At 37.9% G+C, this 133990-nt stretch overlaps 1 protein-coding gene and 1 long non-coding RNA gene across 2 annotated transcripts; one reads left to right on the forward strand and one right to left on the reverse strand.

The window, feature by feature from the left end:
* Window positions 1-3339: 3339 nt before the first annotated feature.
* Window positions 3340-67732, reverse strand: LOC140246791 (uncharacterized). The gene is made up of 5 exons (XM_072326124.1): window positions 67437-67732; window positions 64132-65689; window positions 33020-33181; window positions 32258-32333; window positions 3340-3482 (listed from the first exon to the last, which is right to left on the reverse strand). The coding sequence occupies exons 1-5, from the start codon at window positions 67730-67732 to the stop codon at window positions 3340-3342; spliced, it is 2235 nt and encodes a 744-aa protein (XP_072182225.1).
* Window positions 67733-87603: 19871 nt separating this feature from the next.
* Window positions 87604-89060, forward strand: LOC140226502 (uncharacterized). Its single transcript, XR_011900968.1, has 3 exons — window positions 87604-87748; window positions 88429-88532; window positions 88922-89060. It is a non-coding gene; the product is annotated as an uncharacterized lncRNA (long non-coding RNA).
* The last annotated feature ends 44930 nt before the right edge of the window (window positions 89061-133990 follow it).

Genomic DNA, 133990 nt, shown 5'->3' on the forward strand with positions numbered 1-133990 from the left:
TCACGAGTCTATAACGTCAATCGTTTCAACATAAAACAAAGCACATACATATGAAGAGTTTGTTTGCAAAAGCCGATAAGTCCATTTTTGAAGATTTTGAAGTACGGTCTCTGTCATAAAGTACAAAATAATACCTTTTAAATGATATATTGGTCACTACATAATAAGGTATATTTTTGAAGTTATGGTCAAAAGAAACAAAAATTTTCCTATTATACTCTTTATTTTTCTTGACCTTTAATCGCAAAAATCTCCATTTGACAAGAATGGACTTATCGGTTTTTGCAAACAAACTCTTCATATTATATCATAATTAGGCCTACAAAAGGGAAGACATAAAATATCAAAAAGGTACTTTTTGGGTATGACTCATATGATACATATAAACAACATGTCATGAAACCGTGTCAAACAAGTGAATAGCTATAATCCACTGCTGCCAACTCTCACGCATTGAGCGTGAGACACACGCATTTTGGTCCTGTCTCACTCTAAAACTTTATTTCATTTGCATGCATTTCTATTGATCTCACGCATTTTGACTCCTAAATTATAGCATTGGCCTATGAGAGTCTCACTCTCAACTAGTTTCCAGTGTTCACAGCCCTGTTAAATAATCAGGAATAGAGACGACGAAGACGCCACGACAAATGGAAAAGAATGTATTGGCGCAACCAACGCGTTTTAAAATTCATCACAAAGAACACGACAAATCGGGTGTAAAAATGTTTTTCATGGCTATAGGCTAATGAATGATTTTACAACTAGTGCATGCATTTCATTCATTTCATATAAAAAGAACCATCTAAATCTCTGCCAAATGGTTGTAACGACAACGCAGTGCTATCAATGTAGTTGTGCGCTGTCCATTCGATTTACACAATCATCTGCATTGATCACATTCAACCACGACAATGAGTGTACCCTATTTCGGCAAATATTATATCAATTGCTAATCTCGTTACATAATGATATTGGAAGGTTAAAGTTTGGGGAAAGCAAGTCAAGAATTATTATGTGACAGGAGACAAAGGTCGATGTGCCAATGTAAATTAGCATAGTGTGAATTCATTGGTGACATGTATACCTCACAGGATGACGATGAGGCGGCAGCTGTTTTGAAGACATTACCAACCAGGTAGAAGCAGTTCACCTTGAAGTTCGAAAAACCTTGCGGGGTGATTTTCCAACGAAACAAGTCTTTGCAATAGCTCTCATTTATGAGCTATACGGGCAAAAAAAAAAAAACAAAAACCGTTGCAAAGAGACAAAATTAGTCATTGATTATATGATGATATTATGATAATTATAATAGTAATAGCCAAAGTTATAAAAAAAGAAATACATCGACATTCAATCATTTAAGAGATTATTATTCTTGTGTGTGTGTGTGTGTGTGTGTGTGTGTGTGTGTGTGTTTTGTAGTTGGTTATTTTATGAGCTAGAATAACTTCTCCCGCAAAAATTCTCAGGTGCTTATTTGGAAATTTGTTAGTACGAGTTATATTTTTTAATAGAATTGATTTACACATTAATTTTTCTTCTTTGAATCATGATGTACATTGTAATCTGCTGTCTAATATTTTATATGATGTTACTAAAAATGAATCTTGACACATGTATCAAATTAATGTATTGGAAGAAAAATGAATTTAACAAACAAACAAACAAACAAAGAAATTATAAGGTAACGATAAGGTAATCGCAATAATGAAGAAAGGCCAAAAACAATCAACAACAACAACAACAACAAACAGAAATAAGATATCATAAAGTTGAAAAAATCTGATGTCCAAGAGATCTGATGTCCAAGAACCTTTAGAGGGCCACAAGTAGAAGACATAATTACGCAAAAAGGGTTTATCATCCATCTTATTACAGCTGCAATCAATTATGCATAATTCTATGTATCAGTGTGAAACACGGTTGCATCGACAATGAGAGTTTTAACATTTTTACAACTGCCTCTGTATTAAAACTATGTCTGGATATGATGACAGTACAGTTATTCTTTAAAGCAGCATTTTACATTTTAACGCATTCATTCTTGTTCTCAGAACTTGCATTCCTTAATGATGAGTATAACAGCTTAACAACAACAATAACAAAATGGTATGTGGCAACAGACTTAGACCGATCTGCATAAGATTAACTACACTCAATAAATATCACATAGAACATATGAATCAGTTGAAGAGTTTGTTCGCAAAAACCGATGTCCATTTTCTGAAGATTTTTAAGTACGGTCTTTGTAATAAAGTATAAAATAATACCTTTTAAATGATAGATTGGTCACTACAAAGGTACAATTTTGAAGTTATGGTCAAAAGAATAAACATTTTGTTATTATTCTCTTTATTTTTCTTGACCTTTAATGGCAAATATCTCCATTTGGCAAAAATGGACTTATCGGTTTTTGCAAACAAACTCTTCAGTTGTCAAAAACTAATTCTATTCTATTCTATTCTATTCTGAAAATTTCTCTAGAATCAACCAAAAGAAACCAATACAAAGTATTAAACACTAATCCAGACCGGAAATTTATAGCAGCCATATGTAAATCATAATATGACCGTGCATCACAAAACCAAAAAAAAAAAAATCGTCGGACATGAATTTATGGTTCAGAGCAGATTCTGAAAGAGCGGAATTTAAGCTTTAAAATGATGTATAACTCGTATCAATTGATAGACTCTCCTAACCTATTAAGATATTGGAAAGAAAGCACACACTCAGAAAAAAAAAGTGTGAACTCAGAAAAGAGGCTTTGAAGCACATGGTCTACTCAAGCCCTGAACCTTAACCGCATGCTGTGTTAGCTCTGCGATGAATGGGGGAAAAAACCAGGATGTAATCCAACGGAGTAACAATAACGAAGGGATTATCACATACAAAGCTGAAATTATGTTTACATGCTTTCTTTGTACATTCTCCCAATGACTGATGCAAACTTAACCAGTAGTTTTATCTTTTTTAAAGTCATTAGTATTGCGATTGAAGAGTGTGTACAGGGTTTTTTTTAATGTAAAGGGGACACTAAAAGTGTATTAGAAAGTGTTCGAGATAAACTGCTAAAAAACACACTTTCCTGTTCATTTTATGATCTCAAATTTTAGCATAATGTAGAAAGAAAAAGCTTGCTCTTTCAGAAAATATGAAAAAAGTCAAGATTTGACAGGTTGACCCATTTCACCTATTTTCAGATCTCACAAAAAAAAAAAAAAAAATCATTGTGGGCGACTTTTTGTTCGTTTTGGGATGCACGGTCACATATACAGTCCCAGTGGCTCATGTAATACCTCACAAGATGATGCTGTGGCAACGGCTTTTGAAAAGAAATCACCGTCCAGGTAGGGACATGTCATACTGAAGCTCGAAAGACTTGGCATAGTGAATACCCATTGGGTCAAGTTCCCCCATATTGACGATAGGTCTTGAGGACGGTAATCCCAACTCATAAAAGACAGCTCGAGATTTTGAATCTATGGACAAAGATACAAATGCAAACAATTAAAAAAAAATCTTACAAACAAGTAATAATAATATGTATCAAAAGAATAAATCAGACAGTCTGTAAAGAGGCAAACGCTGCACAATGGGCCAGAATGAGCTCAAAGTGCATCAAAATTATATTCCGTGTTTTCTTTTCCCCAAGATTGGTGCTTAGTGGCACCTTCATTGAATTCTTTTAAAAAGACATTAAAAATGTTTCTTTTGAAGTTTTATAATGTAACCGAATGAATTTAATTTTGCAAGCACGTCATTGTCTTCTCTTCTTTCACTATAGGCTGCGTTCTCTTGAGGCATAGATAATTGTTTTACTGTGTGCTAATATTCCATACGTGCTCTCGTCCCCACAGTTACAAACTCTTCCACTGGAAAGCACCTCGACAATGTATTACTTTCGAAGACGCTTGGCTGATTGTCTCTGTGGGCTTTCGCCCTTGGTGATTGCATCAAAATTATGTAGGATTTTCTTTCTTTCTCTCCTTCTCTCTCTCTCTCTCTCTCTCTCCCTCTTTCCCCTGTTTTTTGTTTCCTTTTTTCACACTTTTGCTTTTTTCTCTCTCTCTCTATTCCCGACTTTCCCACTTTCCCGCACTCTTTGTAGTTTTTCACCCCCTTATTTCCCCTTTCCCTCAGAGGTACCCACATGATACAAGGCTGGTCTTTTGAGTGGGTACCTCCACTTTTTTTTTTCGCAGAGTATATATAGAATGTGCGTATCTTTTTTGTACTGATCATGTAGACATGAACATGTCGTTAATCCTGTCTTGTTATGTAATATTGTTACTCTCATGTCAAACTCATAATATTGTTTCTTGTACATTCTGTTGAAAAGAAAAAGTGAAAATAAAGTTTGAAAGTTTGGAAGTTTGAAACAAGCTTGCTTTCATGTAGGTCCCGTCATACTTCTCTTTGATCAACCCCATTTCAATTTCGATTTTGACCAGTTATCAAAAGATGTAATTACTGTGTTATCACCATGTATATTGTTTGTTTTCTGCACATCGTTCACAAGGTAAAAGAACGTGTCTGATTTCCGTTGTAGTGCTCATAAATGAGAAGTATGAAAATAAAATGAATGAATCAGTGAATTTGTAAAAACGCCGGGAAATTAAAAATGTCTGGCAGGGAAATGTAAAAATGTTAAAAAAGAAAAAAAAAAGTTGTCAAGAAATATAAAAACGCTGGCGCGAAATGTCAAAATAATGTGTTTCAAGCGGTATGTACAATAACTCGATGTTTAATAAAATTGCTCATGGACCATTACCGCTTTCATACTTTCTGTAAACCCAACAAACTTGGCAGATAACGTCTTTATGGTGATATAATCGTATTTCTTTGAATGAGTCCCCGTCCCAGGCGAAGAAAGGATGGAGGAAGGAGTTGAAACCCTTTTTTCTTATCTTCTTCCGTTAAATCGAAAAAATATAGAGGTAAGTTACTGCTATGAAGACATTACTGACTGAAATTTCATGTTTGTTTATGTCGTGTCCTGATCAGAGGTAACGCCAGTAAGGGGGAGGAGAGGGATTTTCTACTGTTTTCTTTCATCTCCTTGAAAAAAAAAAAAAATCAAGGACTGATTTCCACCAAACTGGGCAGACATGATCTGTAAGGTATTATGCTCTTAAGTTGTTAAAATGAGCCCCCTCCCCCACCCCACCGGAATGGGGGGGGGGGGGGGAGAGGAGTTGAAATCTAACTTTCCCTAAACTCAAAAGTCTGGATTTGTGTTTAATCTTGTTCTGTCGACAAAAAAAAAAGAAAAAAAAAACATTCAGAGGTAACTAGATATATCGCTATGGCGACTGATATGCCTCCGCCATAATGCATGGTTCTCCTAATAGGTCTATAGTACAATGTCTTGACAATGAGTGATGACAGTTTCACACAATTGGCAAAATATCAAAATGACAGGTTTGCCACAAATGTGCTGAATGTTCACTTTCCTAGAATTAGGTTCAATTGGATGAATGATTAAAATGTCAGAGTGCAGGTATTTGGGGAACTGATGCTTTTTACTTGACTTTTGACCCTTTTATAAGTTTATGTATTGAGTAATTTTCAAGGTATTGACAAAAAGTATAATTTCAGTATCAAATGGGAAAATAGCATTATCTAAACCTGGCCTTTGACCTTTGACCTCACAGTTCCAAAGAGAATCATTGTTAGGTTGAACATGCATAAATATTTAAGTTTCACGATGATACCTTGAGTTACTTTTGAGATATGGAGGAAAAGGTGCAATTCAGCACTTTCACTTGACCTTTGACCTTTTGACCTTTGACCTTTTGGCAAGAAACTTCCTAAAGAATGTATATTGGGTAATACATGCATACATCAAGTTAAAACAAAAACAAAAACCTTCAGGCATATTGCATTTTAAGGAAAGTAGTGATATTTTGAGGAGTTGACCTTGACCTTTGACCCCCCTGACCTTTGACCCATGACCTCAACTTCCCTAGATAATCACTGCCCATCGGCACAAGCATATATACTAAGTTCCATGAAGATACCTTGAACCATTTGCGAGATATGGAGAAAAAAATGAAATTTCAATTTTTTTTTACAAAATAACCTGTGAACTTTGACCTTTGATCCTGTGACCCTAAAATCCACACAAGGTATTATCCCCCAAGGATATACCCTCATACCAAGTTTGATGTAAAACCAAAACACGGTTCTTGAGATATCGACAAAAACAAAAGGGGACGGAGGGATGTACGGACGTACGGACGGACGGACGTACGTACGGACGGACGGACGGACGACCCGAAAACATAATACCTCCGGCCACTTCGTTGCGGAGGCATAAAAAAGTTTCATGAAGACATTAATGACTGAAATTTTATGTTCGATTGTGACGGCTCCAGGGGTACCCTGATCGGGATTGGGAGGGACGAAAGAGGGGGATTATAACCAATTTATGAATCTTGTCGAAAAAAAAAAAGTCTATTATGGATTTTCCTCAAACTTGGCAGATATCATCATTATAGTGATATGCTCTTAATTTGTTAACCCCCCCCCCCCTCCACCACCACCACCACCGACGGCAGAAGGGGGGGTTGAACCCTTAGTGTCCATAAGCACTGTATCTTATTCTCTCGAACTGAAAAAAAAAACTAAGTGATTTAAAGACATTAATGACTGAAATAACAATTATTGAATGTTTAATTACGGTGGATAAAGAGGTGTCCTAATGGAGGAGGTATGAGCGGAGGAGTAGGATTTTCTGCTTTTTCTTCACCTTCTTAAAAACTTGAGACGGATTTCCACCAAAGTTGGCAGATAGCATCTTTATGGTGATAAGATCCTAATTTGTTAGATGATCAAAAAAATCACACCAATACACCATGAGACTTATATCAGTACACGAAATAAACAGCCATTTCCACAGAAGTTGCATCTATATAATTATTGTACGTTTTCTTCACATTACGCTGTTTCAAGCAATGTCAATCTTGTACCTTCATACCAAATGTAGTGTAATGCACTGGTTAGTACTTGTTTCAGATGATCAAATTGAGTGACAATGCGTGTTTCAAGGCTGGTTGAATAATATAGAGATATCAGGGAACTAAATAGAATTCCGTGCTTGAAAACAAACAAATTAAGGTAAAAATTGAAGAAAAATGAATTCAAACTGTATTCGTAGGAATAGTACTTGTATAGGACATTTTATTAGGTTCAGCTTTTGGAAAGCGTATGGACAAAATATCCTAACAAAATCATGAGGAGATCAATTGAAATGAGACATAATTATTATTTGTGAAGAGACGTATGATATTTCAACGAGCAATAATGGCAGGGAACCAATACATGCAGAGCAGAGTGCGCTGTATGCGAACACCGTACTCGTGTAAGCCCCTGTGGAGCCGGGTTTTGTAAATACGCCGGGAATTGCAAAAACGTCTCGCCGGGAAATGTAAAAATCTCGAAAATTGCATCAACGGGATTTGTAAAAACGTCTCGCCGTGAAATGTAAAAACGTTAAATTTTGCCGAGAATTGTAAAAACACTGCCAGGAAATGGAAAAATCATGTACTTCAATGGTATTATGTACCAATGGTCGATATACGTAGATAATCTCGATGTTTAACAAAATTGCTCATGAACCTTTACCGTAATAATTTTCCTCTTAACTCCAAAACGGATTTCATCGAACTTGGCAGATGAAATCTTTATGGTGATATGATCTTAATTTCTTTAAATAAGCCCCCCCCCCCCACACACACACACACACACCTACCGCCGAAGGGGGAGGGGGAAGTACAAGCCTCAGAGACCTAAAGTCTGGATTTTTGTTATTTTCTTAGCCCCCAAAAAGATAGAGATAAGTTATCAGTGCTATGAAGACATTAATGACTGAAATTTCCCATGTTATTATGGCGAATCCAGGCGGCCCTAACCAAGAGGGGGGGGGGGAGGGGGTGGTGAGGGGAAGAAGGGGATTTTCTGCAGTTTCAGTAACTTGGCATATAGCATTTTTATGGTGTCATGATCTTGATTTGTTAAAATGAGCCCTCCCCCTGCACACCGCCGAAGGGGGGGGGGGGGGGGAGGGTAGGGTGGGGGGGGGGGGAGTTGAAACCTCAGCGTTCCTAAACTCTGATTTTTGAATATCTTTTAATCGAAACAGAAAAGACAGAGCTAATTAGATGAAGGCATTTATGTCTGAAATGTCATGTTTGATTATAGCGGATCCAGGGGTGCCCCGGTGAGGGAGAGGAGAGAAATTTTCCAATTCTTCAGCATCTTCTCGAAAAATCTATGACGGATTTTCACAAAACTTGGCAAATAGTATATAATGGTGATATGATTCTAATTTGTTGAAATAGCCCTCCCCGACAACGATGAAGGGGAGGGGGTTGGGGGAGTTGAAGTCTCGGAGTCTCAAAGCTATAAAAAACCTTCCTAGACTAACCGAAAAAGAAAGGGCTCAAGTTAGAGCTATGGAGACATTCATGCCTGACATTTCATGTTCGATTATGGCGGATCCAAGGGTGCCCTGATAGGGGAGAGGATGCGGGGAAGGAGAGGAATTACCTACATTGTCAGCATCTTGAAAAATATTTAATGACCGATTTTCATCAAACTTGACAAATATCATGTTTACGGTTAAAAATCTCGATTAATTGAAGCCTCAGGGTCCATACATTCTGAAATGTTTCATTTTCTTAGTCGAACCGAAAAATATAGAGCTAAGTTAGAGCTACGAAGACATTAATGACTGCATGAAATGTCATGTTTTATTATGGCGGATCCATGGGTGCTCTAATGGTTGGGGGAGGGGGAATTTACTACATTTTCAGCATCTTCTCGAAAAATCTATGACGGATTTTAACCAAACTTGGCATATATTCTCTGTATGATGATATGGTCTTAATTTGTTGAAATGAGCCCCCCCCCCCCCCACACACACACGCACACACACTCACACCTCCGAAGGGGGAGGGGTTGGGGGAATTGAGGCCTTAGAGTTCTTAAAGGACAAGTTCACCTTCATAAACATAAGGATTGAGAGAATGTAGCAATATTAGTATAACACATCATTGAAAGTTTGAGGAAAATCGGACAATCCGTTCAAAAGTTATGAATTTTTGAAGTTTTTGTGCAGTAACCGCTGGATGAGAAGACTACAGCAGTGAATGAATAACTTAGATGTCACATGCGTACAACAATATAAGGAAAATATAAAGAGAATTTCACAAAATTTCATCTTTTGAAAAAATTACACATTCCCTTGACTCGTTACCGACATATGTTATGGGTAATATTATTTCCCCTGCCTTTAGAAAGAGGCAAGTCAAGTGCTCTTTTATTATGCGAAAAAAGTGAACATATGTTGAATTTTCTTTACATTTTCCTTATACTGTTGTACGCATAATTACTCACAAGCTGTAGTAGTCTCCTCATCCAGCGATTCCAACACAAAAATTTTAAAGATTCATAACTTTTGCATCGATTGTCCAATTTTCCTCAAACTTTCACTGATGCGTTCTACTAATATTGCTGCATTCTCTCAATTCTTATGTTTATGAAGGTGAACTTGTCCTTTAATAAGCTGGAATTCTGTATCTTCTTAGTCGAACCAAAAAGACAGAGCAAAGTTAGGGATATGAAGCTATGGAGACATTCATGACTGAAAGTTCATGTTTGATTATGGCGGATCAAGGGATGCCCAGCTGACTGGAGGCGGGAAAATGTGGGGGAGGTGGGGAATTTACCCATTTTCAGCACTTCTTGAAAAATATATGGTCACACCACTAAAGGGGAAAATGGGTGCGTGTTGAAGCACTAACTGACCTCTATCTGTTTTGGTTCAACAAAGAAGATGAAACATTCCAGAAGGGACTCTGAGGCTTCAACTTCCCCTCCACCCCCCCCCCCCTTTCTCTCTCTCTCTCCTTTGGCGTGTGGGAAGTATATCTAAACACATTAAGATCATATCACCATGAAGATGCTATTTGCCAAGATTGGTGAAAATCTGACATGAAGTTTTCAAGAAGATTATGAAAATGTGGAAAATTAATTCCACTCCTCCCCAAACCCCTTTTTCAGGGCACCCCTGGATCCACCAAAAATCAATCATGAAATTTCAGTCATTAATTGTCTTCATATAGCACTAACTTAGCTCTATCGAATTATATTTGACTCAGAATATAAACATTCGAGACTTTAAGGACTCAGTGGCAGACTTCAACTTCCCCATGCCTCCCCGCGTCCCCCCTGCTTCGGCGGTGTGTGTGTGTGTGTTTGGGGGTGGGGGGGGGGGGGGGCTCCTTTGAACAAATTACGACCATTCCATCATAAAGATTCTATTTGTCATCTTTGGTGAAAATCCGTCATAGATTTTTCAAGAAGATGCTGAAAATAATGTTTTATGAAAAATTCCCCTCATCCTCCTCATCCCCCCCCCCCGAAAAAAAAAAGAAATAATACAAATCAGGGCACCCATGGACCCGCCGTAATCAAACATGAAATTTTAGTCATTATTGTGCTTATAGCATTAACATAGTGCGATTTGTTTAGTTCGACTAAGAAGATGAACAATTCCAGACTTTAGGGACTCTGAGACTTCAACTCCTCCCCCTTTGAGCGGTCTTTTGAAAAGCCGGCGATGCGCCGGGGTACTCAAGCGTGTTTTCACTTTGGCCCGATCTACGGCGTTTCTTTCAAAACGCCGCGTGGGTCCTTTCTAATCCTTGAATGAGTAACAAGTTGTCAAAAGTGTGACAAACCACATTTTTAGCACAACGCCCTCTCGTGGCGTCGTTTGTGACTAGCACTGTATTACGTTAAGTTTTCAAACCTTGTAGGGAGCGCAAAGCAGATACTATCAAAAGGTTGTTACCTGACTCGTGGAGCTGCTTTTATCTCCCTAAGTTCACAAAATAAATACAGCTTCAAAAGTTGAGAAAAACAAGACAAAGTCATTATAGTTTCCACGTCATCTTCCTTTGTTTTAGTAAACTATGATTTTATATGTTTTTAGAGTTCTATAATTCGATTGTTGTTACGTATATTTGTTATCTTTATTCCTATCAACGCATGCAGTGCACACTGATAGGAATAAAGATTGATAGTCAATCAGAAAATAGAATGCAAGCCGTATATGAGAGGAACAAAAGCACGAGAAACACTTTCATTGTGCCGCCGGATTAGCAGTGATTAGTGATTTATCGATCGGTTTTGGCGGCTTTGTTTGTTGAGCAGAATATGCGAAGTTGGCACGCCGTCGACTGAGTCGGACGTGTGAACGTGGCACATACAGATTTAAATGATATAGAAGCGAACACTTTTGTCATCTTGTGTTTGTGTGTATGTGTGTTTGTTTTCCTTTCTTCTGTCTTGTTTTGTTTTTCTTTTCTTTTCTTTTCTTTTTTTTTTGGGGGGGGGGAGTTTAATCAGTGAATTATGTAGGCCTATATAAAAGCACCCGTAACCACTTGTGAAATTATGCATGTTGAAAACAATACAAAACCATGGGTTGTGGGTTGCATGAGGATGGACAAGACTAGAATTATTGTCTCTCATAACAATTCATTTGAATTCTAGATATCTTTCTATATGTTTAAGTCTGTCAGTACTTTAAAAACTTGCAATCTCCAGATATCATAACGAGAATATTATTTTTTATTATTCTCTTTTCAAAAGCAAATTCGATCATGAACGAATATGCTAAATAATATGTAATAAATATGCAATGTTAGCAGATAATTTCACGTCAACACCAATTCAACTGAAATTCGATTTCGTCGGACGCGGCAGTTCACAATCTCAGATCGCCTTCACCAAGGCATGTACGGACACGAAGTAGGTTTTTATAGTATATATCTGTTCACCACTTATTTCCTTTCATATTTCACTATGATTTGCAACGCTGTTCTCGTCTACATCAATCGTAGGCAGGAGCCATTATAGTTTTATATACGAAAGGGCGAAAGGTATTTGATTGCTGATACAAGAGGTATATTAAAAAAATAACAGAAACAAAATAAATATACATGGAGTGGATGTGATGAATACAGACACTTATTTCACCATGTAGTGAAACATTACACACCATTTCATAAAAACAGCATGTCTCGAGGAGGTCATAATATTCTGTTGTATGTATGGTATCTTGTGAAATGACTCGACTCTCTATTCAGCTCACAGGCCGATGTCTACTGTTTGACGTTTATGGATCGCTGAAGTACATGTCATGTATAGGGCTATGATAATAGGGACTGCAGACAAGAGATAGTGATGGAGGAGGCTGCAGCGAAACGATTGAAAAAGCCGCGACCAAAGAGTCCAAAGGGCCGCGGTAAAATAATCAAAAGGGCTGCAACTAATTAGTGAATGAAAGGGGCCACAACCAAAGCCACCGAAGGGTCACGGGAAGGGTGAAATGGGAGAAAGAATACAAAACAAACCCTGTTTCTAAAGATCGCCAATAAACTGCACATATACAAATCGGCATACAAAGAAGGTGCTACACGTACAATAGATCTGACACATAGAAGTCTCTCCAGAGCACCCTAAACCTTTTTTTTTTGGTCCCGAGAAGATTAACTCTTCCGCGATGGGTACCGTGAATCGATCATTACCCATTGTCTTTCCCGGCCAACACGTACATATCATAGCTGTGATAGCTCACGCAACGGATGCTCATATTGCGCGAGTGGACAGTGATTTGTCGCACTTTCCGTATGAAAATTAAGAAGAGCAAGAAGACGTGATGAAATTGTCAAGGATGATGATTTTTTTTTTTCACCCAAAATGCTTCCTCAAACTAAAATCGTCATTTATGAGCTATGCGGGCAAAAAAGAAAAAAAAAAAGAAAAATAAAAGAAAAATAAAAACAAACGTTGCAAAGAGACAAAATTAGCCATTGATTATATGATGATATTATGATGACTATAATAGTAATAGCCAAAGTTATGAAAAAAAAATACCTCGACATTCAATCATTTAAGAGATTATTATTCTTGTGTGTGTGTGTGTGTGTGTGTTTTGTAGTTGGTTATTTATGAGCTAGAATCACTTCTTCCGCAAAATTTCTCAGGTGCTTATTTGGAAATTTGGTAATACGAGTTATATTTTTTAATAGAATTGATTTACACATTAATTTTTCTTCTTTGAATCATGAGTTACATTGTAATCTGCTGACTAATATTTTATATGATGTTACTAAAAATGAATCTTGATTTATGTATGAAATTAATGTATTGAAGGAAAAATAAATCTAACAAACAAACAAACAAACAAAGAAATTAACCTCCTCCTTTTGATACATCGAACGTGAAACGTAAACGTCCCGTGTTGAACGATAAGGTAATCGCAATAATCAAGAAAGGCCAAAAACAACCAACAACAACAACAACAAACAGAAATAAGATATCATAAAGTTGAAAAAAATCCAAGAACCTTTCGAGGGCCACAAGTAGAAGAAATAATTACGCAAAAAGGGTTTATCATCCACCTTATTACAGCTACAATCAATTATGCATAATTCTATGTATCAGTGTGAAACACGGTTGCATCGGCAATGAGAGTTTTAACATTTTTACAACTGCCTCTGTATCAAAACTATGTCTGCATACGATGACAGTACAGTTATTCTTTAAAGCAGCATTTTACATTTTTAACGCATTAATTCTTGTTCTCAGAACTTGCAGTCCTTAATGATGAGTATAACAGCAACAACAACAATAACAAAATGGTATGTGGCAACAGACTTAGACCGATCTGCATAAGATTAACTACACTCAATAGATATCACATAGAACATATGAATCAGTTGAAGAGTTTGTTCGCAAAAACCGATAAGTCCATTTTTGGAAGATTTTTAAGTACGGTCTTTGTCATAAAGTATAAAATAGTACCTTTTAAATGATAGATTGGTCACTAAAAAGGTACAATTTTGAAGTTATGGTCAAAAGAATAAACATTTTCTTATTATTCTCTTTATTTTTCTTGACCTTTAATGGCACATATCTCCATTTGGCAAATATGGACTTATCGGTTTTTGCAAACAAACTCTTCAGTTGTCAAAAAATAATTCTATTCTATTCTATTCTGAAAATGTCTCTAGAATCAACCAAAAGAAACCAATACAAGGTATAAAACACTAATCCAGACCGGAAATTTATAGCAGCCATATGTAAATCAAAATGTGACCCTGCATCACAAAACCAACAAAAAAAAAAAAAAAAAATCGTCGGACATGAATATATGGTTCAGAGCAGATTCTGAAAGAGCGGCATTCAAGCTTTAAAATGATGTATAACTCGTATCAATTAATAAACTCTCCTAACCTATTAAGATATTGAAAAAAAAAGCACACACTCAGAAAAATAAGTGTGAACTTAGAAAAAAGGCTTTGAAGCACATGGTGTACTCAAGCCCTGAATCTTAACCACATGCTATGCTAGCTCTGCGATGAATGGGGGAAAAAACAGGGTGTAATCCAACGGAGTATGAAGGGATTATCACATACAAAGCTGAAATTATGTTTACATGCTTTTTTTGTACATTCTCCCAACGACTGATGCAAACTTTCTAACCAGTAGTTTTATCTTTTTTAAAGTCATTAGTATTGCGAGTGAAGAGTGTGTACATGTTTTTTTTTTTTTATGAAAAGGGGACACCTAAAGTGTATTAGAAAGTGTTCGAGATAAACTGCTTAAAACACACACTTTTCTGTTCATTTTATGATTTTAGCATAATGTAGAAAGAAAAAGCTTGCTCTTTCAGAAAATATGAAAAAAGTCAAGGTTTGACAGGTTGACCCATTTCACTTTTTTCGGATCTCTCTCTCTCTCTCACACACACACACACACACACACACACATAATCAGTGTGGGCGACTGTTTGTTCGTTTTGTGATGCACGGTCACAAAAGTCCTAGTGACTCATGTGATACCTCACAAGATGATGCTGTGGCAACGGCTTTTGAAAAGAAATCGCCGTCCGGGGAGGGACATGTCATACTGAAGCTCGAAAGACTTGGCATAGTGAACACCCATTGGGTCAGGCCCCTCCATATTGACGATAGGTCTTGAGGACTGTCATCCAAAATTTGAAAAGACAACTTGAGATTTTGAATCTATAGACAAAGAGACAAATGCAAACAATTAAAACAAAAATCTTACAAACAAATAATAATAATATGTATCAAAAGAACAAATCAGACAGTCTGTAAAGAGGCAAACGCTGCACAGTGGATATATCAAAAAGATAAATAATTAGCCTTTTTTTCAGGATATTTATCATCAATATTCATAAAGATTGAATACCTTTGCCCCTTTTCCAGCGTTCATAACGTAAAGTTAATAGTGGTGAATATGTAGAGGAATTATAGGTCGATATCTCAAAAACTACACATTGAAATTACTTGTTTATGAAAGAGGGTAAAATTTGCTCTGACATTCTTAAAATGTTGCATTTTCCTTCTTCAGGTAGGGAGTATAGTCCTTCAATGTACAAAACTGAGTTAAATATTTTAAGAAATATTCTTCAAAGACTTGTCTCCCAGGAAGGCATGTAAAAAAATATAAAATATAAAAAACAAAAAACAAAGTGCCCAAAATGACTTTTGCCGCACTTTGGTATCTCCTTAGCCCACTGTACGATGTAACAACACAACATCTTGTAATGATGATGTGGGCACATTTACTGCCTCAGATATACTAGCAGATTAAACAACTTCTCACATTTCCATTGGATCAAACAAAAATAAATATGTTTTTTTTTTTGTATATTACCACATGCTATTGCAATATACAAAAGCTGTATATGACAGTAGTGCATGAGATGTATCCGACCCTCCCGCCCCCCCCCCCATTTCAGAAACTCTTGGGCCTGAATTCACGAAGGTGGTATAAATAAAACCATGGTTTAAGCCATGGACAAGAAACATGGGGCGTCAAGTGTCGCACAGAATATTTTGTTACGAAACGAAATTGGTCATTTCGTCGACAAGATGACCGTTTCCTTAACGAAATTATCGAAATTATCGTGTAATTCCTTGTTAACCGAGTACACATAAAAATAAAGACTTCCCGTAACATGTATCACAGGTCATGATCTCCACATTTCCTCCTCTTAACTTAAAATAAATAAATATATATTAAATTTGTTTTAAATGACCTTTAAACAGTATGAAGAAAAAAAAAATCTGTGTCTGCAAAGGCTTGACACGTGTCTAATACTGGGTCACGCTCATATTAAATGTAGCTCACAGGAACAAGGAATTCACGTGTGTATAAAATAATACTGCAGAGAGGGTGCAAAGTTGAACCCTTTATTGAGGGTGCGAAAATGTTCCCTTGGGTACATCTTTCCACTCACACTAATTGGTTCTAGATTGCACCTCTCCTTGAAGGTGCATCTTTCCACCCACACTAAGTGGTGTTAAGTTGCACATTTCTTGAGGGTGTGATCTTGCACCCTTTACCATTCGGCGCACCTTTGCACCCCGTGTAGCCTTTACATCTTGGTGCAACTTTATACATCCTTTTGTGAGGGTCATAGAAACACCCAAAGTTCCAAGATTGTGCCTTGTTTTGAGGGTGCAATTTTGGAACTTTGGGTGCTGTTTTGTACCGGCAAGAAAGGGTGAAAGTTACACCCTCGGGAGCAACTTTGCCTCCTTGAAAAAGGCGCAACCTCGTACCTTTTGATGCAACTTTATACCCAAAGGATGCAAGAATATACCCTCTCTTGAAGGTGCAATCTTATGCCTTATTGGTGTGATGTTACACCTATGTGGTGCTTATTTGCTCCATGACTGCTGCAAAATTGCTCCTTTAAAGGAGCAAGTCAGTGTCACTGCCTGCTCCTTTATAGGGCAATATCGCCCATCATCTCAAGGTGCAACTTAGCATCACATAATCGGAAACGATTTAGTTCTTTAACTACTCTAAACCTTGAATAGTGCGAACTGATGTAAGCATATTTGCTCAGTATATAACTTTTGTTGTTGTTGCACTCTGCAAAGTAAATAGGATTAGTGTAACTTGGATCTTGTGAATCATGAAATGTGTGTGCGTGTGGAATTTGTGAGTTGTGAAAATGTTAATGTAAAAGTTAACTTAGTTGTGTTTGAATAATATACTGAAACCAAAAAAAAATTACCCATTTACCTTTTCAATAAGGTGAGCACTATATCTATCAAACAAACCTTCTCGGCAAGAGTATACATCTGCATGAAGGAAGAGGTGAAAATATGATATGCAGTTGTCTGGATACGTCTTATTCAAAACGTTCTTGAATGCGTACTTATTCACATAATCTATAAGAATAACATATGCTTCTTACCAGTACTCAAAGCCTCTAAAACAAGAGCATGCTTCTTACACTTTTAAAGTATATACGTGTACCATATCTTAAAAACAAAATGTAAGCGGATTTAAGAAGTTGTTTGTATGCATTCAAGCGAATCCATATTTCTATCTAAAATCTAAAACGTGTCTTGTAAAAGGGGAATTCGTTTTATAATGACGATGCAATTATCTTAAAGTCCTTATCACGACATGTCTTGGAGTTCACTCATATTAAAAACATGAGATTCTTGGCACGTAGATTACAACTATGGTTTAAAGAGTTAACTGAGATACGCATACCGTATACGGGAATTTCGATGAAAACATTTAAATACAAGGTACTGTAAATAATATGAAAATAAAACTTGATACCAGCCCTTATCGGCAACCAATAGAGACTATGGAGGACTGCAGTTATGTGTTCAGATATTGTTTTGGGCGATACACGCATGCCGACTAATTTGGGATCAATTCGAGTCCCTCGAGCTGAGATTTCGGAACTGCAATGGGCAAACCATCATTATGAATAACAAAGTGACTGAGAATAATGCATGCACCAGTTTCTGTTTCGTTGTACTATACACAGAAAGTTGTTTCGTTTTCCAATCCTGTGCAGGCACACAGAGATTTACAGAATTCAATCATCTTTGGCTATAACGCCACGGTCGCGTGCAAAACGAATGCAGCTTATCTAACTTAACCTGTATGATAGTTACTGAATAGGGGACTATTGTATATTCAATTTATACATTATTAATCGGATGATAGAACCTGTCAAAGAGTAAATTGCGGATATCATATACCATTGTCAAATTCACTTTCTGTTCTATACATAGTATCAATGGAATGTTATGAACCCCTTCAGCATTACCAAATCATGAAGTAATATATCATAATTATTTCCCTGAAACGGCTGCATTAGATATGAGCGGGAAGAGTTTGGCATCATACATAGCAAGAGTCGTTATTACAAAACTAAATTCATGTATTATACAAGGTTTTAGGACACTTTGAATCATGCCCCCCCCAAAAAAAAAACAACAACTTAGTGAAATGTTGTATACCCTACTTCCATTAACCTATGATCTTTGACCCTTGAATACATGGCCCGCATTTTTTTCAACGAATAGGCATTTTTATGCAACGTAGGTATAAAAGAAAAACTAGAGATTGTAATTTGTCATCACTGACAAATTAAGGTGATCCGATTTTTTTTAATCAATAATTATAGTGCAAAGTCTCAGCTACAACATATTAAAATCTGAGAGAAATTCACCGAAGCATAAGTAAGATACTGCTCGATAAAGAGAGTCATGTCAATTTTCACATATAAAAAAATTCCCTCCCATAGAGATAACACGTCATAGCGAAGATAGAAAAAGAAGTACATATGACCTTTGACCCCACTTTGCACAGACAAGATGGCATCTGAGCAAAAAGTGGTTATTTTATGAAATGATCCCTGTAACATGGTCTTTACGTGTGCATAATATGGGAAAGATAGGACATGTATTCACCAAGATACAGGATGAAACATCTATGACCTTTGACCCTAATTTACATACCTAAGATGGCGTCTGATCAAGTAGTTGTTATTTTATGAAATAATGTTCGTGACATGAACTAAGCATGTGCAAAAGATGGTGGTGATAGGGTATGTTTTTCTTGAGTTATTGCACATAAAGTTTCAGAAAGAAAGAAATATTTCAATACATCGAAGATAAGCTTTAATTTCAACCAAGTTTTTTTGACGTGATGCAGACATCGTATGAAAAAAAAACGAAGGGCACATTGACGAAAGCACAAAGTCTCAGCTACAACATATTAAAATCTGGGAGAAATTCACCGAAGCATAAGTAAGCTGGTGCTCGATAAAGATAGTCATGTCAATTTTCATTTCCAGAAAAACTGCACTCCCATAGAGATAACACGTAAACTGGTCAAATTTGACAAGATTACTTTCAATCCATTTTTACGAGGTAATGCCGTCATCTAATCAAAATACTGTTATTACATTAATGAAAGAACATTTAATATGCTACAACATACTGAAATCTGGGTGAAAATTGACAAAGGATTAGTGAGATATGCTCGAGTGAACTTGAATTTTGATGACGTCATTTTGAAAATTTACTTTTTTTATTTTATTAAGAAATTTGATATCTTTTAATCATTTTGCCAGCATTGCCACCCAATGAAATGACATGTACAACTCATCAGTTTTCAGAATATGTAAAGAAAATGGGGGGGTCACCGTCCATCCTGACGAGTAAAATCGGATTTAAAATTGGCGGTTTTTTGGCATAGTTGCACTGTATATCGCCATTGACGCGCGCGCGGAATTTCAACTTTGAAGGGCCCGTATGACGTCATATTGAGTCGGATTGACTTGAAACTTGGTAGAAATATTCCTTGACATTTCAGGCATCTGATAAATGTGAAAAAACGGAAAATTTCTATTGCATATGAGCTTTGCGTGCGTATATGTGCGCGCGCGTACGCGTCCGTCCGATTTTTTCAATTTTTCAAAAAATGCTCCAAATGGTCTGAAACGTGTGCAAAAAGATTTTGAGCTCGATTGGAGCATACAAATATTTCAACGCGCGCGTACGCTCACGTTTTAATAATAAATATGAATTTTGATAATTTGAGTAGAATGCGCTTGACTTGAAATATATGTGACGTAAATTTCATTGAAAGTTTCCATTCCATTAATAAGATATGAATGAAAATGTGTTTTCATATAATGACGTCATCGTGACGTCACGGTCGACTGATCACTCTGATACATTAGATCTGTCATCTTTGTGACATGATACATACATGGCATGATAGGCAGAGGACTTTCTGAACTAACCTCTGCACAACTTTTGAGGAGAAATAAAGAAACAAAGAAGAAAGAATCAGTACAGATACAGAAGGTGATCCGAGAGGATACTCGGATCACCTAAAAATGTTTTAGGAAAATACATTTAACCACTTCAGAAATAACTAGACTCGGAATTTGTCAACACCCAAAAGTTGTGCAGAGGTTAGCTCAGAAAGTCCTGTTCCTATCAATTTCAAAATTATACCATGTATGTATCATGTCCCAAAGACGACAGCGCAAGTAAAATCATAGTGATCAGTCGACCGTGATGTCACTATGACGTCATTATATGAAAACACATTTTCATTCATATCTCATTATTGGAATGGAATTTTTCAATGAAATTTACGTCACATATATTTCAAGTCAAGCGAATTCTACTCATATTATCAAGATTCATATTTATTATTAAAAAGCGCTCGTACGCGCGCATTGAAATATTTGTATGCTCCAATCGAGCTCAAATTTATTTTGCACACGTTTCAGACCATTTGGAGCATTTTGTGAAAAATTGAAAAAAAAATTGGACGGACGCGTACGCGCGCGCGCATATACGCACGCACAGCTCATATGCAATAGAAATTTCCCGTTTTTTCACTTTGATCGGATACCTGAAATGTCAAGGAATATTTCTACCAAGTTTCAAGTCAATCCGACTCAATATGACGTCATACGGGCCCGTCAAAGTTGAAATTCCGCGCGCGCGTCAATGGCGATATACAGTGCAACTATGCCAAAAAACCGCCAATTTTAAATCCGATTTTACTCGTCAAGATGGACGGTGACCCCCCATTTTCTTTACATATTCTGAAAGCTGATGAATGGTACATGTCATTTCATGGGTTGGCAATGCTGAAAAAAAAATGATTCAAAGATATCAAATTTCTTAATAAAGTAAAAAAAGTAAATTTTCAAAATGACGTCATCAAAATTCAAGTTCACTCGAGCGTATTTTACTTATCCTTTGCTGATTTTCACACACATTCCAGTATGTTGTAGCTTATTAAATGCTCTTTCATTAACATAATAACAGCATTTTGATTGGATGACGGCATCACCTTGTAAAAATGGATTGAAAGTAATCTTGTCAAATTTAACCAGTTTACGTGTTATCTCTATGGGAGTGCAGTTTTTCTGGAAATGAAAATTGACATGACTATCTTTCTCGAGCACTAGCTCACTTATGCTTCGGTGAATTTCTCCTAAATTTTAATATGTTTTAGCTGAGACTTTGGGCTATCGGTAATGTGCCCTTTGTTTTTTCATACGACGTCGGCATCACGTCAAAAAATTTGGTTGAAATTAAAGCTTATCTTCGATGTATTGAGATATTTCTTTCTTTCTGCAACTTTCTTTGCAATAACTCAAGAAAGACAGGCCCTATCACCCCCATATTTTGCACATGTTTAGTTCATGTTACGTACATTATTTCATAAAATAACAACTACTTGATCGGACACCATCTTGGGTATGTAAAATAGGGTCAAAGGTCATAAATATTTCATCCTGTATCTTAGTAAATACATGTCCTATCTTTCCCATATTTTGCACACGTAAAGACCATGTTACAAGAATCATTTCACAAAATAACTACTTTTTGCTCAGATGCCATCTTGTCTGTGCAAAGTGGGGTCAAAGGTCATATGTACTTTTTCTGTACCTTCGTTATGACGTGTTATGTTTATGGGAGGGAATTTTTCTAGATGTGAAAGTTGACATGATTGTCTTTATCGAGCACTAGCTCAGTTACCCTTCAGTGAATTTCTCCCAGATTTTCATATGTTGTAGCTGAGACTTTGCGCTATCGTAATGTGCCTTTTGTTTTTTCATACGATGTCGGGATAATGCTACAAAACTTGGTTGAAATTAAAGCTTATCTTCGATGTATTGAGATATTTCTTTCTTCTTGCAACTTTCTTTGCAATAACTCAAGAAAAACAGCCTCTATCACCCCCATATTTTGCACATGTTTAGTTCATGTCACGTACATCATTTCATAATATAACAACTACTTGATCGGACACCATCTTGGGTATGTAAATTAGGGTCAAAGGTCATTTAAATGTTTCATCCTGTATCTTGGTGAATACTTGTCCTATCGATCTTTCCCATATTTTGCACACGCAAAGACCATGTTACAAGAATCATTTCACAAAATAACCACTTTTTGCTCAGATGCCATCTTTGGTGTGCAAAATGGGGTCAAAGGTCAAATATACTTCATTATGTATCTTCGTTAGTGCATACGGATTTCGGTACCAAATATGGCAGGTCTGACTCCCTTTTCTAAATGAGACTCCAAACATCACATGGCCAATGTCCCCTCAACACAGATGAAACCTGTATGGTCATGCCTATTGGGATCAGGACTCAAATCATTGATTTCCCAATAGATCGGATCACCTAATTTGTCAGTGTTGACAAATTCCGAGTCTAGTTGTCATTTATTCTATAACACTAATAATATAGAGCTATTGGTCCGCCATATTGCCTAACAGTTCGTCGTCCTCCTACGACGTTTGTTCAGCAAATAAGGCACAGAAGTTAATTTTGCACTTGTTGCCAAAGACTCTAATCTTCTTTACCGCTATTCTCAGACATGTATGCTGGTGCTGTATGAATCTAACAAGGCAAAAGCGAAGTGATGTCTCGTCCACGTATCGACTTTGTGATTACAGAGATTTTCAAATGGTATAGTTCATTGACTTTTTGACTGTTGACGTGGTCGGACTTCACCAATATGAACACTTGACAGCAATCATTAGATGATCTGAGTAGTGAATTTGGTGGTCATATAGCTCAAAAGTGTGGAAAGTAATTGAAAAAACACCAGAATACTATGTCGACAGTGTGTATCAGGTGAGATACAAACATAGAACAAGTTCCAGTGCATGGGTTTCAGGAGGTTACTTTTCCAGCCAGGGCTATAGTCTAGCTGGTAAAATTGGGCCTTTGAGGGCATCCGGCGGCTACCCTCCCCCCCCCCCCCTACTTCTTAAAACGTCTGGCAACGGCCACGCATATATCCTGTAAGTGTAAATAACAAGTTCCAGTGGGTTTCATTAGGTTATTTTTTCAGCTAGGCTAGCCTAGCTGGAAAAAAGTGGGTCTTTAAGGGCGTCTGGCGGCTACCCCACTCCACTTAAAACGTCTGGCAATGGTCATGCATTTATCTTGTAAGTGTAATGAACAAGTTCCAGTGGGTTTCATTAGGTTAATTTTTTTTTTCAGCTAGGCTAGCCTAGCTGGAAAAAAGTTGGGTCTTTAAGGGCATCTGGCGGCTACCCTCCACCACTTAAATCGTGTGGCAATGGTCATGCATTTATCTTGAAAGTGTAACGAACAAGTTCCAATGGGTTTCATTAGGATACTTTTTCAGCTAGGCTAGCCTAGCTGGAAAAAGTTGGGTCTTTGAGGGTGTCTGGCGGCTACCCCCACAAATTAAAACGTCTGGCAATGGTCATTCATTTATCCTGTAAGTGTAACGAACAAGTTCCAGTGGGTTTTATTAGGTTACTTTTTCAGCTAGGCTAGCCTAGCTGGAAAAAGTTGGGTCTTTTAGGGCGTCTGGCGGCTGCCCCCCCCCCCCACACTTAAAACGTCTGGCAATGGTCATTCATTTATCCTTTAAGTGTAACGAACAAGTTGCAGTGGTTTTCATGGGGTTACCTTTTTCAGCTGGAGTTTGGTCTTTAAGAGCGTCTGACGGCTACCCCCACCACTTAAAACGTCTGGCAATGGTCATTCATTTATCCTGTAAGTGTAACGAACAAGTTCCAGTTGTTTTCATGGGGTTACTTTTCCAGCTAGGCTAGCCTAATTTTGAGGGGTCCCTTTTTTTGACCCTCCTGGCCACACCCACCACCGATGACCAGCCAGACGTGCATTTCCATACTTAGGGGCATATGTACTAAATTGCTATATACATAAAAATTGGTAACCTTTTCAGCTAGGCTGACCCCCGCTGGCTCCCGGACTATAATGGACCGTATTAGTCCATGGGCCAGGCCAGATATTGGTACCATCTGAGGTGGCAAAACCTTTTTGGTGTCATTTTGTTTGTCGGGCATAGATATGCCTATCAAGCTATGATAGCATTTCCAAATGAGTAGCTTAGTCATAATAAATGAATTTTTAACCAATTTGGTTTCGTTGTTATATCCCTATACTTCTGAATCGAAACGAACCGCTATACAAAGAAGAGCACTGTCTTCTGTATGTTCCATAGAGCTGTAAAATGCAGCTCTATGGTATGTTCACAAGTGTTCTGTTGTAAACGCTGTGCGCTTAGTCTTTATTAAAGGCAGTGAAGGGAATATCCAAAGGTTATGATGTCCACAGCGCTTAGTCTTTATTCTAGACGGCAAAGGGAATATCCAAAGCGTATGATACAGTGTATATCCTTTTATTAAAAAAAAAAAAACAACAACAACAACAACAACAAAAGCAATTCCTCGTGAATTTTACAGTATTTTTCAATTATTTTTCATTTTCCGGCGAAAACGCTACTGTGAAAACGCTAATACCAGGCCAATGTCGCTTTATTTCCATCCAACGATATAGGATAATACAAAAACAATGAACCGGTACCCTACGATACATTACAATGAATAATATTGTAAATGAACAGAGTGATTTTTGTTTAAAACTCATGTATTTGTTGATAGGGTAGTATAAAACGGTATAGATATAATCCCTTTTTTGAGGAACTTTAGAAATGATAACGGCACATTGGTCTAGATAAAGATTAAGCGCACGGCGTGACAGCTGTGGACGTCATAACCCTTTGGATATTCCCTTCGCTGCCTTGAATAAAGACTAAGTGCACCGCGTTTACAACAGAACACCTGTGGAGATACGGAAGACAGTGCTCTTCTTTGTATAGCGGTTCGTTTCGATTCAGAAGTATAGGGATATAAAAACGAGACCAAATTGGTTTAAAAAAATCATTTATTATGACTAAGCTACTCATTTGGAAATGCTATCATAGCTTGATAAGCATATCTATGCCCGACAAACAAACTGACACCAAAAAAGGTTGTGCCACCTCAGATGGTACCAACAGCCCATTTTTTCGGGTCTTGGCCCATGGACTATATGCAGGAAAGCAGCACGCAAGCATCACTCCGAATTCATATACAAATCCGCCAAACAAACTCATCAAAGTCAAAGCTGCTGATAAAATCAATACAGTACTCTCCGCATAATCGGGTAGGCTCGAGCAGAGCGTTTCTTACCCGATGAAGCGGAGTACCCGATTAACAAAAGAACATATCTCACAATTGACACACATAATAATTATGTATGTACATGCACTTTACACTGCGCCAAAGACCTACACTGCATGCTTAACACGCGTGCTTGCACGGCACGTTATACATACCTTACACTTTCTCAGTCACGAACAATAATTCACACTCTTTTTATAGACAAATATATCTTCAGAAAACTTTGTCGTTTGACTATAGACTCTTCGCTAACATGCAGGCGTTTTCCGAAATGAACACATCTCTGCGTACACTAGTCACGTAGATCGTCGGGTTACTTTTCGAGAAGTGACCGCCGGGGAAAAGTAAAGTTATGGAGCTGGTGGTACATGGCCTGATTTTCGTTGCAAACTTCTCGTATTGTGAATGTTGCTGTGCGAAGCAAGGGATGAGCGCAAGTGTGTTCAACTCCTGTCTGTCTATGCATTTTAAGTGTAATGTGTAATGTTCGTTTACGTGTGGCAAGTCGGTACTTGTACATGACATTGTGTTCTCATGTTTAATCACTCCCCGATTGATCAGTCTTCTCTGCAAACTAAGCAGAGAATGCGATTACCCATGGAAAACTTGACATTCATAATGTCCAAAAGTGTTATATCTGTGGTAAAATGCTGGTAGAAATTAGATTAGAAGACAATTATTTACCCGTTTATGTAGAGAGGCAACCCGATTATAAGGTAATTCTAATGTGCATTGGAACTGATTTTAAATTTACTACCCAATTAAACGGAGTACCCGTTTAAGCGATACCCGATTACGCGGAGAGTATGGTCGGGTGTTCATAATACCGGCCACCTAACGTTTTTCTATCAATAGAAACGTGAAAAATCTCACATTTTGCCTGAAATTTTACTCACGTGTGGAGAAAATACTCCGGTTTCAAAAGCGCGCACTGAAAATGCGATCTGAGGTACGCGCTTTTAGATGGCGGCTTCGAACGCGTGGGGTGTCATTTTTTCCGCACTCAGTTGCCCTGCTCATTTCGACCGACCACCCTGACAATACGTATAAAGGGCACTTAAATGCGTTTTTTTTTTTTTTTTTTTCGACAGGCCGCTGTTTTTTTCTAGCCGTCATTTTCCCCCCAATAATATTTGAATATATTTTGAATCATTCGATATTACTTTTGAAGGACTGTTTGATGAATTTGAATTGATTTTCATTAGGAAACATTTCATCGTAATTGAAATGAATTAGATCTAGATGAGTCGGTTTGTTTTTTTCACATTCATTTCTCGTTTCTGCTTCAACTCGTACGGTTGTAGCGGGCGACAAAATAATTATGTCATGTGTATTGTAACGACGAACGTGTGTGCACGATCGTACAAGCGGCGGTGACAATTTCGCGGTCAAAATCGTCAAATTTATTACGGAAGGATACTCTACATCTACAAACGCGTCAGCAAAGGTAGGCCTAACTAACGTTAGTAATATGTAGTTACACGATAAACCTTATTCGATTTTGCTAAATTTCGGTAATTTAGAGGGAATACTTAGTTGTTTTCTCCACATTTAACTCGGTAGCGTAGCCCAGTGAAGAATCGAACACCGTTGCGCGTAGTCCCATGCGTACAATTTCTTTCTGTACGTGCAATGCCATTATAGTGCGCGGTCGGTCGATATAGACCCGATCGGTGTGTTGAACACCTACCATACTGTATCAACGTTTATGCCAGCAACAGCTTACTAGGTATCCCTACCCACGCGCAGCTAAAAAAAACACGTACGCAAAAAGCTGACATAATAAACACATTCTTCCATCATACATACACACACACACACACACACACACACACACTAAATTATCATGTGCGCACGCACATACACGCTTCCTTGAAACCTCACCATGACTTTTTACATGGCATGTTTGCGTGGATGTTGCCATGTAAGTTATGTGTTATATTTCAATGACTATGTCCAGAACGATATTACCCAGCAAAATGTGCTTCGAGGGCGGGCGACAATCCGTGCCGCCAGCCCTCCTCACGGATTGTCGCCAGACGACAATCCGTGACGGGGGCGACAATCCGTGCCGCCAACTCCGTCAAGGATTTTCGCCCCGAGCCGGGGCGACAATCCGTGTCGCAACATACGTGCTTCTTCTCGCCGAATCATTCCCTCTCTTTCAGTAGCCACTATCTGCATTAGGCACAAATGAATCCTGCTTCTGTAAGTCTCAAAATAACTTAATGTATGACCTTGAGTAATTTACTGTAACTTTTACAGTAGTTTAATGTAAGGTTCACAGTAAATTAATGCGAAAATTGCTCAATTTAGAAAAAATATCATGACGAAAAATTTCTTTATGTAACTGAAAGTATTTAGAATACTGTGCAGCAGAAATTTCTTGTGATTTATACTGAATATATGCAGTGTCTTTGAAACTAAATTGCTATGATAACCACTTATTATTATCATTATCAATATTATGACTATACATTAGGACCTTTTATTTTTTCTGGACCAAACTATGTTTCTACTTTGTTTTTGTTTTTGTTTTTTGTTTTTTGTTTTGTTTTTTTAGCAGTACTCACACAATTCAGCACAAATACTATTCGTTGGATCAAGAGGAGCAGAACACATTGTATTTTTAGATAAAAGGCATATTTTATCACTTGCAGTTTCGTTTTTCTTCTGGGTCAGACAAACGCGGCCAGAGTCTATAGTGTCTGTCATATCCCTTCTGTAGAGTGACGCGACGTTGGCGCTGCAGCCTGCATCATGCGTGTATGTACATCGTGTACAACGTGAATAGTACAGCATAACATGCTGTACATGAAGGAAGATAATTTGACATTCCCAAAAAACAAAAGTAAAGAGCGGGGCGGTTGGCGCTAATGGGATTTTACAACAAAGCACTGAGTTTTGTCTGAAATAGAGTTATTGTGTGTGTGTGTGTGTGTGTGTGTGTGTGTGTTTGGAGTAAAATAATACAATATGTGGAAACTGTGCGTGTGTGGTGGTAGTATAGTGGTAGTGGTTTGTTTGTCTACGTGTATTCGTCTGCCTGAATGCGTACGTGTTAATGTGAGTACGTGGCTTATGTGTGTAGGGTGTATGGTATGTGATGCGCATTTGTGGCGCAGTTTTGTGCCTGCATGAGTATATCTGGGGGGTTTGATGTACGTGGGCTACGTACCTGCGTATGTGTGTTCGAGTGTCTACGTAAGCACTCAGGAAATAAAAGGAAGGAAACATTCAAGCTCCGGGTCCCACAACAAGCACAGCGCTCCGCACACACACACACGCATACACACACACACACACACACACATCCGAACCTATACCACCTTCCTTCCCTATGTTGATACGTAAAGGCCGTGTCACATCTTTCCGGCAAAGCATTGCGTGCGACTTGCAAAGAACAATTTTTACTGCCCGGAGGTCCCCGGAATGAGCCGCACATGACAGTACCTAGCACGTATCTCACCCGTAGTCACCCGGAGGTGTGCACGCAAATCTTTTTACCCGCAACCATTTTTAGGCCCTGTCACACCTTTCCGGGCAAGCTTCGCAGGCTTGTTGCGTGTACGGATTTTCCAGCATACCGGCGAATTTCTGAGGGCGAACAAGGATTTGGGCGAATCAGTGCATGTGTCTTACTTGCTGGACGCGTTCTACTTAAATTCTACTTGCGGGTATACTGTGTGACCTTTGTACCAGTCGCGTGGGGGCTGACAACCAGTGAAGGAATTCCTCTGAAGGAATGGCAAAATTCCCACGGAATGTCATTATCTTGGCTGCCATAACAAAAAAGTCCTGTGGTACTCCCTGTGGTTGTACTTGTCGGTACCACACAGTGTACCACACACTTGTAATGTTACCACAGGAACTGTGTGGTACTGTACCACAGGCTTGTAGGGTACTCCCTGTAGTACTTGTCGGTACCACACAATGTACTACATAAATAAATGTTACCACAGGAACTGTGTGGTGCTGTTTTACAGGCTCATGTGGTACTCCCTGTGGTACTGGTTGGTAACACACAATGCACCACACAAATATATGTTAACACAGGAACTGTGTGGTACTGTGTCACAGGCTCGTGTGGTACTCTGTGATGTACCACAGGGCAGTACCACAGGACATTACCACAGGAAAGTACCACAGGACTGTACCACAAGACAGTATACACACGAATTGCCCTGTAATATTCTGGGACGTATACCACACGACAGTACCACAGGACAGTACCACATGAATTGTCCTGTGCTATTTTTGGACGTACCACAAGAGAGTACAACAGGAAAGTACCACAGGATAGTACCACCGGACAGTACCACACGACTTGTTCTGTGGTATTTTGGGACGTACCACAGGACAGTACCACAGGGCAGTACCACAGGACAGTACCACAGGGCAGTACCACAGGACAGTACCACAGGAAAGTACCACAGGATAGTACCACAGGACAGTACCACACGACTTGTCCTGTGGTATTTTGGGACGTACCACAGGACAGTACCACAAGATAGTACCACAGGACAGTACGACACGACTTGTCCTGTGGTATTTTGGGACGTACCACAGGGCAGTACCACAGGACAGTACCACAGGAAAGTACCACAGGACAGTACCCCAGGACAGTACCACACGACTTGTCCTGTGGTATTTTGGGACGTACCACAGGGCAGTACCACAGGACAGTACCACAGGAAAGTACCACAGGATAGTACCACAGGACAGTACCACACGACTTGTCCAGTGGTATTTTGGGACAGTACCACAAGATAGTACCACAGGACAGTACCACACGACTTGTCCTATGGTATTTTGGGACGTACCACAGGGCAGTACCACAGGACAGTACCACAGGAAAGTACCACAGGATAGTACCCCAGGACAGTACCACACGACTTGTCCTATGGTATTTTGGGACGTACCACAGGGCAGTACCACAGGACAGTACCACAGGAAAGTACCACAGGATAGTACCACAGGACAGTACCACACGACTTGTCCTGTGGTATTTTGGGACATACCACAGGACAGTACCACAGGACAGTACCACAGGAATTGCCCTGTCGTATTTTGGGACGTACCACAGGACAGTACCACAGGGCAGTACCACAGGACAGTACACACGACTTGTCCTATGGTATTTTGGGACGTATCACAGGACAGTATCACACGAATCGTCCTGTGGAACTTTGGGACGTACCAAAGGGTAGTACGACAGGAATTCCTATGGTAATTTTCGATGTATACCACAGGTTAGTACCACAGGAACTGTCCTGTGGTATTTTGGGACGTACCACAGGACAGTACCACAGGACATTATCACAGGACATTACCACAGGAACTGTCCTGTGGTATTTTGGGACATTAATTACCACAGGACAGTACCACAGGAAATAATCCTGTGTTATTCCTGTGTTATGTGTCCCAAAATCCCACAGGAAGATCATAATAATTATGGTACTGTTCCACACAGAAGTACCACACATATATACGAGGACTGCAAAGTACCTGCGTGGAAGTTGCCTGCGAAATGCTGCCGCAAAAGGCCTCCTACTGGCGTTCTGCGTGAACCTCTCCGGGCATCCCTGCGACTCACCCGGAAAAAAGTTTTGGTCATGCTCAAAACTTGGCGGCGGTTAAATAGGACTTGCGTGAGCACCTCCGGGCAAGTACAGACGAGATACGCGCTAGGAACTGTCATTGGTGCGGACCTACTGCGGAGAGCTCCGGGTAGCAAATTTGCTTTCCCGCAAGTCAAGCCGCAAAACTTCCCCAGATACGGTATGACAAGGCCTTGAGCATGCTCAAAACTTGTTCCGAGTGAGTCGTGAGGTTTCGCTCGCAGAAGTACACGCAGAACACAAGTAGGGGACTCTTACCGGCAGCACCTCGCAGGCAACTCCAACGCAGGTACTTCTCAGTACCCATAAGTCGCTCGTAACAGAAAACGGATCGGTTTCAAAGCTCTCTCGCAGGTCACACGGAATGCACGCAAGTAGAAGCTAAGTAGCACGCTTCTAGTAGGTAAAAAACAGGTGCAAAAATTGCAAACATTCTTGTTTGCCCGCGGAAAATCTTCTACGTGCTGGAAACTACCTCCTCGCCACAAGCCCGCGTAGCTTGCCCGGAAAGGTGTGACACGGCCTTAAGACATAATGGACCGCATACATAAAAGCAGCACCCGCCCGCAAGCAAGCACCACTTCGAATTAATATACAAATCCGTCAAGGCCCTGTCACACCTTTCCGGGCAAGCCTTACGTGCGACTTGCAAAGAACAATTTTTACTACCCGGAGGTCCCCGGAATAAGCCGCACATGACATACCTAGCACATATCTCACCCGTAGTCACCCGGAGGTGTGCACGCAAATCTTTTTACTCGCAACCATGTTTAGGCCATGTCACACCTTTCCGGGCAAGCTATGCATTCCGTTACGTGTAGGGATTTTCCAGCATACCGGGAATTTCTGAAGGCAAACAAGAATTTTGGCGAGCCAGTGCATGTGTCTTACTATACTGGCGTTCTACGTGGACCTCTCTGGGCATCCCTGCGACTCACTCGGAAAAAATTTTGGTCAGGCTCAAAACTTGGCTGCGGTTAAATCGGACTTGCGTGAGCACCTCCGGGCAACTACAGGCGAGATACGCGCTAGGTACTGTCAGGTGCGGACCAACTGCGGAGAGCTCCAGGTAGCAAATTTGTTTCCCTGCAAGTCAAGCCGCAAAACTTCCCCAGACACAGTATAACAAGACCTTGAGTATGCTCAAAACTTGTTCCGAGTGACTCGTGGGGTTCGCTCGCAGAGGTACACGCAGAATACCAGTAGGAGGCCCTTACCGGCAGCACCTCGCAGGAGTTGGCTCTCACACACGTCACACGGAATGCACGCAATTAGAAGCCAAGTAGCACGCGTCTAGTAGGTAAGAAAGAAATTCGAAAATTGCAAACATTCTTGTTATCTCGCGGAAAATCTTGTACGTGCTGGAATCTACCTCCTCGCCACAAGCCCGCGTAGCTTGCCCGGAAAGGTGTGACACGGCCTTCAAACAAACCCATCAAACTAAAAGCTGTTGATAAAATCAATATGACGTTTATGCCAGCAACAGCTTACCCCTACCCACGCGCATCCAAAACGCATAATAAAGACATTCTTCCATCATATACACTAACACACAAACACATGCACCCACACACACACATACGCACAAACGGACACTCAATTATCATGCGCGCGCGCACTTACATACAGTACTTCCTTGAAACCTCACCATGAGTTTTTACATGGCTTGTTTGCATGGATATAGCCATGTAAGTTATGTTTTGGTATGTCTATGACTATGTCTTGAAAAAATGATATTACCCAGCAAAATGTGCTTCGAGGGCGGTCGACAATTTTTGCCACCAACCCTTATCATAAATTGTCGCCAGACGACAATTTATGACGGGGTGACAATTTATGTCGCAACACACGTATTTGCTTCATAAAAAGTATTCTTATACATCGCATACATGGTATATTATTGTTCATCACTTCAAATTCAATTTTTATATGCATAGGGCGCGAGTTACCAAACTACATAGCATCGTGGAAGACCTCACCTGACAGGTCGAAGCCTTGTCTCCGATGATCTTATAGAAGTCCGTGTGGAATTTTGAATGCATTATTGTCACTCTGCGCAGTACACTGCTAGAACACATCCCCTCCGCCAATTCACGTGACGTAGTTTTTCCGCAGTTGACTTCGTCAATAGATAACGATTTCTGATGTATGAAACAAACATTAATTCATTGAGGTAGAACAATAACGATTCATAATATTAAGGTGGGACTCCAATTAAATGCAGTATCATTGTTTCGGAGGGGGGGGGGGGGGCAATTAATAAGACGTGATACACTGTATTCATGCTTTCATTCATTTTATGCCATCCTGGTCCTGGATGGTATAAACTGAGAAAGAAGACATGCGTACCTTGCCCCATTTCTTTACAGGGCTGACCCAGAAGTGAGGTATTGAGACATGGATGCATAATACATTGTACTTCGAGTCCGAAATGTACATACAAAAGATTGTATGGGCCTTCTCAGATTAAGTGTTCAATTCCATGTGAGTAAAACCGAAAAATCAACCACAAAGTAATACAATCAAAGAGGTGTTTTCGGTAATTTCAAAACCGGTCAAATACGAAAAAAAAAGTGGAACATTCTAAATGATGGCCATTCATTGAGAAAAATGAATTGAAATAGAGCATCATTTATGATTTTTGATCACCAATCAGATACGTTACCGCAAATTTACATGTTGTAATGGACTCCTAACGTTGAATTAGGTGTATTGTTTTGATCCAATTTCTGTTCAGGAAAAGACATCTGTCCCCCTAAAGATATTGGGGTTTTTCAAGAGGTAAAGATTTTGTCATCCCTTGCTAATTGGTAGAAATTATTTCTGTGTGGTAGGTTGAAATATGTTTTTTGCTGAAATGAAATATAACCTTAAGATTCACTTTGTATTTTTAACAAATTTCGCTTACAAATAAAGTTTCGAATCCCACAAATCATGCAAAGGAAACGATCCGATCTGGAATTTGCACAGGAAACAAATATGAATTGCTTTCCTGGGGAAATAACTATTGAAAAAACATCGAATCGCCTTTGGTAACGTATCTGGTAAAATATAACTAATAATTTTAGTTGTGTATGAATTAATAAATACCACCTGTTTAATTATTTACCTTATGAATTGATGTAAAAATGAATGATGTAAGCCCAAATTAACCATTTTAAACATTGTACGTAATATTTAAACTATGAAATGTAGTGGAAAAGAGCCCTAAATGTGAAAGCTGAGTTCTTAATTCACAGAATATTCTCATCTTACGTCTGAATGTATTTATCCATCTGATTATAAATATTCATTAAGTTTTGATGGATAATGCAAACAAGGTTTAAAAAATATATTTTTGCAGGAACTTAGAAGGAAGTAGGTACAGTCTCTATGAACTCGATATACTAAAAAGTTGTTTGACCTACGGTAACGTATTTGGCTCACCCCTTTTAATGAAAATGAATAAATAATTGTTTAACTTATCAATGAATCTTGAGTAGTTCTTCATATGCTGAAAAACACTAGAATAAATATGCAACATAACACTGAAACTTTTCTCGGAAGCTTTTCATAAACCACTTTTTACTCTTTCAAAATTAGGTTACGTATCTGGCGTACCGTAAATGAATCTGTCGGTGAAGTTTAACACAGAGCAATTTCTACTGAATATTCTTCATTTGAACATAACTTTATTTTTTTTATGGAAGCGTCATTCTATGCAGAATTGTTTTATGAACACTTTGTTTTACATAACATTATTTGTCACCGTGGGTGCCCTGAATTATACGTAACGTATCTGCTAAATCTGAAAAGCAAAAAACTGATATGCTGAATCATAGCTTCGTCTTGTAAAATAAACGTTAAAAGTTGTTGCATAGAATATGAAAGTGTCTGGGTTTTATAGAATAGAACTTTGGAGTTTGTGAGCACAGAACGATTTGTTTGTCAAAACATTTACATTTTTTTTTCAGCATTTTGATTATGTGGTAACGTATCTGTCGGAGAACTTGGCATAAAGTTGTGAGACACTGACGCAGAAAGAAAAATCATGTGGAAGTGTTGCTCTTTTTCACTTCCCTGTCCTATTGGTGTAAGAATATAATCCTGAGGTCCAACAAAACGAAGCATGTAATATGTAGGGATGAATTTTGACCAGATTTGATCCCCTGAAAGCACAAGATCAATGAGCAAAATTCGGTCACGTATCTGTTGTAATGTATCCGTGGTAACGCATATGGTCGATCATGTTATTATGACAGCGATATCTACCGAATATTTCTTACTTGTACTAAACTTTAATGTTGAATCGATGCGTCATTCCGAGGAGTATTGCATAATATACAAGTTGTCTGACATTGCAATATCTGTCGCAGTGGGTGGCGTGAAATGTATGTAACGTATCTGTCCAAATAAAAATGTATAAAACCGATATTTCAAGCATTGTACCGTAAAAAAAAAAAAAAAAATCTAGGTACTTGCAATGTATGTATTCATTAACACATGGTCATTGCATAGTCTTGTTATTTTCGCAATGCTGTAACACTAAATAAACTAGTAACGTATCTGGCGGTGAACTTGGCGACAGGTTTCAAAAGGCTATAAAAAAGAAGTCAATAAAAATTTTGGAACTTTTCGAGTATTGTGATTAGCACATATGGGCAATTCCACGGTATGTAGGACAAAGACGCCGAAAATTCAACATGATTTTTGTTTCAAACACCATACATTTTCAGACAATACATGAGTTGAGGTTTTAAGAATCATTATGTTTTTCAACAAAAGCGGCCATTTTGATTTTCAAAATGGTTGCCAAAATATGCCTATAAGTCAATGGTAAGAAAGAGTCTATTGTCACATAACTTACTCTCTGTATATCCACTCTACTAGTACTCTAAACAACAATCTTTTTATATGTATGCAGTTACCAGACAAGTCTTTTACCACATGATAGAAAAAAAAAAGCTGGTTGCTTTAAAGAATTTGGTAAAAACTTTTAATTAGTTTGATAATGATGGATGTAACGTCAGGTACCAAAAACAAGGAATTTTTAACTTTATTTATCAAAGAAAGTGAGCTGTATGATGTAAGTTGGGATTTCTAATGAATGCCCATATGCCTCCCTTTCAATACCAGAAATAAGGATACTTGGCATAATGAAGAGTCAAAATGAACACTTCAAAATGTGTAACGTTTTACCGAAACGTAAACGTCAGTTACCATGACAGTAATTATTACAGATGCAAATTTTTTGACTTTCGGCCATTTCAATACATGTGGGAAGTCAAAGGTTCATGGTATGTCCATGGATACATTTTTTTTTGTTCGTTTTGTTTTATTTTAATTGATTAATTAATTTATTTATTTATTATAAGTACAAGTGTGTCAATTTTTTTGGGGGGGAGAGGCTTTAGCTTTTGATTTTCGGTTCAGCACAAGTTTAAGGTTAAATCATCTGGAAGTTTAGATTTACCACATGCAATATATGCACTCAAATTGCTATACAGTACATTCACAGTCCTACAAGATGATAAAGCTACTAAAGTTTGTAGGCCTAATCAATGATGTGATTGCATGGTAACCACCTTTTTCTATTAAAAAGCTTATGTACAGCTGTATACCAACAATTTCATAATCTTTACTAATGACTGCTTTTGCTAGCATTTTTCTCTTTTTCTGGAAGCTTCTAAAAGTGAAGTTTCTACCTCAAGGCAAATGCACAAGCAGATATATTTCTTCGCTTGCACTTAAATGTGTGGTTTAGTTAACAATATGGCACATCTTGTATAATGGTACATAAGGCATGTACTGTGTTTCAAACTTAACACTAATGTTGCTTAACGTTTAACACTGATGTTGCTCAAAGTCAGAGGTAATTCTAGGGTAAAAAGAACAATTGTTCAGATTTGTTGATTACTTTATTTCATTCATGCAGGGACATTTTGTAATACATGATAATTATGAACAGGAAGATTCGTTTATATTGATCTTAGAATTCTTTCGTTGCAAAGTTCTATTTCTTGGTATCTGGGATGTATTTGCAAGCCTTGATATACCAGTGAAAAGGAGAAGAAAAACAATTATATTACTTCAAGCAAGGAATAAACCAATAATGCCCTTTTGACCAAAAGAGCATAATGTTTCTTCTTCACAGAAAAAATATTAAAAGTTTAACATAATTCATTGAAATCAATTTTGATGATCGAGATCATTTTTTTTTTTATTTGTGGCCCTAACAATGCCTTGAAGGAGAAGGAGTAAAATAAAGAAAAGAAGAAGAGATATATCACAGTAGATTTCTTACATATTTATGCATATTTATGAGTTGATGTTTATACGCTATATATGTGTTTTTTTTTCCCCATGATCTGAAAGATATTTTTTTTCACACACAAAATATTTGTGTTTTGTGTAGTACTGCAGGGTATTATGGGTGGGGCACTCTTTCCTGTTCATTAGAAAAAAAAAAAAAGAACCTTAGTTATGTCAATACTTGGAACTGCTAAATCTAAATGGCTCTGTGTAACCATAACTGTTGAATAAGCATTCAATCTTAAGACAAATGTCAAGAAATATCCTCTGGTGCATTTAAATTATTTTTACTCAACTGTGCTGTATGGCATGGGGGGGGGGGGAGCTTGCCCCCTGAGGGCCCCACCCCATTTGTGTCTTTAGATTTTGTTTTAATTTGTTGTTTAAAATGCCTGGGATTGTTACTGGTATACTGCAGTAGTATAATAACCTGATAAATAAATTAATTCTCTGTAAACCCCATAGCAAAAGTATGTGTAACGTCAGTTACGTAACGTCAGTTACTAACATGCTTACCTTTAAGTTTTCATAGAACACAAAGAAAATGGACTGATGTTTCATTTCATGTTGGTATTTGTAATTGATGAACCAAAGTATGATTCCATATCCAACGGCGTAAATCCGTACTGAAGAGTGGGGGGGGGGGATGATTGGCGATAGTCACCATCACCACGATTACAAGCCATAACCGGAAGCGATTTTTTTTTCCGTAACCCTAACGCGTCGAAATTGCCAATTGTGTCACTTGAGCAAAGACTATCAGTGTAATGGCTGGTTTTGTACGCATGCGCTTGGACTTCGTTAGGCATACTGTACTGCTATGCAGTTTGTACACATAATACTAGTGGCATGGTCGTCTGCTAACACAGAATCAGATTCGAATGTGAATGGCACGCCCTTCAAACATAACGTGTTTGTGTGTGTGTGTGCATGTGTGTGTGTGTGTGTTTAAAAAAGAAGGTGATTCAGCAGCACAAGTGTTTGCGTATAAGGCAGATATGGATTGGCTTGAAGTTACTAAGTAATCAGAAAGCCTTTTCTGAGATATTCATGCAGAATATGTCAAGTGATACGCATGGTATGATCTGTATATTATATAGGCCTATATTGTACTGTGTGTTAAGAAAAATATGATTTAGAAGCACAAGAGATAAGAATGCAGCTGCTTACTTTTGTTCAAATTAATTTCATTGTAAACATGGGCCTGATATCGATGAAATTCTAATAAAGAATATAATTTTTTAATTTTTTTTTTGTGTGTATTACTCTGTTCGCACTGCAAGTATACACTCAACAGTAACACGTTCCCATGAATCGAAGTTTCAGAGGAAACTGAGAAGTGAGGACACAAGTCGTACATGGTAAATTGGAGCTTTATTCGAAAATGTTTCACATGAGCAAGCCGTTTAGCAAGTCATCATTTTACAAAAGCTCAGCACTCAGTATATCGTGTACAACATAAGCAGGGAGGTGACTCACCTTGCTGGTATATTAGCAGGGAGGTGAGACTAAAATTCTCTCACCTCCTTGGTACACGGGAGGGTGCCTTTTTCAATCAAAGTTACAAATCACTCATGGTCACTTTCACTGACAGCAATCACTTATGTTCAGATTATTTATGGGCTTCCTTACGCGGCAGCCTCAAAAGTGGAGTGAGCGTCAGGTGGTGTCCGTTGACAAGCCACGAATGATTTTATCATTATTATTATTATTATTATTTTTTTTTTTTTTTGGGGGGGGGGGGTTAGCAGGCCCGTATCCAGGATTTTTCAAGGGGGGTGCGGTCACTAAAAAAACGGACCTTCGGTACCAGTACCAATGATGACACACACACACACACACACACACACACAATTATATATATGTATATATATATATTCTTTGGACGACCGAACTACAAAAGTTCTATAAGAATTTGCGCGCGAAGCGCGCCGCAAATCGTGAATTTTGACTGTTTTAATGACGTTTTAAAGTCTCGAGGAAATTTGTATTTTTGTCTGTTGCATGCAATCGCGTTACGGTATTTCATCTAGGAAATAATAAAAACTCATTTTGCCAGGAAGTTGCAAAGTTTAATTGTGTTCGAGACTCTGCGCGCGTAGCGCACCGCAAAATTGAGAATAGTGATTTTCCTGGTGTTGTTTTAACTTTTATTTTTTCTATTGTATACCCGCGTTAGCAGGCCTGAAGCCAGGATTTTTAAAGGAAGGGGGGATTGCGTTAATTAACAAAACGGTCCTTTGATACTGTCCCGGGAGGTGTAGCGACAATTAAAAGGTGGACACCATGCTCATACATGGACTTTCAAAATGGCCCCTAAACGAGTAATGATCATATGATTTTTTTCGGGCCTTAAAAACAAGTATTCCTTAAATGTTTCCTGCACCCTAAAGAAGTACTTCATCATGATTGAACAATATACAATTTTCCCAAATTTCGGCCTTTTTGATACCCTTTGATTATATACGCTCGTACATCACACTTTCCATATAATCCGTGAGAAAAAACGACCCCTATTACGCGTTTTCTTTAGCGAGTATGGTCACGGTGTCCACCTTTCATCCCATTGGATGCTGTTTGGAAGATGAAACATTCACTTTACTATACAGTATATCAACCGTTGGTATGCGAGTTTGTCAAAAACGAAAATAAATAAGAAAATTTTTAAAACAAAATTAATTGTAAATGTGAACCATTTATATTTTGCCTCCTTGTGGTAGGATATTTCCAGCATTTCCGAACTTTCAAATAATCATTTTAGATCTAATAATATTAAAGGTAGTAGATCCGATTCGCAAACATCTCCAATATCAGTCAAATGTCATATTAACCATCATGCTAAGAAGGTTTTCTTTGTGAAATTTGGAGGTCAGTGAAATTCAAAAATTAAACATCCGTTAGCCATTAGAAGAAGTTGAGTGCAAATTCAGACCTCAGGCTTAGTGCTCAGATGTTTTCCTATTTGATTTGATCTGTCTTAGTGTGCACACTAAGATACATACTGGAATGGTTATTTCTTATTTATTAAATTATAGTAGCATATTTGGTCACTAGCTGTCTCCAGGCATTTTCGAATTTGGGCTGCAAAGAGACCCACTACCTTGAAGTTAGAAGAGAGATAAGTAAATAATGATAAAATAAACAAACAAAAAAGAATGAGTTTCTTTTGTAATACTATCTGACAAACTTTTTACTTTACCATTTTACTTCATAGCTCAGCACTTTCCATTCTCTCTCATACCCTCTTACCCATTACATTTAAATGACATACAACTAAAATGAGTTTGCGTGCCTGCATAATACTCTTTGGAAATTATAAGTGAAAATGTTCTTAGGTTTTGGCTCACTTTAAAATGAGAACCAATAGAACTGTCACAACATGAGAAATGTATAAGTAATAATCAACACTACATTTCCGAATTTGGCCTGCAAAGAAATCCGCTACCTGTAAGTTAGAAAAGAGATTAGTAAATAATGATAAAATAAACAACAAAAAAGAATGAGTTTCTACCGCCGTATCCAGAACAGAGCCTGAAACGGTGCAGGCTCAAGAAATCGTTTGTACTATAATACGTCTTGAAGTACTGTGTGATACTGTTGACTCAGACTTCTACAAAGCTGTAAGTGAGAATTGTAATCCAATCCGACTCATTACCTGAGATATGTATGAAAATATTTGTCGATGCGTCACAATGCAGTCTAACGCACTCACAATGCTATCATACATAGGGTTTTTCTCTTGGTTGGTACTAGCAAAAGGGCTAGAAAAAGCAGCTATTATAATTCGTTAGGCATGCATAATGGCCCAATGAGTGTTACAAGAGAACTGGAGTAAGACAGGCCTTTCATTTTGTTTTGTCTCTCCTGATCGTTCGTAAGAAATGCTAACTCATGACCACCTTTTCACAATTTGATTGGAGCATGCATTCATAATGGAAAATAGTTGACATAATAATCTATCCCCAGGCATTATCATGCCAACATGACTGTACTTATATATACATGTACTATATCTTTGTGAGACGTAGATATAAAATGTCTCAGGTTTTCGATTAAAGTAATTTCGAGGCAATTTCTTTAATTTTTATCATATATGTCAACTTGAGGCTATTAGATTTTCATCCACTTACCTCTGTTCCTGTGAAAAAATGCAAGTGTCAACCTCAATGTTATCCACGAATCGCACGTACTCGGGCGGCCAGTGGAAAAAAACAAAAAACAAAAACAAACACCGGTCACACGCGCCAAGGGCCATGGCATGCAGTGCCAATATAATAATAGCTCGCACAAATTGATACATAACATTTGTGTTTGTGTGCATGGGGACGATCCGATGCTTCATACAACAAAAGGGTTTCGTACAATTATTGTTAACATTTTTAAACGTACTCTTCCACATTTACGTAGCATAATGTGTCTTTATATTTATTTGGATTGTTATCTTGAGAATTGCTAAAAACCGTTATTATAAAAAAGTGGACCTTTCAGATTTTTTTTTTTTTTTTGGGGGGGGGGGGGGGGTGCGTACGCACCCGACGCACCCCCCCCCCCCCCCCCCCGGCTACGGGCCTGGGGTTAGGATAACAGTGCTGCATGATATAATGATGATTGTGTACATATAGGCCGTGAGGGAAAAGACATTTCATTTCAATTCAATTCAATTCGATTTCATTTTCCGTTTCTGGAAATTTCTTTTGTTAGCATGCATACAAGTTACATCGATACATACATATACAGAGCACACATAAACACACAAGAGATATACAGCAATACAATGTCAATGTCATTGTCAGAAATACATAACATTAAAGGAATATTAATCTGTATAAATCAACGTTGTGTTGGGTGTGGTGTGCATTAACATACAGAAATATGTAAATATGTATCAGATTTATAATAACTATATAAAACTTTTAAACAATATAAATTAATACAACTTTATGTCTAAATAAGTGATTGTATATATAAAAATCTTGAAGGCAATTATTATATACGTGCGTGTGTGTGCGTGTATCTGTATATGTGTGTGAACGTACAAAAAATGTAAGTCAATGTTTTTTGACAAAACAGTATAAATTACATCCTACGATTGTTCTTTTGTTTTTGTTTTACAACAGCTAAGATACTGTATGATATAGTAATTTACTAGTCAAGTGTTTGGATGGCGTTAACAGCTGTCTGTGAAGGGTTAGTGTATAGGATCGCATTTGTATAACATCAAAAATCTACGGTATAAAGATGTTAAAAGCAATGACAGTATTCAGTGAAACATTGTGCCAACATCCATGTGACGTTTACATGAATGGTTAGTCCAGCGTGGCACGACATAACTATGTGCATGTATAAGGTTGAGCCAACATTGGTTCGAAACCAAGATGTTGACTCCACTAGGCATTAATCATCTACACAGTGTTCAAAAATTCATTCTGCCCCTTCCCCCGCAGAAAAGTGGTGTTTTGATGTGCTCATCACTTAATTTATGAAGAGTATTTTGATAATTTTCTCCTTCGTAGGCATTGTAAAGATATCATTGAGAAATTTATTTGAAATGTATTTTCCATGATGTTTGGATGAAGTAATAGAAGTGATGTCACAGAGGTTATTTGTAAAATATTTGGAGTGATTACTATAGAGGGTGAATCTAAAATGGAATACAGACATGTATTTTAAAGGTCCTGTTTACCGTTGAGAAGGGTGCTGTTCTTTATTCCGAAGGTTCGCTATTCCGAAGGTTCGTTATTCCGAAACACACACATTCCCTATACCTAGATGTCCGTTAATCCGAAAGTGAAAAAGGGTTCGTTAATCCGAACATTTGTGGCGTTATTCCGAAGGTTTGTTATTCCGAAGATTCGTTAATCTGAAAATGAAATTCAGAACAATGAACCTTCGGAATAACGAATCTTCGGACTAAAGAGCCTTCGGAATAACGAACCTTCGGAATAACGAGCTGTAACCGAGAAGAACAGTGATTTAAAAAATGTTCAAGATATCATTTTTGATGCGGGTGTAGGTCATTTCGTTGTATCACAAAACATCCTGCCATATAAAACGTTTTCAATGAAGCATGAAATATAAGGAGATATCACTATTTTTCTCACTAAACCATAACTGTAGACGGTTTAATCTGGAAACATTCTTATTATAACTATTGTACACATTTTGTATATCTAAAAATACATAACAGCGATGATAATGGTTCAAATATTTACATTGGTTGTTTCTATCCCTAACGCACATTTATAAGAACTATTTTGAAGCACCAGTGCTGGGTTTTTGTTTCATATGCAAAAGGTAAATGATGCCTTTACGTTAGAATATGAAATTTTGCATACATGTACTTTCTTTTCTATTCTCTTGTATAGGAAGTCGCTGGAAACGTCATAGATTGCCTGATTTTCTTTATCGATTATCATTTGTTGAAAATTTAGAATGATACCTTTCTTAAGAAAGTTTTCCTCAAACTTTAAAGGGATGGTACAGTATTGGTGGAGATGACAATTGGGCTTTTAACTTTTTGTGAGATACCAAGAAAACACTTATGAAATAGTACAGAGCATACCATTTTAAAAGGAATTCAAAGTTTATTAGATGAAAATCGGGTTTGGCATGACTGAAACATCCAAAAACAAAGTAAAACAAAGCTATCGTACAAAAGTGTGGGTCCCACACTTTATTAGAATCGCTCTGTTTTCGATATCTCAGCCATTTCAAAACCAATTTTGATCAAATAAACGTTGAATTCCTGATGGAATTACATGCTCTTTCATATTTTGTAAGAGGTTTCTCATTATCTCACCAAAAATGTTAGAAACCTGAATATAGGTCTCAACCAAAACTTTACGATCCCTTTAACCAACAATCATTATTTTCTTATTTGCCAAGGTTTTTTTTTTCTTTCTTTCTTTCTTTCCTTCTTTTTTTTAAGAGAAGGTTATCTTTAGTTTGGACTTCCCTTACTTTAAGTTTCAAACACAGACCTGTAAATTCATCTATTTCAGCGTTTGACGTTGTATCTCAGATCAGCAAAAGTTGTCGATTTCTACAGCCTGGATGCATTAGGATGCGTGCAGAAAATGCACAGAAATTGGTTAGGAATAACATATAGCACTAATACTAAAGTAGTCATATGAGCGGTTGAATTGGCAGAAAGGGATGGAACAAACTTTATGAACATCCCAGCTAGCAGACGGAGGTCAAAAAGACGTCTTAATTTGGTCGCAACTACATGGTCAAAGTGGTCGCAAGTCTGAAAATGACCAGGAAATGACGTGATTTCAACGTCTTTTTGAAACGAATTTATCGGACCTCCTGATGTGTTACGTCAGTTTTCCGATATATCTATTACCTAATATTGGTGACATATTGATGACGTAAAATTTATGTCAATTTTGCGACGTAATTTTTACGTCATAAACACGTATTAATGACGTAATCTACGTTGGTTTGCAACGTATTTATAGCGTTATTTAAATGACGTCTTAATACCGTAATATATACTTTGTTTTACAACGCCTTTATGACGTCATATGAGCGACGTATTAACGTGAAATTTTCTTCGGTTTTGCGACGTATTTACGACGTCATATTAGCGACGAACTAAAGACGTAAAATTCAAGTCAATTTTGTGACGTATCATTCACGTCGTGTTTACGACGTATAAGTGAAGTAAAATTTACGTTGCTTTGCAACGTATTTATCACGTCATATTAATGACGTGAAATTTAGGCTACATTGTTTTGCGACGTATTTAAGACGTTATATTAGCCACATATGAACGTTATTTTCACATCAGTTTTTTCGATGTCTTTATGACGTCATATAATTAGGCCTACGAATTATAGTTTTATAGTTATATCAGTTTGCTTTGCAAAGTGTTTATCACGTCATATTAATGACGTATTATAACTTAAATTTACGTTGTTTTGCGACGTATTTATAACGTTGCATTAGCGACATATAAAGGTTCTGCTCACATCAATTTTGCGACGTCTTTATGACGTTATCTTATTAGGCCTACGAATAGAGTTTTATAGAGTTATCGGTTTGCTTTGCAACGTGTTTATCACGTCATATTAATGACGTATTATAACGTTAAATTTACGTTGTTTTGCGACGTATTTATGACGGTATATTAACGACATATGAACGTTATGTTCACGTCAGTTTTGCGACGTCTTTATGACGTCATATAATTAGGCCTACGAATTATAGTTTTGTAGAGTTATATCAGTTTGTTTTGCAACGTATTTATCACGTCATATTCAATAATGACGTATTATGACGTTAAATTTACGTTGTTTTGCGACGTATTTATGACGTTATATTAGCGACATATTAACGGTATGTTTACGTCAGTTTTGCGACGTCTTTATGACGTCATATAATTAGGCCTACGAATTATAGTTTTATAGAGTTATATCAGTTTGCTTTGCGACATACTGTCGTAAGAATGACGACATTTTCACGTCATTACTGTCGCCAGAAAGACGTCGAAACTGTCAACAATAAGACGAATTTTTGCTCAAATGGAAGATATAAAAATGACGTCATTATTTAGACTTCAGAAAGGCGCAATAATTGTCGTTTGTTTAACGTAAATAAGCAAAGAACGCAGACATCATTCAGACGTCTTAAACCGACGCCAGAAAGTCCTATTTCTGCTCAAATGGATGACGTCTAAAAGACGACATATTTGTGACGTCTTTCTGACGTGATTTTGACGTCATTTCGAAGTCGTCGCCAGTTGGTTTATCATATTTCAGTTTAAGATCTAATAAAGCGCCTGTGAGCACCTCAAGGTACAATCATAACAAAAAATCTTACCTACCCTACTCCTCTAAGCCTTATATCTACACGTCTACCACCTATTCATATATAGTTGCTAGCACTGCTGTATCACGTTTTTATATTAGGGGGAAAATTTGTAATGCTTTATGACATGGTTACTAAACTAGGTCACAGTAGGCTCAATCTTGAAATATATAAATACATGTATGTGTTCATAAAAACACGCTGAAGTATGAATAGCAAACATTTTTTTAACAATAGAATGCACAATTTCTGACACTTTTATGATTATGATCAGAATGTTTACTTTTTCAGACGTGAACAACGACCTGTTGTGACCTCGCTTCCATTTTCTTTCAGAATAACTCTTGATTACGTTTTTTACCTTAGCATACACGAAACTTTGCAAGTAACGATATACTGCACACCTACCACACCCACACAAACACATAAACACACAACACACATTGCACGCACTCGCACATACACACAAGAGACGCACACACAAAGTGCATGGAACGTGCGATCATTGCACTTTCAGACGCCCGCCCTCGAGTTTTCGGTACAAAGAAAAAAACACACACACACACACACATTGAAACATTGCTGATAGATTCGGTACTTTTGTCCAGGCTTGGTATGGAGCTATATAGGACACCATAATATGATGGCTATCATCGTTCAAACGTATAGTGATATATCAGTTTCCTATAAATGCATATTATAAAAACGCGCCGTAAGTAGCGTCTGTGACTCTGAACAGATGCTTGATGTTAGACCTCAAATTTGGCTAACATCGGGTAGATAAATTTTCTTTTCGTTATTTAAATGAAATCAATTTGTGCCAAATAACAACACATTATAAAACGATCGTTTCAAGTCAAATGTGCATTACTCATAAACTCATGAACCCGCCTGGGAATCTGATTCCAGTTTATGCCAGGTGATTTTTTTTTTCCATTATCTTCTATTGATTCCATATTCAATACAATTTCATGACAGATCAAGTCACATGTATTACAAAATCCTGATTGTTTCTATAATCGATCATGAAGTTTCATATAAGTTATGACGAGTATAACAAGAACTCGAGTTTTGGAGCGCGCTCGGTAACCAGCTAACACGTGTGAATACGGCTGGTGTTCTTACAAACAAACAAACACACAAATAAACAAATCAGTGTTTTAATATTCAATCATTTATCTTCATCATTTCATTGAATCGACTTACAATAAGGGTGCTATAGGCCATGTGGGCATTGAAGGGAGGGATCGTGTAGGAATATATTGATAGTCGCAATGCTTATTTAGACTGATGATAATGATGAAGCTGAAAATATGCAAGAGATTTCGTGAAGTTATTGATGGATTGGTGACATGAAAAAAATAAGTATTGCTAGTGCAATATGGTGGAGGATAGATTGCTTGTGGTAATATGTATACGATGGTAATACGAGTATAATAGCAATCATGGTGATGTGATGATAAGATGATATCCAGTTGTGAAATGATAGTAATGATGTTTATGGCCGTGCATGGTAATCTAATAAATTTGATTGAAGCAATGATGGTAGTGATGATTGGTTGATATTAAAGGAAACCAAAACCCAAAAGAGCAATATGGATTGAGTGAACGCAGCAACATTAGTGAAAGTTTGAGGAAAATCTGACAATAGATGCAAAAATTATTCATTTTTATAGTTTTGGTGTTCTAATCACTGGATAAGGAGATTACTAGAGTCCATGACGTCATGTGTGGACAACAATGTAAAGAAAACATGAAGAGAATTCCACAAAGAAATCATTTTTCATGAAAATTACACATTCCATCAACTTAATTGATACTGACATAACTTATGTTAAAGGCAGTAATCATTCCCCCTACTTTCTGAAAGCGGATTTTATAGTCAAATGTTCTTTCATTACGCAAGAAAAGTGAAAACATGTTTTATAATTTTCTTTATATTTTCTTTATGTTGTTGTCCACACATGATGTCATGAACTTTAATATCCCCTTATCCAGTTGTACCAACATCAACGGTTAAAAATTCATAACTTTTGCATCTTTTACAATATTATTGTGCGATTTTCCTTTAACTGTCACTGATGTGTTTTACTAATGTTGCTGCTTTCACTCTTAAAACCACATTTCTCTATGGGTTTGGGCTTCCTTCAGTGATGGTCGTTTTGGTAGAGGTAACGAGGTACGTGATGAGGAGAACTATAGGATTGGCAATGACAAAGTGACCAGCATAAAAAAAAATATAGACCTATATATTTATATCGATAAATCAATTCAAACCGTACGTGATATTAGAGGAATTTCAAATGAAAATGAGTTGCTGTTTGCTTTATAAATGCTGTTTCAAAATGCCTTTATAAAGCTGATTGAATTATTATTTATTTAATTAATATTAATTTTATCGATCGAAATCGATGACTACTCTCCCCCAGCTTCTCTTCCCTCCCCCATCTTCACCTTGAATGTTAGTGCATGAGAATTTAATCATATATCTTGATCTACATGAACCTGAACTAAAAAGGAGCCTAGAACTGCGCCTTTCTGAATCATTTTTTTTAAAGCACAATCATCGTGAGGTTGGAGAAGTATAAACCCAAATTAACCAAGTAGTGTATTCATGTTACCCAATTAGACCTAATGCCCACTTCGAATCTGATTCTGCGTTGCTTAATAAACATGATCAATGTTAACAATAGCAATTGCTGCAGCTGTACGCCTATAATAGGCCTATATAGTACTTAGATATATCATAAGAGTTCCAAGATTTCCAATTTACTTTTGCAAGATATTGATGAAAACTTCGAGTTTGCATCTTAACAACAATTTGTACTCCATGACTGAATTTCTCTTTTCTAATTTTTGTTTCGAGACGCTCAGCGCTTAGAAACATTGTAATAAGCGCTTTATAAATGATATTTATCATTATTATTAACAACGTACGTCTTGCAAGACAAAGGAAAAGTGTCAGCAGACGGCGAACAAAACCGCAGGAATACCAGGCGTGTAAGCACCGGCAGACGGCAAAGCAGAACGCGATGCCGATGGCGAACACGCACAGACACACACACACGCACACACACACACACACGCACACAAACCCGCTGTTATGACAGTTCACAAGGCGGCGTGCCATTCTCACATTCTAATCTGATTCTGTGGTTAGCAGACGACCATGGTACTGTATACAAGAAAGCAACACATGCCGAACTCCACGCGCAACCAACTAGTACACTGATAGTCTTTGCTCAAGTGCCACAATTGGCAATTTCGACGCGTTAGGGTTGCGGAAAAAAAAAAAAAATCGCGGACCGGCGCACACACACACTTTACATGGATCAAATGTCCCACTCTTTTCCATGCAAAGTGGGAGGGAAGTGGCAGCAAAAATATGACGAATTTTTGTTCTTGTTTTTGCTTGTTTGTTTGTTTTTTCTTGTCAGCCGACTTTAATCAGACATTAAAAGTATGAAGACTTTTTTGTTGTTGTTTCTCTTGTCTTTTGATGTTCTTTCCTCTTGACTGACAGACGATTTTGCCCCCCCCCCCTTTCAAAAACGTAGCGCAGCCCTGAATAATGCCCAAATAAATTCAATAAAATGCTAGTAAGGATATCCATTTCTTGAATAACGTAGTAGATATTTTCCTGTAGCTACTGATTGTATTCTTCAATTTTCTTGATTTAAGTCAGTGAAGCAATCATCACAGGGGCATCGTTCCGTTTTAATGATGGGGGTAGGGGAGGGACTTTGAGTTTGAATATCTGTGCGAGGGAGCGGAGCGGCCTGGGGGGAGGGGGATACTCCCACACGAGGAAAATTTGGCATTTTCAGACCTCAAATTCAGCGATCTGGTGCACACTTTTGGTGAAATTTGGGATTTTTTCCCATAAAACAAACACAAGTAAGAAAAAGAAATATTCATAGATAATTGAATGACTACATCGTGGTATTTCAGCTCTTGCTCCGCCTGTGCACGTCACCTCCCTGGCCTGTGCGACATCACTGTGAAGGCCTACTAAATAGTAGGGCCTATCACCGGCGTAGCCAGGATTTGATCGGGGACCGGTTAGATGCGAGGGAGAGATGCGAGCGAGGGGGGAGGGTGTGGGAGGGGGGTTCCCCCTCCCACAGTGAGAACTTTTTGCACATTGATATTGTAAATGGTGCAATTTGATTCATTTTTTTGCGTGTTCTATCGACTTGAAAGAGTCCAACATGTTTAAGGTAGCAGTACATTTTATGTAGATTATTATTGAACAATTTTGCCTATAAAATGGTATCATTTGGAGAAACTTCTTGCCTTAATTCTAACATTGAAGATCATGAACGCGATCATGAATTTTGACATTGTACAGTCCAAAAGCGGCCATTTGTAGCTATTTTTTTTTTCGCTTTGGAAATTAAGGGGGGCGCACTGGGCGCATTTGCTGGCAATTTAATACTGGCAGCAATATCAGGAGAATGACATAACGATTAAATGCGAGCGAGGGAAGCGAGCGAGCTTGAAAATTTTGACATTTTACAGTCCAAAAACTGCCGTTTGTAGCTACATATTTTCGCTTTGAAAATTAAGGGGGGGGGGGGGGCCGGGGGGGGGGGCACCGGGCGCAACTGCTGGCAATTACCCGGCAGCAACATCAGGAGAATAGCATTACGATTGAATGCGAGCGAGCGAAGCAAGCGACCTTGAAAAATTTGACATTGTACAGTCCCAAAACGGCAGTTGGTAGCTACATTTTTTTTCGCTTAGGAAATTAAGGGGGTGGGAGAGCACCGGGCGCAACTGCTGACAATTACTGGCAGCAACATCAGGAGAATGACATAACAACTAAATGCGAGTGAGCTAGAAAATTTTGACAATACACAGTCCAAAAACTGCCGTTTGTAGCTATATCTTTTTCGCTTTGAAAAACAAGGGGGGGGGGCACCGGGCGCAACTGCTGGTAATTACCCGGCAGCAACATCAGGAGAATGGCATGACGATTAAATGCGAGCGAGCGAAGCGAGCGAGCTTGAAGAATTTGACATTTTACAGTCCAAAAACTGCCGTTTGTAGCTGTACTTTTTTCGCTTAAGAAATTAAGGGGAGTGGGGGCGCACCGGGCGCAACTGCTGGCAATTACTGGCAGCAACATCAGGAGAATGACATAACGATTGAATGCGAGCAGGGAGGTGTTTCTCTTCCCACCTCCCTGATGCGAGCGAGCTTGAAAATTTTGACATCTTACAGTCCCAAAACTGCCGTTTGTAGCTATATTTTTTTCGCTTTGAAAAATAAGGGGGGGGCGCACCGGGCGCAACTGCTGGCAATTACCCGGCAGCAACATCAGCTGAATGGCATGACGATTCAGTGCGAGCGAGCGAAGCGAGCGAGCTCGAAAATTTTGACATTTTACAGTCCAAAAACTGCCGTTTGTAGCTGTACTTTTTTCGCTTTGGAAATTAAGGGATGGGGGCGCACCGGGCGCAACTGCTGGCACTTACTAGCAGCAACACATATCTCGTAAACACATTTATGATGTAATCTGTTGAAATTTCAATCCCAGAAGTGTATACTATTTTTGTAGGGGAGGGGGATCCTCCGTTAATTGAAAGTATCTAGATATCTCCTCCCACCCAAGGAACATTTGCGTTTCTTTAAACTGAAGTAACAGACCTGGTGCACACTTTGGATGAAACATTTTGAAATCTGTCAATCTAAAGTGTATAAGTAGAAATGATTGAACGGGGAGGGTATGGGAGGGGTTAGGCCTATCCCCCTCTTACGCGAGGGAGATTTTGTATTTTCAGAATTGAAATTCAGCCATCTTTGGGGGGGGGGGTATAATGGTACTTGGCAGAATAACGAAGAACGGTTTCCACAGAAGTCGAGTTGTAGTGGCAAGGTATAGTGACAGCTCTTCATGCAACCCGGGATAACTTGTGACATGCGACAACTAACACACTAGTTTTCCTCTGATCAAAACACTATTGAGAACAAATTGCTGGATAAAGGTGAATATATTTTTCTATAGTTTTATTCACTTGAATAAATTTGTTCCGCGAGATCAGTTTTGTACATTATGTGTTAAAAACCTTAACATAAAACAGTAACAAAGCAAACAAGGTTAAACAAACAAGCACAGTTTTTTTTCTCCGTACGTGTCTCTATGACAATCTTTGTGGACTTTAATAACATATGTTCCGTAATTCCAATCGGCCATATAGAATATCATCTTTTATGTCTAACCCAATTCCTTTGGAGAGTAAACAATAAACATTATCAGAAACGCAAGGTTTATAAGGACCGTATAGGCGGAGATTAAAAACTTGAAAGTTCATCTCGTATTGAAGGAAATTCTACCTTTTAACTTCAGTTACCTCACAGGAATAGATTAAGCAAACCGTACTTTAATTGAAGACAACCCAACGCTTACTAACTATAAATCTCACAACATAGGCCTACATATCAGAGCACTTCTGAAACCCACGTCAATCAGATGTTAACATACTGTAGCCTTTGAAAGTTCAAACATAATTGGGCATAATGATGCCGACAATTTGAATAACTTCCTGAGATTTTTTCTTAAAGATTCTTTTGTATATTTTATTACCATTTACACACCATTCATATTTGCAGAAATCAAAATGAGTTCAGCCCTTCCTTTTCGTAGAGATATTTCTATTTATTTTGCTCACCTTTTTTCCATCTTTGTCAAGTTAATGGCTTCATATCTGGCCCCTACTAAGCACAATGACATGATAAGCAACGTTATTTTCCAAAAACATAACAGGCTCATAAATACAGTTGTAAAATTCATTCTGGATCACGGCACACTTCAGGTTTTATACATTTTTACCAACGTGTGAAAATGATTTGGTATAAGGTACAATATCCTTTTCAGTGTAATTCCAAGTAGGTCCTATTCACTGGAAAAAGAAAAGTGAAAATCTTTTCGTACTATTCTGGAAAACTGTTAGAATGTCTGGCCTTTTCTGTGGGATTGTTTAATTAGGGATTAAAGAATCCATTTTTCCGTGAGATAAATGTTGCATATCAATAAAATTGGCTGCGAATGAACTTGTCTTATTAATCGATTGATGTATGTTTGTAAACAGGTGAACTTTCTTGTGTTTTTTGCACATCTCCCATGAAAACAAAAAGAAATCTGGTTAATAGGTCTGAATCATTAATCTAAAGCAATGTTCATTAGATTAAAGGAGGTACTTGCATATGGCAAAATATGGGAATCGACACCCGTTCCTTTTGTTTTTTCTGGAGGCAAATGAATTATACTAACTGAGCAAAATCACTGCCAATATGGAGAGGGTAAATGTGTTGCAATTCCTATGACTGAAACTCGTACAAGGCTGTTAACGAACTCGTTTGTTATCTAGATCTTTGGGTAACTCATGCGTATCGAGTTGCTCGGCATGGTGCACTCGTTCACGCCTACGTCCATGGCCCTACAGACTGTGTTGTATCTCAAGGAGGTGGGAAGAGCACCTCCCTGGTTGCATGTAGCTGGTTGCCATCTGGTTGTGTGGCTACTATAGTAGTTCAACATCGGAAGCATGCGTTACGGTCGATATTGCTCTACATGCATTGGCGTGCGAGAGAAGTACGCGAGCGCTGCTAGCACTGTTCAGCAGTATGCTCTCGTCACGAGGCGAGCGTGTATGGAACGCCATTAAGGAAACAATACAAAATTCATTTCACTCCAGCCAATATTCATTTCACTTTTAACAAATACATTTCACTCACCAATATTTATTTCACTTTTTACAAAAATACATTTAACTTTTACATAAAAATTCATTTCACTTTTCACAAAAATACATTTCACTTTTAAATAAAAATACATTTCACTTTTGAATAAGAATTCATTTCACATTTCACAAAAATGCTTTTCACTTTTAAATAAAAATACATTTCACTTTTTACAAAAATACATTTCACTTTTAAATAAAAATTCATTTCACTCTTCACAAAATGTATTTCACTTTTTAACCAAATTCATTTGACTTTTCACAAAATTTCATTTCACTTTTCAAGAAAAAAAAAATAAATCATTTCTTCTTTCCGTAAAAAAAAAAAAAAAATCATTTCACTTTGGCGTACCATATCACTCTGACGAAACCATTTCACTGCACTAAAACCATTTCACTCTGATAAAACCATTTCACTCCGATCAAAAAAATACGTTCCTCTCTTTTCCCGGCCAAAAGGTGGCGCCAGTCTGACAGGAGTCGCTGCTATGGCACTTTGTTAACACCAAAGAGCGTACAACCCTAAGGGCCGTTCACGCGGTTTTGCGGCAGCGGCAGCGGCGGCGGTTTGCCGCTAAACTCTGCCGCAGCGGCACGCTGGCACACTGGAGCGGTTTGCCGCGCGTAATCTGCAAATTAGATTGTTGCCCTTGGGCACCTGCAGTTTACTAGTAATCAGTTACATAATTATCATGCACATGTATACCGTGAATACATTCCCCATGGATCTGAGAATTTACAAAATCACTTTTCCAAAACGAAACAAACAATAAAGGAAATCAAGGATGCGTAACATGCAAGAAGATTATTGGACAATCAGTACTGGAATCTCAGCTTTTCAACTTTTTGCTTAAAAAAAGAACACTTTCAACACAGACTGTTCAATGAAACTGCAAAATATTCCTTGTGTTACTGATATTGGTATGCACGCAGAAATTATTGCATCGGACCACTGCCATACTGAGAAGGCGGTACATAGTAATGTGTACATCCAACACCTCAATATCTCAAATATGATCTGCGAATGTCACATTATCCTTGTTCTTGTTTTATTTTTATTTTTTTTATTTATTATTATTTTTTTTTTTACAAAATTAATCAGCATCCAAAGTAATGATATCTTATCTTGTTTCATGTTAATGAGAAAATGACTAGTATTTTTTTTTTCTTGTGTCGGTAAAGTAGTCAACTGTATGAAAGATGAGCTCTTTAAAAAAATAGAAAAACCAGCAACATACTTCTTTACTTGTTATTCCAATCTTTAACCATAGAATGGTATACCGGTATTATGATATAGATATATTTTTTTTTTAATCATCATGATTTTGTCATTCATTTTCACGTGCATGTTTGTGTAATGATTTTTGTACTGCATATAATAACTCACTCTTCCTACTGCGCCTTGAGCACGTTAGTCATGTGGAATTGGCACATTAAATGTATACTGTATTATTATTATCAATATTACCGATGAACTCTATATGGATGAAATGTTAATGTTTGATTTGATTTCTGTCATAGTTCATGCTCTTTTTGGAAGTGTAGTTACAAAGGTGAGGGGATGTTTTAGAGAATATGCCTACCATTCACTCTCCTACTCAAACCTACTAGATCTACGTATGTAGAGTATAATGTAATCCACAAACGGCCCATAATAAACTCACCCACACACTGTACTCCCAGCTATGTAAAAACAAGAGTAGCATTTTCACTCTCCACAACATGTGTTTTATATTATGCATGGGGAAGAAATTAATGGCAGTTTTGCATCATCTTAGAAATAACAAACAAACAAACAAAAACAAAAACTACACACACACACACACACACACACGATGTCAGTTTGGATTTCAAATTCATACATCTGCATTACACCATCAAATCTACGCTTTCAGAAATCTGGATAGCATTTTAACAGACAGTCGATTTCCAAGTGAACCACACAACTGTTGGGTAAATTAACGGGATTACCAAAAGCCAACTGAGGTCGGTTTTATCTTAAGCAAGTTTTGTGGAATCGCACTAAATCTTTTCTTCGAAATTTAACCACCGAATGAAAACATTAGTTAACGGGAATTTTAAGCAACTTATGTCGGTAAATGACAAACATCACTCGAAATACACATCAAACAATGTACATACACTAATACAAACCACACATGTCAAATTTAGCACTTGAGACACTAATTCAGGACAAGTGTTCCAACATACAATCTCATTTGATGTGATCTAATTTGGCAGTCTGTTGCACAAATAAAGTACAGTGGTATACTGTTAACATTTACGAAAGGAAGTAATATAGCACATTCACATGTAAAATGAAAATTCACAAGATCTGACACTGTATGAGCAACTTTGTAAATCTGAATGAATAGACACGAGTTGTCAAAACAATACAGTAATGGTAGTATGGTACTGGATTTATGAATGATTGAAGTACATGTATGATAATTAACACCAATGTAATTTGTATCTTGGACCAATTTTCTATAAGCATATTATTCTCATCTCCTACATCTGAAATAAAGAAGGATTAATTCAGTGCAAATTCATAGCAGATATGCATACTTTACAACATGAAACAAATCAGTTGTTTACATTTCACTTTCAAACCTCATAAGGACCAATCTCTCTAAGTAATTAGAAACAAAAAGTAATTGTATTACATGTACATGGGTCTAGGGCAATTACCCCCCGGGCAATTACCCCGGACCCTTCCCCTGGTTCTAATCCTAATCCTGAACCTAATCCTAACCCTAACCCAAACTCCTAACCCTTGACCTAATCCTAACCCTAATCTTGACTCTTACCTTACCACTAACCAGTATTTAGCCAGGGGGTAATTGCCCTCTGGGGCAATTGCTCGGATACGCGTGTACATACATGTAGGACAGGAAAAATATAGGACAGAATAGGATTGAGAGAAAAGAGCAGTACAGAGTTCATCAAATGAAGTGAGCAAGAAAGAGCGGATACATAGATGTGGATGAGGCTTGAGATTTACAATGATATGGACATGTATTAAAGTTACAAACACAAACACAAGAAAATCAGGATAAGCAAAGGAATATACAACAAAAATGGGCACCTAGGTGCTTACATGGTTCAATTTAACTAGTCAGATAACAAAATCAAGTAGCAAACAGAATAGCAACATATTACGCATATAATGCAATGACCCGTTATGAGTTATCTGACATCAAATACTAATTTAATGCAAGGAAAGTACAAACTGAGTGTTCAAAGTTATACATGTAATGAAAATAATATTCGATGCCATGTCAACTTTATAGATGTGGGTTTCCAAGATAAACTTGAAGCTTTCAAAAGTCTGTAGTAACATGCTTCAGGTACACTATAAAGTGCTTGTTCTACTGCTAATTATTTTACTCATTGCAATGCAGCATAATACAATATTGCATCCATACTCCAAAATCAAATACACACATGTGACAGGTACTATGTAGGTGCATAGTGAAAAGGTGGAATTTCATCACATTTTTGAATATGTAGTATGTTGGCTACTGGCCTAGCTGGGAGCAATGCACAGAATTCTTGTGTTGTGGGCCTGTACATGTATAAGCTATCATATTTCTCCCGAGTCGAGTTCTAACTGCGAAGTGATACACAATAGCCTGCCTTGTATGATAATCATGAAGAACTTGATCACTTCTTACGAGCATAGATGAAATTGCTTGGGGTACATCTTCACTGCTCAAGTGATACATGACGGATGCCAGTTGAAGACAATTATATCTTGTGTTTTCAAATTACCATTCACATTATAAAGATTGAAAGTAGTTTGATCCACAATATTTTGGTTAAATTTTTCTATAGATTTTGTTTTTCATTACCATGGAAGCACATTAATTACATACCACATTACCTGTAATAGTGGCCACATATGCCAAGTTCCAGGTCAAAAAAAAAAAAAAAGCAAGAGAGTTGTTGTAACTTGGGTTGGAACCAGGTGCAAGCATGGTTAGCAACAATAGTGTTGACAGATATTTGGGCCAGGTGAGGTCATTTAGGACTAGTTTCCATGGCGATGTCACAGTTTGGTGCTCTATACATCCCTTGTCAACTTGTACACACTACATATGTGTGGGCGTGGTGTGTAATAATGGTATTAGCAGCTTTTCACATATTCCATACTTGTCTACATTATCATAAGTTAAACTAACTCCTTGAAAAGTGAATACATGTTTCAAAGAAGCATTGACCACTAATAGTATCAATATAGGTGTACCTTATCATTCATACATGGTACAGGTGTATAGTCAAAATACAACAATATCCATCATATGGCAAATGGCTTGTAAAATAACATGGCCACTGTTATGAGGAGACCACAATTAAAGGTCAGTGCCTATTTCCCTATAACACTGTAAGTACTTCTCAAGCGAATGTTGTTTATTATGCAGACTTGATACAGGAAGGGTGGAGATGATAAATAAATGGTTGCATTATGGTTGACTCAGCAAATTTAGAAAATAAGGGATGGATGCCAGAGTTTCAAATCCTCCTTGTTTGCACAGGAGTCCCTTTTAAAATGGTCTCACTGCCATGCAATGTGGCCAGCAGTTGCGATTTAGAACGAAGATCAACTTGAAGACAAGATCAGCTGCACCCACAACGCCTTGAGGACTGTGCCCTGAGCTCCACAACTGCAGATACATGTACGTGAAGAGGGTATAATTTGCTTTCCCCAATAAGGAGGATGAAGGGCTGTTTCTGCGGATGTTCTGTGTCGACCACGTATGAGCAGTTAAAACAGTCCTTCCTGGAAGAATGAAAAAGGCAAGCATATATGGAAACAGCGTGTAAACATTTTGAAGACATATTGATGTGCACTATTTTCTTATGCCCTTATACACACGATATTTCCAGTAATTTTGTATCATATATGTACTAGCAACTCCAGCAAACTAGAAGCAAGAGTGACCAAGATCAGAAGGTCATTCTTCAAAGCTGAAGATATACTATGCACATACAGGAGTGAGTCAAACATGATATCTGGAAACAGGGGGCACAATTGTATCAGAAGGGAATGGGGAGGTAGTACAGGCCTGTAAGAAAGCTACAGATCTCAACAGAACAATTCACACAATTCTGGCCTTCATGGTGCTATCTGTTTGTTTGTTTGTTTTTTCCCCATGTCTGGCTTAATCAAAAGCCAGAACTATCTTTGCAAAGAAGTGTAACTTTGTCTAAAGTCAATTTTTTTTTACCAACCCCCCCCCCAAAAAAAAAAAAAAAAATAAATAAATAAATAAAAGTGACACACAATTCTACATTCAAAGTTACATTTGACTTGCATTTTCATGTCCTCCGAAACTGATTAAATTGGTACCAGTACGGGCAAATTACTAGACCTAGGCACCTATGGTATACACTATAATATACACTATTGAAATGATTGATTGGTCCACGCTGCATATTGTGATACCTGTCAAATGTATGGGATGTTGCCATATACATTATAAAGAAAGAGAAGAATCTACATACATGTACATTTCCTTGGAATGAAGGGGCAGGGTAAAGATTATAAGATGTGCCTTCACAGAAAGTTAAGTTCACTCTTTAGTTCTAGGTGACATACAAAATATGTACCTGTGTTGTCATTAGAATTATCTGGTACGGTACAATACATGTACCATCACTTCCAAAAAAAAAAGTTGTTTTTTTTTTCCTCTCACAGGAGTAAGGTCAAGTTCTGAACAATGGTTATGGTATGAATGTACCTAGAATGTCAATCTTTTGAATAATGCACTTTCAGTAAATCCTGAAAGCTAAAACTCACAGCTTTCCAGTCAATGAGTGAGCTTGCATCAAAGCCTGGTCAGAGATGCAGCCTCCTTTGCATGGTCTTTCCGCATTCGCTGAATAGGAGGGAAGCAGATTCAATAACTGTTTACCTGAAGGTAAATGATATTCACACAAGTGAGATGTTATACAAATGATGTGTTATACAATGCATTATTACGTTATTTCCTTATATGAATAGGGGGAACTTTTTACTCAGCACAAAGAAAATGTAATATAAATGGGTCTCTTTTAAAAAGCACCTTAGCCCTTCACTCCAATAACCAACACCACATGCAGGAATTGATTGCCTGAACTTTTGGTATCTGATTTTTGCTCTTAAATTGCTCATTTTGCAGTACAGTGTAAGTGCTACTAAAATGCCAAGTGCTTATATCAATGAAACTATTCATGAAAATATACATTTTGTATTGCTACCAACATGAATTAACGCACTGGATTACCTGCAGAACACAATACAGAGGTTCATCTTTCCTACCGAAGAACACAAAGGACTGGCACAGCCTCCTAGAAGAAGTAGTGGCTGCTCCAACCCTTGATACAATATGTCAAGGGTCAGCAGTTAACCAACCACTGCATCACTGGGCATTTTTGTGATTGAGGGTACCACCTATCGGCACCCTATGAATTTGCAGCTCGTTTATTCCAAAAGTATAAAACAAATTTGCCTAAGTTTTTCCTCAAATAAGCTGTAAATACTGCAGTTTCAAATCTCGTGACTCTTCTGTTGATTCTGAATCTCCGTTATAAAATTAAGCAATTTTTCTTCGCGTGGCTGAAAAAGGGTACCTCACGATCTGCACCCCTTCCCTCCATAGGTAATACCTGTGAATTTCATAGTCTGCGTTGTTACTGAGTGGATATGTAATTGAAACATGTTTAGTTTGTTTTGTTGGCTTGATTTTCGTTTCTTTGTTACGGTTTTCATAGCTATGAAATGGCACTTAATCCCACGCGTACCTTTTTGTTCTATACGCAAACAGCCATGATACGCAGGGTGTCGATGTACCCTGCCGATAGCTTGTACCCTTACCACACATTGAAGAAACCGTCCAAGTCTATTGATTGTGGGAAATGTGGGCATCTTTGGAAAGGCAAGACAAGATAATGCACATGCTTACCAGCTACAGTACAGTTACAGTTAAAGTGATTTTAAAACATTACCCTTAACTTGGTCAGACTCAGCCTGATAGGATTTGATTCACTTTCTAACAAGACAAATCAGTCCTACTTCACTGCCTGTCTGATAATGCGAGACTGAACGCGAGTAAATTCAAGTAGATCGGCTTTGTCATGCCAATGTCAATGGACAAAGTTGTGGTTATGTGTACGCATTTATACCAGTGCGGTGATAGCATATGGCAGTAAAAAAAAAAAAAAAAAAAAAAAAAAGACTACGTAGTACGTGACCTAGATCTAGGCCTGTATAGAGGCAGAGTCAATACCCAGAACATACCTTTTAGGGCCTAACGCGCGTTAGGTCTAGAAACTCGAGACTAGAGTCTAGAACTATGTCTAACGTTAACAGTCAGAGTATCAGGCCTAGAGGATAGGTGTTTCTGTTGTTGTTTTTATTTGAATCTATTTGTCGTTTACCATTGATAATTTTTTCCCTGTATTAATTTACGCCATAATTTTACTTATGAATTACTTTAGAAACTTCTAATTCCAAAATTTTCCCTAGGCAGGGCCTGCATTATTTTAATTTTATTGGGAACAATTCAAAAATACCAGGCAGTACTCTATGATATCAAATATATCTAACGTTAGAGTGTCTAGTCTACTAAGAAGCATATTATAATTAGGTTGTATACGTCTACGTAACTTTTTTTTTTCTAATGAGGATGTTAGGCCCTACCGCCTGCCTACCGCTATACAATCGACCATATTGTGGTCCATTTATCATATGAGAAGTCCTCCACATTTATGGACCCATACATTACTGGTCATTAGTAGGTGTGGGACTTTAGACGGACAGTAGGAGTGCTCCTACTGGACCTAGCAGTTCTAGATCTACTCTAGAGTAGACTTCAAGGCTTCAGCACCACGTTGGCAGAATACTATATCAGACATAGATAGGCGTATATGGGACTGTGATATTGATAGACTGCTTTCTTTCGCTAGAGAGTCTGCGTACGTGCAAGAGAGTGACCGCTGTCAAGGGTCGAAACAAATGGCAAAACCTCGAGAAAACCAAACGAGCAACTTACCATTTAGCCCGATTTCATCACCAATGGTCTCCAATTCGATATTTTCCTCAGGAGTGTTTTTGTGAACATAATTGAATTTAGTGCATTTACAAAAGTTGTCTTTTCTGGACGTCTTCGTTCCGCACCTTTTGGCCGGGAAAAGAGAGGAACGTATTTTTTTTTTTTTTTTATCAGAGTGAAATGATTTTAGTGCAGTGAAATGGTTTCGTCAGAGTGATATGGTACGCCAAAGTGAAATTATTTTTTCAACGGAAAAATGAAATGATTTTTTTTTCTTGAAAAGTGAAATGAATTTTGTGAAAAGTCAAATGTTTTTGGTTAAAAAGTGAAATACATTTTGTAAAGAGTGAAATGAATTTTTATTTGAAAGTGAAATGTATTTTTGTTTAAAGTGAAATGTATTTTTGTGGAAAGTGAAATGTATTTTTGTGAAAAGTGAAATGAATTTTTTTTTAAAAGGGAAATGCATTTTTGTGAAATGTGATATGAATTCCCATTTGAAAGTGAAATGTATATTTGTGAAAAGTGAAATGAATTTTTATTTAAAAGTGAAATGTATTTTTGTAAAAAGTGAAATAAATGTTGGTGAGTGAAATGTATTTGTTAAAAGTGAAATGAATATTGGCTGGAGTGAAATGAATTTTGTATTGTTTCCCTAATGGCGTTCCATAATCGTGCGAACGTCATGGCTCATGCATACAGTATGTAGCCTATAACCTAGGTGGGGATGCAGCTGGTCTGATGCGACGAGACTACGAGCAATGGATGCGCGCGAATACACCGCCTATGATCCAGTTGTTTGTCGTTGTTTTCTTTTTTTTTTTATGGATGGCAGTCTTCTTACACACACACACAAAAAAAAAAAACTGCCACCGATCGTGGCGCCTAGCGGACGCGGTATATATGCGTCCACTGTTCGTAGTCTCGCCGCATCAGATGTGTCGCTTGGCAAAGACAATTATCTCGCTGCATCACGTTTAGCTTAACAGCAAATTACAAAGACAATAACTGCATTCTCCGCCTAGATTATAGGCTATGCAATAATTCATCATGCTGAAATCAATATCACCACATTTCTTTTTGTTTGTCTGTTTTTGTTCCTACATCTTTTTCTTGGGAGAATTTCAGGGGGGGGATATTTGTACAGGCCATCCCCCCTCCTTCAAAAGTGGGGGGATATATCCCCCCCCCCCCCGGGATTTACGCCCATACAAATCACTCTGACAGGTCAGAATTATGAAATATCACAAAACTATTCCCAATCATGATTTTGCATGTGTAAACCCTATGGCAAATGTAAGCGTAACGTCAGTTACGTAACGTCAGTTACCGTCATGCCTTCACTGAAACAAAAACAATTTCATGAAAATCCTTCCACGTAACGTCAGTTACCGTGGAATTGCCCATATGATATGCTCATCGTCCATGCAAATGATATTTGGAAAGTGTGTTTTTGGACGGAGAGGAGCAATAAAACATAATTCTGAAATAGCCGGCGACACTGCGTTTTTGGGGTCTTAACGAAGTTGAACAGCAAAATTTTATACAAAAAGGCAGACAACCGCATTTGATCGTGTTTACTTTTAATAATTAAAGTCCTCGTGATATATTATAAACATTTAGATATTATCTAATAGGTTTCAGGGAACCGCAAACTGTCGTGGAATGTCGGCGACACAAAAATTCCGTATTTGAACACCTTTACTGAGAATGGGCCGTATATCGTATCGAGCTATTAGGACAGAAGACCGTTTAGAAATTGGTCTGGTTTGTCAAGAACATGAAAGAGTTGCACTTCTCTCTCAATGAATATCTCTATTTCTTTTTGTCTTTTGAAACACAGTAGCTTGGTTCGATCGAAATATTTCAAGCACACTGTTAATGTGACATTAAACGTCGTATTTATATCATTAACAACACATACAGACAATATTATTCATAACAGTTCCGTATCAACTCAAAGGTCATCTTCATTGATAACACGAAAGCATTTTAAATTAAATGCAACATTATTCATCTCAGTGCTAAGATAGGCCAAGACGATCAGAGTAAGTTTTCAGAATGTTAATGAAGGTTGAAGAATTCACACTCAATCACACAGAAGAGAAGACATCACTACGAAAACTCACCAAAAATATTACACTACCATTTTTCATACATGTAATACACTTTTCAAGTCGATAATATGCAAGTTGTGTCACTTACAGCTTGGTCATGGCGCACCATGAATGCTACTCCTGATTTTGTATGTTCCGGCATATTGGATGATATCTGGTATTCTTCCCACCGTTCTCCAACTGTTCTGGCGGCCTCCTCAGTATGACATTCAAACGCAACATCAATGCAGAAATCCACGTCAGCCCGCCTTAGAAGATCTTTTATGATATCAAGGCCAAGTTCTTTTATTAATGCTGAGGCGAAGTAAAGTGGGAAGCGGAACTCTTTATGTTGATGAATAAGTTCTCCTTTCAGGTATTCGTACATAACATGATCGCTGACGTATACATTTGCAACAAAAACCCCTGCAACATATTCTTGGAACAATTTGTGGGGGAAAGAAACCACTGACTCAATAAGGGATGTACTAGCACCGTGCCGACGCTTCCCTCTGGTGACATCTTTCTCTGTTGTCAAAACCCCGACTTTACAACATGTTTCCATGGCATCCTGGCACTTTTTGAAATGCTCTTCAGGAAATGAAAGCCTTCTGAGAAGCAAACCGTACAGCGCTGTTTCACTTATATCTTGAATCGCCCTATCAGCTTCTGTCAAATGATCAGCAGCCGCTTGATCCTGTAAACGTCCACAGGCCTTTGATGCGTAGTGGTCTTTCAGAAAATAAATCATTTCTCCAAAAATCTGAGAGAAAGTTTGCAGTTTTGTTAATTCTTTCCGTTTCTCGTCAGTAAAGTACTCCCACAAAAGGCAAAGCATTGCACAGTAGATGGGAAACGGGGCCATGTTAGACCGAATGATGTCATTTTCCTGCATAAAACTGATCAAGCTGTCTGCAAGAGCATTCTCCTGTCTACTCTGAAAATATCGACGGATATAAGTTGCTACGTTCCCCTTACTAAATCCTTCTACGCTGATAAAAGTGTACATTTTGGCTAGTTTTTTCGTCATCTTGAAATCGTGGCTTTTCCACGGTCGCGTGGTGACGATTACCTTACATGACTTATACTGCTCTAATGCTAGAATTCGGATGACCTCACTGTTGCTCCGTTCTTTTATATCTTCCCTAAACTCGTCAAAACCATCAAACACAAGAAGAATTTTATTGAGATGTGTTGAGATATAGTCGTCTATCTGGTCCGGTGTTGCTGCATTTGAATCAGACAAATAACTTTTCAGAATAGCACCAATACTTTTGCTGTCGGTGACATCTCGAAGAGGAATTACGATCACGAAATCCAGATCCTGGAGAATCTTTCCCTGACACCAGTCCCAGGCGATCTTATCGCAAAGGGTCGTTTTACCGACACCCCCTTCACCCTGGATCAGAAGGTGCTTTGAAAGCTTTCCGCTCTCGTCATTGGCCAAAATGTCCTCGTAGGTTATCGATGTTTTCCGCATGTTACCTCTGTCTATTAGGCTCAAATTTGTGTAAATGTCATCCAAGCCAACACGTTCCGTGAAGTTGAGTGGATCCACCGTGACCGTCCGCCTTGACTCACGGTAAAACTCCTTCAGGTCTTTCTTGCATCGCTGTACTTGTTTCTCCTCAAGCGACGGCGGGCTTGGTGCTGATAGCGACGGCGAGCTTTGTGCTGAATTTTCGGAAAAGAGAAAAAAATCACTTTAAAATTCTATTTCATTTTGTAAGTTTCCTGGGAACCTACAATGTACATGTATATAGACTCAAAGGCAGATGCTTGTGGGAGTTGGTTTCCTGAAAGAAAGTAAAACATATGTATATCTATACACATTATTATTATTATCATCATTATTACTATTATTACTATTATTATACTAACTCTATTTCTAAAATATACAAATAACAATAATACATGCTATTTACACACACACACACATATATATATATATATATATATATGCATATATATAATATATATATATATATATACATATATATATATATATATATATATATATATATATATATATATATATATATATATAATATATATATAATTATATATACAGTATAGAGAGAGAGAGAGAGAAATGACGTGGCAGGTGAGGGTTGATATACCGTCATTCGAGAGATTCTACTTTTCTATTTACTTTTCCTGCCCGTATTTTCATAATTTTTAGATTACTCTTTCTTCTTTCTTTGATTATTATTTCAGTTATTTTATTACTTGAATACTGGCACCCTCTTCTTGTAAACCACTTTTGCTTACTCGTATTTGTATCTTTAAGTGTTTTCCAACACTCGATGCATCAAAAACTTGCATGTATTCTATTTCTTAGTTGGATTACGTGAAAAGATAAAATAACTGAGATTTCAGTAATGTAGATCGAATACCACCAGGTATTGTCTTTTAATGGCCTTTCGCAAAGTAAAGGCAGAGATCCGAATGAAACGTGTCATGATCTCTATTTTACTCTACAGCTTTGTCGTTGTCTTTATACTCAAAGCACCAATTAATTACGGATAACATATGAATAACAACTACTAGGCATGCGTATGAGACGACTAACACTAAGTGGTTGTGAAGGTCATAAACACATTCAATCGAAAATAATGACATAAAGAAATGTATAACACATATCTTTATGACCAATAGTTAATGTTCTTTGCCATATCATCTGAATATTCACATCTCAGCAAAATTAAATACACTATACGAGATATTTGTAGCTTGTTTTACAGTCTTCACAGTACTTTTTGCAGATCATAATAATCCCAAGCGTATAACAAAATGTTATTTTTGTCCCCAGCTGTCAACAGTTCGTTTATGTAAGACGTATTGAGTTTGGGTTGATCACTAGGTGCAATCTTGTATTTGTGATACACATTTTTTTTTTCTGTTTAAAAGAATGCATAGGGATATTGACATCTAAGGAAGCCTTGAAACTATCTATAGTAAATAATAAGTGGCTTTTGCTTAGGGATACCTATATCATTTTATCCATTATATCTTGAAGAAAGCATGATGGAAGGTTAACTAATAAATGACTGTGAACGGGATATTACTTCGTCTATCTAGCGTACATGTGTGAACAATCGAAATGTGTTATCAAAAAAAAAAAAAAAAAAAAAAAATCTCGGTAGGCCAGCAATATCTTCAGGAGTTATTGTTCTTTTCGGGGCCCAATATCAAATTTTTCAAAGTTATAATCATATGCACTACGATATCTGTACAGGAAATATAGAGAAAAATCTAGATATTAAAAGTACACATTCCCTCGACTTGTTACTGGCTTAGTTCAAAGGTTATACTATTCCCTGTTTGAAAGAGGTAATTCTACTGCTCTCTCATTATGCTAGAAAAGTGAAGGCGCTTTACACGTCTCTAACCCGGTATAGCAGTGTTAATGACTAACCTGATGGTAGATGTGTTTCAGCAATCCAAACTAGCTTGGCTCTCATCAGAGCCTCTCTTAGGTCCGATCGAATTGACGATTGACTCACTCTGTGCCTCCACCTACGAAGCATGCTCACAGTTCCGTAGCTCGTTACTTCGTGGTAATTTCTGTTTGTTCGTATGAAGTTTTGAGTTTCTGCCACAGTGAAGCCCAACTCTTTCCCAAAGTCCTCAATGGCATCATTGTCTGGGATATCTCTGGCAATGTCTTTCAGAAGGGAGTCCACATCACTCGACTGTTTTTCAGCCATCCTGCATTAATTTAAAAGAAAAGTAGGGCCTATTCACTTTTTGTACGCTTTATTTGCATTAAATTGTATAAATATCAGTGCTTTAATTGTGATTCTTAAACCTGGCGCAAATCATGATAGCCGTGATTAATGCCTATAATAGGGAATAGTGTTCCTAGTGGAAACATCAGTGCATTTCGAATGAAGACACACTCTTTTGCGAGCATGTGATTCATTACATGTCCTATCACTTTACAGGCGACATGCACGATAGTATCCAATTGCATTGCATGTTATTTTCCTCGACGTATATGTGCTAAGTACGTGTTTCAGTGTTCATTGACTGTCGTATAATAAGCGCCCCTCAGCGTTTCTTCCGAGTATGACTAAAATCTAATAAATTTTTAACAGTTTTTCGTCCTAGTATACAGTACATACAATACTTAATCACCATGTCAAAACCTGCACCATCCAGTACGCCGGTGGAACACACATAAATGATTGGTTAATTCATTGATCCAAACACAAAACTTTTCTTTTCATTATTTTGAAATGTGTCACCCTTTACAATTTATAAAACCCGGACAGTCTTACCTCTTTCACTATCTTATAATCACCAATGTTAAATAGCATGTTTCTGCGGAGACTTTTTTTTTCTTTTTCCTCTTCTTCTTCTCCATCTTCATTTTTCTTCTCCTTCATCATCTTCTTCTTCTTCTTCTATTTTTCATGGGGGTGGTTATTTCGCCATAAAGTGGAAACGACTAAAAGTTTTTACACTGCTTTCCAAGGAGAGTGTTTTTTGTTTATTTTTTTTTCTTAAAGAGAAAGCAGCCATTAATATTTTACACCAGCGTGACAATGCCCAAACTATTTTATTGATGGTTTGAAACGTGAAATTGGACATGTAACCGGAGGGCCAAACCCCAAAAAGTCGCTTACTTAACGAGTGAGTTGCACTCTCTCTACAAACTAAGTAGACCATGCTTATTTTCAAGTTTTTATTGTAACAAACAACATTCCACTGGTCTACCTCAAAAAAATTGTTGCGAAAGCCTCCAAATCCAAGATGGCGTCCAAGATGGCCGCCATATCTACTAAATTTGTTATTTGAAAGATAGAATTTGTTAGAAACATCGGATTTCAACAAATTTGATGTCATATGAAAGAAAATAAAATTTTCTACAAGTTGATACCATTTTTGTGGGTTATTGTGATAACTGGATTGAGATTTTAAGGAAAAAACACTCATTTTTTGATATTTTTCTGAAAAAAGGAAAATCATGAAAATGCTTGATTCATCATAAATCAAAGAAACACTGAAGGATTATCTTGAAACATCTCAAGAATTTTGTTTGACATATAATTAATACTTGGAGAAAATTAGAAGTCAGTACCATTTTTGGTTCAGGAGTTATAATGTCTCAAACTTGAAAACTCACTATGTAAAAATGGCCACTTTAGTTGTGACACGACTTCGTTGGTCGTAAAAAAAGCCTGCGCGCGCCAAGACTACTACACGCACCACTGGCACTGGCGCTTGTAGCAGTGCCAGTGGTGCGTGTAGTAGTCTTGGCAAATGCAGACTTTTTCTTTGACAAATAAGGGTTTGTGCCTGCAAACTAACTTTTCATACCAAGTGGTAGCTCGGGTGACGCTGATTGCTATTATTTCAAAGTAGATTGTTCTGAAGCAGATGAGATGAAGCAAAAAATATCTTTCAAATAGAGGTAGAAGCTTGAAATAACCTTGCTATAGAAAGTTTAAAACAAAATTTGGATCAATCACTCAAAAAATTCAAGATTGTAGGTCATCAAACCTGACATAGTGTATTGCGCCAAAGTAAATGTATCATTTCGATTTTTATACAATTTTGTCTGTTTTGGTGTCTATTTATATGGCTTTTATATATTCTGAACATTTTAATGCTATTTCAAACCATCTTAGGTTTTTATGGAGACATTTTTCAGAATGCACCATGAATATTTCTCTAAAAAGTTACAAAAAATTAAATTAACAATGTTTATGAAAACCATGCAGAAATTAAAATCTTTCCCATATAATCAATATTTGGAGGTCAGTATTGTATTTGGTTCAGGAGTTATAATGTCTCAAACTTGAAATCCCATTTTACATAATATGTATTTGCACGCATCTGTTCCCAAAGACGTCACAGAGGGTCAAATCCAAGATCGTGCTTACTTTTCGAGTTCAACTCTCTCTATAAACAAAACCATACATAATATTAAGCATACTAAGCAATGTTCCGTAAGTACACCTCAGTAGATTTGTTGCAAAAACCTCCAAAGTACAGATGCGGTCCAATAGGGCCGCCATTTTTATTGAATTTAACATTTCAAACATAAAATTTGATAGAGACATTGGATTGCAACAAATTTGATGTCATATGAAGGAGAGCAAATCTTCCTAGAAGTTGATACCACTTTAGCTGTGTATTGTGATAAATTGGGGGGGGGGGGGTTGTTTGCTTCTCTCTTTTTTTTGGGGGGGGGGAATCAATATTTCTATATTCTTTTGAAGAAAGGAAGAAATGTAAAAATGCATGATTTAGTATTCATCAAAGAAGAACTGAAGAATTATTTTGAAACCTGCGATTGAGATTGAGATTTACTGAGATTGAGACATAATTCATATTTCTGGAATTACAGGCAATATCATACACTGTTGACAAGTTAACATCTAAAACTTGAAAAAATTATATTCATGCATTATAAATTTTGCATACAATGTGTTTACATGGTCAAATATAATACTGTAATGGTCTAGTGACTTGCAAGTACCTGCATGCAAACTAACTTTTCATGCCAAGTGGTAGGTGACGCTGGTCGCTGTTACTGTAGCATTTCATTATAGTAGATTGTTCTGAGGCAGATAAGATTGAACAGAAAGTATTTTCCAAAAAGAGATAGGAGCTTGGAATTTGGCACAAATTTTTCCAATGTGTAATAATTAGCGATAAAAACAGTATCAACACAAAATTCAAGATGGCGGTAATTAATCGAGGTTGTCTTTCAAGGCATTATTTACCATTAGTGCACGTAAAACGAAAAGCGAGCTTTAATTAACTCCTCAAACTAGTTCTAAACTGTGAGTTATGGATAGAACAACTAATGTACAAACTTAAATCAGTATATTTAATGCTAAATATTGTTAGATGTACTAAATAGATCTGATAAGAATGCTTTTTTTTTTTTACATAATTCAAATTCAAATTCAAATACTAAATTGTTAACAGTTATCATGGTTATGGTTTCTTGAAAAGAAATGGTGATATCTCCGTATGTTTTAGGCTTTATTATGATTTTTTTACATAGTAGAATGTTTTGTAATACAACTAACCTGCACATATAAATCGAATGTGATATCTCTCCCAATGGCATAAAAGTTAAATCTCAACTTATAACTTATAATTTGATATATATTTTTAATCTTCAATCTTTCTGTCTATTACATGTTTCTATACATCCGAACGATATTGTACTAGTGTAAACCATATTGAGGGTCTTTTTTTTGGGGGGGGGGGGTGGAGCTCATTCCAGTGTATGGGTAAGGCCCAATCTTTGATAAAAAAAGAAATGCTTCTGTATCAAAGATACTATATGCTTTTTTACTTGTATGTTACTCTGCTGTTGTAGAAACGTGAATGATGATAGTATATGTGTAATAATGTCTGATCCGTAGATGTCCTTGAAAGCCCTTCTGATCCGAACCCCCCCCCCCAAAAAAAAAAAAAAAAACCGACATGGCGGCAATTTCTCTACTTTGCTCTTAAATGTGTTGTGCGAAATTACTTTTCAGTATATTGTTCGAATAAAATTTTCCAAATTGATTACTCGTGCTGTATATTCACATTTACAAATAAGCATGCTGAAACTGTATTTACTGTTATCAGATTTTTCTTACAGTGTTTTTGGGCTGACTTCGTGTGGGTTATAGTGTCACAATTGATCTGAACTTATGCCATTGGTAGATGCTTTCCCATACTGTATTAGATATCAGGATCACTCGAGAGTGAAAATATTCATTTTCATTTATTTTAGAGTGACCTCGGGGATCACTCGAAGAGTGACGAGTGATCCCTATTCAAAGGCAGGGCTCGACACTAACGTTGGTCCGGTGGCCCGGGGCCACCAAAAACGCACGTCGGGCCATCAAAATGTCAGAAATGAAGAATTTGGTGGCCTGATCGGGCCACCAAAAAAGGTCAGATATTTGCCTTTGGGCCACCAAAAATAAAAGTTATTGTGGAGCCCTGCCTAAGGTCACTCTAAAATGAGTGAAAATGAACATTTTCACTCAAAAGTCACTCCAATTTCACTCTAAATTCACCGTTTTCTGTTATTCACTCCTCACATCAAAAGTAAAAACTTCCACTCGATTTGTTTTTTCTTTTTCAGAGAGTAGAATATCACTGCTTTTAAAAATGTGTCCATAAAAACCTAAGACGGTTTAAGATATCACAACAGACAAAATTGTATCAAAATCAAAATAATACATTTAATTTGGCGCAATACACTATGTCAACTTTGATGGCTGTCATCTTGATTTTTTTTTTGAGCGGTTGATCTAAATTGTGTCTTAAACTATCTATAACAATATTGGTGCCCAGTTTCAAGCTATTACCTCTATTTGAAATTTTGTTTGCTTCATCTCATCTGCTTCAGAATAATCTACTTTGAAATAATAGCGATCAGTATCACCTGAGCTACCACTTGATATGAAAAGTTAGTTTGCAGGCACAAACCCTTGTTTGTCAAAGAAAAAGTCTGCATTTGCCAAGACTACTACACGCACTACTGGTGCTGCTGCCAGCGCCAGTGCCAGTGGTGCGTGTAGTAGTCTTGGCGCGCGCAGACTTTTTTATGACCAACAAGGTCTTGGTCACAACTAAAGTGGCCATTCTTACGTAGTGAGTTTTCAAGTTTGAGACATTATAACTCCTGAACCAAAAATGGTACTGACCCCTAATTTTCTCCAAATATTAATTATATGTCAAACAAAATTCTTGAGATGTTTCAAGATAATCCTTCAGTGTTTCTTTGATTTATGCTGAAGCAAGCATTTTCATGATTTTCCATTTTTCAGAAAAATATCAAAAAATGAGTGTTTTTTCCTCAAAATCTCAATCCAGTTATCACAATAACCCACAAAAATGGTATCAACTTGTAGAAAATTTTATTCTCTTTCATATGACATCACATTTGTTGAAATTTGATGTTTCTATCAAATTCTATCATTTAAATAACAAATTCAGTGAATATGGCGGCCATCTTGGACGCCATCTTGGATTTGGAGGCTTTCGCAACAATTTTTTTGAGGTAGACCAGTGGAATGTTGTTTGTTACAATAAAAACTTGAAAATAAGCATGGTCTACTTAGTTTGTAGAGAGAGTGCAACTCGACCTCTGTTTTCAGCTTTTGGCCCCCCGGTTAATGCCATTAGTTATATTTGTCTCATGCCAAGCGTCATGTATTTTGTTTTTCAGAATTATCGTCCCTCAAGAGAAAGTTTCTGAGGACTATAAGTTTAATCAAGCCAAGGCTATGTTTTTACTTTTCATTTACTAAACTTGAGTAAAAACAAAAGAAAACACGCTTGATTTATTCATTTTTTTTATGTTTTGCTGCTGCTGTTGTTGTTTTTTTTGTGTTTTTTTTTCAGGGGGTTGCTTGTTTGTTGTTTAAACATTGTATACCCATTTTCATTCACTCCCGGCCATCAACATTGAGAGTGCGGTATAGGTTGCTTGATTTCACCAAGATATTTCTGTATGAAAAAAAAAAAAAAAAAAATGATATCCCGTCTTGACGCATTGCATAACTTACCTCCTATCATCAAACCGGGGGTTAAAGCTGGTCACGTTTTGGAGTCTCACTGGACATTCCTTCCCTTTCAGGTGTTAACGCACGCTTTTTAGAAATGACTGCCTGTGATGTGATGAGGAATGTAATGAAACAGATTCTGATACCAGCTATGTCTGCAGACGGTAGACTAGACAGCTGAAGATGGTTCAGGGCGGTGATATAATCCGTCATATACTGGCAATACCATGTAGTGAACCACGTAGTCACGAAGAAGAGAGTGGCTAGTTCCAACTTATTCCACGATCTGCAATAATAGACGCGTGAAAACTAATTACTGCCGCCGTCATTTGGCGATATACTTAATGTCTGTTCGGGCTGGGAACCTATTTCGTTCAATTTCATTTCATTCATAACTTTCTTCATGGAAAGATACAGTAGAAATAAAAAAAAAAGTTATTTGTTTTAACGAAAATAAATTCGAACACTGCTAAAATCTACGTGCACCTCAGACCGATAAAAGATTGAACTAACAAAAGCAAAAATAAACATTGGTTTGGAGCTATTGAGGATAATGGAACAAACGTTGATCTCACAAAACAACGGCAGAATATTTTGGGGATATGATTGTCCGAGGATATCGTTAAATAGACAAATACCTTGAAGGTATGACATCATAAGACATTTACATTTTGATTATAGGGTTTTACTTTTCTGTTTTTGGTTTGTTTGCTCGCTTTCGGGGAGGGGAGGGGTGAGAGTAACGTGTGTGTGTGTGTGTGTGTGTGTGTGGCATTGGACATCCAATATGCAAGCTGCTGAATAGAGTGGACACTTCTATTACACCAAACAAACAGGGTAAAACATGTTCAAAAGGAAAGATAATGTTCTGATTTTCTTCGTGACAGTGGTGTGTCAGTTACACTAATCAGTGCACCATCTAAATGTACGGCAGCTCATCTAATCACTCAAGACATGGTTCCTAAAAAATGCATTTTATAATTATGTTCTATATGCTTAGCGGTGAAATATCTAGACGCGATAACGTTACGGTTCGGTCATTTTGAAAGAAAGGAAAGTTCTTCGAGATATTGGAATACTCGATAGGATGGTGCCCATTAGAGCCAATGAATACACGAAATCAAGCCTCTAAAGGGTATGATGATCTTTAACAATATGTACACATGTATATATTTATGATAACAGAATTCAACACATATATTTGCATGATAGACAAAATGTGAAACTGCAGTTTCATTTTTATTTTTTTACACGTGTCCTTGTTCCGGCACATTTTGGTAAATTTACCAAGATGTGCAGGACATATTGACGGCACATTTTGTTAATTTTCTGCTCCTCCGCAATCATCACAAAAACAAATTGTAAGCGCAGTTAGTTTTTGTTTTCTAAGGGGACTTTGAAACTGCATGTTTGTGTGTGTGCGTGTGTGCATGTGTAAGTATGTTCAAAGTAGTAAGATTTGCTTCCTCTCTGGGCCGATTTTGCTTCTAATTGCTCTGAGTCTGAAACTCCAACGCAAAATTCTGAAATTCATGAATTATGCAAATTTATGATTTTTTTTTTCAGAATTGAAATTAACGAAAATGTTACTACTCTTACATTTAAGAGTGGGTTTTGATTCTGCTTATATTATCTGATAGGGCTTGGTTTGGACTACCAAAGTTCAATAAAGAATTCTAAATTGATGAATTATTCAAATGTATGGAAATGCATGTAAATTTATGCATTTCTTTCTTTTTTTTTTTGATGAGCGAAAAATTCTACTACATTTTACAGTGGATGTGCTTGTTTTATCTGCTAGGGCTTGGATTAGACTAAAAATCCTAATCACAGAATTCTGCAAATAATCTATTATGGATATTTATGAAAATGTATTCAATTTTTCAGTTTTTAATAAAAATGCTTCTACTTTAACAGTGTATTTTGATTCTGCGTATTCAATCTGATAGGGCTTTAGTGGGACAACCAGAGTTTAACACAGAATTCTGAATTTTATGATTTCAGCAAATTTATGATATCTATGTATTTTACCTGTTTGCTCCTCTTGTTCATTTGCAGGTATATCAAGTGATGTAGATGTACTTGCTTTCTTCAACATGTCTTTTTCCCCTTTCATAATTAAGATTTCACATATCTGTAACAGCAGTGTATAAATAGTCATACATATCAAAGAATAATAATAATATAACTACATAGCTTCCTATTTATTTTCAGGTTCACATAACATAATATGGGTGTTTTTTTTTTTTCAAGTTTCAACATCGCTTTTCCCTCTACTCTCTTAATTAAGTTTCAACATATTTGTATTTGTACTCTTACTGAAAAGGCATACATAATCACGAGAGCAGAACCCAACATGTTTATAATTAAAAGTCTTCTGTGTATAACTAACAGGTTCACGTAGCTCGCCTTCTTTTAACTTTCAAGAAGTTTTACAAAATTATGCACACGCCTTTTAAAGAAACTGATGTACTATTCAACAAACCTACCAACTTTTTGAATATCAAAATTGTCTGTTTTACTCTAAGTGTTAGAATAAAAAAAGTAATGAAACTTTAGCATTCAATACAATATAAACCCCATCTGGTATTATGGGTTTATTTTGGCTTTTTTCCCCATTGTTTTATTGCTCCGCCACGAAGTGTCACCGGAGACATTCTTTTCTTTTAAGTACTACATTTGTCTTTGCATGAAAAGTTATGGCGGTGTTGACACGGTATTATCAAGGATCTTGCGGTTCAAACAGGGAGGAGCCGTTCTTTACACGGTGGACGGCGTTTTGAACACGGTCCATTTCAAACCGCCAAGACCGCCACGAAAAATTAAACACGTTTAATTTATATTTGGTGGTTCTCTGGCGGTTCTCCGCGGTTCTCGGGGTTTATGGCGGAGGAGTGACGGATGACCAGGGTTTATGTACGGTGTGAAAACGGTCTTTGGCGGAGCACGGCGATTTGCCTAACCGCCATGAACCGCCATCTAAACCGGTGATATGTGATCGCACTTTCAGATGTTGCCCCTTTTCGAATCTTGGTGTGTTGCGCAGATGGTTCTGTGATATGCTTATCCCCGTATATAGCCCCTGATGGTGGTTATGAATTATCCTTCAGCATTCGAATATCTGGTGAGAACCCCCCCCCCCCCCCCCCAGTCCATGGTTTGACCCGGAAGCGTTTGGATACTGTTAGGTTTAACAACCAAAGTTAGTCAGAGATGATCAGTGCAATGTCCACACATGTCTCGGTTTAGGAAGAAATGACTTTATTAACTTCATTCAGCACTTGTCTGCTCCGGCGAACTGTCTACAGACATATCATACCTACATAGTTTATATGTCTTTCTGATATGTTTCTTCCTGTCTTGCTTACCTGGTAGGAATTTCCCTACAACTTTTCTGTCTTTTACCTGGCATGAATTTGCCAATAACTGCCACATGGTCAGCTAGGCCAGACACCTGGCTCAGACAGGGAGCTTTACATGAATAAAGGTGCTATAAAACTAAATCTAGGCAGGGGACAGCCAGGGTCAGCGGACCTCCTAACAGGTCGAGTGAGAAGTTGTCCTATACCCAAGTATGTTAAAAGTCTTGGGTAGGCTTTCTTCCTAACTCTGGGCACAACAATACCATAGAGTGGGACCTTTTTTTGTCTCAGATTGTTTTTGTTTGTTTGTTTGATAGATACTTTATTTTCTGCAAATCAATATACATAAGTTACATAATCATGAAGATGCAGGAAGTATACAAAGTAAATTCAACGCAGAGTCGTTTGACTTGCATAAACCACGATATATATATATATATATATATATATATATATATTTATATAAGTACATAATCATGAACATGTAGGAAATATATAAAATAAATTTAACACAGTCTTTTGACTTGCATAAACATTGCATAGGCTTTCACGCCCAGTTTCATCAGATTTACATTCGAATCGATGAAAAGTCGTTCAAATTCAAACGACTTTAATCACTGCTATACTCACACAACTAATTTCAATTCTTTGAGCCTTCATTCACACTTCATGTCATTTTTAAAGCTTCTTTTCTAATCAGTTGAAGAGAAATTCATTCATTTCAAAGACTCAAATGACATCATATTTGACGCCAGCTGGACAGACGTTCAATTTTGTCCCAAGTATACCAATTTTATTTTCATTTATGGGAACAAAACATCGGATAAATTCAATCAACCTAGAGAAGTTTCCACGTGTTTCTATAACGCGTCCTCTTTTCACCTTGATATATTGGAATTTTCATTTGAAAGTTTCATATGATCAATTCATTTTGTATCGTATCCATTTCCTTCTTGTGCACATTTCTTCCACTTTCAATTGTTTATCCCCTCTACGGATGTAACAGTTCGGATGGACATACCAAGAATTTCTTATGTCCACGTCCACTATGGAGTGGTAAGCCTACCATTGCCCTCAGCGGTTACCCCTGCAACCTACTATGGAAGGAACGATCATGACCTCAAGTTCAACATACCCAAGACAACTATTGATGCATTCAAGTACTCATTCTTTCCAAGGACAATTTGGATCTGGAACCGCCTACCTAGTCAAGTTGTACATGCCAAAACCTTAACAACATTCAGAGAAGCAGCTGCTCTCCCATGTATTACAACTCTGCAGCCTTCTTCTGGATCACTCATCCTTTAAAGGAGGATGCATTCACATTTTACTCGCACAGTGCACACTTTTATTGTAAATAGAGATCATCACCACGGCACCTCCCAATGGCACACATGTGTAGTTTCATCCCAGTATAGCTTCTTGGAGCTGCGAGAGGGATTACAGTATCAAGTATCAAGTATCAAGTATCCATATTTACATAATGTTGATCCCATTCTTAACCTCCCCGTGTCCATATTATGAGTTGATACAACTCAGCTGTATACATGTACTCTTTTTTTTAATACAAGAGTAATCGCTATATAGTCTTGCTGGCTGGTAAATGTTTCACCCGGTAGCAGGGTTAAGGTCGTGTAGGAATAAACTGTACATGTATGTGTTTGTGTTAAAGTGGATTCATACGAGTTATTAGCTAGTATACAGCAATAACCCCATTTCGAGGTAGATTGATTTTCTAATTAAAACAGATGAGTAACTACAAATAATATAAGCAACAACAACAGCAACGTATGCCTATTGGTTGTAAATTCAGTTTCCTTGTGGTGAATTTTATTTCCTTAACCTTCTTCACGGCGGAACCGATGCAAATTTGAACTAGAGATTGTAATTTGTCATTACTGACAAATTAAGGTGATCCGATTTTTTTTTATCAATAATTCGAGTCCTGATCGCAATAGGCATGACCATACAGGTTTCATCTGTGTTTAGAGACATTGGCCATGTGATGTTTGGATTCTCATTTAGAAAAGGGAGTCATATCTGCATTTTTGGTACCAAATTCTGTATACACAAGATAACGAAGATACAGCAACAAATACATATGACCTTTGACCCACCTTAAAAGGATCGTACAGTTTTGGTTGAGACCTAATTTCAGGTTTCTAACATTTTTTGGTGAGATAATGAGAAACCTCGTATGAAATATGAAAGAGCGTGTAATGCTATGAGGAATTCAACGTTTTATTTGATGAAAATCGGTTTTGAAATGGCTGAGATATCCAAAAAAGAGCGATTCTGATAAAGTGTGGGACCCACACTTTATTACGATCGCTTTGTTTTACTTTGTTTTTGGATGTTTCAGTCATTTCAAACCCGATTTTCATCAAATAAACTTTGAATTCCTCTTAAAATGGTACGCTCTAGTACTATATCATAAGTGTTTTCTTGGTATCTCGCAAAAAGTTAAAAGCCCAATTCTCATCTACACCAATACTGTACTATCCCTTTAACACTCCCAAGATGGCATCTGAGGAAAAAGTGGTTATTTTGTGAAATGATTCTTGCGACATCGTCTACACGTGTGCAAAATATCGGAAAGATAGGATAGGTATTCGCCAAGATACAATATGAAACACTTATGACCTTTGACCCTAATTTACATACCAAAGATGTTGTCCGATCAAGTAGTTGTTATTTTATGAAATAATGTACGTGACATGAACTAAACATATGCTAAGTATGGGGGTGATAGGAGCTGTTTTTCTTGATTTATTGCAAAGAAAGTTGCAGAAAGAAAGAAATATCTGAATACATCGAAGGTAAGCTTTAATTTCAACCAAGATTTTCGATGTGATTTCGACGTTGTATGAAAAAAACGAAGGGCACATGACGATAGCGCAAAGTCTCAGCTGCAACATATTAAAATCTAGGAGAAATTCACGGAAGCATAAGTGAGATAGTGCTTGATAAAGATAGTCATATCAATTTTCACATCTAGAAAAACTCCCTCCCATAGAGATAACACATAATAGCGAAGATTGAGAAAGAAGTACATATGACCTTTGACCCCACTTTGCACACCCAAGATGCCATCTGAGCAATTAGTAGTTATTTTGTGAAATGATCCTTGTAACATGGTCTTTACGTGTGCAGAATATGAGAAAAATAGGACATATATTTACCAAGATACAGGATAAAACATTTATGACCTTTGACCCTAATTTACACACCCAAGATGGCGTCTGATCAAGTACTTGTTATTTTGTGAAATAATATTCGTGAAATGAACGAGACATATGCAAAATATGGTGGTGATAGGGTATGTTTTTCTTGAGTTATTGCACAGAAAGTTGCAGAAAGAAAGAAATATTTCAATACATCGAAGATAAGCTTTAATTTCAACCAAGTTTTTTCACGTAATCACGACAGCGTATGAAATAAACAAAGGGCACATTACAATAGCCCTACGTCTCAGCTACAACATATTAACATCTTAGAGAAATTCACCGAAGCATAAGTGAGCTAGTGCTCGATAAACATAGTCATGTCAATTTTCATTTCCATAAAAATTGTACTCCCATAGAGATTACACGTAAACCGGTCAAATTTGACATGGTTACCTTCAATCCATTTTTTTGAGGTGATGTCGTCATCTCATTAAAATTGTGTAAAAACATTCATGAAAGAACATTTCATAAGCTACAACATATTGAAATTTGGGTGAAAATTGGCAAAGGATAAGTGAGATATGCCCGAGTAAACTTTAAATTTGATGACGTCATTTTGAAAATTTACTTTTTTTACTTTATTAACAAATTTGATATCTTTTAATTATTTTTTCAGCATAGCCAACCCATGTAATGACATGTACAACTCATCAGCTTTCAGAATATGTTAAGAAAATGGGGGGGTCACCGTCCATCCTGACGAGTAAAATCCGATTTAAAATTGACGATTTTTTGGCATAGTTGCACTGTGTATCCCCATTGACGCACGCGCGGAATTTTGAATTTGACGGGCCCGTATGACGTCATATTGAGTCGGATCGACTTGAAACTTGGTAGAAATATTCCTTGACATTTTGGACATCCGATCCGTGTGAAAAAACTGAAAATTTCTATTGCATATGAGCTTTGTGTGCGAATATGTGCGCGCCCGTACGCGTCCGTCCAATTTTTTCAATTTTTCAAAAAAGGCTCCAAATCGTCTGAAACGTGTGCAAAAAAATTTTGAGCTCGATTTGAGCATACAAATATTTCAACGCGCGCGTACGCGCGCGTTTTACAATAGATATGAATTTTGAGAATATGAGTAGAATTCGCTTGAATTGAAATATATGTGACGTAAATTTCATTGAAGAATTTCATTCTATTAATGAGATATACATGAAAATGTGTTTTCATATAATGACGTCATAGTGACGTCACGGTCGACTGATCACTATGATTTTACTTGCGCTGTCGTCTTTGGGATATGATACATATATGGTATAAGTTTGACATTGATAGGTGATGCACTTTCTGAGCAACTTTTGAGGAGAAATAAAGAAAGAATCAGTACAGATACAGAAGGTGATCCGAAGGATACTCGGATCACCTAATGACAAATTAGGTGATCCGATCTCTTCGAAAATCAATGATTTGAGTCCTGATCCAAATATTCATGACCATACAGGTTTCATCTGTGTTGACGGGACATTGGCCGTGTGATGTTTGGATTCTCATTTAGAAAAGGGAGTGAGACCTGCCATCGTTGGTAAAGAATTTCGTATACACTAACGGAAATACAGAATGAAGTATATTTGACCTTTGACCTCACTTTGCACACCCAAGATGGCGTCTAAGCAAAGAGTGATTATTTTATGAAATGATTCTTGTAACATGGTCTTTGCGTGTGCAAAATATGGGAAAGATAGGACATGTATTCACCAAGATACAGGATGAAACATTTATGACCTTTGACCCTAATTTACATACCCAAGATGGTGTCCGATCAAGTAGTTGTTATTTCATGAAATAATGTACGTGACATGTACTAAACATGTGCAAAATATGGGATTGATAGCCATTGTTGTTCATATATTGCACAGAAAGTAGTAGAAAGAAAGAAAAATAAAGAAAAAATTACGTTATTTTATAGAAATTTGAAGGAGAAGCATAAAAAAATCAGAAAAAGATAAAGTAAGGAAAGGGAGATTAAGATTAACTAAAGAAAAAGAAGAAAAAAAGTGTTTAAAAAAAATTAACAAAAAATATTGGCAGGGGTGAGCCTCGAACCGGGGACCTTAGGATTACGAGTCGGATGCGCTACGCAATGACCTATTTCATTCTCCATAGGCCCTGTGTATTAAGCAAAATGACGCTGCATCGAAGCCTCGTGCCATTTCCAACCAAGTTTTTCGACGTGATGCCGACATCGTATGAAAAAATGGAGGGCACACTCACGATAGCCCAAAGTCTCAGCTACAACATCCTAAAATCTGGGAGAAATTCACGGAAGCATAAGTGAGCTAGTGCTCGAAAAGGAGAGTCATGTCAATTTTCACTGCCAGAAAAACTGCTCTCCCATAGAGATAACACGTAAACTGGTCAAATTTGACAATATTATTTTCAATCCATTTTTACGAGGTGATGCCGTCATCCAATCAAGATGTTGTAATTATATTAATGAAAGATCATTTAATAGATCACATAATAATAAATAATAATTTCAACTTTGACGGGCCCGTATGACGTCATATTGAGTCGGATTGACTTGAAACTTGGTAGAAATATTTCTTGACATTTTAGGCATCCGATAAGTGTAAAAAAACGGGAAATTTCCATTGCATATGAGCTGTGTGTGTCAATATATGCGCGCGCGTACGCGTCCGTCCATTTTTTTCAATTTTTCAAAAAATGCTCTAAATAGTCTGAAACGTGTGTAAAAAAAAAAAAATTGAGCTCGATTTAAGCATACAAATATTTCAACGCGCGCGTACGCGCACGTTTTAAAGAATAGAGGAATTTTGAGAAAATGACTAGAATGCGCTTGACTTGAAATATATGTGACGTGAATTTCATTGAAAAATTCCATTCCATTAATGGGATATGATTGAGAATGTGTTTTCATATAATGACGTCATCACTTTGATTTTAGTTCGATTGCCGTCTTTGGGACACGATACATATATGGTATAAGTTTGACATTCATAGGCAATGCATTTTCTGAGCTAACCTCTACACAACTTTTGGGGAGAAATAAATGAAAAAACTAGACTCGGAATTTGTCAAGACTGACAAATTAGGTGATCCGATTTTTTTTATAATCAATGATTCGAGTCCTGATCGCAATAGGCATGACCATATAGGTTTCATCTCTGTTTAGAGACATTGGCCGTGTGATATTTGGATTCTCATTTAGAAAAGAGAGTCAGGTCTGCCATCTTTGGTACCAAATTCTGTATACACTATAACGAAGATACAGAATGAAGTATATTTGACCATTGACCAAACTTTGCACACCAAAGATGGCATCTGAGCAAAAAGTAGTTATTTTGTGAAATGATTCTTGTAAAATGGTCTTTGCGTGTGCAAAATATGGGAAAGATAGGACAAGTATTCACCAAGATACATGATAAAACATTTATGACCTTTGACCCTAATTTACATACCCAAGATGGTGTCCGATCAAGTAGTTCATATTTTATGAAATAATGTACGTAACATGAACTAAACATGTGCAAAATATTGGGGTGATAGAGGCTGTTTTTCTTGGGTTATTGCAAAGAAAGTTGCAGAAAGAATTAAAGAAATATCTCAATATATCGAAGATAAGCTTTAATTTCAACCAAGTTTTTTTTTAGCATGATCCAGACATCGTATGAGAAAACAAAAGGCACATTTTTGATAGCGCAAAGTCTCAGCTACAACTTATTAAAATCTGTGAGAAATTCACCGAAGGGTAAGTGAACTAGTACTCGATAAAGACAATCATGTCAACTTTCACATCTAGAAAAATTCCCTCCCATAGAGATAACACGTCATAACGAAGATACAGAAAAAAGTACATATGACCTTTGACCCCACTTTGCACAGACAAGATGGCATCTGAGCAAAAAGTGGTTATTTTGTGAAATGATCCTTGTAACATGGTCTTTACGTGTGCAAAATATGGGAAAGATAGGACATGTATTTACTAGGATACAGGATGAAATATTTATGACCTTTGACCCTAATTTACATACCCAAGATGGTGTCCAATCAAGTAGTTGTTATTTTGTGAAATAATGAACGTAACATGAACTAAACATGTGCAAAATATGGGGGTGATAGGGGCTGTCTTTCTTGAGTTATTGCAAAGAAAGTTGCAGAAAGGAAGAAATATCTCAATACATCGAAGATAAGCTTTAATTTCAACCAAGTTTTTTGACATGATGCCGACGTTGTATGAAAAAGTAAAGGGCAAATTACGATAGCCCAAAGTCTCAGCTACAACATACTAAAATTTAGGAGAAATTCACTGAAGCGTAAGTGAGATAGTGCTCGAGAAAGATAGTCATGTCAATTTTCATTTCCAGAAAAACTGCACTCCCATAGAGATAACACGTTAACTGGTCAAATTTGATAAGATTACTTTGAATCCATTTTTACGAGGTGATGCCGTCATCCAATCGAAATGCTGTTATCATATTAATGAAAAAGCATTTAATAAGCTACAACATACTGAAATTTGTGTGAAAATTGGCAAAGGATAAGTGAGATACGCTCGAGTGAACTTAAAATTTGATGACGTCATTTTGAAAATTTACTTTTTTTACTTTGTTAAGAAATTTGATATCTTTTAATCATTTTTTTTCAGTATCGCCAACCCATGAAATGATATGTACAACTCATCAGCTTTCAAAATGTATAAGGAAAATGGGGGGTCACCGTCCATCCTGACGAGTAAAATCGAATTCAAAATTGGCGGGGTTTTTTTGGCATTGTTGCACTGTATATCGCCATTGACGCGCGTGCGGAATTTCAACTTTGACGGGCCTGTATGACGTCATATTGAGTCGGATTGACTTGAAACTTGGTAGAAATATTCCTTGACATTTCAGGCATTCGATAAATGTAAAAAAATGGGAAATTTATATTGCATATGAGCTGTGCGTGTGAATATGTGCGCGCGCGTACGCGTCCGTCCAATTTTTTCAATTTTTCAAAAAATGCTCCAAATCGTCGGTGTTTTCACGAAGTGGCACGACCGGCCAAAATCGAGTAAATTTTCGATTTTAAGATTTTTGCATATTATGATAGTAAATATCGAGATCTACAACCTGACAAATTTTTGAACCTCAATCTCAAATAATTACGTAATAATAACGACCGTGTCACTTCGTGAAAACATCGACTGGTCGGTCTACGATTTTCACGAAGTGGCACGATCGCGGGTTGATGGTGCGTATACGCCGGACGTCATCATAAATCATTCATCTGCCAAACGTCCTCGTACGCGCGCGTCTAAAATGGCTGCGCCCAGAGCAACGGAAGCTAGACAGATGAAATCGGTAAAGTTACATTTCGCTCTGTATTGACACTTTAATTGTTCATTTTTCACATTCTTGAATGTAGATTTATGAATGAGTAATTAGAATATCAAAACAGCGTAAATATGTATTCTTGCAGATCACATTGACTTCGTTTGGCGCTGTCCTAGGTTCGTTATCTACGTGTGCAGTCCCACATCTATTATTCGGTGTAAGTGGAGAATAGGCAGGGAAAGTGATTCGAACTAAAGTCAAATGAACACGTCTCACATTTGCATCGAATCTTAAACGCACTAACTGGTGATATATTGTGAAGTTTTATTGTTTCCTGTATTACGAGCTCAAATATGTAATGCAACGACCTACTTCCCAGGTGGCAGGTAGACTGATTTAACTCTCTTAATTCTTATCTTACTTGATTATGTCTGAATCTTCCAGGAATTTAGATCCATTTAAGGGAGTCTATATCTAGGCCTACAACTTCAAGATCTAATTAAGATAGTTAACAGTGTTACAGTGTTAATAGTGTTCTTGACCTGTGCAGGTTACCTGTCCAGGTTACTCTAAAAGTGATGTTATTTCACTGACTGCCTTTGAATTCTCAATGAAAAAAAAAAAAAAAGATTTTAGAGTTACTTCTGCTAAAAGTCTAACGTTAAATCAGGGAGGTCCTCTTCCCATCTCCCTGTCTAAATTCAGGCGTTACCAACAACAATGAAGACTTTGATAATGTTGTCGAGAATACCGTAACAGCAAATTTGATTTGGATAGACGACAAGCAAAATGCAACGTTTATGCTCAGCACCTGAATTCATAAATTGTTCTATCATGCTATATTATGAGCCTAAAAGCCTCAATGTGGTCGTAATTGGCCTATACGTGGCAAGTACTTTTGTCTTAGTTTGCAATTTTTCGTTTTGTTTGTTTTGATTTTCTACAATCTAGTCTATGGTTCTTTGAAACACTAGGGTTTTTTTCGGGGGGGGGGGTTGGAGGCTGGGGATTCGGAGCTGGGCAAATTGTAAAATTAAACCAAAGAGATGTTCATTGTTCATAAACTTCAGATTCTGGTATTGTGGCAAGCCGTAGAATATAGACCTGAAAGGGATGGGGGGGGGGGGGCAGTGTGATGTTTTGCAAATCTGTGCATCAATTTTATGATCGTGCAGAACTGGTAGTGATGGAGTTTCATGTGACTGACATCTTTCATTCATATTCCATTACAAACAGATATTGAGGCTTTTGTGTGGACAACCCAACAACTTGCAGACTGGAATGAAATGAGTGCCGTCCTTCCATGATGGGCTACTTTACAGTATTGTACTCCATACCACATTCCTGCAGATTTCTCCTATCATCTCAAGCTTGAACAAGACCCGTAAGTTACATTGCTATCTGTCAAGGATTTAGAGTAAATTAGACAGACCAGTGTGTAATAGACAGTGCAGGCACACTACTAGTAATAATAATATTACTGATATGATTTGCCACATACTAAAATAATTGTTTTGATTACCTTTGAATTCTCAATGAAAAAAAAAATGATTTTAGAGTTACTTCTGCTAAAAGTCTAACGTCAAATCAGGGAGGTCCTCTTCCCACCTCCCTGTCTAATTGAGGCATTACCAACAACAATGAAGAGTTTGATAATGTTGTCAAGAATACCGTACCAGCAATTTTGATTTGGAATAATTGATAGACAACAAGCAAAAAAAAAAAAAAACAAAAAAAAAAACTCCTGTGCAACGTTTATGCTCAGCACATGAATTCATAAATTGTTCTATCATGCTATATTATGAGCCTAAAAGCCTCAATGTAAGACGAAATTGGCCTATACGTGGCAAGTACTTTTGCCTTAGTTTGCGATTTTTCATTTTGTTTGTTTTGATTTTCTACAATCTGTGGTTATTTGAAACACAGAGGGTTTTTTTTGGGGGGGGGGGGGATGGAGGCTAGGGATTCGGAGCTGGGCAAATTGTAAAATTAAACCAGAGAGACGTTCATAAACTTCAGATTCTGGTAAGCTGTAAAATATAGACCTGAAAGGGATGGGGGGGGGGGGGCAGTGTGATGTTTTGCAAATCTGTGCATCAATTTTATGATCCTACAGAACTGGTAGTGATGGAGTTTCATGTGACTGACATCTTTCATTCATCTTTCATTACAAACAGATATTGAGGCATTTGTGTGGACAACCCAACAACTTGCAGACTGGAATGAAATGAGTGCTGTCCTTCGATGATGGGCTACTTTACAGTATTGTACTCCATACCACATTCCTGCAGATTTCTCCTATCATCTCAAGCTTGAACAAGAACCGTAAGTTACATTGCTATAGCGGCTGTCAAGGATTTAGAGTAAATTAGACAGACCAGTGTGTAATAGACAGTGCAGGCACACTACTAGAAATAATGATACATATTCCTAATATGATTTGCCACATACTGAAATAAATGTTTTGTCTTACTCTTTCTTTAATTACAACTGTATTTGTAGTTTTATGAATGTGAAGCACTGACATAACATGGAATCCAACATTTTGACATCTAATTATCTGTAGTCATGTTGCATTTTGGTATAAAGGCAATGTTGTCCCTCAGTCTGATTTTGATGTGGTAGCAGTATGCATTTCTTCAGTGTCATGTATCTTTCAGGACTGTTGTAACTGTAGTTTTTTATTGTTAGTTTGATTATTGTTGTGTTTTTATTTTCTTATTTGGGGGGGGGGGCAAGGGAGATGAGGAAGAACAGTTATACACTCTGTACTGATGTGAGATACCATCAACTTTGCAAAGTCAATGGCACATACTGTATGACAAATTCTTGGCAGAGACGATGAAAATGAACTGTCTCAATATACATTTATAGTTTTACTCATGTCAATGTGCTTTTTTCTTTGTTCACTCAGAAGTCAAATGTCTGAGACATTACTTACGTGGAATTGACTGTGTCACTGATTTTCACTTGTGATGTCCTGCTTTCTTTATTCTTTACTTTAGTTCTGCTCCTGATTCTAGTCAACAATATGTTCATCCACCATTTCGTCTGGCGTAGCATCCTCTTCTTACTGCACTCAAAGGTTACATTGTGCACCATGCTAAAGGTGAGCAAGATCAATAAACAGCAATCCATGCAACACTTTTCATGTAGTATTTGGTTTTATTTTGTCATAGACAATTACTAAGAAAATCCAGTGTCAATGGACAATTAGGTGTAATCCTACTACAGTCTTGTTATGCACATTATCACATTGATTTAAACTTTATGATTAAAAAAAAAATGCATTAGCACTTTTGAGTAAAACATTACCAAAGTGTTGATATGAAAGGAACATTATCATATAATTATTTTCTTAGGAAAATCGGTGGAGTTTTAGAAATGTGTAAAATTAATTAAGAAGTATGTTATGACTTTTGTATCAAATGTCATCATTCTCCTCTGCAATGGAAAAGTAACATTGTCTATGAAAAACAATTGTTCCTCTTTGCATAGGGAGAGAAGCAGATAACAACTGTCTACTGGAGAAAGCCAAGAGAAACCCGAAACAGCTACAGATGACTAGGGTGGCTGAGCTGAACATCTGCACTAAAATCCAAGCCATGGGATCATTGTGGAAGGAGATCATAGCAATATTTCACCACAATCACAGAGTTGCTCCACACAGCAGCATCAAACTATTCACAAGAGTGTGTGCTTTATGAATGGATAGGCAGGTTCTAGCAGAACATTATTTCGATTTTCTTTTTGATTTTCTATTTAATGACTTTGGGTTTGTATGTGTGCAGAAATGGGGGGAGGGGGTAGCGGTGTCATAAAGTAGGACATCATTTTTAATAATGATAATAATAATAATCATCATCATCATCATCATCATAATCATAATCATAACAATAAAAATAGTAATAATTATAATAATCAACAGTGCTTTAATATATAGCATATGGAAACATTCTGTATGATGCCTTTTGTGCTCAAGGATAGAAATGATTGAACAAAAACATACAATTGCAATTACAATGATACCTTTTTTCACATTTAGACTGTAATGGTAGAGACATTACAAGCAAATGTATGCCATTGCTTTTTTATTCAGAATAACAAATAAGTCACTACCTTTTGAACGAAGGTTTCTCTCTGGTGTGTTTCCTATTTAAAGTAGTTCTTTCAAATAGTGTGGATTCAAAAGTTAATATCAACATTTTGATCTGTATATGAATTTTGACTGGAAGCTAGTGCAAGCTTCTTAGCACTGGTGAAATTTTTGTTCATATTTTTTTTAATTTGGACACTACTCTTGCAGCAGAGTTTGGAATAGCTTGTAATCTCTGTATCTGTTTGACTGACAATCCACAAAGTAATTAATGACAAGATCAACATGTCACATTAAGACACCATGAACTGAATGTACTGCTGAGCGTTTATCAGTAAAGTCTCAAATTTTCAAAATATTGTATGTGAAAGAATCAAGGAGACATTAAGGGACATTAATCCTACATACTGTATCTCTCACTGTCACCTTATTCACTGACATTACTCTTGATGACCATCAATCCACGGGTCTCTCTATACTGCTTTGTCACATTGATGCCATCCTCAATTTCCACTGTATTATGCTTCCCCTCTCTGACTTTAAACAGTGCTTTTCACAACAAAACCATAGCAATGTCAAATACCATATAGATGTCTCTTCTTGTACTTTGTTTATGAACCAGCTCTCCCATCAAACTATTCATTTTGTCTCCCTTAGCCCAGCCACCGTTAGGCCAAACCCATAAACAATTTTCAGTATTTTCGAATTATGCCTACCCCAGCACCTGTGACACCCACAGCAGACATAAACTAAAGTCAGAACCAAGTCGAGTCAAGTTGTGCAAGTTAGAAAGGTATTAGTAGACTGCAAGAGGGATATAAACAATTGGATGCTTACATTTCCTCTGCTTGCTCTCTCTCTGCAACTAAAAAATGCCTAATAAACTTTGACAGAAAATGTTTTCTTGGATGATAGATGTACTGCAATACATAGCCATATTATTGCAGTCTGTGTCCACATCAGAAATTATGGCCTAGACATCATTATCTATGTCTTTTTATATTGCATATTTTTGTGGATTTTACTTTTGAAACAATAATGAGTAAATGCAGATCTGATAGCCACTTCTTACTGAGCTTAGATAAGGAACTTTGTATATGGTATCCTCTAGCAGTGAGAGAAAAGAAAGGGAAACATGAGGATTTTTATATCTTGCAAAATAACATGGTATGGTAATGAATAAAATTTCAGGCACATACTGTGCATAATATGAGTGCTTACAAACTTTTACAAAATTAGGGAAGATCAAGACTGTTTGCAGAAGATTTATATACACTTTGTGAACTGTCACAGCAATTTAAACATCAATTAGTTCAGTCACTGTCTACGAGATTGTATTGCCTTTAATATGAAGAAGGTTATCCGTACCAAATCAGCTAGTGTCTTTGTAATTATGTACTTGTATTCATATCATCAAATTCTAGATTGATTATAAAGTCAATGCTTGGTAAACAGCATTTGACCAGGTTGAAGTTAGGTGATGGGATATGGAATGAGGTGGAACATTTTGGTCATTATTTTGTAAGATTTTAGGGCATTAAAGGCAAGAGTCTGTCTAGTCTCATACGTCTGAATAACATTTTTTGAATCTACATAAAAAAAAATATTGTAGTACCCTGAATGCCATGAAATATAGATATCATCAAGGTGAATGATACATACAGAGCTTGGTATAAATGTTAGAACATAACAGAAACCTTCGTTACATCTGAAAAATAAATGAAAGGTAATGTACTGTACCTTAACTTCATTCAAGTTGGAATCTGCATTATATGAGTAGTATGATCCACGTATAGTTTATTGAAAAGCCATATTTAAAACTCGTGTACACACGTGGTAATAAATCTATGAATGAGAAAAGATACCCAAGTAAAGCTCATTTAGTTTTTATGTAATTTAAAAAGTTTTGTAAGGTGTCACGTGTAGGAAATAAATAGAGAGGGATTGTGTGTTTGTGTGTATGTGTGTGTTTGCGTGTGTGTGAGGGAGAGAGAGAAAGAAAGAGAAAGAAAGGGTGGAAAAGAGAGTGAAAGAGAGTATTACCAGCACAGAATTATTTTCTTTACAAGAAAGCAATAGAGCAAACTGATTACATTTCATATTCGAAAACAACATGCTTCGTGGTTATAGCACGAGATACAGTAATGCTCCGAGGAAGAGAGTGAATCTTGAAAATTATGATTCGAAATAATGTGCAGAAAGACCGATGCAATGAGCTGAGAGCAATGATCAATGTGTAATATAATGAAGAACAACTCAATAATAATGCCTTTCTGCGAATGGATGAGAGATTTAGAAGGGGGAAAGAAAAAAAAAGTATCAAACAAAATCTTGATACCCAATTCATATCACTAGTATACATAGGAGCATCGCTAATGCGCGCGCTCGATTATGTGCGCGCGCGGCTATGAGAAATGATGAAGATAACCTAACGCGCAGCGCGTGCGCGCCGATGGTGTCACTTCGTGAAAAATGAAATCCGCACCATGCGCGAAGAATCGAAGCGGCACGGCCGACGGTGCCGGTTCGTGAAAATATTGGAAGCGTTGTTTACGTGTTTTTGTGTTTTCACGAACCGGCACGACGGACTTTGCCCGATATTTCAACGAAACTTTTGTTTTTCACGATGAACCAAGAACATGAAACACACAAACAACTCCTAATCTGTCGTGCAGTGTGATATTTAGGTAACTGGACGTGAAATATAGGCGCAATCATGGATTTTGCAAAGGCAAAAACTTCAAACGCGATTATCTCGAAACTTACTTTCGCGGCTCCGGGGCCGGCTGTGCCGGTTCGTGAAAACACCAGCGAAATGGTCTGAAACGTGTGTAAAAAAAAATTGAGCTCGATTTGAGCATACAAATATTTCAACGCGCGCGTAGGCGCACGTTTTAAGAGAAAATATGAATTTTGAGAATATGAGTAGAATGCGCATTACTTGAAATGTATGTGACGTAAATTTCATTGGAAAACTCCATTCCATTGATGAGATATGATTGAGAATGTGTTTTCATATAATGACGTCATAGTGACGTCACGGTCGACTAACCACTATGATTTTATTAGACCCGTCGTCTTTGGGACATGATACATATATGGCATAAGTTTGAAATTGATAGGAAGAACACTTTCTGAGCTAATCGATACACAACTTTTGTCCAAAAATAAAGAAAGAAGAAGAACACCCACCAAAGAATCCGTACAAATACAGAAGGTGATCCGAGAGGATACTCGGATCACCTAATCATCGGGACAGCAAAAACACCCCGAGGTATTGATTCACTTCTCTCAAACATTACCAGGAACTACATGGAAAGGTCCCTACGGAAGGGCCGACTTGTCGCTCCGGTTGAGAATAACATGACGCGGAGGACTGTGTGAACTGGTTAACGTGATACGTTTGGGGGAGAATATGAGACCTATATGCATGGAGAATAGATGATGTCACAGCTGTCTGTGACGTGAGAGAAGGCTTCCGTGGAAGTCATTATATCAATCAGATTATTACATTTTCGTCGAAAAAAAATGCACAGACAGAAAGTAACTTTTGGAGCGTTAACAGTATAACTTTAAAAACACTGATTTTCCCCGATAGATATTGCGTGGTGAAGAAGACGGCAAAGGCTACGAATGCGGTGACCATACATGGCTTACTATCTATCTGTGAGAAGTAAGAGGTTTTAAAGAACATGAAAACACCAAAGCAAGGCGTCAGCGGCAGAGGATTTACTCCTCACAAACTAGAAAAAAAAAAGACAGATCAGGCCGGGTCCCACGTAACGCTGTGCAACCTATTTGGTTACATCAAATTGTCAAGCAAGATTATGGCGACATTCTGGGCACATGGCCCATGAAGCACTATTGACCATGTATGACTTGAAGTGCACTTTATAATCTACTCGTTTCCCCCATCCCACCCCGTCTACCTATTCACTACATGCCTTGTCTGAATTTATAGAGGGGCGTAATTCTGAAATTGGAAGTCAAAGCACTCTTCCAAGTTATTGATACGAGGATCAGGACAGATGCTTGCTCTTGTTCCAAGAGTTAGCAGCAAAAGCACAAAGGTCGCACGCATGTGAATATTAAAGGTGACGCGTGTTTTGGACGAATCACGGAGTGTTTGTTTTGACAGTTACTATTTGTAGAGCACACTCGATGAACACGTCACGTCGCAATACATTTCGCACTTTACTCCTTGTTTCATATTTCATTCATTTCTATGGAATACGACAAACAAAAATACGCACAGCACACATTGTCATCTCGCTTAGCAGTAAGAATAATAATAGGATCTATCCCTTTCTTTAATGGCAAGTTTCTGTTGATGATAGATGAGGAAATCGCCTTTAACCTCTCTCATGGCTTGGAACTATTCGTAAAGCAAACTTTTGTGCATAAAGTAAAAGAGCAATGTGACAACATGTACTTCCTCTCCTTAATAGTGTGTCTAAGGTAAAGCAAAAACAGTGGATATCCGCTATACTATATCTAACAATTAACGAAAGGAAAATGTAGATCACGTATAATCGCACATCTTTACAGCTAAAAAAAAAAAAAATCAGAGTGCTAACGATTTTGTGAAATGGTGGAAAGTTTCCTTTAGTCTTTTAGTGTCCAAATCCGTAAAGAGACGAAGGGAAAGCCACGACACAGATTACACATTGTAGAGGGATACAGACAAGGATCCGCATTTCACGTATAAAAAAACAAAAACAAAAATAAAAAACACCAGTTTTCCAAAAATGAACCCCATCAATCGTCAACATTGTCACGTGGCGCTCTTGAAAGTAAGACTTTCCCGAGGAATGTCGTTACGAACATGATATTGCTCGCTATCAGTTTCAGTGACATGAAACTCTCAATTAGATCATCTCAAAGACCGAGATTCACACCACGACTTCAGATGTAGAGATGCATTATCATCATCTACGCTAAATATTTTCATTTGCTGGGTCTCCTTTCCAGAATGCTATGATACGATAATAATTTTTTGTTTGAAAGTGGAATCTGAAAGAAAAAAAAAAGCTTGCTTTGAATAATTTAGTCTGAATAAACACAGGGATGTAGCAACTATCACGTTTAACATCGAGGTCACGTTACCAATATCCCATGACAGGTTTCTACTAGAAAATTGGCATCTATATCGTGGTCAGATCCTTGTACATGACTTCATACAGTATATCTGAGCTTCTATAGAAGTCAACCGTAGCTTCTTTTCCTTGTAATTAGAATTACACTTCGAAAGTTTGTAGCAGACTTTCACATTTGATTTTTGTTTTCTTTTAACAGGACTCACGACTTTCTTACTTTAAAGAGATGGTACAGTATTGGTGGAGGTTAGAATTGGACTTTTTTGCGAGATACCAAGAAACACTTATGATATAGTTCAGAGCATACCATTTTAAGAGGAATTCAAAGTTTATTTGATGAAAATCGGGTTTGGAATGACTGAAACATCCACAAACAAATTAAAACAAAACGATCTTAATAAAGTGGGTGCCACACTTTATCAGAATCGGTTTCTTTTTTTTTTCTTTTTTTTATAGATATCTCAGCCTTTTCAGAACAAATTTTCATCAAATAAACGTTGAATTCCTCATAACATAACATGCTCTTTCATATATTTCATGAGGTTTCTCATTATCTCACCAAAAAATGTTAGAAATCTGAAATTAGTTCTCAACCAAAACTATACGATCCCTTTAGTCATGTCTGGCTCGTTTTACCCGAAATCTTTTCAAATCTTTAGCTCTATTTACAGTTCCCATTCTTTATGAAAAAATCAACTCAAAGGGCAATTCTTGTTCTTGGGCTAGTGTCCTGCAGCTTGTGGGGTCGGTACCCTAATAAAGTCGCGACTAAACTCGAGGGGATTTTACAGCAACAAATCGTTGTCTGTATGTACTGTGCGCAAAATTCATGTTATCTAGACTCATATCAGTCACACGTCTTACTTCGTTTTATAGAAAAGAATGAAAACACATTAATGAAGTCATCAACGGATCGAAGGGCATATCAGTAAGGTGGGGCACATGTTTGTCATTCTATATGAAAAAAATCGTATCAGGACAACTCCCCCGGAGGACTAGTCCCCCGGGGACTACTCCCACCTGACAGCTCCCCCGGAGGACCACTCCCCCGGAGGACCACTCCCCCGGAGGACCACTCCCCCGGAGGACGTCTCCCCCGGAGGACTACTCCCCCGGAGGACGTCTCCCCCGGGGGACAACTCCCCCGGAGGACAACTTCCCCGCAGGACAACTCCCACCTGACAACTGCCCCGGGGACGTCTCCTGGGGGACAATCCCATAACTGAACAGAGATGTTTCTTATTCGTGTCCTAGAAATTAAAATTGAATTCATCTGTGTAAAAACAGTATTCTTTTTATACAGAATTTAAATTAAAGTTAACGTTACCTATAGGCACGTCCGTCTTTATAACAAAGTTTTTGAAATCTCAGCACAAAGTTCTTACTTTTGTACACGCTACATGTAATGTCGAAAAAAGTAGAAACGCAGGTCCATTTTATCACTGAAAGTTGGTCAAGAGATAAACACATTGACGGAAGCACGCTTTTGAGGGGAGAGTTCATTCCTTAGCATGTACCTGTTATTCTTCATTATTTTATAATATTTTAAGAAGTCCATTCTTTGATGATTTTCCTTTTCTTTTTGCAATTCATGATTATGATAAGGAATATGTTAAATGAAAGAAAGATATTATTCAGAGGGGTGAATGCTCAAATTTTTGAGTTTCTTCACTTTGTCTCCCTCTACAAAGGAATACGTTGTTAGAAATACCCTTTTAATGGGGTTATGATTTTCATCTTAGATTCTTATGATAGTTACTATCCTATATGTCACTGTCAGTAATACTTTATTGTGCAATTTTCGTTTGTTATGTTGACTGTGAATTTATCTGAACATCATTCCAATTCTTAATGTCGGAGAAATAATTGACAGAAAAAAATATAAATATTCTGTGCCTGAAAAGACTTGAACGTGTAAAAAGGTAATATCTTCCAACAGCCCTGGGAAAGCACACCCGCACGACCAACACAAATCTCTCAACCGCAAAGATGGGATGATTCGAGTTTCAATTAATTGAAAATTGAGTTTTGTTTCACACAGTTTTATTTGATAACGTTTGTACATGGAAAACAAAAACAAATAAAAATGTCTAGCGTAAGAGTAATTGAAGTTAATATGCAAACAACACTTTTGCACGTAATGGTATACCGGAGATTGTGGTATCAGATAATGGTACACAGTTTACAAGTGACCAGTTCAAAGAGTTTGCTTGTCAGTACCAATTCAAGCATGTCACGTCTTCATCACTTTCTACATAGCAATGGGAAAGTTGAAAAGACAGTACAAATCGCAATGTCTAATGAAAAAGGCAATGAGAGATGGAACAGATCCAGGTTTGGCATTTCTTGACTATCGGAACACACCGATCAATGGGCTAGATGCTAGTCCTGCACAATTGTTGATGCAGAGGAGGACAAGGACCACCCTGCCAACAGCTAATCAGCTGCTGAAACCAAAAGTAATAAAGAATGTGCAAACAAAGCTGACCAAGAAACAAAAGTGCAGTAAAATTACTTTGATCGAAGCGAAAAGCGTTGTTGTTTCAAAGACAAAGTTTCCAAGAAGTTGCATAGTGGAATGTGAAGGAAAAATGCTCCTGTCAAAACAGAATTGACATCAGAAGAGGTACAGTGGAAAACAATCCTTAATGCAACAAAGCTAGATGACTCAACATAATATCGTATCACAAGATCAGGTCAAAAATATGGACCAGTGTAAAAACTTATCTGTTTTATAGGATAGATACCGGAATTTGACGGGAAATGAAATGACAATGATCACGGGATTGTGATAATGTTAAGATGTTGAACTATTCATCTGGAGAGTAGAGTTGGTTACATTTTGAGTGCAATAAAAGTGTTTCATCTAACTTATCAAAAGTAACAGCTTTGTCGATTATTATAAGAGAAACAATGATTAACGTTTCTTCAAAGACAAAAATAACACATTTCTAAAAGTGAACAAAAGTACAGTTTACAAAACAATCACAAGTATTCCTCCAAGTATGAAGAGCGAGATTGAATTTAAGTCGTTATAAGAGTGCGTTGTAATGTGTCATACAAAGCCGTGATATCTCAATATTGAAGTGAAGTTTTACTCACTTTACAAGTATCAGTAATGTTTGTGTATATAAGATGTGTTGCTATGATTACAAATGTAGTAAAGTTGAATGTAAGATATAAGATATGGCAAGTCAAACACGCCCATGCAAGACGTATTTCCATTATTACTCAAATAGGACAAGTATATTGTGAGAACAACGTATCAAATAATTGCCATGATAATCCTAAAAAGACAATGGCTTATTAATTAAGTTTCAGTGGTAGTTGATAAATGAAAAAATCTGTGTGAAAAAGAGAAACTTTACTTTTCTAAAAAAGGGAAATGCCAAATGTTTGAAATTAGTACAGTTTGAACGCAGAGACTAGTGCCTAGCTATGCAGCACCAACCAATCCCCACAGAGATGATGCTGTTGCTATGCTCTATAGTTACCCCTCTCGAGAAACCCCGGAGGTAGATGTACTACCTCAGCAAACTTCCTTGCTTGCACCCAAGACCTAGAAGAATAAAAACATATCAACCTATCACCTGCGTGTTAACAAAATGTGCACATATACTTTTTGACCAGTGTCCGTTTCTTCCCTTTGGCATCCGATGCAATCAATATCGCTAAAGCATTTGCACTGTTCAAACTCGTCATGATTGTAATACAACAAATTACTGCCAAGATCGTGTGCTTATTCTGACTGATGAACTCTTTATGTGCCATGGTGGAAACCCCCTGTGTGCCACGTTATTCTGAGACACGAAGGTAGTCATGCTTTGAGAAAGAATTCTGTTTTTCCAATTTGTATAACTTCTACAAATTTCTGTTAAGATGGGCACAATAGTAGGCAAAGTTAAAGAGGAATTCCAAGCTTTGTTTCGATATAAATTTTATGACGACTCTATGTTCAACTTCTTTTAATGACCAGTTGCTACATTACTATAAAGGCATGACTTTTGCACATTAAACCGTGACAGAAACTTAAAATGTACGAGCAAATCTAGTTGGGAACATCGCTTGATAGTCGATCACCACAGAATGCAAGCCGTATATGAGAGGAACAAAAGCACGAGAAACGCTTTCATTGTGCCGCGGGATTAGCAGTAATTAGCGGTTTATCGATCGGTCTTGGCGGCTTTGTTTGTTGAGCAGAATATGCGAAGTTGGCACGCCGTCGACTGAGTCGGAGGTGCGAACGTGGCACATAAAGAGTTAAAGAAACAACTAAGGAACTCTCTAAATAACAGGCTAAATATTACAGTCGTCATCCCTTGATATCTCTTAGAGATGGGCTAAAGAGGATGACATTTTCAGAACATGCTCATCACACCTTAGTTTGATGACTTTGTGCCTACTGACACCATTTTTGAAAAAAAAAGAACGAAAAATGCGAAATCCAGGGTGCCCCGGCCGAAAAGCTGGTCGCCGTTTCGGCTTAAAAAAGACATTTCTGGTTATAACTCGGCTATGTTTTGGTCAATTGTGATGGTTTTGGTGTCTAACCCCATGTTTTGGGGGTCAAGGAAATGGATTATAATGATAATTTTTTAGCGTAAAACCTAATCTTCCACATGATACTAACCTTTTGCCCATATTTAGGCATAAAATTTCCTTGCCTTTTACCCCTACCCCAACTGCCATTTTTTGCATTTTTTCTGTATTTTTTTTCAAGTAGTATTGACTACCATACTCTTAATAACAAGTTCTAGCTATCAATCTGGTGTTTTCTACCAACAATAGTACAGCAAGGATTATGTTATACGTGTGTCATGCAGATACCGGTATGTGGCTGGTGCATTCAGGATGCATGGTAACTGTGTAACCAGTGCTACTGTTTCTGCATTATAGTGCCTAATGCCGGTTGGAAGATATTACCTTTTTACACGTTCAAGTCTTTTCAGGAACAGAATATTCATGGGCAATTCCGCAGTAACGGAATTACAAATCAGAGAATTTTGGCTCATATTCTTTCACCTTGTATACAGGATTGATTACTTTGCCTTCTCTTGATACATTTAAAAGATGCAGAGGTACTCACACTGTCACCCCAAATACAAATTTGTTAAATGTTCTCACTTGGTTGGTTACAAAGGACGTCTATGTGAAATGGTAACGGAATTACCAGAAAATTTAGTCACAACTTCAACTCTGACTTTGGGAGTTGTTTCTCTGAAATCTATAACACATACACTGTAGGTTGTTGTCTGATTTCATCTTTGATTGTGTTGACTTCAATTCAGTTGTATTGTTTTTCAAATATTTCATCACATTTTCAAAGCAGCAGGCTTTTTCCCTATGAAGTCAGTGGTAACGGAATTACACAAATGGTAACGGAATTACACCTTCTAAAATACACTGGAAAAAATACACATTCTTGGTACTCATGTATTCTGAAATGTCTTGATAAAGATTGTTTATGCCTTTAGCTATAATATAACCACTAAATAAGTACTCTCTAGCCTTTGACCTTGAACTGGTACAAGTGTATAGGTGCCAAATGAGTTTTCTTTGTAAAAAAAACGTAAAATGTTCAGGCTAACGACCGTGATTTGAAGTTGTAACTATGTCAATCAAGATCTCGTAACTTCTAAGTACCACATCCATCAAAATTTGTCTACTTTCAAGTTAAGAATTTCACAATCTGCAGGTAAATGACATCTAAGACACATGGTAACGGAATTACGCTAGAATAGCCCTACACAAGTACACGTACAATTCTATAAATCCAGTCAACAATATTCAAATTTTCTTGTATTTCTTTTGTTGATATCATGCAAGACAGATTTCTCTGTTTTCTTCTTCCTAAATATGCCAATAATTGACAATATGTGTGAATTACTTACACGTATTGTACATAAACATTATGTGCACATGCATAAGAAAATAATAAAAAACTGTTCGGATTGACACTGAATTTAAATTCAAATCATAAAGTGCCAATTTACAGTGCAAGAACACAATGTGCAGCCCCATCATTGAACACAATGTTTAATATTAAGGATGAACACTAAAGATGCTTGAAACTTTTAATTTGTTAAGTGAAAAGATGCAGTTGTGGTTCAATGACAAATATAACAAATTACAATTCAATCATAAATAGAAAAGAAAATTTTCTTATATGATTATGATACTGCACCAGTGCTTAATCATTATTATCTATATGTTGTGGCATATATTAATCACTAAAAACTTGTGACATTTTACTAATAGCTGAAGTTGCCCCCTGGTATATAATGTCGTGCATAATTTGATAATTCCCTTCCAACCAAAATAAAATGAACTAAACTAAAAGGAAATAGAAAACACCAAAATAACTTTAACAAACTACAACTTTTGCAACCTTTAGAGTCCACCAAATTCTGTTACAATGTATTTCATAGAAAGGTAAGAGGGCCTCTTTTATCCATCTGCAGCTCACTGTGTTAGAGTTAGATCAATCAACCTGTGAATAATGTTAGTATTTACTTCTGACCACACAAAATTTCCAAATGACGTCTTCAGAAAAATAATCATGACCAGGCCTATAAATTTCCTACAAGTTTCCTGTCTCTGTCTTTCTTCTTTGACTTTGTCTATTTTCTCATCCTGAGTGTTGCCATAAATTTACTCACAAGAAGTGTGCATCTTCTCTTTTGCAGTAAGTTGTACTTTGACTGCCTGAAAGCAAATTATAAAATGTGACCGTGCACCTCAAAACGCACATAAAGTCGCACACACTGATTTTGCGTGAGGACTGATAAGTGAAATGGGTCAAACTAGCCGAACTTAACTTCTTCATATTTTCTGAAAGAGTGCCTCTTCTTTTACATTATGCTAAAATTTGGTATCATAAAACGGGCGGGAAAGTGTGTTTTTTTTAGCAGTTTATCTCGAACATTTTTGGTAGAATAGTGTGTTTAGTTGTGTCTTCAGAATCCCTTTTTCATTTTTGAAAAACCTTGTCCACACTCTTCACTTTCAACTCTAATAACTTTTGAAAGGATAGTGCTACTGCTTTGAAAGTTGGCATTAATTATGGACAGAATGTGCTAATGAGGCACGCTTAATTCCAGTTTAATCAAATAATCCCTTCATTGTTGTTACTCTTGTGGTTTACTTCCTGTTTTTTGTCCCATTCATCGCACAGCCAGCACGATTTGAAGATGAAGCGCTTGAATAGACACTGTACTTCAGAGCCTCTTTTCTCAGTTCACACTTTTCCTGAGTTTGTGCTTTCTTTCCAATATTTAGATAGGTTAGGAGAGTCCATTTGATTTGAGTTATACATCATTTTAAAGCTTAAAATCTGCTCTTTCAGAATATGGTCTTAACTAAAAATTCATGTCTGGCAACTTTTTGTTTGTTTTGAGGTGCACGGTCACAAATACACTGTAATGGCACTTGTATGAAAGGAAACTGGATTGTACAGCAAATGGTAACATGAAGAGTAAAGGTAGAAGCAGAAGCCCATTGACTTTGATATTTAAAATCTTCTTAGGGTGGGAAAGTCTAGGCCTAAATGTTACATTTTAGAGCTGTATCACAATTACTGAGTGGGTAAATGTTCATCACAAATTGTGTTTTTGTCTTTATTCCTTTTAAAAAGAAAGGATTAAAGAACAAATTTCAAAGGGTAGCAGATGCTCTGTATCAAATGGGCATGAAAATCAAAATACATGTCTCTGTGGAGGAAAGATCTAAGAAACAGATGAAAGAAGGTCATAGTCATACACTTACCATTAAAAAGATAAAGGACTTGAGGATGAAAACAGGACATGTTCAATAAAAGGTCAGACTGTCGACTTGGTGATAATAAAGCCCTTAGCATACAGAAAGATCAAAGGTGTCACATTCAGTGGGCATCCCGTGTCAAGCAATGACTTCTGTCACATTGTGTATGATCCTTCTCTTAAATTCTTGATCTTTCCTCACAAAAATTATCCTGTTCATTTCTCTCTGTCAGTAGCAGTGCTCTCTTTTCCTTTTAAAGAAATTTTATGTCCTTCTCCTTCTTTGTAACCTTTGTTCAATTTATGCTGCATCACACCCATTCAATAGTCCCTCATCACTATACTTTAATAGATTTTGTATGAAACCATGAGTCTTTTTAGCAAGAAAATATACATTGATATCTCAGAATTCAGTATGATTTTGAACATTTTAGAATGCGTATCTGTAGCAAACCTTAAAAAGTTATCAGTTAGCACAGTCTCCATTTACACATGTGGTTCTTGTACATGAGAAAAGGTGAAAGAAGGGAGGAGACTTTCAGCACAAGAAGTCTTGTCAAGCGTGTGCCCTGATGTCAGGACTCACTGTCAGAAGCATCCAGCCATGTACACTGTATGCTGAGTCATGTCAGTGTATCATACCATGCAGTTTCACTCCTTTACTGCCAATCACTAACACTGTTAAGCTCAATAATAATGCCCTGAAGCTATTTCATGAACAGTTCACATACATATTGGCACGAAAGTAGGATATGTCATTCTCTTCCATATTAGATGTGTGTGTAATTCCGTTACCATGTAATTCCGTTACCACAATTACAGAAGAACTGAAGGAGATATTTCACAAAATGTTTTGTGACTTTTCAGGGAGTCACATGTAGAGAAAAAATTTACAAGGGGAGAAAAAATCTGTGATTAGTTTGTTCAGGAGAAAACTTTTTTTCAATTTTATGGTAACGGAATTACGTCACTTTGTCAGTAGATTTTTAAACTTTCTCCAAAAAATATCATAATGAGAGTGACTGAATGCTTCATTAAATGTGATTGTTGAAGCATAGGAAGAAAGATGTGGAAGTATGGATAAAGCAGAGAGATATTTAAGTTGTTTCATTTTCAATTTTCATGTAATATTGTAAAATTTTAGATAAATACAATAAATAGTCTTCCAACTTTAAAAGTGTGTACAACAAAAACGAGGAAAGTTATTGGAAAAGGGTTTTTTGTTTCCGTAAATACAACAATCCATCTGTACGGGAAACTGAAATTTCTGAGCATTTACTTAACTTTGAATTTTGCTGTTTTTGCCCTTCCCATACGGAATTGCCCTCATATTTTTTCTGTCAATTATTTCTCCGACATTAAGAATTGTAATGATGTTCAGATAAATTCACAGTCAACATAACAAACGAAAATTGCACAATGAAATTACTGACAGTGACATACAGGATAGTAACTATCATAACAATGTAAGATAAAAATCATAACCCCATTAAAAGGGTATTCCTTTGTAGAGGGAGACAAACTGAAGAAACTCAAAAACTTGAGCCTTCACCCCTCTGAATGATATCTTTCTTTCATTTAACATATTCCTTATCATAATCATGAATTACAAAAGGAAAAAGAAAATCATCAAAGAATGGACTTCTTTAAATATTATAAAATAATGAAGAATAACAGGTACGTGCTAGGAATGAACTCTCCCCTCAAAAGCGTGTATCCGTCAATGTGTTTATCTCTTGACCAATTTTCAGTGATAAAATGGACTTGCGTTTCTACTTTTTTCGACATTACATGTAGCGTGTACAATGGTAAAAACTTTGTGCTGAGATTTCAAAAACTTTGTTATAAAGATGGACGCGTCTGAGGTAACGCCAACTTTAATTTAAATTTTATTGAAAAAGAATACTGTTTTTATACAGATGAATTTAATTCTAATTTCTAGGACACACACACACACACACACAAAATCTCTGTTCAGTATGGGATTGTCCCCCAGGAGACGTCCCCGGGGCAGTTGTCCTCCGGGGGAGTTGTCCTCCGGGGGAGTTGTCCTCCGGGGGAGTTGTCCCCCGGGGGAGTTGTCCTCCGGGGGAGTTGTCCCCCGGGGTGGGTTGTCCCCCGGGGGAGTGATCCTCCGGGGGAGTGGTCCCCCGGGGGAGTTGTCCTCCGGGGGAGTTGTCCCCCGGGGGAGTTGTCCTCCGGGGGAGTTGTCCCCCGGGGGAGTCGTCCTCCGGGGGAGTCGTCCTCCGGGGGAGACATCCTCCGGGGGAGTAGTCCTCCGGGGGAGACGTCCTCCGGGGGGCGAGTTGTCAGGTGGGAGTTGTCCCCGGGGGAGTTGTCCTCCGGGGGACAAGTCCTAGACCCGAAAAAAATAGAAAATGGAGACTCTACTAATGACTTATTCCTTTTTTATCTACCCAAAGCACAAAGAGCAAGCAATTTGTAGACTACTTTTGTCTGTTTAAAATGAGCAGTACACCAAACGATTATTATCCCCCCATCGGGCAAAATTTTGAAAGCAACCTCCGTTCTATTATTACTCTAACCTTCAGACGCGTACGTACATAATACACAAACTAACCAATTCCTACTGTACAAGGACGAATCAAAGAAGAAAAACATAACATCTTGTCCAATGAAAAGGAACGGCGCAGACACATAACAAAGGCATCACACTTTTCAGCATATGAATAGAAATTTCTTCTGAATGACTTAATATTGAGTCATTTGGACATTGTTCCACTTCAAAATCCAATTTGTAGAGCAGATTTAGGAGGCAATAATATGGGTTCATGATACAATGGAATCCATTGCCACGTCATAGGCGCCAGAGGACGAACATACGTTGTGGGAGGTGACGATTCAGACTTAAATTTTCGAAATTTGTTTGAGATCTGTTTCTGGTTAGTATACATGTACTTCTCCGTTTGTTTGTTTTTTACACCCCAATGTGCCGATGTTTCTACGAAATGGGACGTAAAGGATTTTTTATACAATATGTATGCATGACTATATTATATATAGGCCTATACATGAATTACAGATGTATTGAAAATGATGATAATCGTTGAAATTGTCCTATTACTCTCATTTTGTACGATGATAATGAAATTGCAGAAAATTTATGTACAATGTAGGCCCTACTTCAAAAAAGGTCACGCAGAGAATAAATCAAATCAGATCTAATCAAATCAGTAGGCCTAGGGCTATATATTTGTAACAGATAAAGACAAAACATATGCAAGCATGATACGTTTGATATATATCACACAGGCTTATATGGTATAGACTGTGTATCAAAGGTGAATTAAACATCGAATCAAGAGTCACTAGATTATTACGTGTATCAAATCATTATCACTCGTCATCTCGCTGCAGTATAAATAAACAGTGTTAAAGATTTTAACAGATCATTTTTGTCAGTATTGAATCAATGTGGACTAACGTGTTGTCTTTTTTAATGCCTGAGAGATTTGTAGACCATGTAATATATATGACCATGTACTCATTAATAGGAATTGGCATCACTTTGTAAAGTCATTATGAATATATTCAGACGTAGTGGTCCCGCCTCACATCCAAATGGACCCCATGGAAGACCAGCTTAGCATAGCTGAATATGGGCTATCCAGCATCTTCTCAGATGGAAAATGAACAAACAAACAAACAAACAAACAAACAAGCACACGACAGTACAGGACTTGCATGTATGTAAAGAACATATACAAGTAGACAATGCAGTCGGAATGCGGTATAACTGTTGCATTGACCGACTTTACAGGATTGCAGTTCAAGGGCACAGTTCAACAAGGAGATGGTCTGTTCAGTGTTCTTTACAATCGTCTGTGGACAGCCGCCACTGCTAGGGGTTTATGGAAGCCATGCCCCAGACGGAGGGGGCAAAAGAGTTAAGAAGGCGTGGACATCATGGCCAAACGTTGACGCGTGAGGTCACCGGTACGTCATAATAGTGGTTTTCGGAGTGGGGGTGGGATGGGGATGGGGGTGGTGAAAAGAAAGAGAGTCTCAGACAGGATATGAAAGAGAGAGACGGGGAGGGAGAGAGACCAGAAAGGGGAAAAACAAACATGCGTTGAAGTGACAGATCATATTTTCTTTTTATTCAGGTGCGGCGCATGTGTGAAAACTATTCTGTTTGTTGTGCGATACTCTTGAAGGTGAGCTGGCCACCCGCTGGCCACCACGGATAGATCAACGACACTGAATTCCACCTCAATGGAAGTACAAATGGAAATATTCTGCATATCCAATACAGAATCGTATAATAATGATAAACGTTCCATTCAAAACGTGTCTAAGTAATAATTTCAGACGGTTTGAATACACAGAAACAAAACACATTGTAATTATCCTTCGTTACCTTGTTGCAGTACATGCAAAACACTCTAAAGACTTAAATTTCATCAATAATCTAAATGAATAGCTATTTAAGAAACTTTATGACATAACATAGTACGTGATGATATTATGCACATGCGCCAAAATGTTCTTTAATGCTGTCGATTTTCTTTTGATAGGAATTTACACATAAATTACTCTTACTCTTATTATCATACATAAGAGTGAAAACAGTTCCATTTACAGCGAGGACGCATGCGCCTAATCTTCTACACGGAGCCTACCTACATAACCCTATATATATTAATATAGGCTTTTATACTTGTACATCTAAGCAATGCTGTGATTGAACTTATAGGGCAAAATTGACAAAGCAGATAGTTGATCAGACCTATCGTACATGTCTATGCAATACGTCTACATGACACTGATAAAGGCGTGTAAACTGATGGTTGAGAAACTCAGTTGGAATTTTAGTCCGTCATGAGAAGGGGAAGTCACGTGACAGCAATGTGCCCTCCCAAGAATGTCCTCTAATACATCCTTACATTCGGCAGTCAGCGATGCGACATTTCAACCAGCTCACATGATGAGAGAAATAGAACTTCGTGATAACATGCAATTTACATATCTGGCTCACGATCACCACTTTCATGCGTGCAGCCTGATTCGTTTTCCATAGCCATGGTAACAATCGTTGCTTTCATCAAGTGTTATTTGTTTTTACCTCACAATATTGATAATATCTATTGCTGACCCTTTTGTCTCTATTCGATGCCCGGCGATTAACAAACTAACTCTCGTGGAAATGAAGATATTACATTTATTATTTCCGATCTATTGAGTATTCCAGTAAAACGTTTACGTATGTTCTGTACTTGCAACTACAGCCGTGGGATCATAGTTTGTGGTTATTAAAATTATTCAGTGCGTAGATATTCCACTTTAGTTAAGCCTGTTCTACATTTCACGGATTTGTACCACCATCGTATACGTGTGTAAAAGTGTTTGTTGTTTGCACAGCTGCCGAATTTGATAAATGCAAAAAATCATCAACATACAAAAATCGATAAGACGACGCTAAGTAGTGAGATTTCAATTCGATTCATCCGAGACATTATGAAAGTCGTATCATTATTGGTTCAAAGTCAAGTGTAAAATAATTACATAATTGGTTTCAAACAATTCAACAATGTATCACTCACCATTTGGTCTCTAAGAATGCGTAAATCTAGATCCATCTTGCTGGCGTGGTACTTCATTTTGTTGTAGCTGTCGGGGTTTTCGTCGCTGTCGACGTTGACGGGTGTTCCCTGCGACTTCTCCTCGTAGCTATCACCTGATCTCGCGCGAACAGAGAGAAAACCAAAATATTGAATACAGGCCGAAAGAGCCAAATCCGGTTATTCCTGTACAAGTGCAGCTCCGAGACTGAGTCTGATTGAAGACCGGGGGAAATTTGATGCCTGTTTTCTGGCTAAAGCTGGAACTATACACACTACGCTCAGTTCAGTCCTCCACATCCACACTATTGCGTTTCCTTCCTGCGAAGCAAAGGATAACCCGTATCGCGTATTTCCTCTTCGAAGGAGATGGGAAACGCTAGAAGCCTGTACGGCATTGACGACGTAGATCGTTATTGGTAGATGTAATCGTCTGCAAGCGAGCGCATTCCATAGAGACGTACGTAGAGTTTCTTTGGCGCACGCATTTCCCTCGAAGAAGTGAATAGAGGCCTCCGAGAGTATAATCAGCCAAAGGGCGCCACACCATGTATTGTTAGTCTACAGAGAGAGACCCAAAGAGCATTTGAATATAAGAACACTAACGGAAAATGTACATTGATAATGGAATGTAATTCATTTACCCTTTCATACTTTTTAAAACAATTTCAAGTATAATCTTATAGATAGACCGATATAAAGTACTTGTGACGTCACTTTTTAGCAATGAGGACACACTGAAAAGCACGGAAATAGCCTCCTGATCCTCAAATCTACACGATAAATAAACATACTGTAACGGAAAATTGACTATTGATGACTCAATCTTCAAATAAAAGTGCGTGCAGTTGGTACAGTTATACTGTGAACACACAGTAGCGCAACGCGTAATGTACATCACTGTTTTAAATATATTCATATTATAACATTATAGTAGGACCTATTATTTGTAAGTCCGTGTACAGTAACGCATATTACATTCAGCGTTGAGACTGTAAACCACGTACATTTTGCAGTGTGGGGAAAGATTATATGAATTTATACCATTTTACATTTAAACCTAATATATTTACCTGAATTCTTTGTCATATAATTTCTAGAGAAAATAACTTATGAGTAAACCTGAAGTTTCCATTAGGCCATTACATGTCGCGATTCCTCAGCCACCTCCCCCTCCCCCTATTGTCTTCTAGATGATACTCAATCCACTTCAGTTTTGAATTCAGAGCTGCATTGAAGATTTTTAAAGGTTGAAACTACAAGATAGATTGGTGATGACTACAATAAAACTTTCTGAGTTTGTTTAGTATGTGTGCATGCTTGTTGTTTCGCATTGTTTTTGATATTTTTGTCATTATTGTTCGTTTGTTTGTTTGTCTGTTTGTTTGTTTTTTATTAAGTACGGGTACGAAGACTAGGCGAGATTTCGACATGATCGAACAGTCGAGATGATCATGGTGATCGTGCGCGTGCGCACTTTGCATCAATTCGCACTTGCACTTGTTGCCTGCCTTACAGATAGCCCATTAAAGAGACTAATTATAGAGATGAGGTGAGTGGAACTTTTAGGGGGATGATGCCGCTTGACCGATTGGGTCATGCCTTCACGAACACGTAAATTGACCTTTTATTATCCGTCAAATGTCACCCAAGACAATGTCGAAAGTTTGTGAATGAAGCACATATGGCGTGTACATACGGGTGACACAAGTATACGTAATGTTTATACATTACTTCGTCTCTCTATTCCATTTCCACTTTTGACTTCATCATAACTATGTATTTCATATATACGGTATAACAATAACAAATTATAGAATGATGAGGATAATGGCAGCAGCAGCAGCAGCAGTAGTAGTAGTATATAGTACAAGTAGTAGTAGACCTATAGTGATAACAATGATATCGTGATAATAATGGTGATGATAATGATGATGATTATTATTATTATTACTATTATCATTATCATTATTATTAATATTATTATTATTATCATCATCATCATCATAATCATAAAAATTATGATTGTGATAGTAACAACAACAAGACGACAAATAAGAAGAATAGGAATAGTTATAGCAGTAATTATGCAATAATAATTGTTTTGCATCTTTGTATAAACACAGCATTTCCCCGGACACAGAATGTAACAATGTTTTCCATAATATTGTGTGTGTGGGGGGGGGGGGGGCTAGATATTGTTGTATTTGTCATAATAAAGTTCAGTTGGTTCTTTCTTCCTCACAGTCTTGATCGCCAAGGCTAAATCATGTTTTTATAAAGCTTATCGCGGCTGTTCATTTAGCTCTTAGAAGGACCAGTATTGTAAATAGTTGGGCCAAGATTATTATCATTATTCTGGTATTCACATGTTCTCCATCTGATTCCAAGATTGCGTCCGAGTTTTATGACTGTGTTTACCACTATCCAATTTCGTCATCATCAGCTTTCAGACGTTTGGAGGAGACTCCTCCGCTAAATATTCATTAAAAAGAAATGTTTTAGTGGCATTGGAGTGCTCGCCGTCCAAACGGTAAACGGGGAGGGGGTCGTTGCATGCCACAGACCCGGCGAGTTCTTACGTATGACATTCCTCGGATTCCTCGCGTTACTTTCCGACGAGCGAACTGCTACGGAGTGTGACGTCATTTTGTGTCGTCTCCAGCAGTGGGCGCTGTTGGTGTATTAATTGCCGGTAAAAGCGTCCTGTGCCTTGCGAGTGATAAACTTTTGTGTACTGCATGCAAACTGAATTGGAGCAAAAAAAGTCTACCCATACATACGTAAATATAACATACTTAAGTTTATGTGTGCCTTGAATGAATGCAGCAATATTGGTAGAATACATTAGCGAGAGTTTGAGGAAAATCGGACAATCAGTTCAAATAGTGAGAAGACCAACCTCGTGACGTCGCTGCAAAACAGTACAAAAATGAGAATTCCGCAGAATTCAATTTATCAAGCACAATAAAAGACAAATTGACTTACCTCTTTCAGGATCAGAAACAGAGGGAATGATATATTATTCTTAACATATGTCAGGAACAATACTTTTCATAAAAGAATTAAAGTTTGTGGAAGTCTCTTTATGTTATCTTTAAATCGTTGTGCTGCAGTGACGTCATAGACTTTAGTCGCCTCATCTAGCGATGATGGCACCGATTTCTAAATTTTGTGTCCCGCAAATCTGTGTCACGCATTGGTAAGGTTTTTCCGATACAAATTTTACACTAGATATATCTGAATTTCTGCCAGATACACGATCAGGGACAAGAAGAGAAAGAAAGAAAGAGGCCTGATTTGGTTATCAACTCTTTGGGTGTTCATTGTATGTACAAACATGTAGTCATGAATCAGTTAACCTGAAAGCTTTTATACATCTTAAAACCCACTTGGTTTTAAACGTCTGTGAAGCTCCACGGTAAGCTACTTTAATACGGCCAAAGTTAAGCCTGTAAAAGAATAATGATTGTTTTGGTGTGGGTGACCGTGCCAACTTCATCCACTCAGTCAGAAACTTATACGTCGTCCGCGTATTAAAGGAAACCCCAACCCAACGAGAAGTGCGGATTGAGTGAAAGCAGCAATATTAGTATACACATCAGTGAAAGTTTGAGGAAAATCGTACAATCGATACAAAACTTATGAACTTTTAAAGTTTTGGTGCTGGATTAGCTGGATGAGGAGACTACTAGAGGTTATGGCGTCATGTCTGCACAACAATCTTAGGGAGTTCCACAAAAAAAAAAAAAAAAAAAAATCATTTTTCATGAAAATTACACCTTCCGTCAATATTAATACTGACATATTTTAAGGGTAGCAATATTATTCCCACTGCTTTCTGAAAGCGGTTAGTTAAGTGCTCTTTCATTATGCTAGAAAAGTGAATTTTTGTGGAATTCCCTTCATATTTTTTCCATATTGTTGTCCACACATACGTCATAATCTCTAGTAGTCTCCTCATCCAGCGGTTCCAACACCAAAACTTTAAAATATGCATAACTTTTACATCAATTGTCCTATTTTCCTCAAACTTTCACTGATGTGTTCTACTAATGTTGCTGTTTTCACTCTATCCACATTTCTCTTTGGGTTTCTCTTGGGTTTCCTTTAAGGTTATCTGGTGTATTCCGATTACACACACACACATAATCATACACAAACACATGCACACATGCACACTGTATGTACACACTTTTTTCTCTCCCTCCTCAGTATCCATCTTTCCTTCTCCCACTCCCCCCCCCCATTATGACGTAATCCGTTTGCTGATATTCATACTATAGTTTCCTCTGATTGTTCAGTCCTTCAAATATCCACAATACCTTTTTGCTGTTCCTACTCCTTTTTGTCCTCTTCCAGTCTTTTGTTTCTTTCTTTTTTAATCGGGGCTAAGAGTATCAAAGTATGGAAGCAATACAATCAAAAGGGCCATCTCATCTAAACCAGCTGACGGGAAGAACTATATAGCTGTTACAATTAGTCCTGCAGACAAGCAACGTTTTTTACACATCCATGTCTGTTCACCTACTCCTGTCTCTCTTTCTCTCTCTCCCTCTCTCTCTCTCTCTCTCTCTCCCTCTCTCTCGGTATGTTGCTCTTCATAATTTGCATCGCTAGTTTTCATAGATCCTTAGACAATTTCTCATTATTTGCTGATGACTCTAATCTTTTCTGTATACGGTGTACTCTCACCCCGACCCCAATACATGAACAGTACGGTGAATGATGAACTTAAGGTTACGCAATCAATTTACGTTTTAAAAGAATACAGTACTGTACTAAGGTGCTCACAGCAGCTCAAAAGAACCGATCAAGTCATCTGAATTTCACCTCAACCTACACTGCACTCCTTTCACTCCACAAGGAGCATGACAGTCAGATTGACTGTGGTGCACATACTCAAAGTTCAGCAGCCTTAATTCGTGGTACATGTACATGTGTCCAGTCATATACCATTGAATCAAGGGGGGAATTTTGGAGCAGTCTTGCCAAGTGACACAAGTACATCTATGACCATCCATTTGAGAGTGCCATATTCGGGCAGCCCATAGCGCTACTAGAAGTAAATGTAATTAATTTCCATCAAGTTTCCAGTAGTTAAGTCATTGAGGAACATTTCTATCAGGACCCTGGGAAAATCAATGATGTTACATCTACAAACTCACAAGAAGGGTACATTTGAAGAGTTTAAATGCAATAACAGATACAGAACAAATGTACATTGTATATCCTTTTTTTTATCAATTTGAGATCAAATTTATTGAAAGACAAAGAAAATATTTGTAATAGATATTATCATAGATATAAATACATTGTTCATAATACTTCAAAAGGGGGAATTTTTATATTTTCATGCTTGGCAGAGTTGGAGAAATTTCACATTCTTAATTTTGTGGAATCAAAACATTAAATACTGTTACATATAATATATAAAAATACTTGCATGCTTTAACTAGTTTCTGGAGGTACAAACTGTGTGAAAAACAATGCAAACAATTTCCACTTTTACAGTATCTTCAAATATCTATTTGTTATGTAACAAGTCTTGTACCAATGGAATTTTTTTTCTTTATTTGATGATGACCTTACTTTTAAAAAAAATCAAAACATGAAAATGGCATTTCACTGTCCTTTTTTTTTGCATTCAAACTCTTCACTTGTACAGATACATAATTATGACAAAACTTGTATCAATCAGTCTCATAAACCATGATGGTTATCTTTTAGAACATCATCACCAAAAAAAAAAGGAAACTGACAATAAAAACTGTACAGAAAACGAAATAAGTTTTTTTTTTTTAAATTATACAATGTACACAATATATATCTGTACAAATGTTTCACAGAGGTTATGTACAAAGCAGTAGCCAGTACATGTATTTACACAAAAGCATTTCAGTCAAATCAGAGTGACACTGCTGACATTACAATTGAAACTCTGTAGAAGGTGACAGACGGATCAAGATGAATCAAATTTTGGACAGTACAGTGTAGTTATATTCTTGTCACCAGTACTTCAGAGAGCAGACGTTGAGTTATAATAATAATAATAATAATGTTGATGATAATAATAATAATGATAATAATAACGTAAAGGACCTACAAGTAAAGCATCCCTTAAGCATCCCTTTAAAAATTTTGGATACCCACAAATTTTAAAACCACATGTGTTTGAGCAACAAAACACCCCTAAAGAGAATGGAATCTACCACTGAACCACAAGGAGCGAGTACCGAGTAAGAGAAGGCATCATTCATGCCACTGATGCGAGGCAGCACACTCTTAACTACACTGGTCTCCTTCTCTGTTGTTACAGTTTACCTATGTTCCGTCCATCCCGTGGGAGTGGGGTAACATTATGGCGACCCTGATGGGACAGCAATGCTCATGCTGTTTAGCGACACAAACCAGTAACCCCGACATGCTGGAGATGACCTGATGGTCACGTTAAACTGAGAAGGGTGGAAGCCAGAAGCTGAACTGCAGGGACCCAGATACAAAACTCGTCATTAGTCGGTTGACTAGTGGGGAAGGGACTCCAAGGTAAAGTGAAAAGTGAGTCAAGCCCCAGATCTCAGGAAAATGGCATGTTTTGAAGTTCAACTCGAGGTCATCAAGGAGCTGTATCAGCTGGAGGCACCCGCCCTTCTTCAATTAGCAGATCAGCTTTCATTGACCACGACTGAGGGACAGACCCATGGTAAAGTTCTACGGCTAATCAGGGACCACATGGAGGACATGGGTAATGATGCAGCAGGCAGACTGCTCGCTGGCCTCAAGGAAAAGGAAACTTCACCACCATCCCCCACAGGCATCCCTTCGTCCGCCACACAGATACTACCAGGGAGCTCCCATCTGGAAACTACCTGTAAGAAGAGGCGAGTGGACCCCATCCTAACTACGTATGCACCACCGATCTACCGAAAAGAGCTACTAATTGCAGGCCAGATCGGTGAAGCAACTCAGAAGGATCGTCTCATCTTCTCTAGTCTCCACCACCAGATGCAGGCTGCCATGGTGAAGGGCTACTCTGAAGGTGAGGTGGTCGTCCTTAAGGCGATCAACCCTGGCCTGAGGCTTCGCCCTTACCTGGAGAACTAACCCAGCCTCACTTTGGATACGCTGAAGGTAGTATTAAAATCCCACTACCAGGAAAAAGAAGAGAAAGAGAGAGAGCTCTCTCAGTTTACCCAAGGACGCCATGAGACCCCGCAGAGTTTCGTCATGCGAGCCTTGGACTAAGTCAGCAGATTGCCTGGGCATCAGCAGAAGCAACTGAGGGACCTCGACTTCATTACAATGAGACCTTAGTGAAGACAATGTTCCTGCATACAATCATCACTGGGCTAGAGAGTGATATCATCCAACAGGACCTAAAACTCCACCTCCACTCCGACATTACTGAGGAGGCACTCCTCGGCCACATTGACACTGCCACATCCCTGGAAATGAAAAGAAAACTAAAATACAACACCAAACCCAGTGCTCGTCTCATGGCGATCACTGAGGACGAGCTCGAAAAACCATCAAAGAAGTCTGCAGAAGCCCAGCAGGATTCTGAGACTGCCCTGGCTGCACTGCCTGTGTCCTTGCACTTCACAAGGTTGAGGATTCTACCAAGGTAAAAGGTAATGCACCAAGTCAAACCACCACCAGACCAAGAGGGTGTAGGAAATGATGCAGCGAAGGGGTGGGAGACATGTGCCGCCACCACTGCTTCAAGTGTGGTGGAGAAAACCACATTGCTCGAGGGTGTAGAAGAATTCCTCTAGCAAATCAGACTCAGGGAAACGGAAACAGGGCAACCCAGGGGGACCAGGAGTAGCCCTCAACTGTAGCGTCCCCTCTTAACCCCAACCGAACCCCAAGTCACAACGCCGAACCCTCCCTGACAATCTCTCACCCAGACAGCACCAGAAACTTGTAAACTTAGTGGGCGAAAGGTGTCTGGTCCAATGCACCATCAACGACCACCCAAACCAAGCCCTCTGGGAGACGGGCGCACAGGTGTCTGTTCTGAGTGAACGCCTCCTCCAAGATCACCTCCCTAATGAACCACTACGCTCAATAAATGAATTGACCCAGACTGAACTGACCTTGAGAGCATCCAACGGCACAGTCATCCCATACACTGGCTGGGTGGACGTTCTTTTGACGCTTGCTGCTGATGGACAGAAAGAACATGAGATCAAGGTGCCGTTCCTGGTAACTAGGGACAAAGTGGCTGAGCCCATAATAGGCTACAATACGATCCGAGAGATTGTGTCATCGGTCCCCAACCAGCGAGTAGCCCACATAACCAGTGTCCTAGAGAAATCCTTCCCGAACCGCATGCAGTCACCAGAGATGCTTGTCTGAGCTCTTAGGGCAGACCACCCAGATGAGATGTGTCATGTCAGGCTTGGACGGTCCAACGTGGAGATTCCAAAGAAGCAAGGAATTGTACTGACAGTAAGGGCCAGAACTGGACCAATCGTGGAAAACACCCTTGTTCTGTTTGAGCCAGATGTGAATCCCACTTGGCCTGAAGGACTTGACATAGATGACTGCCTCATCCAGGTCTCCCAAGGAAAATCCAGCCGCATCGCAATCCCAGTGTTTAACAACACTGACAAACCCATTACCCTCCCCAAACACACCTCGCTAGGGCGATTACTACAAGTTCGATCAGTGTTGCCTGAACCTACTGTACCAACTGACAACCTAGCCACCAACCAAAACTTCACTCTGTCAGAGGTTACAGCTTTGACAGGGGAGCCAAAGGGAAGTTTCTCCCTTGATCATATATCTAACCAGGAGAAGGCAGCAGTGGAGAGTTTGCTTGAGCAGGAAAGTGCAAGTTTTCAAAAGATGACAAGGACATGGGTTCTATCCCTGGGCTCCAAATGAAGATCTGCCTGACAGACAATGAATCTGTACAACAAACATACCAATCCATACCCCGATCACTGTACCAGGAAGTAAGGTTATACCTTCAAGACCTTCTAGATATGGGCTGGATTACCCGGTCCGAATCACCTTATGCCTCTCTGGTAGTCTGTGTAAGGAAAAAGAATGGAAGCCAACATCTTTGCATAGATTACTGTGAGCTAAATGAGAAGACCATCCTTGACCATCAGTCTATCCCCAGAATGCAGGATTGGTTTGATAGCTTAGGAGGCAAACAATGGTTCACCACACTGGATCAGGGAAAAGCATACCACCAAGGGTACATGTCTGTGGAAAGCCAACCCCTGACAGCCTTTGTGACCCCTTGGGGGTTGCATGAGTGGAAACGAATGGCCTAAAGAACGCACGAGCAGCCTACCAGAGGTGCATGGAGACCATCCTCGAAGGTTTGAACCACAACATCTGCGACGTCTACCTCGATGATGTCATCGTGTACAGTAAAACCTTTGAGGAGCACATTCAGCACCTGCACACTGTCTGGCAACGCATTCGGCAACCTGGCGCCAAATTGAAACCGGCAAAGTGCAGTCGCTTCCAGAAGGAAGTGGAATTCCTGGGCCGGATTATTTCAGCCGAATGGGACAGAGCTGACCCAATGGAGATTGAAGCTTTGAAATCACTCAAAGACCAGACCCCAAAGACTGTGGGAGACCTACGGAAGCTTCTCTGACTCACAAGATACTACCAGCGATATCTCCAAGACTACGCCAAAAGAGCTAAACCGCTGTACAACCTACTGAAACAGGAAAACCTGCCATCCCATCAAAACCAAACCCAGAAAAGGAAAGGGCCCAAGCCAGTAGCAAGGGGGAAAAGGACGGGCCAAGGTCCATCTAGCACAAAAATCAGCTGCACAACCACCCACCAGAAGATACTTGACAGCTTCATCGATGATCTCCTCAACCCCCCAATCATGACCTACCCCGATTTTGATGCGCCATTTGTCCTTAACACCGAGGTGTCTAAAAAGGGGTTAGGTGCCATGCTGTACCAAGAACAAGATGGCATTTTTCGATTGATTACTTACGGGTCCAGGACTCTAACCCCAGCAGAGAGGAACTACTACCTCTACTCTGGGAAACTGAAGTTTCTGGCCCTTAAGTGCAAGTGTTTCTAAGCATAGAGTTTACTAGACAAGAGACCCGCGGGTCTAGCGCTCACCTGAGTATCACAAGTTCACCTTTCACGCAGTCAATAATCTAAATTATTCACAGCTTTACTAAAATTTGACCAGGCATTCTCAAGTAGAACATGAAAATGTATAATAAGGGCCAAAATTTTTAAAGATTCCTTAATTTGGGGGCATTTGGGCCCCCTGGGGCCCACTGGGTGGGGCATGGTGCCCACTTTGATAAATTGAGATCCTGACACCCTAGGGATGCTACCTACCAAGTTTGACGAAAATCCATCATGAGGTTTTCATGAAGAAGATGAAAATGTACAATTCAGGCCCCCATTTGGACCTTCCCACCCCCCCCCCTGCCCCCAAGAGGGGCACCCCTGGATCTGCTATGAACAAACTTGAAACTACAGTCATTAATGTACTCACTCATAGTATTATCTTAGCTTATCTTAGAGAAGATTTTTAAAGATTCCTTCATTTTTTTTGGGGGGGGGGGGTGGGCCCCCTGGGCCCCACTGGGTGGGGCATGGTGCCCACTTTGATAAATTGAGATCCTGACCCCCTAGGGATGCTACCTGCAAAGCTTGACGAAAATCCATCATGAGGTTTTCAGGAAGAAGATGAAAATGTACAATTCAGGCCCCCATTTGGACCTTCCCAACCCCCCCTCCCCTGCCCCCAAGGGGGGCACCCCTGGATCCGCCATGAACAAACTTGAAACTACAGTCATTAATGTACTCACTCATAGTATTAAGATTTTTAAAGATTCCTTCATTTTTTTTTTGGGGGGGGGGGGGTGGGCCCCCCTGGGGGCCCCCTGGGTGGGGCATGGTGCCCATTTTGACAAAATGAGATCCTAACCCCCTAGGGATGCTACCTGCCAAGTTTGGTGAAAAGGGGTCATGGGGTTCTCAAGAAGAAGATGAAAATGTACAATTTAGGCCCCATTAGGACCCCTCCCCACCCCCCTCCCCTGGGTCCCAAGGGGGGCACCCCTGATTCTGCCATGAACAAACTTGAAACTATAGTCATCAATGTACTAACTCATAGTATTAACTTAGCTCTATCACTTCTGGTTCTGGAGAAGAAGATTTTTACAGATTCCTTAATTTTGGGGGGTTTGGGCCCCACTGGGGGCCCCCGGGGTGGGGCATGGTGCCCATTTTAACAAATTGAGTTCCTAACCCCCTAGGGATGCTACCTGCCAAGTTTGATGAAAATCGGTCTTGCAGTTTTCAAGAAGATGATGAAAATGTAAAAAGTTTACGCACGACGGACGCCGGACGACGCACGACGGACGACGGACGACGCACGGCGGACGCCGGACGAAGGGCGATCGCAATAGCTCACTTGAGCCTTTGGCTCAGGTGAGCTAAAAATCAAGTTTTAATCATAAATTTATTGAATTAATCAATTTAATGGTTTATGAAGATGATTCAAAGATTCTGTACCAACATGAACTCCCCCAATCTCCATTGGCTGCATCTTTTGTAACGGCCTATAATCAAATACGAGTACAGGAAGATCTTCAATTCAATTCAATTCAATTTTATTTCCATTTCCATTGAATATACAGAAAAAAATATATACAATACATTTACAGAACAAATTTATAACAATTTCAAAGAAAACGTACAAGTGGTCACGAGTAACAACAGAATTTCGTTTCTAAGGTATATACCTAATACAAAGATTAGAATGGAAATGGAGGGTCCCACTTAAAAAGCAAAGCTTGTAGGGTATGGGACCCTCTAAAAATACGTACACAAAGTCAAAGAAACCAATGTCAACTGACATGAAATTAACTTGGGAAGGGGGGGGGGGGGAAAGAAGAAGAAAAAAAAAACAAAAAAAGGGGGAAATGAGACTATGGTACAACACGCGCCATCGTGGACACAAGCATACTGTACTTCATTATGAAAATGCAATAACAAAACAATACAACGTTCCCTGGTTTGAAATTACGATTGATTGGGTGCATATGCCGGTATGCATGCATAGGAACTGATATAAAAAAAAAAGAGAAAGAGAATAGACACACTGTTACTGGTACAATAAAAGAAATATCTGAGGTAAACTTATGTTAGACAGATTGTTTTCCTTAAAAGATGATTTCTGTGTGATAACTTAATACTTGTAAAAACAAACAAACAAACAAACAAACGACTTGATTGAGAGAATGAAACCGAACCTAATTTGGTTGTATATCATAAGATTTCAACAGAAAAAATTTTAATTTGTTTTTAAAAGAATTCAAAGTTTGTGCTGTTATTATGTCGTAGGGAAGTGAGTTCCAATACTTAGGCCCCTCGTAGATGAAGGTTTGCTGAGCCAGCAAGGTCCTAAAAAATGGTAAATGAAATTCGTTCGATTGCCTTGTAGGATAATTATGAACAGATTGATTTTTTGAAAACATTGATTCAAATATATATGGAAGATTATTTTTATTATAATTATACATAAATTGTCCTAAATTAAACAAATACAAATCTTTAATTTTAAATATTTTATTTTCAAAAAATAACGGATCAGTATGAGACAAATATGCAGTGTGACATATAATGCGCAGTGACTTCTTTTGTAGCAGAAGTAATTTATCCAAAAGAGTTTGATATGTATTTCCCCATACAAGAATACCGTAATTTAAATAAGGCAATATGAGGGATGAATATAATGTAAGCAGGGACGACAAAGGAAGACAAAATTTAATCTTGTTGATTATACCGATGTTTCGAGAAATAATCTTACATATACTATCAATATGAAATTTCCATGAGAGCTTATTATCAACTGTTATTCCCAGAAATTTGATATAAGAAACATTTTCCAGCGGTGTGCCATCAAAAATAATATCAGCAGGTAGTGCCTCAATGGAGTTGCTGAAAAGCATATATTTTGTTTTTTGAAGATTGAGAGATAATTTATTAGCTTTTATCCATTGAGCAACTTTTTCTAATTCAAAATTTAATGTCTTTACTAGGGTAAAAGGATTATTATGCGAAAAAAACAAATTTGAATCATCCGCAAAGAGAATGAAAGAAAGAATATCTGATGATTTACAGAAATCATTTATATAAATAAGAAACAGAAGCGGACCTAATAAACTTCCCTGTGGGACCCCACATTTAACATTTAACATTTGTGAATTGCAACCATTTAAAGAGACATATTGCTTCCTGTTCAAGAGGTAGCTCCTGAACCACTCCAAGGCCTTCCCACGGACTCTGTAATGTTGCAATTTATTAAGTAAAATATCATGATTAATGGTGTCGAAGGCCTTGGAGAAGTCCAGGAACAAACCTATGAGATGTGAGGATTTGTCGATAGCATGTGCTACTTTTTCTACAAAACTCAATAATGCATGTGAGGTGCTATGTTTTTCTCTAAAACCAAACTGAGTATTTGAGAGTATATTATTGAATTTCAAAAAAGTAAGAGTTCTTTTGTAAACAATTTTTTCAAGAATTTTGGACAGTGTACATAACAAAGAAATTGGTCTATAATTATTAACATCTAATTGGTCACCTTTTTTAAACAAAGGAATAACTTTTGCTATTTTCATACTTTCAGGAACAATACCATAAAAAAGAGATAAATTGAATATATGAGATAAAGTATCCGCAATTGAAGATATTACCCCCTTCAGCAGAAAATTACTGATGTCATCGTGTCCAGCACTTTTTTTGGAACGAAAATCAGAAACAATATTGATTATCTCCTGACTATATGTTGGGCTAAAAAACATTGAGTTTAAATTTGGTGGACCTAGAAATTCAGAAAAATGTTTATTTGAAGATGGAATTTTGCTTGCAAGATTTTCCCCAATGGAAGAAAAATGATTATTTAGAATATTGCAAATATAATGAGGATCTTCATGAATCTTATCATCAGATCTAATTTTGGTAATATTCGACTTGTTATTTGATATATTCATTGCTTGCTTTAAAACTTTCCATGTATTTTGCATATCATGCTTATAAAATTGTAACTGCTTAGTATAATATTTTTTCTTTTCAATACGTATAATTTTCGTCAAAGTATTTTTATAACTAGTATATTTCAGTTTTGATTGCTCAGTAGGTTTCATTTTGAATTTATAATATAAATTGTTCTTTCTATTTATTGAACGCAAAAGTGACTTAGAAATCCAAGGTAACTTGGGTACCTTTTTATAGTTGGATGACTTTTCTCTTCGTTTTGGAATATGAATGTCCAAGAGTTGAGTAAAAATATGCATAAAATATTCAAATGACAAATTCACATCATTTGAGTCAAAAATAGACGACCAGTCTGTCCTATCTAAACTAGCACCCAGACTGGCTACGTTTTCATGTGTAATTCTTCGTCTAGATAAAGAACTAGATTTATTATCAATAATATCATTTAAAAAGAAACTAGTCGAAATGGGGAAGTGATCTGTAATATCTGAAAGTAATATAAGAGAATCAGGAGAAGGCAGAATATTAGAAAAAATATTATCAATAAGGGAGGCGGATTCATTAACTATACGCGTGGGCTTAGATACCAAAGGTAAGAAAGAAGCAGATAGAAATATTTCCATAAAATCTTGTGAGATTGTATTTTGTTTCAATAAATCTATATTAAAATCTCCCATTATGAAACATTTTTTATGAATAAAAACTGGATCCTTCATTAAATTCGCAAAATATTCCAAAAATGATTTCATATTCGCACTGGGTGGTCTATACATTACACCTATGATTATATTTCTACTGCCAGGGACTGTAATTTCAATAAAAAGAGATTCAATAACTTCAGTCATACAGTTGAGCTCATCACGAACTATATAATCATACTTTTGTGAAACATATAAAGCAACGCCCCCACCCGCCCTAATTTGCCTGTTATTAACTACAAAATCATATCCGTCGAGGGCGAAAGGAAGACTTAAATCATTGGAAAGCCAGGTTTCGGTTAAACCTATTATCGAAAATTTTTTCCTGATGGGATCATCTAAAAATAACCTCAGTTCTTCAAAATGTTTATTAATACTCCTAATATTAAGATGTACGAGTGAAAAAAATGGTGTCATCATATTCCTTGACAACATTATTAAACTGATTGAGAGTAAGATATTCCGAAGATGGGCCTTTGCAATTGGTTTTCTATATCAAAGTCATAATGAAATTCTTTCGACGATGTATTAAAACTATCTGAAACACAATTATCGAAAACCATATTATTTTGATCAATATTTACTTCTCTTTCTGCCAAAGAAGGTCCTACCGTATCGAAAAAATCATCATCAGTAATTGAATTGAATGCAGTGTCTATTGGATTGTGTAGTACAGGGTGAGCGTAATTGCCATTGCTTGTGTCCACGAGGGCACCTGTCGAGTGCAGCACAGGGGATTTTGACATCTTGAATGTCTGCGATGTACGAGACTAAAAAGAAAGAAAATGCTACATCTTAGTTGGAAACAGAGTCAATGTAACATTAATCCCATACACGAGGTACCACATGTATTACAGAATAACGTATTAACAATTATCTAAGAGCGTCTTCAGCCTTGCTCTACTATATAATAGGAATTAGAATACACCAGTTAAGAAATCAGGTTACAGAAGGAAAAAGAAAAAAAAAATAAACTAGGTAAAATGTCCCTTGACATAAATGAGTATTACATTAACCATTTTCAGAGAGTGATAGAAAAAAAAAAAGAAAAAAATAAAACACCTCTCCTATACCAGATGCAGACATCTTGAATTGAATGATTAACATTCACAAATTTATGTACATGGGATGACATAGATACAACACTGGTTAAATGCGAATGGGTGAATGCCCGCCATCGTATGGTCACAGCGCGAACGGTCAATAACCACCAGCATGGCGCCCCCTGCCACGCCCCGCCGATGAGGCAAGGGATCGCCAAGCAGTACCTCAATGAAGGCGCCAACAAACAACCACGTGACGGGGAGGCGCCATGCTTCGGACTGCAATATACAATGAAACAATAGAACGCAATCATCACCTGTGTATTACACTTGGGTGTCGCAAATAGCATATTCAGCTTTTTATACACAGTATAAACGCGCAGATGAAGGAATGAGAAAAAGTGAGTTAATTGTATAGGGAAACGTAGGTCAGTAACCACCAGCATGGCGCCCCCTGCCACGCCCCGCCGATGAGGCAGGAGACCGCCAAGCAGTACCTCAATAAAGGCGCCAACAAACAACCACGTGACAGGGAGGCGCCACGCTTCGGACTGCATTAATAAAACAATAGAACACAAACATTACCTATGCATTACACCTAGGTGTCACAAGTACCATAATATGCAGCTCTGTGTACACCGTATAAACACGTATGTTTTAAATCATCCTACTATCCTGTTATAAAACGTCATGTTACGAAATTTTGACTCCCGCTTGCCTCTTGTCATAACCGAGGTCCTCAGGACTGCTGATTTTACCTCATTATAAAGGGACACGTAAATGTTGTACAAATTTAAAGAGACCAGCTAAATACAGTGATGGAAAATTGGGATGATGGAATTTATCTCCTTAAAAGTGCTGCTGTCTTGTAAGTTAGCTCGTTATAATGGGCTTTCCCTGTAATTTAAAACACATTTTTTTTTCTGTCTTTGCTAGCTGGCTTGGCTACCTCATCAAAGGAAAGATTGCTACAGTGTACTCCCATTATAACGAACACGGATATTAACAAAATTTAGGTTACAATGAAATAAAAATCTAGGATGCAACATTATCCTTTCTATGTTTTTTTTTTTATATTTTATCTGTTCGGTTACAACAGAATTTTTATGTAACGAAAGAAAATTGGTGGTCCCAAGGCCTTCGTTTTAACAGGAGTCCACTGTATGAATGGAAACAGCAACAGCTAACTTACAACTAAGTTAACACTCATTGATGCAGGCATGTGCCTGTGGCATTATATTTGTGATTTGTTTGTGTATAGTGTCATTAATTTCATTCTCTTGATTGCACAGACATATTTCCTCCATGAATGCTAAATAATACATGAAGGGCACTCTGTCTTCACATACCATCAAAAGATGGTACGAGTTAAATTATTTCAGCAATGCTAGAAATACACTTTGGGATGTCTGAGAATACAAGGCAAATGAGGGGGAATGCATAAACGATTTTAAAATCCTGTGGAAGGATGGCTATTTTGCAGTGTTTACTGGGCTCCTTAGGGAATCATTTACAAATATTTACACTGTTGCAACTTCTCTCTCTGATGTCATTCCAGGGAACGTTCATATCAAGTTGATAGCTCCTCAAAGTACTGTTCTCAATTTTCACTCCATCTCAATACTTATTCAGAGGAGAACATAATTCCAGAGGCATCAGTATATGATCGGTCATCGGTCACTTTGTCTTTTGGTCAAGCGGGAGCTGATACAGCTCTCAGGAAAGCATCCAGTGCCCTCTCTACCTCTAGGGTGTCCACCATTTTCCCAAACTCCTCAGGAGCTCGTTGCAGCGTCTTCTGTGTATCCAGCTTCGCCACTGGAAACAAGACAAAAGGTACAAACGTTCCAATGAAAAAGAAGGCAAAGACAAACAAACAAACAAACAAACATACAAAGAGACAGAGGAAAGAAAACCCCTGGGAAGATGGCAATGACTGCACTGCTTATGTCAATCTCTCTGAAGGTAGGAAGTACAGAGGAAACTCGTTATAAGGTTGGATACAGTGATATACTCAATACATTGTATAACAAGGTAGTTCTGCACATCTCATTCCTTTTTTATGTTTTTATTCTCATCCATGATATAATGAGATGTCCAATATAACAAGCAAATTTCATAGGTTCCAAGCAGCTTGTTGTCACGAGGTTCTCCAATTTAATTACTAGGTGATTTATATCTGTATATCACGAAGGATTCCAGTGAGATTACTTCATTTTCATTTGGAAGGATACATGTACATTGTAATGCACAAGTACTGCTTCCCATTTGTCATCTACAAAAAGAAAAACTTAGTATAAAGGGATCTGATACAGTGGACTCCCGTTATGACAAAGACTTCTAGACTGGCAGTTTTCTTTCGTTGCATCGAACTTTCGTTATAACCAAACAAATAAACAACTAGAGAAGCATTCTGAGAATGCAGACCTCCGCCAAGCAGCTCATTTCCATCACTGATCTTGTTCTTCTGTAAAGATCAGTGATCCCAATCATATGTTTGCATGCTCAAAATTGCTCTACAAACAAACTTTTGTTATGTCATCAGCTTCCAGTTGCGTGTTGCCTGAACAAAGCACATACATGTACTTTAGTGCAGAAATATGTTATATAATCTACATTAAAATGTGTCAACTTCCATAAAAAAAAAAATGACTATAATTTCAATATGCCAGCACAGTTTACAAAACTGTTACAGAGATAGAGTATGCTACCAATATCTAGCTACCACTGTGTTCAGCAGCTACATGTACACGTATACATACTGTACACATTATTTCTCCCATATCGGGTCAAATCACTTATCTGGACTGGGGCCAGTCCCGACATGGCCAGATACAGAGGTTGGACTGTAGCCAAAAAAAAAGTTTAGTGACTGATTGAGAGTACTGATACCTTCCTGAGCCCATTTGACACAGAGCCTGATGTTTGGTGTGGCTCTTCCACTCCTCGACACCTCAATATCCCACATTATCGTGTACACGATTCTGCAAAGCAAAGAATATCAGTGGTATCAACAATTTAAAAAAAAATAGTTGATTAAAGTAAAAAATCCACCCCATATTCACAAAGACTCAGAATGAAGAAACTTCAGATGAAGAGGGTGCTTCATTCAATTTGGACATAAATCGAGGATGCTAGATATTTTCACAATCTCACATAACTATTGTGATAACATACTACTGGTAACAATTGCATGTACATGCAAATTTGACAAGGAAATGATGTCAGGCCTAACAAGTTCACTACTGCTTTGTTCATGAAAAAAAAATACAAAGGAAACTACACATGAAAACAATCTGCTAGATCAACTTTGCAACTACAGCCCCTCCCCCCACCTCCACCCCCCCCCCCATTAAACATTGATATTGTAAAGGGACTACACATCCACAAAGCCTCTTATTCTTAATCCAAGTGTACATACTGGTATAAAAACATGTACATATCTCGCCACAAGGTGTGACTTAATCATGTCAAAGAGTGAAGCAAAAAATGATGAGCGTCAAGATTTGGGGCGTGTCTCACAGGCTACAGCTGGGGATACAAAATTGATATATGTACAAATTTTTCTCCTAGCATAAACAGAGAGAAAGAAGTACCTGTGCCATGATCAGATGAAATAAATGAGTGAATTGCAGGAATTTGCTTGAATTCTCACCCTTTCTGCAGAGGACAAATAATTTGCATCACTCGGTGGGACCTCCAGGAAGACTCACTGAATCTGGGTACAATGCCTACAAAGTGAGGACCAGGATAAAAGATAAAAGATATAACTTATTGAAGACTAGTCCCAGGTATACCTGGGCTGGTATCTTTGGGAAATGCATGTTATAGCAAAATCAGCTCATACTCAACAGGTCAACTGCTGGAGCCCTTTACCACTGCCATTTTTACAAACAGGAATCTGATATTGTGTGTGTGTGTGAGTGTGTGTGTGTGTGTATGTGTGTTTGTGGTGTTGTTGTTGATGCATTCTGAAATCTGTCTGTCAGTATGGAAAGAGACCAGAATGATACATTGACTTTGTCAGACATGGAACATGTAAGAATCTTCTAGAAAGAATCTCTCTTGGTTAGTCTTCGGTGGGGAGTGAGGTTGCTACAGCTGACAACGGGCAAAGTCCAATATTTGAGACTTTACTTAAAGATAATAAAAAGTTTTGGTACCTCAAACGTTTCCCTGAATTTCCGTGTTTCAGGTTAAAGTACCTTTAAAATAACTAACACTGTGAGACTTACTCGCCCCAAAGTGCTCTCATTTCTTAGTAATCATGCAATTAACTGCGACCAGCAGCCCCATACGCATAGCGACCAGCAGCCCCATACGCATAGCGTAATGGGGCTTCACAGTAGCATTCAGGATCATGACAGATTAATTAGTATCGCGGGTAAATATCAACTTAAAATCCAAAAATTCTTCAATTTGAAGACTTACCAATTAAGTTGAAGTCTTGAAAACAGGCTTCGGGCAACGTTTGGTTCCGCCAATAGTCCCTTTCTGTTCGAATTGATGACTGAATGTGACTCTGTCGAGAGGACCTTGGGAGAGCTACATAATACACTGATTACTACGGCCAGCGCATACGCACACATCACATGCGAACAAATTTCAAATCCACGAACGGATAAGATGTTTGTGTGCGCATGCGCTGGCCGTCAATTCAGTGTAGCTCTCCCAAGGTCCTCTAGACCGAGTCACATTCAGTCATCAATTCGAACAGAAAGGGACTATTGGCAGAACCAAACCATTTAGCTATGCGTATGGGGCTGCTGGTCGCAGTTAGCTACTCAGTATGCGTATGGGGCTGCATGCTGCTGGTCGCAGTTATCATGCAATGGTTTCGTACAATACGTGTACTACCTCGCCGCCGTATAAAGGCGGCGGCTCTGGTACGAAACCATTATTGCATGATTACTAAGACATGAGAGCACTTTGGGGCGAGTAAGTCTCACAGTGTTAGTTATATGAAAGGTACTTTAACCTGAAACACAAACTAAGACAAGGAAATTGAATTGTGGTTCATGATTGAGATTACCCTGTGAATATATAATGTTATGAGAGGTGGTTATAATATCCCCATATAGATCGACACCGACGAGTTGGGCTCGACGGAATAATCGTTATCTCGACGGCATAGCAAATACGCTCGGCGGAATCATCGTTAGCTCGGATGGCATCGCTAATACGCTCGACGGCATAGCTAATACGCTCGACGGAATCATCACTACATCGACGGCATCACCGTCAGGTAACTCAACGGCGTCATATTGACGGCATCCACCATTACCTCCACGGCATCTCGGTTAGCGTGAGGGCAATTCCCGCTACCCGGACAGAATACCCGTACCTTGGTAGTCCTCCGGTGCACGCGGTGGCATCTCGGTCGACACAACGACAATTCCCGCCAGCCGGACGACATCCTCGATATCGCGATTATCTTGGCAACGTCTGCATTACCGTACGGACTATTTCACCACCCGCTTCACCCCCATTCCCGTCGGACAATATAAAGTAGAACGCACAGTAAAGTATTGAACCACAGGTATTTTGATTCAACCCGGGTCTAGGATGTGTTTATAAGATTAGTGTAGGATGTGTTTACATGAGGAAAGGATTTAATAGCATATTATATTATGTCATTGATTTGCTCCTGAATGTTATTACTTCATTGAATTGCTTCTGAATATTTCAAAAAATTTTGTGTAACTACGAACGAAATTGTACGTTTTTTTTTCTGGAAAATTTTTGTATATATATATTTTTTGTTAATGGAGTTTTGTTGGAAAAATAAATAGCATAAGAGCTGCATTTCTTTTTTGTTCAGTAAACTCACGAAGTGTTGAAGTGTATTAATTACAGTGTATCTCATAGCAGGACCAGACTCTGAATATCGTCAGTCGTAGATAAATACAGATCTTAGCCTGCTGACAACCTACTTGAGAGCCAATGCGAATTATCTTTAATATCTTACACCGAATACACCCCTTTCTTAGCTAAGTAATCTGTGAGAAATGAACCTGAAAAAGTGGTCACTTTTTTTCTTTTGCTGAGCATATACGTACACATCATACCAATAATGTTAATATTCCATTCATCAATATCATGCATGAAAAAAAAAATCATTTACACATTTCAACATTACTGGAAACACAAAACAAAACTTTCCATAATGCAAACAACAGATTTTAATGGTATTAAGAAGAGTCCATCCCATCCGGTCAATCGAAGGTTCATTCCATCGTTACATTCGAAAAAAAATGCCCCCCCCCCCCCTTGGCCAAATCTTATTATACATGAAGAGTTTGTTTGCTAAAACCGATAAGTCCATTTTTGAAGATTTTGAAGTACGGTCTCTGTCATTAGGTACAAAATAATACTTTTTAAACGACATATTGGTTACTACATATTATAAAGGTACATTTTTGAAGTTATGGTCACAAGAAGCAAAAACTTTCTTATTATTCTCTTTATATTTCGTGACCTTTAATCGCAAATATCTCCATTTGGCAATGGACTTATCGGTTTTTGCGAACAAACTCTTCACTTGCATGTATATGGCCCTATAGAGGTGAATATACATTGAAAGAGATGGTACGATAGTATAGACCCCTTTTGGTTGAGGTGACGATTCAGCCTTCAATTTTTTTAGAGATATTCAGTCAGACCGCAACGCTGCTGTTAATGAGCTCAAATCAAAAATTTATCGTACGCGCAGGTTTTTGCGCATGTCCTTCTCAACACCCGAGATTTTGCGATATAATTCAGAGACAAAGTGTATGGTCTACGAGATTCATTTATTGACGACATGAAGATCTACTCTCCGTGACTAATTGACATGATTTGTGAATATTTGATATTAATCAGACTTTTTAATGCTTATATCATGTGAAATGAACTTATGATACCGCTATTCTTATCACCGCATCCTACTGACATTTTTTAAAACGATCCTAGAACATATTATGACAAGGCTTTCTATTTATTGATCACCCGACCCGTTCCAAAGTTGAATCAACTCATTACTGATATCCAGCGTTCTAGAGATTCTTGTTATAATAGCACAGTAAGAACTGAATTGGTCCCTCGCTTAGAAAACTATGAAAGTTGAAAGTCTCGTCGAGTGAAAATCGTGGAGTGGCAATTTGAGATACATGCATAATCATGCGCTCCCAGGGTATCATTAGTTAAATTACTCAGTGATGTATACAGTGGAATGAGATGGAACAATTATTGTAATTCACAATAGAGATCCCCAAAGAACTATGTGTGCACAATAAGTTTTTGATCTTTTATTATTGATTAATAATGAGCCATTCATTAATGCAACAGTTACTGCTAGCTGAGTTAACAAAGTCCAAGCCAAAGTTGAGCTGTCGATCAGAGTGGAGCGTTGTTCTTGTTGTTGACGTGGAGATCTTAGCCCGAGCGCGTATACATACATCGTGCGCGCGCACACACACACACTCACAGGGTCCTACACTTTTATCTACACACAGAGTATTACTGTATGTACAGCACACGTTTACTGTCCTTCCGCGCTGACCAACTGTTTCAACTCTTCACTCAGAGGGAATTAACCAATCAGAAACGCGTATTCGCGGCAAACTGAAATCTCGTCAAAAATTAACTGTACAACGCAATGATTTATTCGATCACCTGACCCGTTCCAATAATCAGTCCACATGAAGTCATCATATTTCCATGGTATGATATTTCCTCTTTCATTTCATACCTCTTCGATTTTGGTCCACGTTTATTTCATTGTTCATTTCACACATGCATGTTCACATGCATGTTTTTTTATTTTCATTTCCAATCAAACACAGATAATACACTTTGACATGATTACATATATTGGAACATAATAATACACATTGGTTCTTAAAAGAACTTCATGGAAATGAAGATTGAGGGGCTGCTAAAAAGCGAACTTGTAGATTGCAGTCCCCTCACTTACGTTACATTACTACAATACATCAATTATATATGACTTTATAACACAATACAACGATACATGCACCGTACAAGCTAATCATTGAAAGTATACAGTTTTCATTCAATCGAATCGGATGGTTACATGAAGTATACGCTTTCACATGTATACACATACACATACACATACACATACACACATACACACACACATACAATGTGTTCTAATGTACCCCCTAAGAAAAATGAAAAATATGCAAATCTTATATTTTAAAATTTCCTTGCTCAGTATATTTTATATGTCACAACCTTTCAAGTAGTCGGATGTCATCAAAGTACAACTTTTCAGCTTTTTATCGATGTATTAATCAGGAAGATTGGTAATGTCGTTTAGATTTACAGGGACTCTAAAAATATGGTCTTCCAGCTCATTACGTATTCATGTCCGCAAGGTCCATGCATACGCGTACGATAAATGAGAAGGCTTCTCAGGGTGTTGCGGTCTGACTGTATTCAGAAAGCCAATTTATGAAATGTAAAACTGCATATTATCGTAAAAGGAATTCATACTTGAAGAAAAGCAGTTCTGAAATGGCAAAAGACAAGTAAAACAAAGCGATTTTAATAAATGGTGGGTCCAACCTTTCCAATCGCTTTGTTTTAGAAATCTTTGCCATTTCAAACCACTTTGCATCAAATGAACTTTGAATTCTTGTTAGGAGTGTTTATATATAATACGAAGAAGTATATGATGATGATGATGATGATGTTCGTCCTTCGCTGGCGAAGACGACCACAACTTCTAGTAACACTACATTCCGTGAGTGCGAAGATGGCTTATCAGTCCGATCCTCGCCCTAAAATGCCTGGTGCAGTGTGGACATGGAAATGCCGGAGGTACGCCAAGCTGAGATGTCGCTCTGCTCTTCCGTCGCTGCCGTTTTTGCTCCTGCTCCTCCACACATTTCACTTCGTAGCCTGACACACCAGAGCTGACCACGGATCGCCAGGTAGATCGGTCTTGCGCCGTTGTTTCCCATGTGTCCGGCTTGATGCTATAGCATTTCATGGATGCTTTGAGTGTGTCCTTGTAGCGCTTCCTCTGACCTCCGTGAGAACGCTTGCCTTCCACCAGTTCACCATAGAGCAGTCGCTTTGGCAAACGTTCGTCGGACATTCGAAGTACATGCCCCGCCCATCTGAGTTGGGAGCGCTTGAGCATCGCATGAACACTCTCCATTTGGGATCTCTGAAGTACTTCCGTGTCTGGCACCTTGTCTTGCCATTTCACATGTAGCAGATTTCGGAGGCATCTCATGTGGAAGGAGTTCAGCTGCCTGGCATGCCTGCTGTACACTGTCCATGTTTGGCAGGCGTACAGTAGAGAGGGCAGGACGACTGCTCGGTACACCTTAAGTTTGGTTTGAAGACTTATTCCTCTTCTCTCCCACACCCTGTCTCTGAGGCTGCCGAAGGCCGAGCATGCCCTGGCAATTCTGTAGGAGACTTCTTCGTCGATGTTGATATTGCGTGATAGAGTGCTGCCAAGATAAACAAATTTGTCTGCCACTTTCAACTTCTCGCCGTTGACTGTGATGGTTGGCTCTGTGTAGGGAGTTGCAGGAGCTGGCTGATGCATCACCTCAGTTTTCTTTATGCTTATCATCAGACCGAAGTCATCACAGGCGTTGGCGAATAGGTCAATGCTTTCCTGCATGTCAGACTGGGTACTAGCATACAGGGCACAGTCATCAGCAAAGAGAAAGTCACGGGCGACATCCTCCTGAACTTTCGAGTTTGTCTGCAGTCTCCGTAGGTTGAAGAGCTTTCCATCAGTTCTGAATCTGAAATCGACTCCGATGTCACCCTCACGAAAAGCATCTGTCAGCATGGCTGAGATCATCATACTGAACAGGGTAGGGGCGAGGACGCAGCCTTGTTTCACGCCGTTTGTGACAGGGAAGGGCTCTGAGCGCTCACCGTCATCCTGCACGCTAGCTTGCATGCCGTCATGGAACTGTCTGACCAGTGAGATGAACTTGTCAGGGCAGCCAAACTTGGCCATGATCTTCCAGAGGCCTTCTCGGCATACAGTGTCGAAAGCCTTAGTCAGGTCTACGAAGGTGGTGTAGAGACCGACATTCTGCTCCTGGCATTTCTCCTGAAGTTGACGTGCTGCGAAAATCATATCCACTGTGCTGCGTCCCTGTCTGAACCCGCATTGACTTTCAGGTAGCAAGCCTTCCTCTAAGTGGTCGATAAGGCGTTTCAGCAAGATTCTGGCAAAGATCTTCCCGGCAGCGTGTTTTTTTTAGACGGCACAGATTGGGGCATGGCGCGTGTTAAACCTATG

This window comes from Diadema setosum, chromosome 3 (genome assembly GCF_964275005.1).
Source record: "Diadema setosum chromosome 3, eeDiaSeto1, whole genome shotgun sequence".
NCBI classification, from domain to species: Eukaryota; Metazoa; Echinodermata; class Echinoidea; order Diadematoida; family Diadematidae; genus Diadema; species Diadema setosum.

Coding starts and splice junctions, on each gene's coding strand:
- LOC140246791 (XM_072326124.1), bottom strand. CDS start 67,732: ATGGCTGAAAAACAGTCGAGTGATGTGGACTCCCTTCTGAAAGACATT. Junction 65,690..67,436: donor ACACATCTACCATCAGGTTA/GTCATTAACACT, acceptor TTCAGCACAAAG/CTCGCCGTCGCTATCAGCAC. Junction 3,483..32,257: donor ACTCCTGCGAGGTGCTGCCG/GTAAGGGCCTCC, acceptor CTTTGTCCATAG/ATTCAAAATCTCGAGCTGTC.